Source organism: Coturnix japonica, chromosome 2 (genome assembly GCF_054131305.1).
Source record: "Coturnix japonica strain WE chromosome 2, WE-NBRP24, whole genome shotgun sequence".
Classification (NCBI taxonomy): Eukaryota; Metazoa; Chordata; class Aves; order Galliformes; family Phasianidae; genus Coturnix; species Coturnix japonica.
The window spans coordinates 127,744,158-127,888,336 of NC_140664.1; the positions used below are offsets into that span (position 1 = coordinate 127,744,158).

At 39.8% G+C, this 144,179-nt stretch overlaps 2 protein-coding genes across 6 annotated transcripts; both read left to right on the forward strand.

The window, feature by feature from the left end:
- Positions 1 to 11,432: 11,432 nt before the first annotated feature.
- CCNY (cyclin Y) lies at positions 11,433 to 118,999 on the forward strand. 4 transcript variants are annotated; one of them, XM_015853103.3, is made up of 10 exons: positions 11,472 to 11,927; positions 75,271 to 75,345; positions 81,053 to 81,087; positions 91,551 to 91,651; positions 94,612 to 94,647; positions 98,411 to 98,468; positions 98,562 to 98,681; positions 107,488 to 107,654; positions 111,038 to 111,200; positions 116,241 to 118,999. In XM_015853103.3, the coding sequence occupies exons 1-10, from the start codon at positions 11,774 to 11,776 to the stop codon at positions 116,355 to 116,357; spliced, it is 1,026 nt and encodes a 341-aa protein (XP_015708589.2). In that variant the 5' UTR covers positions 11,472 to 11,773; the 3' UTR covers positions 116,358 to 118,999. The 4 variants fall into 4 exon arrangements, with proteins under 4 accessions (XP_085395039.1, XP_015708589.2, XP_085395037.1 ...); XM_085538911.1 differs by lacking the exon at positions 11,472 to 11,927 and adding an exon at positions 21,736 to 21,959; XM_085538913.1 differs by lacking the exon at positions 81,053 to 81,087 and having other exon boundaries at positions 11,433 to 11,927.
- Positions 119,000 to 127,969: 8,970 nt separating this feature from the next.
- Positions 127,970 to 134,749, forward strand: GJD4 (gap junction protein delta 4). 2 transcript variants are annotated; one of them, XM_085538919.1, is made up of 3 exons: positions 127,970 to 128,288; positions 128,486 to 128,620; positions 131,456 to 134,749. In XM_085538919.1, the coding sequence occupies exons 2-3, from the start codon at positions 128,557 to 128,559 to the stop codon at positions 132,640 to 132,642; spliced, it is 1,251 nt and encodes a 416-aa protein (XP_085395045.1). In that variant the 5' UTR covers positions 127,970 to 128,288; positions 128,486 to 128,556; the 3' UTR covers positions 132,643 to 134,749. The 2 variants fall into 2 exon arrangements, with proteins under 2 accessions (XP_085395045.1, XP_085395046.1); XM_085538920.1 differs by having other exon boundaries at positions 128,283 to 128,394.
- Positions 134,750 to 144,179: the final 9,430 nt, after the last annotated feature.

Consider the following 144,179-nt stretch of genomic DNA (forward strand, 5'->3'; position numbering starts at 1 on the left):
TTACTGCACCTTGTTTGTTAAATCTGTTACAAAGCAGGTGTCTACATACACAAAGTTGTGGAGAGACAGAATAATGTGAGAGCTGAATTCTAGACTAAGGGAAAAAATAACTTCATTGTATTATGTGTGACTTGAATGGAAAAACCAGAAGAGGAAGCGTCTTTGTTACGATAACTGCTGAGGTTTTTCCTCTCCTTTAATAGCCCTATCAGTGGAGTCAGCAGTGATTAATATGTCTTGTGAATGGAATAACAACTATAAAAATGCCCCAGTTCAGAAGTCTTGTTAACAAGCCAAGCTATTGTTTTTGTTTTGTTGTTTCAAATGTACAACTTCCAAATGGTCTCAAATGAGGCTTTTAGAGGATTTGCTTTTTATGATTTTACTTTTTTTTTTTTTTTCAAACATGGCTGAATTATTCCAGGTAAAAGCTGCACCAGAGCTGTTTAACAAGGCCAGTCTGTAGGGAAAGACATGAGGTAGGAAGAAGTCTGTGCCTGATATGAATGTGTAATAATGGATTTCCCATCTGGAGAAAGGCAGTGCCTAATAAGGATCATAGAAAACTAAGACCTGCTATTCTATCCAGGGGCTACTTCTACTGAAGTAATTACTGTAAAGCTTGTTTATTTATTTCAGCAAGGTCTTTATCAAGTTTCTGGATTTCTTTAAGTCTTGCACTAGTGAGATGTGTGGATGCTTTTGAATTCAATGCACGCTGGTGTGTTTGGGTTGATGTTTGAGTTTTGAAGAATCAGATTCTCAAAGCTGTATATGAAAAGCTTTCAGAATGTTGTCAGCTGCTGTACAAAGAAGAAAATACCTGAATTCTTACATAGCTGCCTCTTCACTTGTGAGGCTGTCAATTACTTCAAAGATCCGGACCTGGGCTTGGAACTGCTTGGAACTGCAGCCTTCTTGACACAAGCTAAAATCTTTGAGAACTTCAAAGTAGACTTTCTACTGCTTCTCTCTTTTGCAACATGAGTTATTTAGCTTTTTTTTCTTTTTTTTTTTTTCTGAGGCTTGTCAGATCTGTTTCTAGCAGACATAACATACAAACAGAGAAAAGGGGGAGTAGCAGGGGAGTGAATGAAGTGTTGGAAAGCTGCAGTATTACAGAGTACGACAAACAGACCGGTGTTACTAATTTGCCCAATAGATCTTTTTTTGCTTAGCTCTGTTTTCTTCAGTGTAAGAATACAGGCGATGTGAGCAGGGATCAGAGTTCTGCTGCATGGAGCATGGGGTGAGAATCATTAACAGGTCAAACTGTTTCCAGTTTGTGTTCTAGAATCAAGTGTGAATTATGAGCTCTAGCTCATCTCCCTCATGTGAACAGATCTGTCTTATGTGTTCTTTGTCCTTTCCCTCCTAAATGTCTTTCATTTCTTTGATATATTCATCAGGTGCACTCATGTTTGTGTCTAATTTCCTCCAGTGTGTTTTGATTGTGGTGGTCAATTTCAATTTAATAGATACCTCAAGGATATCTCAGAAGTTTCCTGAAAAAAAGTAGCTGCTGAAGAAGGCAGATGCTTTTCATGGACTTAATGATAGAAAAGCTACAATGTAAGCTGTGTTGGATATAAGAAAATCTAACTGGAATTTTCCCTCTTAGATTCCAGAGGCCAAATCCACTGATTGTAGGTGAGCTGTGGAAAATTTAATGCTATTGAGCTTATTGCTGACAATCATTCCTGTTTTGGGGAGAGACTCAGATTCTGTTGAATACCTCATATGTGTTTAAAAGTAAAATGTGTTTGTAGACAAAGCTTTTTTTTGTTATTATTTATAATAAAAACGTTAACGATTTAGGTCTGCAAAGCATTTGTGTCTAAAGCTCTTCTTCGGCCAACTGCAGTTGGCTTAGTAAAGAAGCAAGGAATTTACTCTGATTAAATACTTGCTGGTTGATCTCCCGCATTTAAACGGATTGTGACAATTGTGTAGACTTCTGCTGGGCAAGTAGAATAGACTGGCTTTGAAATCATAGAGTCATTAAGGTTGGAAAAGATCTCTAAGGTCATCTAGTCCAAATATATTATTTACAAGAAAAAGTGCCCATTGTCCTGACAGTGTTGCTTTGAAATTGCTCTGAATAGAGAAAGTCTGGTAGGGTGCCCTGTTAGATGCCCAGCACAGTTTTATCTGATCTTTTGGGTCAGAGCTGGAAACAGATGTTGGGTTTTTCCAGCTGTTTTAGGGTGACACCTGGTGGAGTGTATCTGTCTGTACTTCATTTCCAAAGAGTCAAGTGGTCAAAAAGTAGCACACAAGTAGGAAGTTTCTTGTATCCAAGGGTGTGTGTGGGGGAGAGAAAGGTTTACTACAGTAAAAGGTGTCCTGTGGTTGAGTACAGGAACCTTATAGAATAATCAGATAGTCTTTTAGTGTGTAAAAATACCATATTGACAAATATCCAATTTCTACAGTCTTCCTGACCGATAGTCTCATTTAATGGAAGCTCAAATGAGAATGATTTATTCTTGGTTATGTTTGGTCTAATAATCATGGAATGTTATCTAAATATGTGACAATCAGTGTTGCAAGCACTGCCATTGAAGCGCAGCAGCTCACATTTCTCAGTTGGGAAAGGGAAATAAAAGAAGGAATACAGAAAATGGGAGAAGATAAAGGCAGTGATGGAGAAAGGCCAAATAGATCGCTCTTTTCTACATCTAATTGCTCACTTCTACATTACAGCCAACTCCTACATACAGACAACTCCTCTGGTCACACTGTCCCATCTCCAAGAGACTCCGTATGCACAAGTTACACAGAACCGTGTGGTTAAATTTTTCCCAACACTTCGATGAGGCTTAAACTGACATTCTAAATTACTTTTTTACTTCTTAATTTTTATTTTCCTTAACCTTACTGAAGGGAATTAGCCCTGAACATGAGTTTTGATCTCAAGCTGTGGAACAGCAAGTGCATTTCTGTGTGGTATGGTAAGTGAATGGGTGTGAAACAAAAAGATGACATGGTTCCTGAATGGTTGTCATTATGAGATTCATTCCAACAATCAAACTGACAAATTAAAGCAGCTGTGAATACCATGTAATTTCCAGACATAAATGTAACGTTAACTCACAGAAAAGTCTTAAAGTTTGCTGTAGCTGAGACAGCCTGAAGAAGGTTGATATCCACTGCCAATGTACTATGTGACTGCAAAGCCCATGAAGAGGAGTTGCTGTCCCAGCTGTTTTCAGCACAGCTAGTTTAGCCAGCATTAGATCTGGCTGTATGTCTGTTCCCTGGATTAAAGCATTTTTGAGGTTAGAAACACTGCTCTCAAACAATGCTTAGCATCAGCTTTGGCTGTTGAAGTAGAGCAGGCGGTTTCACAGACAAAGCTGTTCTGTACCCACACCCTCCCTTTCCTGAAAGAAAGAAACCATCATTCCATTTCTTTAGCTGACATTTTAGCTCTAGAAATGTGTACAGCTTCTCCTTGGTCCCCCAAATCTACCATTAGTGCCCTAAGAACTGGAAACGGGTTTTCACTTAGAACACAGCTATGCTCTTCACTCCTGCTAACAGCAGAGGTCTCACTGTCCTACTCCAAAACAGCAGAGGGAAGAGAAAGGACTATTGCAGCTACACACTGCAGGTATCAAGTTGGAGCTGTGTTACAGTGTTACACTCCTACCACTTCTTAATCAATCATTGACTATGGAACCTCTGCTTTCTACTGGACATTTACCAAAAACCAATTACAAGGTAACTTGTACAAGTTATTCTCATTTCTGGGGGGCATCGCTTCCTATCAGTTTCCTTTAGATTCCTTTTTTAAAGGCTTCTATTGGAGTGACGGCTGTTGTAGTAGAATGTAATGACCCAGATGGCTCAAGATGCTAACGTGTAAGTTTGAATTGCTGAGCAAAGTGGTCTGCTTCTGCCTTTGGCTGTGAGGATTGTCATGCTTCATCTTATGCACTTCTCTGCTGAGGGAACGGTCACACACATAAAGGCAAAAGCCCAGATTTGAAGCTATAGGAAAAGCTTCTCTCAGCATGATGGGTTTCCTCATAATGAAAACACCAAGGCTGCACTCTGAAGTTTCACAGGAGACTTCTATTCATGCCAGAGCATTTCCTTACCCACCCCTTTAGCCCCTGCAAAGGTTTTCTAAATAGTAAGTTCCAGCCATGTAGGTTAACGAGTAAAGAGTCTGAAAGAATCAGTTTGCAGCAGACAGTGTAAAAATTCTCATTCAAACACTTGTCTGTGCTGAAATGTTAAGAAACTAAAACTAGGGCTCATGTGCATGTATTATGCACTACGTGTAGGCTTGAAATATTTAGGACAGAGGAAGAAATCATTGCAAGTAGCAACATAAAATTCAGCTTTAGTTAGGATATTGGTTTAATTTTACCTGTCTGAATTACCCTAAGAACAAGTCTTAATACACAAAATAATGTTTGACTGCTTTGTAATGATTTATGTAATTGAATGCGAGAAATTGTGTATACATGAAATAAAATATGAGTCAGTTGGTGACCTTGCGAACCAGCTCAATGGTTAAGTATACAGGCCACTTTTACAGTGTTTCTTGTGTAGGATCTTGGACAGATGCCCAGTAAAGTAAAACACTTAGTGGAATTTTGGATATCAAAGTAACTTATTAAAGTATAGAGAAAAGAACAACAGCACGGTTTTCAGATACATCCTTGATCAGGAAACAGAGCTATCAAATGAACAAAACCTCTTTATAAGCACAATGTCTCTGAATCTTCACAGGTATAATGGAAAATAAAATGTATCCTGAACTACAGGTAACATAGCTAATAGATGATGGGGTGATACTTGCTATTATCACAACATAGTCATCCAAAATTGAGGTAGATTTTTTTTGTTAGGGAGGGAGGTTTAAAAGTGAATATTGAGCAATGTACAAATTGTGCATTGCAATAAAGTTCCCCAGTTCTCTCGTTTAACCCAAATAGTTCTATAGTTTATGTGGGTTCCAGATGACAGTGTCAGAAGTTGTGTTGTTCACATGAATAACATGAATTAATAATCAGTACAGATCTGAAAGCGTTTGAAGTTATTTTTGTCCCTGTTTGCAGTACCACTTGCCACTGCTGCTGGCAGCCTGAGGACGTGTGATTAATTCTCTCTGCAGACAGAAAACTCTTTATTATCCTTTAAATGGATGCGTTCTGGTTTTCCGGTAACACTCACAAAATCTTTTGCTTACTGTTAACTTATGGATGCTGCTTCTGCAATTTTCTATGACCTGTCCTGGCTGGAGTCCGGGGTTTGCCTTGTTCTCTTGCAGTTTCTGTGTGTTTTCCTTTGCACTTTCCCATCCTGCTCACATACATGACCTGGCAGGTTGCAATTAAATTGATTTGCAATATTAGGAATGATTGCAAATCATTCACAGCCTCCTGCTGTGTCTGGCTTAAAATCACATTTGGTTTGTAATGGACTAAGGCCTTATCTCTTCTATAAAGAAAAAGATTAGCCCCAAAGCATGCGTACATACAGTGCCAGTGAAAGCTTTTCACTTAGAGCCTGGGAGGATGAAACCCCAGAATGGATATAACACCATTAAACTTCCCAGTGATCCCTTCTGTTGGCCTCTTCTGACCTGAAGACACCAGTAGGTGAGATAAAGATGCTCTTCTTCCTGTATCCAACCAAATCCAACAAGTTATGGGAAGGCTCACCTCTAAGTGGTACCTCAGTGCTGAATTCCTGATACCTTTCTTTTGCCTCAGTTTCCTGAGTTTATGTGCCGGAGCTTCAGCTGAGAGCAGTGTTCTAATGTTGGCTGTTCTTGCATCTTTTATAGGGGTATTGTGGGAAAAGCAGGAATCCAAGTTGTGCAGTACTTCTCTGTTTCGGGCCTCACTGAGGTTGAGAGATGAGGTCTGTGTTTGTTCAGACCAAGCGTTTGTTCTGCAGTCAGATCAGGTTTTGCGCCACCAAAATCTGATCATGTTGTTCTTAGGTTATCCTTGAAAAAAGAAAATAGGAAAAAAAAACACCAAAAAACAGGAATATTCCTGAGAAATAGAGACATGTTAAAACTGAGCAGTAATTGATAAAGAGCAAGGGGTGTATAGACCAGCTCAATTCTGCTCAGGTTAGGTCTGGCCAAAGCCTGTAGAACTGTTGGGATTCTCCTGACTGACTGACTTTGTGATTCAGTTTTTGGTCACGTGGTATCTCATAGGGCCCCTGCTACATTTACTGCTTAAGCCTGTATAAAAGTAGAAGGTTTTCAGTGTGACAGTTACCTTGGTGTTTATGGGTGCTGCCATCTGTGAACATATGAACTGCCAAATCCTTCCAAAGAGTTTTGCTTTGTAATCTTGTACCAAATTCTGCAATCTGTGTAATTCTCTCATTGCAGAAACAGAAAAAGCCTTTTTAACTGTGCTTTTTTAATTTAATGAATAGATTTGGCTATTTAAGAAGTTCTGTAATAAAATGTGTGTGTTTGTGTACGGATATTCTGTCCTGTATTAAACCAGATCTGTTTGTAGGAATAGTTTTGAGGAGGTCTGTCTTCTACGTTTCAAGCCAAGCCATGCTGTAGGAAGTTTAATTTGTAGTCATATCTTATAATATGCTCTCATGTGCTTCATTGGTTCCTAACAAACTGTCCAAGTATGTGTCAGTTCAAAGGTCCTGGAATGTAAAATTTGAATACTTCTGCATCCCTTCCAGTTTAGTGGCTTTACAGTAAAGGGACAAACTCATCACCAAATCAGTGGAACGGTGACGCATCTGTACAGCTGAACAATAGCATTGCTGTGTTACTTCTTGGTTCCATTTCACTTTTCTAGGATAGTCTATTCTTCATTTTACCATCCAGTCCTGTTCTTTCTCTGCTTTAGCTTTTGTCACTTTTCACTCTGTGGAATGGATTCACAGACATCCAGTGGGAAGTGTTTGTAGGTCAGTGACTAATTTTCCCAAGCCTGTATTGCAGGCTCTGGTGATTTATACTGACTCTATAAATAGAGAAAATATGTCTTTTTTTCTTAACCTATGAACTTACATTCTCACACTGGCATGTCTGCAGTCAATTGATGTACCTTCTCGTTGAGCAATGATGACAGCAGAGTTAATACGCTACACGAGGCAGAATGTTCTGCTACATACAGGGGTCTGTTTCATGATTAACATTGGATCCAGGCACTGTCTGCATCAAGAAATATTAGTGTGCACATCAGGAATAACACAGTAGGCCATAGGATCTACAAGGACAGTAAACTAATTGTTTTATTTACTCAGTCCCCTTTTCTGTAATACATGAACAACTTGCTATTTCCATGATTTTAGACTTCGAAATACCCTTTGAAACAGTGAGACGTTATTGCTGTTTTACTGAAAGAGATCTACGAAATGGGGATGGAGGGGCTTTTGAAAGTCTTGCACACAGTCTTGCACCCTGATTCAGGATGGTAATCCAATTTTCAACTGAATATGGATACGTAGGTCATACTTTTGAGAGTGTTTCACACAGGCAGTTCTTGACATGAGTCTCTGTAGTTCCCAGTATTCATCTTGGCTCCCTATCTCTGAAACCTTTTAACTTCTGTTTAAATAATTTCTTCAAATCCAGCTCCCCATTCCTTTGGTTATAAAGGTTGATCTTCTAGAGAGCTGTAAGCTAAAGCTTCCCTGATGTTCTCCTTCATATAAAGGGCTCAGCCTGAGCATATGTATGTGCTGACACATGCTTTTCCAGTGAGCAATACTTCTGAATACTTAAACCCCTAGCATATTGACATGCAATAGCTCATTATTACACAGATGTTTTTAAGTGTAAACTGCCAAGACTGAAATCCAAAATTGCTTGTAGTGGGAGACAGATGAAAGTTTGTGGGTTTTTTCTTCATTTGTTTGTTTGTTTTGTTATTTAATATTTAATATCAAGTTGAGAGAAAACAGTTCTGTCTGAATATGCTCACCCAAATTTCTGGTCCAGGTTCAGATTTTACTCTTTGCATAAATGAGGAGCAACTTCACTGCAATGAAAGGAGTTACACTTGCGTAGACCTGTATGAAATCCGAACACATTAACAGATACCTCTTTATAGAATAGAATGGGATCTTTCACAAGCAGGACGGAATGGAACACAGTAGCCTCTTCTTCATTCTTCATATGGACTCTCCAGCTGGCAAAGTGCTTTGTGGCAGCACTGCCCATTTTTACACATTATTTTGTTTGGTTTAGTTAGGCTTTTCTATACAAGGGGTTTTATTGTTCAAGAGGGGGCACTCCCACCCTTTCTGGCAGCCATCAAGCCATACTATTGGGTAATTATAGCTCTGTACATGCCAAGATCTCAGGCCGAGGGATGGCAGCCAATCCTGATATGGGAAGACACACTGGCACAAAAAAAACTAGCCATGGAGACAATGAAGAGAGAAAAACAGAGAGAGACTGTATGGGATTGTGCTCTGTCTGCTGTGACAGTAGTATCAGAGGCAATGTTGTTTTTCCCCAGTAGTTTTCCAATATAGTTATTCCATTCACTAATGAATTAAGAGTATGTGAAACTCTGCCAAAGTTAATCCAGTCAAATTTCACGCAGATGGTTAAATCCAATTGCCTGTGCCTACCCCAACAGTGCAAAAGCTTCCCTGGTACAGTTTGCTTACTGCTTCTTCGCCTTCTAAACAGCAGCTCTGTGCTGTATGGGAGATCTTCCCTCATGCAGCTGCCTCCACGTTCAGATCTTATTCCATCCCTGAAGAAATAACAATAATTACAAATGGGTATGTATAAATATTTCAGTATAGCTGCCTTTGAAATGTTTCATCCAAAACAATGCTCAGCCTTTCCCTAACTGGGGGAAACCAGCAATAACACACATTTTCAAGGCCATGTATGTTTAGGGAAGTATTCTGACACCTGCTCTTGGGTGTATTCGTTCCTGGATCACCTACTTCCTTCTGTGGAGTAAATGAAAACAGGTGGAATCCTCTATTGTTCATGTACTTCAGGGCAGGATGCTGACTTTGTACTCTGAATTCCTACTTCGAGTAATATCTTTTCAGTGGCTGGCAGGAGATTCAAATCCTAATTTATTCACTGAAGTTGAATGTACGAGGCAGGTCGCCTGAAGTCTTTCCTTTGTATTCAAAAGAAATGATGATTTATTCTTTACATATTCATTTCTGATTTGAAAATGCTGCTTACTTTCTAAAAAACATGATTGTTCACCAAAGAAGAATCTGAATATTTTAAGTTGGGTCACACTAAGCAATAGCTCCATATATTTCATCAATCTTGCTATGTCTTGACGTCTTTACTGTGAACAGTCACTGCAGGATCATTTTGCCAAGTAGCACTGAAACCTCCAGCTGTCTCCGTTGACAGCATAATGGTTGGAGTTGGTGTTGGAAGGGCTTCAGATTGCTTGTGACACCGCTGAAAGGATGTTTTTTGGCAAGCACTGGGTTACTCCCTCCAAGAAAGAGAAGACTGCCTTATTCCTCGAAGAGTCAACAGCTAAGCAAAGGGGAAATGTACCACAGGATCAGCCCCTGCAGTCCATAGGGGTGAACGTCTGAGTGAAGACTGAGACATGATATGGCAATGTATTCTCTTGAGGAACACAGTAAAAGGTTTTGCTGTCTTGGTTGGGCCAGAATCAAGATAGTTTTGCTGCCACGGGATTTGGAATTGCAATAATGAACATAAGTTTTAATAAATAATGTTATCAGAGAGTTGATAATTAGTATCCCTCGGCTGTTCATCACTGCCATTCCAGTTGAATTGGATGTTAGTATTATGGGCAAAATAAATGTAGGAATTAACAGAGTTAAGGTCATGATTCAGCTGACCAGCCAAGTCACTTCTCATGTTTGAATGCAGGCACATTCATTGAAAGTTTTTGCTTAAAATCCTGCCCAACAGATAACTCTGATAAATTTGGCAAAATGGCATTTTAGCCTTAATGCCTAAAGTAGTAGTAGTAGGGCGTCTATTAAACATTAGGTGGCAGTGTGTGTGTGTGTGTGTATGAAAGATAACTACAGTCAAAGCTCCAATTATCACCAATTGTTTATTATTAATGGCTTTTTTTACACCTGTGCTTCCTGTATCATTAATTTTGCAAGCAGGAAGTAGTTTGGTGCTAAATAACATTTATCATTTCTTTGCATCCCAAATAGACAGAAAGTGCATCTAAGCAAAACAGTAATCTGTGTCTGCTGGTTTGAATCATGCACAGCTTTTGATGATGTACCAAGAAGATTTCAAGAACAAAATTTAATGAGTCACATCATTAACATTTAACCTATACAAGTACATTATCTTCTGTGCAGTGAAGATGCTACAGACTTAAAAATACCTTTATGCAGGAGCTTGCCCTTTGTAAACACAGTTACCGCAGTAACTCAGTCTTGGCCTGAGTTTTAGATGTTTTATGGTGCTCCTTAGATGCTGCATAAAGCTCCTCAGGAGGAGAAATTCAGGCAGATGCATAATCTTAAACTTCGGAATGGTCTCTAGGCAAATAACGATGATGAAGATAATATTTAGAAGCAAATTACATCTAAGCAAGTCAGCAATGTACAGCGAACTGTTCTTGCTTTACTGTACCAACACTTCAATATTTCATATTTAAAAACATTTTAAATGTCTACCTTTAGACTACTTGGCTTAAACAGTTCCTTTGCAATGAAGGAAACGTCATGTCTAGCTTGTCTTGTTTGATAAGAGGCAGCCTTGTGTGTAATTATCTGCCTTGAGCACATCTTATAACATCAGATATCACGAGATAAGCTCATTCTCACACAGAATCACACAGAGTCACAGAATGACCCGGGTTGGAGGTGACCTCAAGGATCATGTAGTTCCAACCCCCCTGCCTGGCAGGGCCACCAACATACACATTTACTAGATCAGGTTGCCCAGGGCCCCGTCCAACCTGGTCTTGAACACCTCCAAGGACGGGGCAGCCACAACCTCCCTGGGCAGCCTGTTCCAGGGCCTAACCACTCTCCTACTGAAGAACTTCCCCCTAACATCCAACCTAAATCTTCCCTCTTTTAACTTAAAACCATTTCCCCGTGTCCTGCTATTGTCAGCCCTTTCCAAGAGTTTACTCCCCTCCTGGGAGTAAACTGTTCCCTGTTCAGAACTTATCGGTGCAATCATTAGACTGCCGTGACTCAGACCTCCCGCAGTCATAAGATTTGCTTAGATTGTGCGGATCAAAGGAAAAAAGAGGAAAAAAATACTAAAAGAAAAAAAAGCTAAGGAGAATCATCCACGATCTCCATCTTCAGCCTGACACTGATACCCAGCAGGGGTTTGGCTGGGAAACGCAGCGGTACATAGGGGTGTCCTCAGAGGGTTCCTATGGATCCGGGGACCAGCAGTGAGAGCTGCAGCGGCGTCTCCGCCCGCCTGAACCGGAACCGCTTAGCGGAGCCCGCCCGGAGCGGCTGCTGCTGCTGCTGCTGCTGCGCGTGGAGAGGGGCCCGCGGCTGCGCGGGGGCGGAGGAGGAGCGCGGCGGCCCCGCCGGCGGCGATGGGGCTGAGCCTCGGCCGGCCCTGCGCCGCCCGCCCGCGCCGCGCTTCGTAGCTGCCGCAGCCCTCGCCGGCGTTACGGCCGCGCCGCGGGGCCGCCGCCGCGGATGAGCCAACGCCGGGATCCGCCGGGCAGCGCAGCCGCAGGGCGCCGCAGCCGCCGCCTCCTCTCCACCTCGTCCGCTCCGCCGCCCATGGCCGCCCGCCGGCCCCGCTGAGCGGCCGCCCCTCGCCTCCTCCCCGCCGGGCCGGGCCGAGAAGATGGGGAACACCACGTCCTGCTGCGTGTCGTCCAGCCCCAAGCTGCGCCGGAATGCACACTCCCGGCTGGAGTCCTACCGGCCCGAGGCCGACCTGAGCCGGGAGGACACCGGCTGCAACCTGCAGCACATCAGCGACCGGGAGAACATCGACGGTGAGGGCGGGCGGCGGCTCCCTCCCTTTCCATCTCTTTCTCCCTTTCCATCTCTCTTTCTCCCTTTCCATCTCTCTTTCTCCCTTTCCATCTCTCTTTCTCCCTTTCCATCTCTCTTTCTCCCTTTCCATCTCTCTTTCTCCCTTTCCATCTCTCTTTCTCCCTTTCCATCTCTCTTTCTCCCTTTCCATCTCTCTTTCTCCCTTTCCATCTCTCTTTCTCCCTTTCCATCTCTCTTTCTCCCTTTCCATCTCTCTTTCTCCCTTTCCATCTCTCTTTCTCCCTTTCCATCTCTTTCTCCCTTCGTTCCCCGGGTCGCACCGGTCGGTAGCGCGTCCCCTCCGCATCCCCGCGGGGCGAAGCTCTCCCTGCCCGCCCCGATGCTGTGAGACGGCAGTATTTGCGTTCGTTATTCGTGCACGTTATCCCTTACGCTCGCTGTTATCTCTACGTGCCGTAGAGGCCCGGCTGACTCCAACATCTTGCATCTCCTGGCTGGCAGCTCACGTCACCTGCCGGCCGGTCACCTGCCTGAGCAGCGCAGGGTCGGGGCTGGAAGGACGAGCTGCCTGGAGCTCTGCTCTCCCCCGTCCTCCTGCCCACTGCCCGTGCTCCCACCGTGGGGCACCGCTTCAAGGAGCCGCCGGGACTTTCTATCTCCCTCTTTTCCTCCGCAGTGATACTCAGAAGCACCGCGTTCCCATTGGCTCGGTGGTGACGGAATGTGCTGCTGTTTTGGCTTATCGCAGCTCAGCTTGATTTTAAAGATGCTGCTTAATGTATACGTGCAGTTCAGTTTTTGATTAGCTGAAGTGATTCGCCCTAAAACTTTGCTTGGTGAGAGGTCAGTGATGTCAGGGGGTCATTGCCATGGACTGCCTTGGGCTCCAGCCAGAAGCGGCGCCTGCTGTGCCTCAATTCGCCTTCACATTTTTCTCATAGCTTCTGTGGCTTTGATTTTATCAGTTTTGTGTTAAGTCAGTTCTTGGCACTGGCCAAGTGATGATGGATTCTGTCTCTGGTTAAGATTATTTCTTTTAATTCCGAAAATTCTTTTAATTTCTGCACATTTTTTTTCAGTTGTCTTTTCTACGCGCAGCTGAAAACTGGGAGCCTAATGGGGTTCGGAGGTGGAAAAAATACATAATGGTCTGAGGAAGCCATGGAGATGAAAGAACCAATTGTTGATCTATGAATGATGAATTCTTCCAGCACGGGGCTGTCCAGCACAGCAGTGTGTGTCTCTGCCTGGTGGTGTGGGGTTCTGCCTCGGCACCACCGGCTCCTACAGGCTGTACTCACATCAGTGTGTGTTTGTGCTGCGTTCTTGAGGCAGTTTTGTATTGGTGGGAAGAAGGGCACAGGGGAAAATACTGAGTGCACGTGTGCCTGCTGGATTGTGCTTTCAAGATAATAACTTTTTGTATCTTGGTAATTATGGCCAAATCACAGTCTTTACTGGTTGCTTCATTTGTTGGATCGGGGATCACGTCTGCTGTTTCTCTTCTTTAAGCTGTGGCATGACATTTCGCAGTGAGGGAGTGGTGAGGCCATGGCACTGCTGCCCAGAGAGGTTGTGGGTGCCCCATCCCTATGGGTACCCAAGGCTGGGTTGGATGGGGCTCTGGGCAGCCTGAGCTGGTGTGTGGCAACTCCCCCATGACAGGGGGTTGGAATGGGGTGAGCTATAAGATCCCTTCAAACCCAAGCCATTCTGTGATTCTACATTTCAACCCTTGAGTTGTATCCTGGTCTAATAAGCTGCCTCTTGTAGTATTTATGTGTTTCATTTCACTGTTGTATTTAGGACTGTTGCTTGTGAAATGCCGTGTTTTTAGTGGGCAAGCCATCCTTTAACTAGAGCGCACAGTGCATTTGCATTTCATTTTTGTACTTTGCTCTTATCTTCCTCCTCTATATGGATAGAGGCACAAAATGAACAGTCTCTGAGGAGTCTGCTGGCCGCCAGCTGTCAGTACACACAGACCAACTAGAGATGCTGTGCAGAAAACTGCTTTTTATTGCAGATCTGCTGCCCTGGCTCTGGAAGCATGGAGATTTTCTCCAGCAAGCCATGGCTTTGGGAGAGGGCTTTGGGGAGCCAAGGAATCATGGTGTGCAATGTCTGAGGTAACGTGGCTCACATTAAGGAAAGTTCATGAAGCTTTTGTTTTCTTTTGGGTGGGGCAAGCTGCTGGACTTGGACAAGAACATGTAAATCCTTTAAGTCACCTGTGAGCTGTTTCCAAGTTGTTAAGAGATGGGTGGAAATTGTTCATTGTTTCACTGTTGAAAGCCTCGCTTCAGGCTTTGTGAGAGGGAGAGAGAAAAAGAGGGAGGGTGAGGGCTCAGAATGAACTGGAAATGTTGGTAGTGGTGGAAGTTGGACTCTTTGGGATTTGCCAGTGTTAAATACTCTATAAAGAAATATTAGTCAAATGTGCCTTCAAGATCATGCCTTTAGATGGCCCCTCATATGCATCAGTTACTATTCCCAATACAGTAGTGGTTTATTGAGGAATGTTGGGAGAAATCCCATGTCTGTAGCAGTGGGTTTTAGCAAGATAGAACCTCTGTGCCAGTAGTGCCTTGTCAGATGTTCTCCATTCTATAGTACTTCACAACTGCTGGACAGGTGGTATCTGAAGGAGAAGGGAAAATTGAAGGAGTTTGAATTTAACAAGTGACTTATTCTGGTGAATGGTAACGGTGGGTTTCTCTCTGTTTGGTCCTACAAGTGTCTGAGAAATTAACCAACAGTCTTAAGACTCCACGTATGCATGGCTGGCTCTTAATGTTGTGTACTCACTGGGATGCTTTTTCTTTCTGTACAGATTAATACACAGCAGATTTTGACCTTTCTTTTAGTAGACAGTGCAGGAGGAAAATTGTAGCATACAGTTCAGGGGTTACCCTCTCTTGGTTACCGTTCCTTTTTGATGATTTATTGCTAAGTGGGAACTTTGTTATTCTTTAGTGCTTCACATTTAGAAAGTTGCTACAAGAAAATTCTGGCAGTAAGTTCAAGATTTGCCCAGTAGGCAGCAGGGCATAAGGAGCTGCGGGGAGAGGACAAAGGGGATGTTTTATCAGAAGTGAGGTGACGTGAAGCAAAGCTGATACCTCATAATTCAAGCTTTCCAAAGGCTGCTCTTGACATAAAGACTGGATAAAGAACTCCTAGGTCTCTTGAAGTTTGTTAATGGATAATCCCTTCCCCTGTCTCTTTGTTTCCTCTAACAGGCCCTCCACCCCCCCAAAAAGCATGATTTTTCCCCTCTTTGTAAACTGCTCATGTTTCTAGGTCATTTGTCATTGCTAGCTCAGATAGTGTCATCCTGTGTGACTGTGCACCGCTGATAGCCCTGCTCAGCCCTTCTCATCATGTGCCAGTCATGGTAATTTTTCCTGCATACAGCAGACTCCAAGGACGGGCCTGCTTTTTAAAAGCCCTTTATTTGTTCACATGCATGTTTTTCTCCAGTTTTTGGAAGCAGTTTATGGGAATCCCTGGAATGTGATTAGTTAGTTATTTGTGTATCTCTGTTTGCTGAGTTTTAAAAGTTAGGAGATCTTAGCAAAATACAGGCAAGTTTTAATATCCCGTATACCTCAAGTTTGCTGGAAGGGAATTCCTTCACAGGGGTGATGGTGTGCTTTACAGTAGTGTTGCTTGCACTTGCTAGAGGTCATGTATTGCTATATATGCATGTATGCAATCTTGTGCATTAAAAAATTAGAACTAGAGCCTGCTGTGGCCTACATCACCAAACGCTGTCCTGTACCACATGCTGCTGGTGATGCATATCTTGTAGCTTGCTTTTTTACTTCCACTTTCATCTTCATCTGTTTATCGTGGTGTTTCCAGCTACTCAAGTTAAGGAAGCCGTCATGTACAAAGCCTTCATAAAACCTCACGTCCACATGACAGAGTACCTGGCACTGTAAAAGCAAATAGTCCAGAATAGCTGAAAGGAACGCTTGGGGTATTTTCATATTTCCCAAGCTAAAAACCTTTTGCTGAAGTTGACCAAAATCCAGAAATAGTTTTATTTAGCTCAGCTTTTTGTTGCCAAGCTTGTAGTCTTTGTATGTCATTGGAACTCGCCCAGCCAGTTGAATCTATGAGTACCAGCAACCCTTGAGCTTTATCTGGGAGAAATAGCTTAAACTCAGTGTGCTCCTTAGCTTGAGCTGGGGAAGGTTTCCTCAACTATGTATCCTGGAGGGGAAGAATATCTGTCATGGCATCTCTGTAGTGTCATTCTTAATGCAAGAGTCAGCCTTCAACTGCATCTTCGTATTTTTCTTTAAATAAAACCCACAAAAAACCACACGCAGCTCTAGATAAGAAAAGTTGCATCCCAGGCTCTTTGCTTGCTTGTTTCTTAGTCTGCAAAAATGATTCTTACACACCTTTGGCTGAGATCGCAAAGATGTCAAATTGGAAGTGAAAGCATTTGCTTTCAACTGTACAGAAATTAAGGTTTATATTCTAATAGCTGCTTTTCTTTACTTCACTGCTATTTTGTCAAATGTGGGAGCAATAAGTTATTCCTGAATATAAGCTGGAATGGCTAGTCAACTTCTGATAAAGCCATGGCACACCAAATGTCACAAATAAGGTGCATTGTTATTTAATGAAATTGTGTAGCTGATGGTAAAGGAATCCTATGTTAATTCAGAGTTTTGGAGTAAAAGAAGCAAATTACTGACATGGTTAAGGCTGCTTCTGAGATGCAGTTTATTCCTGCAGATTAGTATTCAGAGAAGGGATACGTTTTTGTTGCGATGTTGTTATTTGTGTTATGACATCTTATCAAATTCTTCTTTGTTACTGCTTTTGTTCCTGGATAGAATGCATTACTTTAAGATGTTGAAAGTAATAACTGCATGAGAAAGAAATTATACTGGATCAGCAGATGTGTTTTGAAATACAAGCGAGGAAGTTAGTGCAGTGTGACAACTTCCTAGGGAGAGGATAATTTGGAAGTTACAAGTCTATGTGAGGCTGTACATGTGATATGACTGGTGGCAGTTATGTGTCTGTGCTTGTAATTTTATTAATAGTTCCACTTTAAACTTAATTGTACTGTAGTTTCTCTGTCTTCTTTTCTGCTTTTTTTGATAAAGGAGGTTGCGTTACTTGAAGATCCAGTGTCTGTGGCTTGTAACTGGTACTGAACATAATGGGGAGAGCTTCCCTGCTTTGGATGTAGTCAGGGAACTCTATAAGCACTTAAAACATCTCTGAACTGTTTTTTGAGCTGTGATACTCTATAAAATGGCGCAAGTTATTGTAAAGACCTCGAAGGTCTTCCAGCATATGAAATTTATTAGAGCCGTTGACTGTGGGGCTGATGTTCAGAGTTTTAGATCTCATCTGTTTTTCTAGTTTGAGCAAAGCCGTCTGTATGTGATACCATCATATGTTCCGTTTACGTTCAGTGAGCTGTAGTCTCTGCCAGTTGGACAGCCCCACTTCCTCTTTCTCAAAGAATGCTGTTAAAATAGCACGTGTGACATACAGTCAGAGGTGTTATGATCAAGAACATACAGATAATTCTAATAAAAATCTTAATTTCTGGTCAGCTGGTCATTTTAGTTGCTATAGAAGCACAGCCTCTTGTGTGTCCAGGAGATACTACACCTGTTAGCAATCAGGATGTTTCTAGTCTATCTCAATAGCTGTTCTGTTTTCTTCTTGTTTTTGAGGGCTTAGGAACAGACTGATAGTCATTTTATTGATTAATTGTATGAACCTGTGTGACTGAAATCAAAAGCGATAAAATTCAGAAGGGTAAATCAGGTATTGCAGAACATTTAATCTGACCATTCAATGCAGGGTTTTCTATGTACTAAGGAAGGGGGGGGGGGGGAAAGCACTAAACAGTTTCAGATCCTCTCAGGCAGGGCTTTATTTCTTATTTTTAGCAGTTTCAACTGCAGCTGTAGACAGAGCCTTAAACTTCTCGGACCCCCAAAGGTCATAAATTTTCTTGATGCTGATCTTCATTTAATTTGAAATTCTCTGCTGTTGCTGCCATTAAGATAGGTAATGCAGTTAACCTTTTGACATAATTGTCCGGATACGTGGTTAGAAATTCTAATGTTACTGAATATTAAGTAATAATCAATCATAGATTTATTTGCATTTGAAATGGATATTTCCTGAAGAGGAAATGGAATGAAGATAACAGAGCTTTCCTCTGATTACTGTTTGGTATATCTTCCAATGTCATTTTATATAGGTGTTAGAGGGAAGCAGTAGTCAGTCAGATGTTAGAATAGCCGTTGAGATAAATATCCAGCTTAAGGAGTGAGATGTTTTGCACATCTCTGCAATAAGCTCGGTGCCCACCCTACTTGACTTCTCCCTGTCCCTGCGGCTCTCAGCAGCACTTCATTTTCCAGTTTTCATTGTAACTATTGATACCTGACAGAAATCCATGTGCGTTTTATTCAGTCAGTGAATCTAGGAAGAGGGTGAATGGTTTGGGTATGGAATTGTATTTTGAGCTTTCAAATCATGCTGCCTGAGGCTAAACGACTTCTTTCCTTTTAGAGTAAATCCTTTGTGGTGGTGGCTGGTATACTGCATTGTCAATATTCAGTTATCCTCTCTGTGTCAGATGTAGAAGGAAATAGTAATTTTACTGGGTTATGTGTGTGCTTTTTCCAGCATTTAGGTAGGAGCAGGTTTCTTGTTACTGAGGAGGTTCTGGAGATCCAACCTGTGATAGAGGCAATGTGCTGTGAGAGGGAGCTGACTGGTTGTGGTGTGGAGAAAAACACACCTTGAAAGACAAAACAAAAAGTAGTTTAAAATCCCATATGTAAGCAGTGATGTAAATTTCACGTCTAGAAACTTGTTTCCCCTTGGCAAAATGTATATTTAAGTGAAAGGGACGTTGCCATGTTGCATTTAACTGGAAGTGAATGCTTTGTGAAAAGTAAGCTCACTACCTCAAGTCACATTTCTTTAAAAAGAAATACTCTAGTAAACAGTTATCTTTATAACAAGTAGTTGAATCATAGTTTATGCAATCCCAACAGTGAAACGTTATCTTACAACATGGGAACCTGGGCTTGAAGCGAACAACTGTTCCACATTTTTGCATATCTGATTGTGTGGGTTCTTTCTTTACTCTTTTCCCCCCCTTTTACTGCATGCTTTGATTTTTGAATACAAATTTGCAGTTCCACGGCAGTGACGTTATACATGGATGTGGGCAGTAAAGGGAGGAGAGTAGGTTTTTTGCCTCCTGATTTTGTGTGGGTTACCTCAAAATGGGCTTGTATGAGTGACAGTAAATTTGTCTCTCTAGAAAAAAATAGTGTGCTAATAGCAGATTAAGTTTAGGCCTAAGTGTAAGGTGTGATGCAGTGCCTGGCAGAAGCCTGCCCCAGGAGGCAGGAAGGCTGTGGGCTGGCTGCTGCCCTATGGAGCTGCTGTGCAGCCTGTGAGGCCTTGTGACCTCAGGTCCCACTAACCCTACAGGCCCAGGGAGCAGCAGGCCACTCTATCACAGGATGACTGTGATGTAGCCCAGCACAGAGTGTGTCCCTGGGCTGTTGTCAAGCTTCAGGAAGCTCAAGAAGTGAAGTTGGTTATTGTGGCTTCTTTGGGAATACCAATTAGGGTTAGGTAGTAATCTACATTAGGGAGCCTGCTTTGCTGTGGGGTTGGACTAGGTGGCCTCCAGAGGTCCTTTCCAACCCTGCAGTTCTTTGACTGTCATCCTGTGATCTTCTTTCTTTTTTATCATGTTGCTGATATAATCTGAAACTAGCTTTGATCTGAAAGAGAAAATACTTGGGTTCAATCACTACCCTCCTCCATCTCTGTAGCTTCAGCAGTGTTGTATGATTTTTCTGTCCTCTTCCCATCCATCTTTGTACATCTCTGACAGCCATACTGCTTGCTTCCTGCCAGTGCTTCATGGCCTTTTTTACCCAAAACACATGCAAATTCCTGCATCTCATGTCAGTGCCTTTTATTTGACTCCTGTTTTGCTGTGCTTTTCGAGCTGTGAGAAGTGGGCACAGTGTATTCTAGAGCTAAGTTTGTGTGATGATTCCGCGATGGCATTGTGACTTTCAGTGTTGATTTCAGACCCCAGTTTTTAGATTGCCATTTTATCATGTGCTGAGCATTCCTAGTTCCTACCTGTCCTGCATGTTTTACAGCCAGGCAGATAAGATAATCATTCTCTCAGCTCATCACAAGTTATCTGCACATAGGTGAGGTGCCTGCAATTCCTCCCTGTGTGTGTCCTTAAAGCAGCTCTGAGCGTGTCTTTTGATCTCTTGTTTTCATCATGACTTTTGGAAATGAGCACCTTGTGATTTATCTGCATCCTGGATTTGCAATTTAGGATTACAAATACACTGCAGGGTGTGAGTTGTAATTCTTAAAATATACTATGTTTTTTTTCAGATGGAGTCCATATATTCTGCTTTTTTTTCCCCCTTTCTAAATAAGAAGCTGAAAGCTGACTTAGTAGTGTTAAGATTTGCAATTCACAGAAGAAAAACCTTGATAATTACTATGTCTGTAATTGATACTCTACCCACACTTCAGTGTGTCCAGCTGTATGTAAATCTTCTCTAACTACATATTTTTGCATTTCTTTCCTCATGTAAATGAGGAATCTCCTTGGTTTCTATTTGGGGACTCGGTTCTGATTGATTTAGTATTGCCTAATTGAAAAGCAGGATGTGTTGCTGTGAAAGGCTTTTCCTTCTATTCAGGGAGTGGGAATATGTGAGTTCTGAGCTTAAAGTTCATTTTGTGTACTTCCCATGTGTGGGGCTGGTGAGAGGCTGCTTCTGACTGGACTGCATGGCAAGCAGGGCAGTGAGGCAGGAAGAGCTGCGGTGCTGGGTGGCTATGTGCCCAGCCCTGTCCTGCCAAGGAGTGATCAGCCAAGTTTCCTCCTGCTTGAGGCCCTTGTCTAGCTCTCTTCTTCCCTGTGAGCTTCAGTGTCCTATGGCTCTAAGCATGAAAGGAAGGAAAGGACCTTTGGAGATCATCTAGTCCAAGACCCCGCTGAAACAGTTTCCCTGTGTCAGAAAGGCTTTCCAGCTGTGAACCTCCTTTCTCTCTTGTTTTATCTATTTTGCTATTTATAGAATTAAACAATCACGAATGTTTCTTGTGTTCTTCTTGCTGTCCATGCCATCATCTCCAACAAATGGCTCCTGCAGCCTAACTGTGCTGTGCTACTCAAACCTGTAGGAGTACAGAAGATGTCACGTGTGAAGTCAGCACATTGCTGAATGCTGCTGTAGCTGTATAAACTAACATGTCTTATTTGTGCAACAAAAATGAATGGAAGAACATAGATCTTGAGAGACTGTGCTGACTTGCTTGATCCACTACCAGTTCTTACGTGGGGACTTTAATTCTGTTTTTTATTTAGGCAAAGTAGTTTTGATGCATGTAAACCAGGAATAAGTTGTTAGAAGTAACCTATCAAATAAGAACATTTATGTGTGTAGGTATGTGTATGTATCTTCTTATGTAAACTCCTTGGCTGGGGTGAAGCTGTGTGTCACTGATACTGTAAAGCTTCAGCAGGGCATGTAAGCTGTATATTGGAAGTCTATTCCTTATATCCTTAATGATATTACAACACCTGAGCTTGTTCTTATCATTCAGTTAAGCTCTTTAATAAGTTCTTTGCTAACCAGGGAATTGTGAGAACAATGCTTGTTAAAATAATTGAGAACATGGAGCTTGCTCCTGCAAGATGCTTAGCATTCAGTTGTCTGTTCACAAAGCACTTGTTGAGAGAGAGAGGATGTTGCATCTGATTTATAAATAGCCCTATTAACTTCCTCCTGCTTGCTGCAGTTTTCTTGCCTCAAGTAACTCAGGTACTTTTTTATGATATCTGGTGGAAGATAATAGGAGATGTGTACGTGCGCTGATGTCTTCTAGAGAGCTGGTAACGTCTAGCTGTAATCTGAATTCTTTAACCTTGGAGCCTGTTTGATCTCTGGAGAGATCTCTACAGCATTCTTCAAGTAAGAGTCTGATAGTATTTGCTTACAGCTTGGAGAGGAACCTCAGACTTGGTTCAGGAAAGCAGTTTTGTGTCATGGCTAAATAGCGTAACCTCTGCTTATCTTACTGTCTGGATCTGCTTTCTTTGTTCACCCACTGTATTTTCTTTGGCTCCGTCTCTTCTCTTTTGTCTTTGTTTATCCCTTTGCGGCAGGGATTATTGTTTTGCAAGAAGTAAGCTTTCTTATCCCAGCAGGTGAAGTTGTTATACAAGGTTGGGTCATGCTAACTTTTTTTTCTCACATTAAGAAAACTTTGTGTTTTAAGTGTATTTTCCTAATGGATGTGAAAACAGATGGGAGGGACAAGTCACTGTTTCGTTATGGTAATACGTAAGCCTTAGCATCAGACACATAGCTATTTATCTTAAATATCTAATATGTTGTAGTTGCCATTAATTATTTCCATCAGCTTCATTCCTTGGATTAAAAGAAACCATTATCATCTCTGCTGTGGTATATGTGGTATATTGGCCTAGTGAACAGTGGAGAATCAAGAATGCAGGTTGTTGTAATGAACAATATTCTCTGTGTAGTCACGCTCTTGGTTATTAATATGTTAATAGCGGGTGACTCGTTCTGTTTTCAAGCTCAGGCAGCAGTAAGGAGATGTCTTCAGCTCTCTGTTTACAGAAATTTGGAATTAAACAAAAAGGATTGATGAGATTTAGAAAGAAAGCTGAAGGAGATTTGGATTTTAAATAAGCTGGCAAACGCTGTATCTGAATCTTGGGAATAGGATTTATTTTTAAGCTAATATATGCCCCTTTCCCCTTAATGGAAATTCTTTTATTTCGCAGTGATAAAAGACTTTTATTTTTAGAGGCAGTATCTTGATGCTGCAAGCAAGCATTAAAAGTAAATCTGTGAAGCAAAGCAATCTCCATGTCAACAAGTAATATTTGTAAGGGGATTAAAAGCCCTTGAAACACATTTGAAGATGTATGGCGAGCGGGTAGGGAAATACTGCTTTATTCCTACAAAGTAGGAGAAATTTCAGAGTCCCTTAAGTATTTTTGCTTGAATACTTTTCTCTCAGCTCTACAACTCACTTAGAGACCAACACTTACCTGTTGCAAATGAGTGTCAGTGAACTCAGTGGAACTACATTGAAAAAAATCTGTCTGTTTTCCAAAGTGGTGAATGGAGGCAGCTCTCGATGTCAAATCTGGGTGCTGCCTCAGTTTTCAGAACTGTAAGAAGAGAAATGGAGGTTTTCGTCCAATTTACATCTGGTAAGGAGTTAATTTAGTTCTTGTAGTACAATAGCTGCTGTAAGATTTATGGAATAGGCTTTTGTATTAAACTTGTGTTGTATATAATAAACCCACAACAAAATTCCCTCTATAAGGGAAATCAGAGATTCTGTATGGATGTAAAATTCATTAGGGCATAGAGGCTCCTGCTGGGGAAGTGTAACAAACAGAGCTGTTATCAACCAAAATCTTACTTTGCTAATTTCTTTGTACCTCTGTGTGTATATAGTGGTAGCAGTCATAAACTAGGCATCTTTCTGGATTCTGATCCTTACTCCATGGTTTGCGGAGAATGTTTTCATTTTCACCACTCCAGGCAGAAAACTGTTTTCTTCTGTGCTTGTAGGTAAGGTGCGAAGGATACATGCTGAGAAGTCCCTGATAGGCCTTGCAAGGTGTGTCCTTGTTAGAGTGGTGGTGGGGATGTAAGTAAGACAAGATCAGCGGCTTTGCTATACTGCTGAACACAAATTTAGCATTAAACCATCTGTTTGACTTTCTTCTGTCTTTCTGGGGGATGTTCAGCCATGTCTCAGAGCCTCATTTACAGTTGCTTTGAAAGTAGTTGTGACCTTGAGCTATGGAAATCCTTTCTCATCTTTTCAACCCCCTGCAGATTTTATCAAAGGATGGAGTTTTTCTTTCTCAAATATTTTCTCTGTAAATGGGTGTTTAGAAGGTAGCTTATCAACTGCTCCTCTCTGCATGCAGACTAGGGGGCTGCTGCTGCTACATTCCTTTCTGTGGAGCATTGGCTGCACTTGCTTGCATTGTAGCATGCAAAAATATTCCCTGTGTAAGACAGACTTGCAGAAAGGTGAACCATTTGATTACTCTGTAAGATTAAAAAAAAATGTGCAAAATAAGCCATTACTGAATTGTACCTTCCTGAAACTGCATTATGTACTTGTTTAAAAGCACTGTATCAGACTGTAGAAGAGAATTCGTATAGTCTGAAACCTACTTTTGGTCAAGCCAGATGGCTGACAGCAGTGGCTGTTCTAGGAACATGTGCTGTATTGGATGAATAGCCTTACACAGCTGAAAAATACCTGGAAACATGTAAAAGGCATGGAGATGTAATACAGTTGTGTTTGGATGTGAAATTATTTTTAAAGGAGAGATAGCATTAGCCTTAAAACAAAGAAACAAACAAAAAAGCTTGTTTATAAACCTCTGCATTAAACTTGTATTGCTTCTGATACTAGGAAGAAAGTTTGTCCATGGAATTGTTTTAGAGTGTGCTCCTCTGTTTCCCAGGCAGGAGGGCAGAAGCTATGGAGTCCTACAGAAATATGCTGCTTTGGGAGCAGCAGACATACTCTGATACCTTAATTATTGCTGAGCTGAAGATCTGAAAGAACACCATGAAGAGTTTTTATTGTCAAGTAGAATGTTGAAAAATGCAGACAATTGTTTGCTCGATTTTTTTTCTTAAATAAAAAAGTCTTACTTATGAAAGATGGTCCTCATGCACCAAGAAGTTTCACAGGGACACACAAATCAAGTTATAGTTTCAATGTGAAATGTGGTTTTAATGCTTATACAGTAAGATTGCATGCCCTTACAGACAGAGGTTTGCTTTTGGCCTTAAAGAAAAGAGCACGGGGTCATCTTTTCCACAGCCAGCTATGGAAATGGCATAGGCTTTCTGAAATATGTCATTAATATCAGTCCTTCAGTCCTTGCCTCATAATTTGTGAGGGAGATATATCTCCATCACAAACTTTTGGTCTCTGTAGGTTGGTGGCTTTTGTTGTTTGGTTGTTTAGACAGCTTTAGTAATTACCAAAATCACATGCTCGAGAATAAGGAAAATTTAGAGCAGAAGCTGAAGTTGAGGCGAGGATTAGCCACAGGATTAAGGTGGATGTGCATATCAAATGTGATGGTGCCTTAAAGTAGTAAGTTTGGGGAAGGTGGAACTCTCCCCTCCCCATCCCCCTGCTGTGATTCCCTACATGGTGGTTGTTCAGTGAGGACAAAGTATGGCAGTCTGAGACCACAGCCAAGTGTTTGTACATCGGTGGCATTAATGTTTCAGTTCCATTTCATTTCGAATGAACAGAAAAAACCTTTTCAAAAAGAGCATTTCAAGAAAGATTAGCACTTAAAATATTCAGTTCAGCATAATCAACAGGTGACATTCTTAGACCATAATTTTTACGTATTTTAGCTAAAGACTGTCTGTAGTGCAGGTCAAGAAAAAACTTTTACCCTCTCATCCCAATAATACTGAGTTGGTTTGAAAAAAGATGTAACTTGTGTAGACATCTGCTTGCATGCCTTGATTAGAAGTCTAATGAGGAGTATGTAGGAGCAGAACACCTACAAAATGTTACCTTAGTGTTGTTTTTGAAGCTACCTCTTTTCTAGACCAAACTCTGAGATTTGTATTATTCTCTATTTTTAATAAAACTTCTATCGTAGTTTTCAAGACCTTCTTTGTCATTCCTGAGACTGCAGCAAGAGCTCTATGTTGCTTAATGCTTCATGACAAAGTCTGGATATGAGATTGAATAGATATAAAGTGTTATAATTGTTCTCATCTCTCCCATACAATGGCCGTGGCCTACTTCTGGCCACTAACTGTGACCTCTGTGAGATCTTGAGTGTTCCTTTCTCCTCATTTCCTGATAGTAGAAGTTTTATGCACACATTATGAGCAACATCATGCAACTTCTTATGTCTACAGTTGGTGGAAAACAGCCAGTAAGTAACAGTACCTTCAGTGTAAGTGTACGGAATGGCATACAAAATGCCCTCTGTTCTCTCTGGTGTGCTCAGCAGCAGCCGTGTTGGGCAGCATATGACACATGATGTGTTTCTGCTCAGAGGTGACTGTGCTTAATTACTGGTGAACAGTCAGAGTCCACTAAAGGCTTTAATCTTGCTGTTTTGTTAACTGGCATTGCTCAGTGACCGGCACCAAGACTTTATCTAGGCAGACAGAGCGAGTCCTTCTTTTGGTGTTTACCATCTGCATTCTTTCTTCTGTTTGAACTGTTATTAAGGAACAGAAGAATGTTGCTCTCATTAAAGAAAAAGGATTGCCAACAAGTGTTAATTTTGATAAGTCTGATTTGTGTTTATTCTTTTAACCCTACATGCTAGGCAAGATATGTAACAATTTTCTCTATGAAGCTGCTCTTCTGTCATTTAATAGAATTAAATTAGACTTCAGCCTATTTCTAAGTAACTCCAGTTCTATCTGTGTTGCCATTGGGATACTCTTCTTCTTATTATTCTTGCTATTTTCATGCTTAGAAGCAGATTTTCTATTCTTCATAAGCTCTGCTTATTTTCTGTTTTGGTTGGACTTCCTCACCTCTTGCTGGTTGCTGCACAGAAATCCCTATAGGCTGCTGAAAAACTGTCTTCATTCTTTATGATTTTCTATGTTTTCTCCTTCCTCTGAATAGTTACATTTTCAGGTCTTGAAATGAATACATTTTTCAGAACCTTCTTGTTAAAGTTGAAACCCTACCAATTTACTTCCAACATTTTTCCATTTCAAGTGGCTCTTTTGAGCCCTCTTTGCTATTTTCTGCTCTTCTCTTTCCTCTGTTGCTATGTGAAAAATTGCTTTCTATGTAGAGTAAATTCTCTGTTTGCTGATAACATCAAGATGCTCTACAATGTGCTCATTCTTATACTACATTAATCTGAGTAATCCCAGTAACAACACCAGTCCTCTCCTATACCTACTTACATATATGTGTTGCCAACTAGTGTTTTATGCTTACATTACAATCATATTATCAGATTAGGGTCTTTCTCTCCATAGTTTTAACAAGCATGGCTTGAGGCTTTTGGTTGTTTATAAGCAGCAGTATGTTATTGAGAGCTGTAGGATCCAAGGAAAGCAGAGCAAAGTGCTACCTAAGGCCAAAAAAAACTCTCATGGAGATTCTAAACAAATACTGTGTATCTTCTCCTCTCTTTCTTTCTCCTCCTCTCTGTGTTACATGTAGCTTATTAGATGGTTCAGTTAAGGTAGGTTAATATTTACAGAGTGGACCCATCACCTTGAAGTGTGAGTGTGCTAGAAAATTAGATGAACAGTGTTTGTGTTACATTAAGAAACGGATCCAGGCTAACAAATGTGTTTTAAGCTTAAATTTTTAATAAAGAAAAGTTGGTGACTGTATTTGACTAATGATGTAAATGAACTGTTTTACTGTAGTGATTTATAATTTTTATAAGATATAAGGAGATAAAAATTATTTTAAGCATTTCCATTATATCACTAGTTTTGAATGGAGAATTGTGCCTGTGCAGTTAGGAGAGGCCATTTGTAACTGGTATTAAATCAGAATAAAGGGAGCCACCTTTTTTCAAATGATTTTCTAGTTTGTTTTCTGTTGTGGTTTGCACTTCACAAAATGCACATCTATGAAGAGGAGGAATCACAATCTGCCTTTAAGGAATACACCACATTATACTGGTGAGAGCAATGCAGGCCTGTATTGTTTTCATAAGTTGGCCTCAGCACTTAGCTTGTTGCTGTAATGCAGAGATTGTCAATTTCCTAGCAGAACTGCAGTCAGAATAGAGGGGCAAGAGTGCTGAGAACAGAAAAGCTTCACGGTTAATCCTGGTCACTGTGGCACATCAGTCCCTTTGGGGAAGTATTGGGTGTTTTGACTACCTCTAATCTTTGCTTCTGTTCTGGAGAAACTTAACCTTTGAGTAATGAAATTATTTAACACATTATTTTCCTTTAGAAAGATGATTTATTTATGGAATTTTGAAGATTTTCTGATTACTCAAAGTCCCAAATTCTGATGCTATTTCTAGATAAACTGATGAAACCTGTCCTCACCTTTATCTCAATGATGTAATCCGTTTTAAGGACTTGGGTTTTCCTGTTTAATCTGCAGGCTCACATCACAGTGTCTCCTTTCAAAGCTACTTATGTGTGTTCTGAAGTTAATCACTGATATCATTTGAGGCTGTGGCAGGCTGGAGCCTGATTGAGTTTATCTCTGTCTGCTGTCAGTGGGCTGATGGTAGGCAAAATTTTGGGTATAATCATTTTATTTTTGTGTTCTAAGAATATTGTGCCAGCCAGTGTTTTTCTATTGAGCCAACACAAAAAACCTGTAACCAATTCACAACTATAACTTTAATGTTTCTTTTTCAATTGATATGTGGCCAGACTTTAGAAATATGTGCAGTTTCTAGGCTGTATAATAAGAGGCCAGTGACACTGTGGACACGGAATTTGCCACTCCATGGAGAGTTCCCAGCACTGAAGTTTGTAGGATAGATTTAAGGCAATTTTCCAGCCTCCGTGTGTATGTTGGTCTTGCCTCTCGGAGATAGAAGAGTCTGGCAGCCCCTAGAAGTATCACAGATCAAAGTGGGTCTTAAGTTCTTGGCCAAGTGGAAATGGATCTCTGGCATGCCCTGAGAGGAACTGGATGGGCTTTTCTTACTTGGCAGCTGAGCTCCTTTATGTATATCTGTGAAGTCAGTGTTGTTGTTGTAGGGAAACAACAGGTTGTTTTACTCCCTCTTTACCACTGTAAATATTGAGATATTGCTTCTTCACTTTTGGGAATCAGTTTGGAGTAGAAATTTGAAATGCATTTGCCTTTAGGGTACACTGTATCTGACTGAGTCTATCAGAAGGAATCTGTACGAGTTCTAAAGTTCACATAAAACAAATCATATACCTATCATTGTCTTTTTGGGGAGGCGACTGGATAATTAGTAAAGTGTGTGCTTGGTGCTATAAAACAAGACTCTTGCCTGACAGTGTGAATAAACAATTTCTGGCTCTCACATAAAGAGGAATTTAATATCTTGCACAAGACAAGTGTGGTGTATTGTCTTCTCTGACAGTAATGAATTTAAAGGTGCTTTTTCTTAATCTTCCTAAAACATTTATTCTACAGCTTAGAAGGTCATATCTTGGTTTTTGAGGGTGTTATTTTATTTTATTTTATTTTATTTTATTTTATTTTATTTTATTTTATTTTATTTTATTTTATTTTATTTCATTGGCTTCTGGAGATCAAGATTGCTCACCTCTGTCAGGCCTGATGGGACAATGCATGTCTGCCTGTGGTTTACCTCTGGCTCCCCTTATCTAAGTACCTGACAAAGTCCCTGCAAGTTTTCAACTTGTTTGAATATGTAGTAGTAGAGGCCATGTGATATGCAGGAATTATGTGTGCCCCGAGTTCCTCAGATAGTTCCTATAGTGTTCCTATATTACAGGAGTGTTGTGCCGCACCTGTGTGGAGAAATAGGAAATACTGGATGTAGTTTGTGTACACAGCGATTTGAAACTGAGATGTGGTTCCCTGCCTGATGCCTGCAGTCAAATTACGTTGCTGTTTTACATGTATTTACTCATTTAGTTGTGCTCAGGATAAAATACACTTAATATTCTCTGAACTGATTGAGTTCACAGGAATGTTCTCTTTTTTTCCTGTTTGAAAGGTCATAGAAGTAAAGGAGGAAAAAAACTTAAAAAAAAGTCTGCCCCTATTCTGTTGCCATTGCACTGAAATGTATCTGATGCCCTGAGAGTACCTTTGAACTGTGGTTTTGAATCACCTGTACATTGCCATCTTTCAGCTGAAGTTTCTTTCCCCAAAGCACTCTTATCTTCTGAAGACAGCAGTGCTGCATAATTGGAAGGCAGGAATTACCACTGGGGATCTCTGCTAAGTTTATTGCCTAATGTTACCATTAATATTTTGATTTATAAGAATGAGTAGCTTGAAGCTAGGATCCATTTCCCAGGGGTTATAGTAAAACTGGGAGGAAAGTGACACAATTCAAGTCTCTTTATAGGTGCTGAATTTCTACCAGCTAATAGAAAAAAATGGTGAAGTTCTATATAAAAATAGTTTCTGGTTACACAAATGCTTATCTCCTTTGTGTAAGAAGTTTAATACAAAAAGGCTTTTGATAAGTATCCCCCATCTGTCTGCTGATCCCCAGAAAAAAATGTCAACTTTATTTTCAACATCAAATTTTATAAATAAATAAATAACATTCATTGCAATACTGCAGGGACAGTACCATTAAAATTTAACTTCCTGGTCATGCTTCCCTTGGCTGAGTGCTTTGTGACAGGAAAGAAGAACTTCATGTTTGCACCTGGCTGATCAAGCATGCCTAACCAAAGTGAGCCGATAGCTTGAGCTATCTCTTCTGATCCTCTTAGGGACGTACTGAATGCTGATGCAAACCTTGGAGACTTATCACAGGTGAATTGTTGATAACAGGTGCCCAGGGGCATGGTGCATACATTTGGAATATACTACCTCTTTACAGTGGAAAGTACCTTGCAGGTGGGAAGGCATTTGCCAGAAGGAGGTGTTTGTCTGTAGAGTTTTCCTGCTGTAGTGTGCTCAAGTGTGCAACCCTTTTGCATGCTGCCATCCGAGTGTTTGCTTTTCCCTGTGTTTGTTTTTTCAACTGATATGAAGCCAAGTATTGATCAGACTCTGGCTACCTTACAGTTACAAGTTGTATTTTAGTTTGTCCTCTCTGTTTTTTGCATACAGTTTCAGCACTAGGTCACGTTGAAGGAAATAAAACTGAAACCTTTTTTTTTTTCTTTCTTTTTTCTTTTTCTTTTTTCCTGTGTGTGTTTCTGTAAGATTGCAGCTTGGATTTCTGTGTCTGATGTACCCAGCCCTCCTTGGCCTTCTCTGCTGTCCTTTGGTTCTGTGGTTACGCTCATTGCTAGCAATGAATTAACAGCTTTTTCCTCTTATCAGCATAAGGCAGCAAACAGGTTGATGACCTGACAAGGCATACAGGTGGAAGCCAAAACTTTCCATGTGCTGATTTTATTTTGTTCTTTAATGACTATTGCTCTTTCAGGTTGAGTTGGCAGAAATTAGTAGATCAGATTACAATCCAACAGCCAGAGCCATGTGCTAATAGGGTAATTCTTGTGGTGAAAGCAGCCCTGTAGAGGTGCAGGAGGTGAGTGGATGATTGTGGATGGGGAGAATCACAGAATCACAGAATGACCCGGGTTGGAAGGGACCTCAAGGATCTTGTAGTTCCAACCCCCCTGCCTAGCAAGGGAGAGATGAGGAGGACTGGTCCTATGGGAAAAAGAAATATGTAGGGAGGATGCTGTTATGCAGTAGTTAAGTCCATGCCAGCAGCTTCTGGAGGAGGGCTAGAATTCCCAGGCTTACTTTCGTTGAAATGAATGATCACTAATCAGGGGCTGTGCTGGGGAAGAGACCTGGTTGAAAGAGGAGGAAAGTACGTTGGTCATTAACTCTTTGTTGTCTGGTTGGCTTCTGTTGTCTGCATCCTTGCAATACACACAGTAGGAAGCAGTACTTGTGTGTTTTTTTTTTTAATTTTTATTTATTTATTTTCCATCTTATGTTCTAAATGTGCAGCAAGGGTTTTTCGAGGTGCTGAGCAGGAGTAAATTAGCAAGCTGGAGCTGTGAGAAGCAGGAGGACCTTGATGTGTGGCTGGCTTTCCTGCTCTCTAGTTTTGCTTGTGTCCACGGAGACTCCTGAACCTGGAATTTTTATGATGATGGATTTTAGTGTGAAATAAAGGAGATAGAAGGGAAGACAAAGATCTCTGGGTCCCTTAGTTGATTTTATTATCAGGCTGCCACAGACTTGTAACAGTCAGGGGAGATTTTGCTTTAATTTTTCATCTCCCAGAGAGCTGGCTGTCCTGGTGAGGACCATCCTGGCCCAACCTAACACAGCACTAGTGGAAATATTTGGGCACGTTCTTCTGTGCAACAGTAAGAAGGCTGAAAAGTAAACTCGAGGTAGCTTGTCACCCTTTCACTAATAGTTTTTTGCTGTTGTTGCTATTCTGTAGTGAAAGTAGAGGAGAGAAGCTCATAGTATTCTATACCATGGTGTGTATTTGAGTCTGGATGTGAAGAAGGAAAAGATCAGTCAGGCACTCATACTGTGCTGGAGCACCTGCAGAACAGTTTGGGATGAGTCCATAAGCTGCACATATATCAGAGTTTCTGTTACAGTTCCTCAATGAGTGGTTCTCAGATGACTGTTATGGTATACCTCACTTTGAGTCTGCTTCGTTTCCTGTGTAAAGCTGGAGTTTTGAATGAGCCTTGTTCTTGAAGCACCTGTTGGTTCCCAGTGAGCAGTTAGGGCTTCACAAGCCTGTTTGTACTTTTTGGGTTCTGATTTTGACAGTTTTGAACATAGATATAAACAAAGGTTTAGTGGGCTGGAGTTTGACAGCTTACAAATGCCTATTGCAGTATTAACAGCTTAGTTCTGAGCCATCTTTCTATAAACACACAAACACAACCAGATTCTGGGACACTTCTTTGCCTTCGAATAACTTGATTAGATTTACAGGCATTTGTCAAGCAAGCCTACAATTCGACTTAGACTCCTAGAATGTTTTTACTAAACTTTGCTGGAAAGTATGAACTCAGTTTCTTAAGAAATTGCATTCCTCCTGTTTCCAGCTTACATTTAAAAGGTGATGTGGAGACAGTGCTGCTTAGTAATGTTATGGCCTTTCAGTAACAATTAGAATAATAGATTCTTACAGGTAGAGTCTTGTGTAGTGTTGGCTCCGTTCATTTTTTTTTTAATCAATCTTCATCAAAACTGATTCAACTCGAATTGTAAATTTATAATTAAATAGCAGGAAAGCTCACTTTCCTGTGATGTATGTTTTTCAAAAACAAAGCATGAGTGTAATGAGTTCAGGTCTCTGTAACTTCTTTTTCTTTTCAAACAGAAATTGTGTCTAATTTTTGTGTAAAAAAGAATGTTTCCTGTAAGTCCCTACACATGAGAGTGTCCCTGCCTTGAGTGGGAAATCTGAACAAACCCAAGTCTGGCACTTGTGCTGAGTTCGAATGAAACCAGTTAGAAAAAAAATCCTAGTAAGTACAGTCACAGAGATAATTGCAAGTAGTCATAGCTTGTTACAGTCATTTTCCTTTTAACAGAGGCTTTGGTGTTTACTTTTAATTCCTGCTGCTTTACCATATGCAGTTTCTGAAACGGCATTAATTATGAAACTAGATAATAAATATTTTGAAGACAATGAAATGATTTTTCTGTAGTCCTTAAGCCAATGCACAGTGAGATCTTCTCTGTAACTCTCAGTTGTGCTGTAATGTTGTCGGAGTTTTATTGCTGTGGTTTTTCTCACATCTTGTTCAGAGAGGTGCAGTGTTCTTCTCTTGCGGCCTACCAGGAGGTCGGCTGCCACACGTGAAATTAAATAGCTTTTAGTGGTGTGCTGAAACCACTGTGCTTACTGTATTTCAGGCAGAATCTCAGAAGTGAAATAGCATTCAACCCACCCGCAGCTCATGCCTATGGATCAATGATATTCAATTGTATTGGGCTTTTTGATTATAGTCTTAACCCAGAGAAGCTATTTCCAGTATTCCTCACATTCCAGTGGCTGACCGCTGTGTTCCTGTGCTTATGGTTGCAAAGTAAGCATCAGCATCCTTATTGAGCACAGATTGTCCTTCTCACTACAAGCTGTGTTTCTAACATCTACTACTGCATGTGTAAAATCTGAGGTTAGTGGATCACAGTTACATAAGATGGATAATGGAGCTGCATTTTAGTGAGGTCTTTCTGTTTACCTCCTCAGTAGTAAATACAGCCTATGCACAATGTTAATATCCTACAAAAAAACAGAAAACCCAGCTAGATTTTAAAATCTTCCATAAGTTACCATGGTTTAATTCAAGGTTTTGGGTTGATTTGTTTTGTGTTTGTTTGTTTTGTGGGTTTATCTATCTATCTATCTATCTATCTATCTATCTATCTATCTATCTATCTATCTATCTATCTATCTATTTTAATCTTCATTCTTTTCCAAATTTCATTCCTTCTTTTTCCACAAGATTCTGTTCTCAGATCTAATACCGGTTTGCGGTGTCACTTTTGCTTGTACGTGAGAGAAGCTTGCTTGGAAACTTGTCAGATAAATTGAGATCCATGCTTTTAAGCTTAAGTACTTGATGTTAATCTTTTAAGTAAAGGAAGCCCAGTTATTAAAGGTTTAACTATGTTAACTGTATTATTATATTGTTGGGTATGGGCAGCATGCTTACCCTCTTTGATGTAGGATCCTGGTCTTAGAAAAGTATTTGGTTTTGAAACAACTCTTCGTGCTTTAGTGATACTGAATGGCAAATACTTTTTGTTTGCATTTTTTAAATGTATGAATGCGATGAAGGCTGTGCTTTTCTGTCATCTAAATTTCTATCTACGATGAGGTTTTTGTTTGCCTTATTTCTAGCTGGGTTTGGTAGTGAGCCCTTTGGTTGGTTGTTAGGGTCTGTTTAAATACGATTGTGCAGCAGGAGCTGGGATTGCAAACTTCCTTCATATCGAGATTGGAAGGTGAAGTCAGGGAAGCACAGAGCTGCTTTTGCTAAGCAGGACCAATATGTCACCTTCTATTCTCTGTGTGCTGTTTCTGTATGCCAGGTGGCTGCTAAAGGCTTCGGTAAGTGCTCTGCCTCCAGAATTGCAACATAAATAACTCCATTAAGACAAAAGGAAGAATAGAATTACCACATCTTCCGTCCATTCACAGTGACATAATTTGGCTGTTACAGTTCTCTGTCAATGAACAGTCAGCTAGGAAATTTCTGTGATGCCCTCTGCAGCCTGGGAATTTTTCCTCCTGTCCTTTCTCATGACAGATTAATGGCAGTGGGCTTTCCAAGAGCTGTGAAACAGATGTCAAAACGCAGCTAAGAGCAGTGGCAAACCCTGCCTTGCTTCTTGTTATCATTGGATCTCAGCAAGGTTTCAAAGCAGGATGAAAGAAGCCATGTCAATACAGCAATCCCTCCTGCTTGTGATTGGATCTTAGCATAAATGTTGTCTTCATAATATTTTTGGTATATTCAGAAAAGTCTGCATAAGCAACAGTCACTAAAGACCATGATAGTGTATTAGAGATCAAATATTACCCCTGCTTCCCCAACTTCCTTTCTCTTTCTGTGCTGAAGTGAAAAAATAAATGAGAAACTTTACTGAAGAAATGAGTTTCCCATTGGCTTTATGTTCATTAAAGTCTGTCATATTTGGAAAGCTGAAGAGGGAGCTCACATCTGAAGGTGTTCGGTATTTGGAGAGTTTGCAATTTTGGAAATGAAAACATATTTTTTCCTTTAACAACTCACATTTTTGTTACTGTTAAGGGTTGTGTTATCTTTCCTTATTTCTTCTCCTATGTAGTCTGTTCTTTACAGACTATCCTTAGGCAAATATTATCAGGGCTTGGGAAGAGGAAAATAAATATCACCTTACAAAAATCATACAGAAAAACATCCTCTCAAAGTGTTCATAATGTGTTCTGTTGTGAATAACCTGGGTTTGTGCAATTTCTTGATTTGTAATACGTTTGCATGTAAGTAACACATATAAATTAGACAATCTAAAGATACTTTTATTCTTAGAATCAATATTTAGTGTCTTATTTCTCTTAATGAGCATAAGAATGGGTGAGACGTTGCACTGGTTACACTGGAGTACATCTAATACAGGATGCCTCCAGCTGCTCACTTGCTTTGTAACTATTATGTTTCAGATAGTAACAGATGTGCTATAACTTCACTTTTCACCATGACTCCATATCCATTTCAATTTTTTTTTTTTTCTCCTTATTTTAATTAAGATGCAGGATTTTATGGACCATACAGTTGTTTTTGCTATTTTCATTGGTCTGAGCAGGCACCATCTATGATGTAGCGATAGGATTGGAGATGAGTTTGATGTTAGTTTACCATGGGGGGGGGGGGGAAGCTGCAGAGTTCACGAGCCATGCTAACTCTTCCTTAAACAGCACTGTGCTGCTAATTAGTTTGCAGTCATTTTGAGCGAGCTTGCAGACAGATGTTGCATTATTAAACATGTTGTTACATGTCACAGGAGTCAGTGGCTCTTGTCTTGTATTGACATTATGGGTTGTGCCGCTTCTCCAAATAAACCAAAGCATTAGTATATTGTTTCCATCAATTACTTGAAATCTTTATTTATTTATTTTTAATTACTGCATTTCTACCTTAAGGTTTTTGAACACGTGTGGCAGGGTAAAATAGATCAGTAGCAAATGCAAAGGAATGAAGTGACTGGAAGTGTCTGCTGTTTGTCTTGCTGTTTTATTTTTAAAAGCTGGAAGCCTGGATGAAGTACTCACCCCAGCCTAGTTCCTGCCATCCAGGATTTAACACAGAGATGACTTGCTGCAAACCATTTCACAATTCACCACTGCTGTGCATGTGGCTCAGGTATTTGGATCCGTTCCTTCTTAAGCCCTCCCACGTGACGTGATGGGTTCTGGTTTTCAGTATAGGAAATTCCTTTATCATTTGAGATTGGAAATACCTCTGCTATTCCCCTGCATACTTTACCAGTGTACAGTTACATTTACAATGTAGGAAGTTACATGCAAGTTCAGTTCATTTGATAGAGAATGATTTTGGGCAAACACCATCTTCAAATGAATTCCTCATCTTGCCTGAGTAAAATGTTTTAATTTTATACTAACCACATCCCAGCATGGATCCTTTTGTGTTCCCTTTTTTCAGTCTGTTGTAGCAAGATAAAACTGATTCAAAGAGTTTACCCTTAGAACTCAGTGAGATGTTCAACCTCAATTTGCTTTGAAGAACCATTGCATCAGTAGATACATTGCTTTCAAAGTTTAATTATTCTCAGAGCTGAATGTAAGTTTTATCTAAATGTACCTATCACTGCTTTCAGCTACTATGTAGATTTTATTATGGCTTTAAAATGCATTATATTACATCTGCTGTGTACACAGATGCCCTGGCAATTTCCACTTCATTGTTTTCTTTTGCCTTAAGAACTCAGTGCTCATAAGAATAACACTGTCAGTGGTTCTTGGGCACTGTGCTTTCTTGCTTCCCAGCTCAGACTCCTCAATTTAACCATTACCAGAGTGGTTAATTATATTTTTATTTCCTAACCTTTTATTCTGTTAAGTAATTGATCAGTTTCAAATTCAATTATTAGTCTTCCCCATCCAGCCCGTGCATTGAAGCACAGCTTTCCTCAGTCATGCAGAAGGATATTTCATTTTTTCTCTCCTGACCATGTGCTGCTCTGAGGGTAATAGCAGGGAGGTTGTCGCATAGCACTGGTACCTAATTTAGTCATAATGAGGCTTGTCTGTGCTATGGCTTGTGACAGTCTGCACTTCATATTGATGGATTATGTCTACCAGGTATGTCATAAAGCAATGAGAGCCTTGGCAGTAAGAAACCAGTCACATTTATTACTGTCTCTGAAAGCAAAGGGACCGAAGATTGTTTTTTAGAGTGCTTCTAAATGGCTGTAGAGGTTGGTGAAGGCACTGCTGGCTGTGGTCTGGCAAGGCAGCAGTTTGGCCCTTTGGCCCTGCATGTTTGTAGGGTGAGGAATGCTCCCCTGCCAGGAAACCCTTGTCTCGTGCCCTGTCTGAGCCCTTGCAGTGCTGTGCTGGGAAGCAGATCCTGGCACTGGTGTCTGGGGGTGCAGCTGTGTGCAGAAAACTGTGCCTCTGCGCCAGTGGAAATTGTTGGCTCTGTTTGGGCAGTAAACGGCAGCATTTCTAATGGCCTAGTGAGGCACGTTGCCAGAGATAAAACAAGGTCAGCTGTACCTCTCATGAGTGCATAATGTCATCCATAGTCCTTCCTGTCGCTCCCATTCTCAGCAGCAGCCTGGGTGTTCAGACATGGGAGGATGCTGCTGGTATATGTATACCAGAGCTCTTCAGTGCTGGGACTCTTCTTCTTGTGTCATGCACTCACACGGGTGGGACGAAAGCCAGGCCTTGGGGACTGCTTCCTGGCAGGCTGCCCCATAGGGAAGTTTAGCATTTTAATGTTGTTTCTGGTTCTGGTGGGAGGTTTTATTTTTAGCTGCCCTTCTGATTAGGTAGAACTTATTGTACGGTAAAGTGCAGCTACATGGAGATTACACGGTTGAAAAAAGGATAAAAAATGGGAGGCCCGTATTCAGTGCTAAATTGGTTTTGTTGTTGTTGTTTTGTTTATTATTTTTCTTGTTACCTGAGATACTTTTTTGTTTTTTCCTTACCAAACTTTGGTATAGTAGCTTACAGTGCTGCAACATAGGCAAGCTCAAAGATTCTTGCTTTTAATAAACCCCTGCAGTTTTATATTAGGCTTTTCTGGAGCTTTTGGAGTTTCTGCTGCTTTCCTTGACAACTTTGCCTGACACTGGGGGGCTTTCTTGTAGTTTCTCAGTGTCACTGCTTGTTGCACTGCAGATGGAAAGACAAGGAATGCACACAATTGTGTGCTGTCAATTTTTCCTCTCATTTTGCCTGGGGCCAAGGAAGAACCTGAGAAATCCTTGTTTTTCTTGTGAAAATATTGGTCCCTAATACGAAGCATTGTAGTACAGTTGCCTTTGTGGTAGACAGGTCAAATAGGCAGTGATCCCCGAGAAGGGCAGAAGCTATGATAAACTCCCTTAAGATCTGAACAAATGCCTCTGTGTGTTCTCAGAAATGAATTATATATCACTCCATTACTTACTGTGTGGCATTGCTTTATATCTTGCTGGGAGGTATTGGCTGGTTTATTTCTTTGATTGCACAAGCCCTTATTCCAGAAACTAGTTATGACCATCCTTACCTTGGCCAGCTATATATTATTGGGCTGCATAGCTTTTATCTTCTTTAGGTTGTACAGGCTTTAGTTTAATGAGATTCACAGAAAGAATTTGAAGAAGCTTGTTGCTGGAATTACTTGAAGGGAGCATATAAACAGGAGGAATAACTGCTGTTCCTGAGTGTGGACAGTGATGGGACAAGGGGAAATGGCTTTAAACTGAGACGGAGAGGTTTAGGTAAGATATTAGGAGGAAGTTTTTCACATAGAGGGTGGTGACACACTGGAACAGGTTGCCCAATGAGGTTGTGGATGCTCCATCCCTGGAGGCATTCAAGGCCAGGCTGGATGTGGCTCTGGGCAGCCTGGTCTGGTGGTTGGCGACCCTGCACATAGCAGGGGGTTGAAACTCAATTATCATTGTGGTACTTCTCAACCCAGGGCATTCTATGATTCTATGAGGTAGCGGGGACTCTACACCTGACTGAGCCACAGTTATCTCCTTATTTAGATGGATGGGCTTAAGAGTATTTTAAGAAAAGTTCAGGATCTGAGATTTCAGAATGGCTTTTCTCCTGTTTTTTACAGGTGAGGTAACTTAAACCATATGTAGAGAATACTTGGCATAAGGAAGGGTTGACAGAGAGCCTCTGGTTAAAATTTATTTAAAAGGATGAGAGATAAAATGGCTTTAGTAGGAATATTGCCTACTGATTGTCTGCTTTGCATGTTTTTGCTTGTAAATGATCCACTGCCCAATATTTGCTTTTTCACAAGAACTACCAGTAAAAAGGGTTTTACTCCCAAACTTGTGTTCCCTGTCAAGAGGTTCAGGCACATTATGCTCATCTTCCTTGGGAGATGCTTGTCATAATTTTAAATCTTAATTATTAAAATGTTTTTTTAAAGGACATCCTTCATATTCTCTCGCACATTCCCACACATCTACAATTTACATAGATAGGAATTGCCCTCAAGATATTTTGGGGGTTTATAGTGTAGGAGGAAATTGTCTCCTGCAAATTACTTCATAATTAGATGGTGTTAAGGTACAGCAGTTATTACGGGACCTGGAAGACAATATTTCAGTTGTTGCGTTTTTTGCTCCTTGGTCCTATGAAATGCAAACAAGGTGTTCTTTTGGGCTCATTTTGCATTTCTCCCCCTTTGCCTCATCTCCCCCATTTGTTCTTAGATGACATATAATATTCTTTTTCTGTTTGGAGCAGAAGTCTTTGCTTCCATAACACAGATGTGTGTGAAAGCAACATTCTCATTGGCAGCATGCTTACTGAGCCACTGATTTATTTTATTGATGGATTTAAAAAAATAAAATATTTAACAGTGTAGGTATATAACGTGTTTTTACTTTGCAAGGTTAATGAATCTGCCACTCATGTTCCTGTCGAATAATTCACCTTCTCAATAAGTGTATCTTTTTTATTTAGTTTATATAGCGTATTTGATAGTAATACTTGCACAGTAAGAATTTTTCTAACGTGATTAAACTTGCAAAAATAAATCCAATGGCATATTATATGCATTTGGTGGTATGGGTAAAATGTTTCTTACAGTTTCTCCCCTACTTTGGCAACATGTTCTTATTATTCATCAATTTCTGTGACACAGTTCCGTAACTCAAATTGTTTCAGAATTGCACTGTGTCAGTAGGGCTCTCTTGACCTCAATCACCACCAACTACTGCAAGCCCTGCAGATTTGGTTGAATATCCCATAGATTTCTAAGGTTGGTTGGCTGGATTTAGCTCAACACTAAACCTACATCTGCCTTGGTCTATTGCCATTTTAAATCTTATTATTTTCACGGGTCACCTTAGGTATAGACTTAATGCAGACAGTTGTGTCCATGGAAGCTTAATTATTGATAATGAATTATGTGAGCTTGTCCACTACAAAGCGTCACCAAGTGAACAGTGTGCTTATGTTTCAACACTGAAATCAGTATTTAGTACTCCAGCAAGTGTGATGCTTTCTCCTTCTTCATACCTGGATTATTTGAGCTCTAATGTATACAACAAGAAGATGTGTCTGCTTTTGTGTCTTATATTTCAAGATACTGTTTTCCAGCACCAAAGTATAGGCTTGACGTTGAATTGATTTCTTTTAGTGGAGGATCCTCTTGGTGTGTTGTGTTCTCTGATGCTTCAGGGTTGCTACTATAATTAGTGGCTAAGTAGAGACACAGAGATTACAGTTGGTAGAAATCTTTCTGATGCAATAGTACACAACAGTGTCAATGTATATACATTCTGTCATAGCGTCCTTTATGCTCTGTGGAAAAGCCAGAGCCTTTCATAGCTGCTTTGTGTTCGACCCTGACACTTGCAAATTGTTTCAGTCTTTGAATATTGCAATGTATTTATCTTAGGCCTCCAGGAATACTAAGTCACATTTATATGCCTGATACTGAGGTTTACCTATTGTAGCTAGGTTGTCTTTTGAACTCTCAGTAAAACTGGTGGTTTTTTTTTGGCTTCCCAAGTTTCAGAATAAAGTGCTGGTAAGTGCAGAAACGTGCTACGTGTTTTCATAAGACAAGCCTTAGTGTTGTGTTCTAGAGTTCGATTGTTCCCCCTTTGCTAAGGATTGCTATTATTCAGATAACTGAATTTCATCCAGCTGTAGTATGCTATTGGTAGCAGGACAGTGATGTTTACAGTGAGATTCTGAACACTGTAAAGGGGTGAAATGGCCCTGGAGGGTCCCATCCTTGAGAGGCTGGTGAACCTGCATCATGCTTTGTGTCAAATGCTCTTCTCTAGGCTTTTAATCAAAGTATAAGTGAAACCTTGCTGACTGAGATACATGGAAAAAAGAGAAAGTATGGGGCCTTGTTAGGCTCCCTGAACGTTTACTTCCATCCTTCTTTTGCCAAGAAAATGGTGTTAAAGAACAAAAAGTGAACTGAGCAGTCGTGAGTGTGTCATGCATCTATTAGAATCAGTGGATATGTACTGCACTGTGATAGAGCTGGTTTGTGCTGGTGGGAGCTGCTTTATTCCATCAGCTGTGCTGGGGAAGAGATGGTGTACATTCTTCAGTAATGGTATTTGTTGTGGGTTCTTTTTTTGTCTCCAGCTTGTCTCCAGGGAGAGGTGTGCCTGTTGTGGGCTTCCTGGAACTACTTCTCTTTGTAATTGGCAGTAATAAAAACCTGCTCATCTGTTTTGGGTGTGTTTTGTTATTTGTACCAATACCTTCTGAGGTTTTTGAAAAACGATGTGGTGTTGATATATTTGAGAAGTCTCTGCTTTGGGGTTGTCGGTGCTATATGTGATGATAGATAGGTATCCCTTTCCATGTGGGTTCCATATAAGAGCAGCATGTATTTGTCTGAGGAGGCTGTGCTTGGGCCCTGCTGCAGGAGGTGACCTGCTTCAGGAAGGAGCTGCATGATCTGATGGCTGATTTTGCTGACAGAATGAGACAAAGCACCCAGGTTCCCTTTTGGTGCCAGCTCCCATCTGAAAGTCCCTTCTCCGTGGAGTGGGGCTCAGCAGAACCATCTGGAGAGAGCTGTGTGGGTGCTGCTGCTTGGCATCATGTTGCCACAAATACCCTTTGAAATCTTTGCTTTCTGCTCCACTATGAGTTTTCTTCCCTTGAGCAGTTTTCCATTATTAGAATGTTAATAGAAAACAGCTCCTGTGTTCCCCTGGTGAAGTGGCCTATCTGGAAGTTAAACGTGTTGTTCCTTCTCCAGATATTGGTAATAAAGGGTTTCAACTGAATTGTATTGTGCAGGTCAACAACACTTTCTGTGCTGCCTTGCCCTGCTTTACCTTAGAAATTTCACTGCTACAATTAGCTCCCTAGTTTTTATAATGCTGCTCTATCTTAGTCAGGCTGTGATCCATCCTGCCAGTTCCCCTGATATTTTCATCTACATATCTTTCCTTGAGAGAAGAATCTTAAATTCTTTATGAAGATTAATTCCAAAATAGGCACCATGTTTCCATGGGTAAATTTGTTAGATTTCTTGCTATTGGTAGCTCTTCTTCTTGCAAAAGCTGTGAAATTGCAGGTTGTGGTGTTCAGCTTGTTTTGTTCCTTTTTATAATTTCACTGGCACGAGGCTGAATATTTTGCTTTAAAAACCTTTCAAGAGAATTGTATGTATTTCATCCCTTATTTTTACATTCACTGATGCCTTTCTTATTCTGAGTCTTTAAAGTAGATGAAAACTACTTTAAATGTGTCTGCGACAGAGATCTTGTGCCTGTTTGCTATAGCATCCCATAGAACGGGCCATGTTGCCTGCAGGTGGCAGAGAGCTGTAGAACTTCAAATATACTTAAATATAAAACAACAACAACAACAAAACATGGCCAATTGCTGCTCTAGAAGGTAAAAGGTATTTGGTGCTGCAGAGTATTATTCTGGGCCAGGCAAAAATCTTTTCAGAACCAAGTAACATTTTTGATCAATTTGTTAATGTGGTTGGGTAGTGTTCAAGGCAAACTACAGCAGTAGCTCAGCTTATTGCAGCAGTAGATACTAGCTTACAGCATCGTATTTTCATTCTCTTAAAGTAGACAACTTCTGTGTTGCTCTTCTGCAATTTTGAGTGTACTTAAATAACTTTTGCTGGATTTCTAACTCACTCCAGAAACAGAATAAGAGTGGTTACAAAAGGGTCTGCTGCAACGAGTGCTCTTAAAGGGTACAAGTGAAAGCACATTCACTGGGGCAGGGAGGAGGAGGAGATTACCTTTCCCTCCTTTGGCAGTGATAACCTGTATATTTATCTGTCAGTAAGCTGTTAAACACTTCAGGTTTCCTTCATTTCTGGGCTAGCATGTGTTCTAGATACACTTGGGTGTGGATCCAGGTTGACCGTGCCTGGAACTTCTGTGCTATCCTTGGTTGATGCAGTGATAGAATATCATGAGTTGGAAGGGACTCTTAAAGGTCATCTAGTCAAACTCCCCTGAAATGACCAGGCATATTCACAGGTCCATTAGGTGCTCAGAACCTGGTCCAGCCTGACCTTGAATGTCTCCAAGGATGAGGCATCCACCACATCTCTGGGCAAACCTGTTCCAGTGCCTCACTCCCTAAGGCCTTCAGCTGGTGTTTCCTTGTTGCAGTTTTCTACCGATGCAACCACTCAGTTAAGGCCTAGCAGAGCAGACTTGTTTGGGAAGGCACCATCTGACCCCCAGTGTGCAGTGTACTGACACACTGCAGCATTGTTTGTGAGAAGAGAAGCAATATGAAATCTCAGAATCAGTGGGAATGACTCTTTACATAGTGTTTTGCAGACTAGGAGGAAGAATGTAGAAGAAAAGCTGATCTTGGGCTTCTGCAAGTTCATTAAAAAGGAAATAAATGCATCTTTAGCAGAAAATGGCAGCAGGATCTGGAACTGTCAGCTGTTTGTCATGGTTTTGGGGTCACTTCAATCTTGCTCCCAGTTTTTCCCTCTGGCCCAGAGATGGCTTCCATGTCTGTGCAGAGGGATGTACCAATGGGACAACTGTCACTCACTCTGTGCCACTGTTGGTGACCCGAAAACAGGGGTGACAGTTAAGCCCTCTGAGAAATGAATGTTCTGTCAATACAATATGAATTGTAGAATGTCTTGAGTTGGGAGAGATCTAAAACTTACCTCTTTTAATAGTATCTAGCCTTTTTTTTTTTCCCCAACTCTTCTGTATAGACATTATTATATTGGAGTGAGCTCAAAATTTATAAGCAAACATTTCAGGCTATAGAACCTTTTTTTGGTTCTTTAAATCAGTAACAGAATTATGTAGCATCAACATAGATCTAATAGCAGCTTAACTACTAATTTAATAACAAATATTAGAAAGGTATGCTCCTGTTTCTAGTAAAGGTACTGTGGCTTGCTTTAGTCACTTACAGGAGAGCCAGTACAGTATAAGCTGACGTTAAAATTAGAACGATGTATTTAAGTATTGCAGTGGTGATTTCACGAGGGATACATGGTCTGTTCCCAGCAGAGCTTTAAACCTCATTGAAGTCTTTGTTCTTCTGTCTTTATAGTGATGTTTTACAAGCTTCTGCAAGTACATTTTTCCTTAGCGCACAAATTACAACTTGTGAGCTCATGGGCAGCATGTGTGATGCTCGTTTCCCTCTTGTGCTGAGTGTGGATGTGTTAGCATGCAGAAGTGATGGCAAAATACCTATCCCCATGGCTTGTGTTTCTTAATTTGTTTTCTTGACTGAAGATTGCGGTATTACAATATACAGCAGAAATATTCTCCCCAAGCATAAATTTTAATTTTGCATATGCTTTGTGGTACAGAAAGAGAGAGTTTGTAGAACAGATGATAATGAACTTAGGCCTGCTGTAATTCTGGCCTGAGTTTCACCTGCCCTGCAGTTAAAACAGAATCCTCGTAGGTGTAGCCCTCTGAGCTGTGTTCTTTCCCAGAGCAATTAGTTGTTGAGTGCATGCCTTTTAAATGTGCCCCTGATGAGTTCACGGGCAGTTTGCTGCCTGCCTGGGATTCTGCCTTGTTTGTACCATTCATTTGTGCACAAAGCAGAGAAGAAATCAACAGCTTAATGCGGGACTTGCAGGATTTTCCTACACCTGCATTTCCATGGCAATTTAATTTCGTTTTTGCCTTTTGTTCATTGTGTACCCAGCACTAGAGAAAAAGTCTTTGGAGACTGAAAGAGAACAAAACTTATTCATCAAAAGCAAATCCTGCTGTGATAGATGGCTCAGAAGTAGAGATAGCTACTTCTGCAGAATACTTATACTTAGAAGATCGTTTAGTTCTGCTCATCGAGGGAAGCATAAACACTGTTAATTTGGCCTGGTGTTTTAGACTTGCATCTGGAATACAGAATTCTGAGGAAATACTATTGCTTCATCTTAGTTCTATGAAAATTGGGAGGGCTCTGAGATAACAAATAGCATTGAGTAGAAGACTTGACAAAGCATTGGACAGGAAGATTAACATCTAGTGCTTTGCTGTTTAACATCACTTGTGACTTGAATGATGTCTGGAGAGGCGAGAACCTACAGCTGCCTGCTCTCTTATGTGCTTTCTCCTCCCTTCCTCCCTTCCTCTCTGATTTGCCTCTATTTTCACTTTCCCCTGAATTTTTTATTGCTTGTTACTAATACATTAAGTCTTGGTGTAAGCGGGCAGTGTATGGATGCTGTATAGTGGCTCACATCTATAGGCTTGGGCATATAGAAGGAGCGGAAAACAGAAGTGTTCTGGGACTGTTTGTGTGAAGGTCTCATCAAGAGAAGAAACCACTAATAAAATCTTTCTCATCAGTTTATAGTATTTTTGAGACTTGTCTACATTTGTTGCAAAATGTGAATTACAACAGCTTCTCAGAAAGTAATGCCTCCTATTTTTATTATGTTGAACCACAACATCAGAAGTGGATGCTGGTGGTATGGCAGTAGAGATCGAACCTTCCCACCAGTATTCCATTACATTTTGTTGCTGTGTTACAGATGGCAGCAGAGGGGCAGCCTGACACAATGGCCTCTGGCATGGAAATGCATATGAGGCAAATGTGTGGAAATGAAAACTTTGCGGAAAAAAATGGCCAGCGTTGATGTTAATCAATGCTTGCTGAATGTTTATGGAGACCAAACAGTGGATGTCAGCAAATGAGGTGGTAGGTGGTGCATTTCAGCAGTGGCAACGGTGATGTGAAATACAAGCAACATTCTGGTCAGCTGTGCACAGTCATCACACCATGGAATTCTTGGACTCAGTGATCCTTATGGATCCCTTCCAACTCAGGATATTCTATCATTCTATTACACATACAGTGTTACGTAAAATACAACTATCTAAATTAATAGTGTTGTTGTGATCTTTTTATCTGTTGCAGTTTCCATGAAAATAAATAGGAGGCATTTCTTTGGGAGCAGCCAACATAAATAAAGCATATGTTCATTTTCTTTGAATCAAATGTTATACGAAGCAGTCGTATTTGGTAGATGAAACGTCACCGTGTCACTGTCTTTGAGATGTTTGAATACACCCATTCACTTTTGTTACATCTCAAAGCATCTGATGCACTTGGATTTGGTGCATGCATTCTCCTGTCTTGCTAAGGACATATGGTAGGTGTGGGAAGTCTGCAGGAGTTTGCTAGGGAAATCAGAGACTGGGAGGAGGCAAGGGCTGCTGGGAAGAAACTTAGAGATGCTGCCAGTAGTCTGGGAGGAATCTGAAAAGCTGTGAGTGGAGGGACTGGAGAAGCTGCAGACAATAGATGTAAGACAGCAATACGCTTGAGAAGGTTGGTGAGCAAATCCTGTCCAAGCTTGCCCTTGTTCGACTCAGCAGTTTATACCACTCCAGACATTGATGTATCTCTCCAAAGTTACAAAACCTCTCATCTCTTTCAGAGTCAGTCACTGTGGTTCGCAGCTCCCGTAGCACTGTGCCTTTTTGTAGCTGCCTGGCCCCTTCAATACAGGCATTTCCATTTCACCTCTTGTGTGCTGTGGCCAGTGGTGCTGTTCTTCTCAGTGCTGAAGCCCTTCAGCAAGACCTGCCAATTTATTTCAGACTCGGGTGTTGGTGCTGGAATAATGAAGATATATAGCGGTAGCTCAGCTGCTGCAGAGTGGGCAGCCACTGATGAAGCTGTTTTCTGTTTGCTCAGCACTTACAGCTATTCCTGAATGAAGAGGGTAAAGAAAGCCATAGGAATAATGGGAATCTGGTGAAAAAGTAACTAACGAGTGCTAAATGTTCAGGTTTGAGGAGTAGTTAGAAATAGCTGAAGAAGAGGAAAGAGAGAAAACAGGAATCATAAAGCCAAATCCTGGGGCAAGACAAGTAAATGCAAAAGAGGAAAAAGGAGAAATAACATAATCTTTAAAAAATGTATCTGGTGGAGAAAAAAATTGAGCTCTGGGACTACACGGAAGGAAGCTGATATGCAAGAAAGAAAGAATGAATGGATGTTAATGTTACGTGTTACTGTAATCTTAGAGTTGGTTGTTGGAGAAAAGGACATCTGGTAAGTGAAGGAAAGGTAGCGCCAAGTGGTACAGGTTCATAGGAATATGGGTGTACATTCTGTACCCAGATCTTTATCTTTTACCTGTATTTGTGGACCATTGCATGTTCTGAATGTCCTCCATTTTGAGACTGACCAGAACTGGATTGAGAATAGGTGGAGAACAATTTTGTGGCCTCTCTGTAGTTGAGATTCGTCTCACACTATTGTTTTTGTCAGAAAATATATCCTGTACGTTTTTTGAGCAGTACCTGATGCTGCCTAACTACATAAGCAAGTTTGAAATTAGTTTCATTCTAAAAGTGACCCCGAATATTTCTTCTCAACTGTAAAAGTCTATATTTGGCTGTGCATGTGGCTGAATTTTCCTGCCAGGGATCTTTAAGTAATTTAGTGATATTAATTCACATTTGAAGATAACAGAGGTAATTTATGGTGGTTACCAGCAATGAGGAATGTCACTGACAAAGAGGAAAGCCAGATGGTATTAGTTAAGTTCTCCACTGTCTTTGTTTCTCATTGCATCTGGAGACTTTCTTAAGATAGATCACCTTTATGTCCTACAGGATATGAGAACAAACATATAATTGCTGTTCAGAATGAACAGTTGTATTAAATGGCCTAATGCAATTTCCCTCATTTTTTTTTTTTTTTAATTCAATCTGAATATAATTTAGTCTTCATCTTAAAAATATTAGTGCCAAGGGACATATGTTAAAGATTGTGAGGAGCACTTAGGATCATTTTAATCAGAGATGGGTTAGTCCCATTAAACAATTGAATTCATCTTCCTGCCAAGACACAACATAGTCTGCTACATGCAGATGTATGTATGGTGTTCCATGACCAGCAAGTCTAATGAGTTCTGTCTTTTTAACTTAACAGATGCTTGTTCCTTGATCCTTGTCCTGCTGTGCCGTTTCTCCCAGTCTCATCACTAGGACAAAAAGCCATGAGTGCTGCCTCTGGACTGGAAGTGACAGTGTGCTGGGCACTACCTCCCCATGGAGAGGATGGTTCTTCCTTTTAACAAGATCCTTTATATGATGCCTATCCTACATCTGCCTGCCAGCTTTCACAGAATGTGCAGATGGATGGCACAGCTTTTTATTAAAATTGATTGAAGTTGGCTTTGGGCCCTAAAGGTATCAGGAGAGAGAACCTAGTATTAACGCAGTTATGTATGCCCAGTTTCCAAAATAGTATGATACTTTCATTTTTATGAAGCCCAGAAGCTGATGCTTTATATTGTCTAGTAAGCCTCATTTGTAGACAACAAAAATGAGCAAGGGCGTCACTTCAGTATTTGTCACTTTATAAAATATGATAGTTGATATTTCCAGACTCTAAAGCTGGGCAGTAAATGTCTGTGTAGTCTCACGCTTAGTTTTTTACCAAAATGTACCCTATTGTTTCTCTTGGCCTTTCCTTTTTTTTGCCCTTCTGTCCATCTTTTTGACTGTCTTTCATAGATAATAACTGTTTTGATGTAGTTGATTACCTGGAACCTGGTGTGTATAGTAAAAATGTTAATGAATGATCTGTATGTGCAGAAATTATATAAAATTAAAATATGTGAAGAACATGTAGAAAATTGTGAAACACATCCCATAGGGAATGTATTGCCTACATAAAATACCTTCTCATTACTGTTATTTTTTCATAAGTAATGCTTAGGGATTTAAAGCAGGTAGCATGCTCTATGTGTCAAGTAGTACATTGCCAATGGAACTGAGCTTCACTGGATTTTGATGAAAGTCTCCATAAGACAACCTGTCTGAGCAGCACAAGAATGAAAACACTGCAGGTAGATTGTACCATGCCCTGTCTGTGCTGCCCAAATCCACGGCCTCTGTGTTTGCATGTACCTGCTTTATTGCCAGCATGGATGCAGACTGTTGCTGTTTCAGCAGTGGCCCTCATGCAGACGCTTATGTTTCCACTTAATTAGATTTTTTTTGTCTATTGTCCTCTATTAAATACCTGCTAGTTAACAAGTAATAGAAGATTGGTCTTAAGAGCAGCTCGACATGTATTATGTAGCACTTAATAGGAATAGAAATAACTAAATATTGTGTCAGAGACAAATGTCTAATTCTAGCACTTATTTCTAAGCACTGAGCATTACCTGCATTTCGTTATTATAATTTTCTTGTGTTATTAGTGTCTTTGGTATAATACTAGCAGCACAGCTGGCTCTGCTGTGCCTTTGGTGGATGGGTCCCCAACATAGTCATAAGGCTCCTGAAGGTGAATTAGAGCAATCTTGCATCTGCCTACATTGTTCTGTGTAAGCAAGCGTAGTTTTTAGTGGAACAAAACTCACAGTGCTGCTCCTTATATAAGGAAGAACTCAAGATGGGACCAGCAGTTTAACTACTTGATTTATCTGGTAAACACACAGTTGTATAAAGAGAGCACATGTTAATGGGTTTGCATATACAGCACTGCACTGTTCTGACAGCTTCATGGGCTCTGTTGTTCGTTGTAGATGGAATGGCAGCAGGCAAACATTTATGTATCTCAGTTGGAATTGAGACTTGATTTACTTGGTGCTTATTCAGAATAAGGATCTGTGTATTAACTTAGAGGCACAGGATGTTTTATCTCTTAGAAACGAGTAGTTCAGGCATTTTGGAGGACTGTGACATTTATTGTGTGCCTGAGAAGCTGACAGACACATGGCTTCTGTTGCTTAATGCCCAGAGTTGATGTTCTGTCTTGGAAATCTAGAGCATGGAGTACTTGTTGTCTTGAATGTCTTATTGCACCTAATAAGAAGAAAATGCCTATATTTCTAGTTTATTCCTTTTGAATACAACAAATAGATAATCCAGTATGAAATCAACTATATAGCCTTTTATTCAGGGCTGTGTATGCAATGGAAATAGGAAAATTTGCTTAGCAGGAAATCCAAAAGAGGAACCGTGTTTAGAAAGTAAGTAGTGGTCAGCTATGATGTGTAGTTTAATAGATGTATTGTTTAATTTTTTTTCCTGTTAGCCAAATAAAGTGTCACATTTCTTGAACATGTTATGAAACAGATGGGCAGTGAGCATTCTCTGTATGAATTGTTATAAGTGCTGCGTTCAAAAAATATAAACATTTAGAAACTGAAAACTTGAAATATAGGAAATGTTAATAATGCTGCTGCTGATAGCTGAGGGTTGCAGCTCTTGATTACTCAGCCACTCTTCTTGACAGGCCTTGAGACATGTTCTACATGTAGAATTGCACCTAAGATTGCCTCTGTGAAGTTTTTGCCTATCAGCAAAGAAGCTCTCTTTGGGGATGGGGGAATTATTTTCCAGCCATCCTGTAAAACTGTTTTCTCTTTTTACAGCCTATACCTTGTTTTGCTCCCTTCAGAGGGAGATGCCTTTACATGTGTCATGCTCTGCAGACAGACAGGGTGATGGGAGCTTCCACAAAGAGTGGAGCAGAGGGATTGAGGGAGGAAACAAGAGGGAGAGATGGGAACGTATGTGACTCACTCCACTGGGAGTATACAGAAGCCGATCCATAAGTCCAATTATGTTTTGCTACAACAATTCAGGAGCAGTAGTGAAATGAGTAACTGCAATCCTCAACCTGGCTATTACCTTGGAGAGTCCTCAAATGAAACATCAATGTATGTGCTGCTGGAGAGAAAATAATCAATAGGGAGCAGCTGATGAGCAGTGTTAACTTCACTGTTCTCTTCATTTCTGGCATGTCAATAGATAGGAGACAAACCAAATGCTCACATTTGTTTGTGAAGATTTATGAATGCCTGTGCACACACAGAGATAATTAGGAGGAAGGGCTGACCTGGGAATGCTCAGCCTGGAGAACACTGAGAGGGGATCTTATAAACTCTTTTTACTTGAATCAAATTGTGCTTGTTAATTCATTTTGAGTCAGTACCTTTTATGAAGGACGTCACTTGCTGTTATTTAGGTAATATTTTTATATAAACCTCTGAGGTCTTAAGAGCAATACATGTGTGCTTACGCTAATTTGGTAATTTAAGCAAGTTAGCATCAGCATTTTATTTGTCTGTGAGACCAGCTTCAGTAAGTAGCACATTTGTCTGAAGAGAAGAGTGCACTGTGATATGTCAGTTGGCTGTCAGCTCAGGAGCCCTTCTGAGGAGCATCCCCTTGTGTACTGCAGGGTTCAGAGCAAAGTGGATGAATGTTCTTCTCTCTAGAGTGTCTGATAAGTCAAGGGGAACACTCTTGAATTTGTGTCCTGAAGCGTGACACATTTCTAGCATAGCAATCATAACTGTAAATGTTATTAGCTTTAGAACTGTGCTGCATTTATTTAGTTCAAATAAAAAATGTGTCCGTGTAATTATTATGATGTGAATTATGGGGATAAATTGATTTTGAAACTATGTGAAAATAGGAGTTATTACATGGAATTGTGAAATGACACCTATGGGCTCTGTAAAATGACAAAAACTTTCTGGCCAGTCTTATTGGTACTGGTGTAGTGTACTGGTATATGTTTACTCTGTGTGTAAACCAAGAATACACTGGGATTAATCTTTGATGTTACTTAGGTGTCTCTGCTTCTAAATGAAAATGAATTTAAGTTGTCTCCATATAATTTACTTCTAGTGTTTTCCACATTCTTAATTTTCCTTATTAAAACAGTCTTTCAATAGTATAGAATCACCAAGGTTAGAAAAGACCTAAAAGATCATCCAGCCCAACCATTCACTTATTACCAGTAATTCCCACTAAACCATGTCCCTCAACACAACATCCAGTCGTTCCTTGAATACCCCCAGGGTTGGTAACTCCGCCACCTCCCTGGGCAGTCCATTCCAGTGCCTGACCGCCCTGAGAAGTAATATTTCCTAATGTCCAGCCTGAATCTCCCCTGCCACAGCTTGAAACTATTCCCTCTGTTCCTCGTATGCTTTACTTTAGAACAGAACTTCATATTCTGTTGCTCTTTTTTGACAAATGTATATGGTTTAGCAAGGTCTGACTAATAACATTTATTTACGGTATTACAGAGTATCAAAAAATGATCAGTTTTCCCTGCTTTTTGGAAAACAACTTCAGGTATTAATTTTTTTTTCATAATATTTATTACTGGTATATATAGCCTTAAAATGTTTTAGTAATAACAAAAGGAAATAATGATCTGTAATTCATAATATTTTTGTCAGGTTGCTAAAGTTTAGCTCCTTCATGGAGAGATGAATTGCAGGGATGATAATGAGGTAATGTTTATCTGTATAATCTATAACATTGTTTCAGCCTGTGTATTGAGGGAATTTGTTCCTCATTTGACTGCAAGGAAAAAAGTGTTGCTCCCTTCCTTGCAGTTACATGTAGAAGGGTAGCAACTGAAGGAGACATAAAAGCCAAGTTACTTTCAAAGGCAACTGGCTGCTTTTTTATTAATTAGGCATGAAAAATAAATTCATGTGAAGTCCTTCGCTGTCTGACGTGTCAGCCTTCCTGCTGTAAGCTCTCAGTCAAAAGTTTCTACGCATTCACCTTCCAGCTATACAGAAGGATGGCTTTAGTAAATGAGATCCCGTGCCTTTTTCTATGCCTGATTTTTTCATCTTCTGAAAGCTTCAGAGAAAATGGGAGAGGAGATGGAGAGGTGAAGAAAGAGATTTGGTCAGGTGTTGGTTTCTTCATATTTGCATTCCGGATTTCAGTGCTGCATTTTCTTAAAAGCAGAAATATGTGCTGAAAGATTTTCCTGGCAATGAGAAGAGGTATGACAGTCTTTAAATATCGTGAGCCATGTAGTGGGGTTACTTGGCAGCACCAGGAGGATGAGTCAGTCAGTTGGTAGTCCAGCGCCCTGTACTGAGCAGTCATTTCAGCTTTGCACTGCTATTCTACCCAGTGGAGACTGGCCAGGAGCAAAGCTTTTAATTGCAGTAAGAGAACGGGCAGTGTTTTGTCATTTGACTTTTCAGTCATTGCAGCTTATCCTTCCTGGCATGATGTTAAAAATGAGTTAATAGTGAAATGTTTGATGAAAGGTTCAAAATAACTCTTTTTTTTTTCCCCTTCATTTGCTGCTGTTTGCTCCCTATTGGCTCTGTTCCCCCTGCTGTTCCTATATGTTGCAGACATTTGTCATAATTTTCCTCTTGAGCTGTCTTTGCATGATTCATGTGAAAATCAAAACAGAATGCCCTCCCCATGCTGTTTGTTTTGACTTCATGTACTGTTGTTCCTCAGAGCTAATAGACCTGTGGGAATTCAAGCAAGATAAAAAGGAGATTGCCTAACGAGAAGATTTTGCCATTTAAATTGAAAGATCTTCTTGAACTGATTCCAAGATCTAATACTAGTCCCATTAAAAAACCCCAAGGAGCAGAGAGCATCTTGCTCCAACACCTAAATGTTATAAGATGTTTTGGTCTTGGAGGAAAAAAAAAGAAAATGGGTCAAAGTACTGAAGATGGGAAGGGAGAGATCCAGATATCCTTAACTGATTTTACTGATAATGGTGGCATCTCCCTGTGAAACAGTACTGCTGCAACATATGTTTTTATGGTTTAAAAATAGAACTATTTGCCACTCTCCTGGCATAGTCACTCATGCTGTTGATTAATGTAAATTAAAAACAACAGCCTATTCTCTAACCAGTGCTGCAGTATCTTAGAATTATAGAAGAATATCAGCTCATTTGGTGAGAATTAAAATTGGCAGAGGATTACTGTTTAATTGTGCAGTACTGATTGTAGTACAGGAAGAATTTCAAAGGTGCAGTAACAGGAATGAAGTTCTAAACAGCAGGGTTTGTACTTGGAAATCAGTCATAGTTAAAGGTCTTGTGTGATGCTGTTTAAGCATTTCACTTCCAAAGCAGAGGCTTCTCTATAATAATGATGAAAGCTTAACCTTTCATCCTGTTATCCTGCAGCATTTTTCATAGTTGTATTTTACAAAAAGTGATTTCCTTATGGGAAACCAGGGAAAACCATTCAGAAGATTTATGCTCTCTGTTGTACTTATTCTGAATATCTGTCCACTTCACCAAAAGGGTGAAAATGAAGCGTAAAACTGTTAACAGAAAGTTTGGTTTTGCAAAATGTATTTTCTAGTTGATAGTGGCATAAATGTTTAAATACACATCTTTTTGCTTGTTCTGAAGAAGAGTGTTATGATGGTTGAAGTTACATTGCAAAGAACATCTCCAGAGTTCTAACAAAAACTAGAAAGAGCTAATAAAAAATAGGAAGCTATTTAATAGAATCATAGAATTGCCTGGGTTGAAAAGGACCACAGTGATCATCAAGTTTCAACCTCCCTGCTATGTGCAGGGTCACCAACCACCAGACCAGGCTGCCCAGAGCCACATCCCATATATATCTTAATACTTATTCAAATAAGGATATAGGTAATTTGCCTTTCGAGGTGTCAGCAGAAACAATTGTGCTTGATAAGAAAAGAAATATGTATATTTGAAGCACTGTACAAACACAATTAAAATTTAGAACTGTGTACGCGATGCTCTGTTTGCAAGTAAGTAGGAGTTTTAAAGAAATGCATAGGAAGTGTTAGAAATGTCTGGATAAATGAAGATATTTACTAAGAAGGGCAGGAAAGAAAAAGTATGAATGTATTCCTTGAATTCCTTAAAGAGGAAGGTGCAATAACTATTGCTTAACTGCTCCTTAATCACATTTTCCTTCTGAATTGTAAAACTGAAGATTTAATTTTTGTGGCTTTGTTCATAGAGTAAACTTTTCTGTTCTTTTGAATTGTATTTGGTTTCTTCACTCCGGTCTATTAATGAAAATGCCTTCTGTACTTCATAGAAGAAGCTACTGTTGACACAAACTGGTTGGATGGTTAGCCAGCAATTTGCCTTACTTGATTTGCTTTCAGCTTTTTTTAAAACATTGGTTGAAAATGTAAGGGAGAACTTAAATGCCCTGAGGCCTAAACCTAGCACAAGTAAAACTCCCAGGCTACTTTAATTCCTACCTTTTAAAAACAAAAAGATGGTCATTGGAATATCTACTTTTGGCCCCTTACTTTTCTTCTCACTCATCTTCCATTCCATCTTGCATGGAAATCTGCTGCACCTCTGACTGGGAAGAGCAAAGTGTAAGTTTCCTGCAGAACAGACCTTTGTCTGTCCAGAGGAGCTGCCGGTGTAATTTTATTCACAGACTTATGGAACTAAAAAATTTGTTGTTACCAAGCAGCAGTCCCTGACACTAATGTCATCTGTACTAGCACCTGTATTTCTACACTTACTTCATCTTGCACAGGATGAGAACAGCTTAGAATCTTGCTTAGACTTTTCTATGCTCTGTTAATCACACAGAATCACAGAATTGTAGGGGTTGGAAGGGACCTCTAGAGATCATCGAGTCCAACCCCCTGCCAAAGCAGGCTCCCTACACCATGTCACACAGGTAGGCGTCCAGGCGGGTCTTAAATATCTCCAGAGAAGGAGACTCAACCACCTCCCTGGGCAGCCTGTTCCAGTGCTCCGTCACCCTCACCATAAAGAAGTTCTTCCGCACATTCGTGCAATTAATCTGCATCCTGTTCTCATTTGCACCTTACCTTGAATTTCTGGGAGGATCACAGACTTTTCTTCCTGCATCTCTTTTTTTGCAGGAGACCCTTGTGAGGCCATGCCCTTCTGCAGAGCCATGAGTAATTGCCTGTAGCAGCAGGGTGGAATTTCCTGGAGAAATCTCCAGGATGCAGCTGCTAGTGTAACATCTACACTGAATTTGTTCGTAATACAGTCACCTGCTGTTGTTTGGCACCTTCTGGCCATCTTAGAAACTTATTTTCTACTGGCCTTTACCTGTTTACTAGATTGTTTTTTTTTCTGTTGAGGCTTGAGGACTTGTGAAATGGATGTATTCCGTGTTTCAGTATGAAGAATGGAATCTTCTGGCTAGGACTTTGTAGCCCATGTGGACTAGGCAGTGTTTAGAGATTCTCCAAATGTTTCATTAGCTAGGAAGATAAGATCAGGAACAACATTCAGAGACTGTCAGTGTTGGAAAGTATTGTGGAAAGATGTACCAGAGGGCATGGAGAAGGAGGAAGAATGATAAAATACATATTTGGGTGAAGCAGCAGGGTAATGATGGATGATCACTGGTGATGCTCCCTAGGCAGACTTGTTTGTACTTGGAGAAGGGGTTATAATCATATGCGTTGCAGAAGGGGTTACTTTTGAAGAGTTTAATCACATGATCCTTTTTTAGTTTTAGTTTTGTTTTCTGAGGCTCAAGTAATTGCAGAATTTGGATAGAAGGGCGTCATACCGAAGTATACCGAGAGAAGAGTTAATTTTTCCAATACTGTGGTAATTTTTCCACTTCCCAAAATAATGAGTATATATTAATATCTTTCAGTTAAGAAACTATTCTCCTCGAGAATAGAACAGTCCCTTAAATGGAGGGTAGCAGCTGTGTGGACATTGAAATTTCACCAGTAGAATTGAGAATGAATGCTACATGAGCCACAGAGGCAACCTACAGAGAACGTATTCCATGGAAAGATCATGCTTAAAGCTCCTCTTTTGGCCTATGTAGAAATCAAATATCAATGGCAATATAGGTTTTTCTTTTAATTTAAATTCCATGAATTTTTACCAATAGACGTTGTGAACTTTTTGTCTTCTTGCGATCAATGAAAGCTTGAGATAACTGGCTGTGCATTAATTCAGTTCTCTCTGCAGTGGTCTGTTGTTTCATGGGCCTTTATTGCTGAGTTCTGTCCTGTATGAAGAGAAGATAGCTGAGACTTGGAGTGACGGTGATGAAGTGAGAAAGGGGGTGATAAAATGAGAAAATGGGAATTAGATTATGTGAATACAGTGACTACTAGTGGAGCTTGGGTTGCTGTTAATCGTCACTTACACAAATGGACAGTGTTATCTGCTTTCATAAGGTCTCTGTTGTTTAGAGACCTTATTGTTTTATGTATAAGGTCTGTGTTTGTCTGTAACTTCTTTGCAAATTCTATGCAATTTATAAGCTGCACAGGTCTTATGTGGCTGGTAAAAACTTGCATTCACGTCCTTCTTGTTATTCTGGGAAATATGAAGTTAGCTTTAAAAAGGCTGTTGGTGGTGGTGGGTTTTTTTTCTTGCAGTAATGCAGTGAGGTAAATTGATCTTTGTGAAAGAAAATAAGGGGAGGTTAATAAAAATAGTTTGTAAGCTCCTGTTTCTGTTCTTTTTTCTTTTTCTTTTTCATCCTGATGCATATTAAATGTACTCTCTTTCTGTGATGGCTTGAAAGGAGCAATTTTCCACCTGGTTGTATTTGTTTTGCTGTATGATAGTTGAATGCATACTTATTTATTGTAGGATGGATACAGAATTTTTCTAGTGGAGTGAATTGGGAGGGAAAGTGTAGAGGAAGATTTTTCATGTAACATTTTAAAATCATGAATAAAAGTGCTTGGAAGAAACAAACAAACAAACCAACAAACCCATTCTTCAGCTGAACTTTCTTACAGTGATTTTTGAGTACAACTTTTATTTTCTATGCTAGATCAGTGTGGCCACCTTGGAGTCAGAAGTGAAGAAAGTGGTGGTTTGGAAGGGATGCCCTCTGCCAGTAAAATCATGATTCCTCTGACACTAGAGTCCCAAACTTGGAATGAAAACGTAAACATGAATTTGTGGCTTATCAGAACAAAAAGATGTGGTCCTGTTAGATTTTCAAGGAAGTGCAGAACAGATTTCTGTTGTGTTCTTGTGTTTCAAAAATAGGAGGCCAGCATGGGCTGCATATGCAGTTATTTTAATGTAGCTCTTTGTGTAGCATCAGCAAAACAGAAAGTAGAAACTCACCCAGTGGTGGATTCACACAGAAAAGCAGGCGTTTTTATCTGTAGTTTTGTCCCTAGCAGAGCTCATCTTTTTTTTTTTTTTTCTGTGAAGTTTATGATGACCTTTCCAAGCATGAGACTTCTCTTGGTCTCAGCAATCCAGGGACATCTGCTGTGCTTTCTGTGTCTGAGGGTGCTGTGGTATTGTTTCTTTCTTGGCATGTCTGAAAGATTTCCTGGTTTTAGACTTACTGTTATCCTGTCACAAAATGGAACTTTACATCCTGACTGCCCTGGTCTCTCAGATCTGTGCTGACTTGCAGGATATTTTGAGACTTAAGCACTACGGTGTCCTGGATCTTCATCTACACAGTCTTTCTGGAGCATCTACTGTACATATGTACAGTATCATGGGTTTGTGATGTCATAGAGCATTTCAGGTTGGAAGGGATCATCCAATTCCAACTCCCTGCCATGGGTAGGGCTGCCAACCAGCAGCTCAGGTGTCACTTTATACTTTTGAAGTAGTATAGAACATCATTGCTACGTAATAGTTTTTAATGTGCACAGATTAGGCAAAACTGTGTACACTCTATTCTGTTTTCTCTTCTGGATTATGGCTTTAAATTATAAGGAGGATCCATTTCTTTTTTTCTATGGGAGCATTCCTATTCTTCCCTTCTCCATCTCAGATGTTCCCAAAGCCTTTCTCTTGCCTTACATCCTAATTTTCAGTCCCTGGGCTTGTTTTCTTTACACAGATAGGAAAAGCAGATTTTTCAGCCACTCTCATTAGTCCTTCAAACATTTTGTTGAAGTAAAGTTGTTTTTGTTTAACTTTGCACCACTTTAGTGCAGACAGGATCTCTTCCAGACTGCTATATGAACCTTGAGGTGCTATGTGACCTCCTTACAGCAAGAAATTCTTCTAAAAAGTTTACATTTTTTAAATAAGTCAGTACAGCAATGTTAGGAAGCCCAGGAAATTATTTATGCAGATGCATATAGAATCATAGAATCACCAAGGTTGGAGAAGACCTCAAAGATCCAACCAAAGATCCAAAGTCCAACCGTTCACCTATTACCAATAGCTCCCACTAAATCGTGTCCCTCAACACAACATCCAGTCTTTCCTTGAACACCCCCAGGGTTGGTGACTCCACCACCTCCCTGGGCAGTCCATTCCAGTGCCTGACCACCCTTTCTGAGAAGTAATATCTCCTAATGTCCAGCCTGAATCTCCCCTGCCGTAGCTTGAAACCATTCCAACTTAATAAGCTTGTGGCTAAGTTGAATGTATATCGTATATTCGGTGAGTCTCATCCTTTTCATTCAACTGTAATGCCAACCTTCTCTATCATGCTGAATGAAAAGCCAACACCAGACATGCAAGTTGCTGTTGACTCACAGATGCCATGGAATACAGTATAATGTACCTAAAGCCAGTGCACCACAGAACATAACAAATCTTTGAGAGATGAAACTCTTAAAAATTGTTGATCTTTCTTCAGTCTTCCTGGTATTTTGAACAATATATTGGACTATGAACTTGCAGAATTTCTTTCCATATTCAATAATGTGAAATATTTTATGGCATCTCTTGTCAGCATTGGTGAGAAGTGGTTAGATCTTAAAAGGACTTAAAAACCAGATTACCTCTTTCTCCTTATTTATATAGGAGCACCATGGTGTCCAGTTGCAGGGGTTTCATCTGCATATTTCAAAGAAATATAAGATAGAGGGCGAAAAAGGAAAGCCATCAACATTTAAAAAAACAAACACAACAAAAGCAAAACTCAGAAAGCTGTTTTCAGGATGCACATATTGTAGTGAGGATGAACGGTTTCCTGCTTTGAAGTCAGGTATTTTGGAGACAGCATCAAGTTTTAAAGGTTGAAAAACAGAAAACCAAGATGATACTTCAAAGTCTTCTACCTTTGAGTTAGATTCACCTTGCTAGTATTTGTGTTGTAAAAATATGTCAAGAATGGAACCACCTGTTTTTGAAACTTTCTGCAGTTTTCTGCATCTTCAAACAGAATAATTGGAACCTTCCTTTTTTAGGTGAGTCCATATTGCAGAGAAAACAAATTTGAAGACGTTTTTTGTTTGTTATCTTTGCAAATCTTAGCTAAAAGCTGGTAAATGAAACCAGACTGACTTCGCTGAAGACCTCCAGTTGCCTTGAGACCTTAAGATACGTTGAATACTGATGGATAGAGAAGGGAACACCAAGACCTGTCTAGCACTGCTGTTGCTGGGACTACAGATATGTTGTTTGCTTGAGCATTTGTAGAGAAAAGGCTAAGGTTCAGCCAGCCCACAGATCCTCAGAGAAGTCTGCCAGCAGCAGTGACGTCAATGCCAGTTCTGGTGGCTGTGTTTTACCAGGACTGAAACTGATGAAGTTACCAGATAGTGTGAAATGGTGTAAATCCATACATTTCTTTGGAGCTGTTCCCATTTATGTCAGAACCAAACTGAAGTTATTAAATGGATGTTTTGTGCACCTTTATAAATAATTGTTTTTAATATTAATATCTCATCTGATTATTATTTTTTTTTCTTCTTTGTAGTGGTTTCAGTGACTTACTTAGTCTTAGTTGTGGTTTCACCTACATACACATAGACTTTGGGAAAATATTCTGCTCAGCTCTTGAACATAGAAGAAGTGGCAGGATTTTAGGCTGGACTCCAGAATCCTCCCACTTATCGGCAGATTATATAATCAAATCCTGTTCGTGTTTCATGTCGCGGGGACAAAGTACAAACAGCAAAGTGAAATTAATTCTTATATAAAAGGAGGCCAGGAACTGCCAGATTTTACAGCATTATTGCAGCAGAAGTTGTGGGAATTTTTTGTTGGTGGTGCTGAGGATGAAATATGAATTGGATCCATGCTGGACCCAGGCAGCAGGTGAAACTCTGCTTACTCAGGTCACTCTTGTGCACAACAAGATGAAGAGGAGACAAAGACACCTCTAGGCTTTTTGTATGTGGTCAGAGGCCAGCTATAAAATAGACAGTATTTTATCTTCCCACACTTCTGTAGAAATGCAAGGCAGTAAGGGAACATTTGGATGCCATATTTTGAATTTTTTTCTTTTGTTTTGCTCTTTGCCATTTGTGATTTGTCTGTCAAGCTGGCAATGGCCTCAACTTAAAAATTATATTAAATCTTTCATGTTTCTGTGCATCTGGAAACTGATTTATGTCTTCTTTTGGTATTTTGAAAAATATTCACAGAAAATAATTCCACCAAGATCTTGGGGTGCCTAAAGAACAGTGGCAGTTTTGAGTTGCATTTACTGAAGCTAGAAGTTTCTCAGACTCTCATTGAGCAGTGATGTGCTTTTGGTGTGGCTGATAGCCGTGTGGAGGCACTTTGATGGATGCAGGATCCAGGCCCTCCTTACTGCCAAGCTATTTTCAGAACCTCACTTGGCTATTTAAATGTGTTACAAATTATGTGTTGAATAACATGTTTAAAAAATATCAGTCAGAGGTGTTAACAAAAGCCTTTAGATGGTAGCCCGTTAGCTGTTGCTATGCCATTCTTTGTTCTGGTTGTCTCCCCTGCCTGTTTTTGAGTAGACCTTTTGCATTTTAAATGCTCTTTTATTATCTGTTGCAGCTTGTCTTTTTTTTTTCCCTTCCCCTCCTTGCTTCTTATTGCCTTGCCTATTTCTTTCTTTTCTCATTTCTGAGTGTTGTGGTTATCTTTAGCCTATGTTGCCCTCTATTTGTCTGTGGTTCCACATATCTGAAGCAGCTGGCCATTGCAAAATGTAGTAAATGTAGTAAACAAAGCAGTCCAGTTGGAGACTGAAATCCATCCTGGTTGTTGTTCACAGTTAGCAAAGGACTACAAAATCCTCGTAATGTAATTTTTCTCTCTGGAGAAACTACAACATTGCAGTCCAGTGACCTGAAAGTTAATAGGAATTGTTAGCACAGTCAGAGCGAATGAATAATTATCCCCTTTACGTAAAATTTGTTTCACTTCTGATCCATCTGTATCTTAGTTCCTGTAGTGCATGCTTAAGGCATGCAGCACCTCTCTTTCCTTTCCAGAACATCAGCTACTAAAAAGGCAAATGTGTGTCTGGTTGGTGCTCTCCGAGGATGAAAGTCCGTGTGCTGCAATACATCTGATACTGGAATGTCGACACTAGTGGTGGAGAAAAGTTGGTTAATGGTAAACTACTGGGCTGTGACAGCTTTCCTCCTTGCTTAAGAAGTACGTGCTGGTTAATTCCCTGCTGTAGGTGTAGTTAATCCAAACGTTTTAATAGCTCTCAGAGACAAAGGACCTATTTGGTTCAATTTAAGCTGTTTATTTTTCTAGTATCAGATTACAGTGTAACAGGACTTTTATGTACAGAGGAGCAGCGTAGGTTAGACCTGCGTTCTGGTTGGCCTGCAATTCTGTTTCTTACACGTGGGAGAATATAGGAACAGAGAAGGCCTGTGGTGTTTCTTCGGAATTACCTAGGTTTTCACATCTGCTTAGCAATTGCTTAAACATTTAATCTATGGCATGACTAAATGCGTTCCTGATAGGAGTACACATTGTTAATGCTGTTTGTGTTCTTCCCTGTCAGTTGATTCCCTCAGTAGTTAGTCTTGGAGGAGACTTGATGCAGTCATTCTGATTAGTATGCTGCATTAGGAATTATCTTTCCTGCTTTAGCATATTGTGCCGTTTGGGTTTTTTTTTATTATTTTCTTTTGTCATAGCAACTGAGGGCAGTCTTGTAGATTGACACGAGGCAATGTTAACTGTTAGTGATAGCAGCTGACGGTTGTTATTTCTGTGTATGTAGCAGAGGGGTTGAACACAGTCTTAAGTTGTGCTTGTGTGGGTATATGTAATGAACATTTGAAATTGTTGAGCTACATGAGGCAAAAAAATAGCTCAAAAGAGTTAAACTCAGTGAGTTAAATTAATATTTCTTTGTCAGACAGTAATATGTAATGTTAGCCCAAAGCTGTTACATTGCATGGAATCTGGTATTTACATGCATCTTTCTGGTAGCCTTGCTACATGGAATATTCCCATAATTTGGAATAAGCTACTGCTTATTTATAAGTGCAGATGTGAATTATTAGAAGCATGCTATAACAATATGTTGCCACATTTCTGAAGCACTTAATTTTATGTATATTTTTAATTAGTTCCCACATCTTTTTTGAGAAATATGCCAGGAAGTATATAGAAAGTCTTAAGTATTCTATCCCCGACGTGCCTGAGAAATAGCAGAGACCACATTGTTTGATGATGAGACTTCAAATTGAATAATTGAGTTGAAAGGTACCTACGAAGATCATAAAGTCAAAATGCCAGCTAGCACTCTGGACAGTTTCACAGGTCAATGGGTTTTCTGAAGAAAGAGCCCAGCTATCGAGCCAAGTTTAATGTGTACTTACAGTTTTGAGAAAAGACTTGGAAGATCAAGAAAGAAAAACTGTTTCTGGAGTTTTCAAGATCAAATGGACTTGAGGAAACCTATTCTGCCTTTCTCAGTATTAAATTATCTGATTATGCAATGTTCTTCAGCAGCAGTCCTGCCTTGTGCTGTACCAAGAATGGGATGGCCTAAAGAGTGAATTGGACTTGGCAGTGAAGAAGAGATTGTAGGAACCTGAATCAATTTGTTGCTGAAATGTGAGATTGTGTCCAGAGGATGTCAGGGGAGAGTGGGATGTGAGGGTGTGAATCCGGCTTTGAGACTAATGCGGAGTGTCCACAGCTACAGCCTGTCCTGTGTGACACTGTCAAGGCAGGAATTTTGTAACTTACAGGAGATTCTTTTGGTTTAACTTCACGTGACTGAATTTTAGTTTCTTCTGAGTTTGTCACCAGTGGTTCCATTATACAGTTAATGGGAACCAATCGCCCGGACTTTGACCCATCCATTTCATCGCAAACTTTTGTTTTTAGATTTGATAAGTAGCTACTAGAAAGATGCAGTTCCAAAAATGCATGCCTTATTGACTGTAATATGACTAGATAAATAGCTCTGACTTAAGTATCTTTTAAGATATCTAATAAGGTATTAAGATTGGATGAGGTAGTGATTCTGTGGTCACTGTGTGCTCTTCTGTCTTTCTGGCTATCTAGTCTGAAGCCTGCAATCTAATTTCAGAGGCGTGAAGGAAGCAGAAAGTGGCACCAGGATTTTATTGTACTGACTTAGTTTGGATCCTTCACCTGTAATGAGAATACCAGTACCTGCTTGAACCTTTTTTTCAGTATTGTACACAATTTAGCTTTGCATGTGTCCTCTGCATCCTATCTTTGGGTTACAGTTTCACAGTGCCCTTTACCCCTCTAACCAATAGCATAGATATCCCTGTTCTGATCTTGATCAGAATTTTATCTGCCTGAATAGCTGCATTACTTGTGGCTGATCAGGTCAGCCTCGAGACTTGAGTATTTTATGCAATGCAATCCTTGTGAATGAGAGAAAAACAGACAGGAAGATGCCTTCATCCTTACTTTGACTTGCCAAGAGCTTCTCTTAAGAGCTGAAGAGTTGCAAGATACCAGACCTGAAACCAATTACTGCTCAAAAACCAATATCCTAGGCATTAAGCTAATATGATTTGAGGAATAAATAGATGTTTGGGATAAGTGCAAAACATTTCTGTATTATTTATTTGAAAAGTAAATGCATGAAACTTTTAGAGCTATTTGTATATTTCGAATAATAAGGTAAGTAGTGAAGATGAAAGACCATGTTTTAAATCATTATAAATTCACAGCAAATAATACAGTGTCAGTATACTATTTTTCTTAATCACCCTGAGCTGACAATTGTACAACATACGAAGTTGTCAGAGGTCGCTTATCCAAGACTGGCACTTAATGATCTCATGCTGACTCTTCTGAGAGCAAATATCAGTAAAAAGTATTTTAATTAAAGATCTGCAGTTGGTTTCTTCAAATTTTAACATGTCATTCTCCATCTTCTCGCTCCTTTATCAGGTGTTACTGGAGAGGTGGATATGAGTCAGATAAACACTTTTTTTGTGGACAGATGAAATACCTGGAGGTTGGAGATCTTTATTTTTGACAAGCTTATAGTAGCTGGAGTCCTGGCAACAATTACTTGTCTTCATCTCAAGTCGGATACATTTTGAGGGAGCTGTATTGTATTTGCTTTATGGGGGCTGAGCTCCCTGGGCTGAGGGACAGCACCAAAGCTTACCCTTCTCGCTATATGTGTTTGTAGGCATTTGTATACATGCACAAACATAGAGATTTAGTGATGAGAGATTTTTAAGTTAAGGTTGCTTTTCATGTATAACTGGTAAACGACATGTAGTACGAAAGATAATGCTGTATCTTGGTAGCAGGGTAATTTGGTTGCCATGTGAATATAAATCTGCAGGGGGAAAAGTTGAAAGCCTGCTATTGTAGTTTATTGCGCATCCTGTGGTGTTTCTCAGAAAAGATTGAAAATTACATTTTTTGCATATTAAAAAAGCAGCTGCTGCCCTTGAAATTACAGACATAACCTTACAAGTGCTTTATAATACATTTGCACTAAATTTTCTGAGAAACCAGAGTAGGTTCTTAATGTTCACTGATTACGTGTCTGCTGTCTGATAAAGGCTTTAACTTCAGATCACAGCTCAAACGCAAACCAAAAGGAAAAAAAAGAAGACATCCTGAAAAGATGACATTCTCTCCAGTCATTTATTTAAGTTGTTTCTGTAAGGGAATGAGGAAAGAGAGCTCTATCAGTTCTGATCTGCTTTGAGGGCTCTGCAGAAAATGCATCACTATTATGAAGTTGTTGTTTTTTTTTCCCATATGAAGAGCTGAGATACAGCTCAAAAATCTCAGGGCCTAATTTGTAGAATATAACACACCGTCAAGGTCGTTCCATTTCATAACGCTGTTACGGCAATAGGAATGCTTTTAGAAATGGTGAAACAAATACACCTTGATGCAGAGCTGCAGATGATGCTCTAGTCTAAAATTAAAGCGTACAATGCCAGCTCACCTTTAGGTTGACAATTATGCTCCTTTCTATTGATCTATGTCCTCAAGTAAAATTGGTTCGCTTTACTGTAGCTTGACCCAACACTTCTGTGGACTGATATTGTGTGTTTGTCTCTTTGGCAAGTAATTTCCTTCTAAAATCTGTGTTAAATTTGTGGAGTGGTTGGCTAGAATCACAGACAGCTTTACCTGTGGCATGACTTGATATCTTTTTTATTGGAGAACCTGGCAATACTGCTTGAATATTTTGAAACTGCAAGTAAGAAAATTCGATTTTGCAACAGCTGGTGTCATTTGTCACATGTAATGACACTGTGGTTACACCTGTACAAGGTTTCCATGTATAATTTAAAATGATTTACCTTATGTTAAATAAGAGTGTACAGTAATGTAAATTTTCTGAAATACTTGTGAGAGGAGAGCAAATATTTTTACATTATTTTTAATTATTAATATAATTATATATATTTTTTTAAAGGAGTCTTTCTCAACTGTGTAAATTCTGTCCTGTCTGCCTTTGGATCTTATATATCAGACAAAGAAAATTCTTTTAAGTGTGATGTATACATGATGTAAAGAATGCATCAGGGAAAAATTATTTTTAGTGCTAAATGTCACCAGGGCATTAGATAAATGGATTGATTTCAGTTTTAGGTTAATAAGACAGCAGTTTTGTTCACCTTGCTGCTGTGTGTCCCTCAGGCTTCAGGTGGTGCATGAGTGACATTGTCAAAAGCAGGCAGTTATAATGTCATAAAACCCACCCGAAACACATAGCAAAGCAGCAGAGGTTGTGACATTCCACCATGTTATGTAAGAATGTACATGGTATGGTGAGACACGAGCTTGTGCTTTTAATGGGTTACCTTCTGATATGGTCACAACATGGGTTCTGTGGAGTCTAATGCTGGAAGGTTTTTAAAAGGGAATGTAGAACTGATGAACTTTTGGATACTGCCTTTTTAAGTGATGTTTAGTAACAAAATGGGAAAGCCAGAAGTGAGCATACGCACCTTATGTCAATGAAAGTGGGCATCATTTCTGTTCTAAATGTAAGGAGACACTAACAAAGAAAATTACGTACAACTTTGTGTCTGATGATGCAGCTTGCTGTTGAGAATTGTCTCATTGGGAGAGATCCCAGTGAAGGGAAATACAAATACTGAAAAATAATACAATACTAAAACTAATTGCTAAAAACCTTGCTTGGCTTTTTTCTGTGAAAAGTCATATATGTGATTTTTTCCTTCTAGAACAGAAAATAAACACAGCTGTGTCCATGAGAACTGTCCTGTGCTATAACTTGACGGACTGGTCTGGAAAAGCTATACAGAAACAAGCGTTATTTGCAACAGAGAACTTCCTTTTATTGAAAAATTGTGTTTCCCTTCAAGTCTGAGATCACAGCAGAACCCAGGACAGAGTAACCATGTCATTGGAACTTGCTGAGAACTGTGCCTGTTGTTTCCTTGGAGTGATAGGCAGAGAATACAGTGGCTCGGGGGCAGCAAAGATTATAGCCAAGTTTTTCCAGCAATCTAGCCAAATCTGAAGGAGTTCACTCTTCCAGCCAACTGCCTCCTGAGAGCTTTCCAATTCTGAACTTTCTTTTCTTCTCATAGTCATTGTGACAGAGCACTGAGATGTCATCATTAACATTCTTTCTCACAAGAATTCTACAGTGAAAAGGCATTTTCTTTAGAGGTGACTTAGCTGCTTCCACTAGATGTAAAGTAGTCTAAAGTTGTACTGATAAGTCTTGTCAGTCTGCTTTTGTTGCAGTCACATTATGTTTGAATGACATAAGCTGAAACTTATGTGTAGTGAGTGGAACTCATATCTTTGAAGCTAGTGTAAAAGCAGATGCAGCTACTGTTATTGCCCAGTGAAATCAGGGAGTGCAGCACAGTCCTGTTTTGGCTTAGAAGCTGTGAAAACTTAGGAGCAGAAAGCATCCCATGTCATTTTATTTGCAGTACTTGGTCCGTGTTCAGTGTTTGAGAGATATACCTCAAATGAACATGCAGAAGTCACAAATGGAAGAAAGCTTTAGTACTGAACTTAGTCATATGGCTTTCCAAATGTGTTCTGTCTCCTTAACATAAATCATGCTGTTATAAAATGAAAATAGTGTGCGTGGTGAAAAGTTGCTTTCTGGAGTTGTTTCCCTTCTTTCTCTTCTTTTTAAAGTAATTTGTAAGGTTTCTTTGCTTCATTGGACTGGAGACAGGTGATGGAAATGCTCTTAGCTGAGGTACCCATTTAGCTCTTACCAGTTTCTAGAGGAATTAATATTTATTCAAAGTATTTGTTTAAGGGAGTATTTGCATTACTGTACATCTAGATGGCAAATGGCTGTTACAGAAGGGAACAAACCACCACAGCCCCTTTGCTGTGCTGTCTTCAAGCTCCTGGGGCTTATTCAAACATTGCTCTCACTGTTGTCCTTTACGTTCTTGATAAACAAGTTCTTATTATTGGTTTTATAGTTTTCCGGACACCAGGCTGGACCAGGGAGTTGCTCTGTAATGTCGTATTGTGGGTCTAGAAAAGCTGTCAAGGAGGTTGATTAACTTGTGAAGGACCACCTCATCTGCAGGTTCCTCTCTGGCCCCCAGCAGGTCTGCTCTTTTCTTTTCCTGAAGTCTATTTATAAAATGGACAAGCGAATGTTCTTGGAAGAAGAAATGTGGATTGAATTTAATATGTGACACTGTCTTCCCTTTAACTGCAGCGGTGTTTGTGTGGTGGCATTGATAGCCTTCCCATCTTAAAGGGAAGAAGTAATTTCTGCAGATTATTTCAGAACTACTGACGTATAAAACAAATGTTTTTGCTCAGTTTAGATATTGGATCATCATTGAATCAGCATCAGAATGTTGGCAGTATAAACTTACCTGACTTTCCTCATTTAAAAGAAAGGAAATAACCTTTATTTGTTAGAATAAACACATTTTCAGGCCTGCTCTCTGTTCTACAGCCCACAAGCAGTATTACAAAGCAGAAACAGAGTTGGTGTTGGTTTTTCCTGTTTGTGTAACAGCAGGAGCTTTGATGTGTGTTACTCAGAGGTTAGTTGTTACAGTACCCATCCTTTGGCCTCTTGTGGCGTGTGTTTCTATCTCATTACACTCCTGATATGGAAGAAGAAAAAAAAAAAGCAAAGAAAAAAAAAAAGCTTATTTTTCTGTTAAAATTTTACCGCAAACAACGTCATCCCTTTCTTTTCTGTTTTTAACTTGCATAATGTATTCTAACAACACATCTTGAAATGCAAATCTTCCTGAAGTAAGAATTGCAGTTTTAGAAAGCTGACTGGGGTTTGTTGAGACCTCGTGCTTGGTAATTTAAACACTTGTTTATCTTAAGATGAATTTAAGCTAGAGGCCCCGGGGATCTTCTGGTCTGACCTGCATAAATCATAAGAGAAGAACTTGCATCTAGCTATTATTAAATGAGCCTAAGTACACATGCAAGACTGGAGCCTAAAAATGTTTGTTGAAAGTAGTGTTCTAGAAAGGGAAAACATCAAAATCTGTTGAGTTCTTTAGGGGTGGAGCTTCAGTGCTTAATTAATCTTCTTTTTTGTTTTCTTCCAAATTCTTAATTAAGTTCTTTCTGCTTCACCTTCCACTGCTTTTCTTATGTTGTGTGCTAGACTGGAGAGAATTTTCAGTATTTATTCTTCTCCCTCTGTGGATGTACTTGTGAGCTGCAGAAAATTCCTGGATTTCCTCTTTGATCAGTTAAACAGCTTGAACTCCGTAAGGCTTTTATTATAAGGCATTTTCTACCAGTCATTCTTGGAGGTCTCTTCTGCACTCATCTGAAAGTTTTCCTTTATCCTTTTGAAATGTGCAAACTGAAGCTGTATCCAGTATTTGTCATTTCAGTAATGCTTTTTAAGACCTTGTGTATAGATAAAAAATCTAGCCTGGGCTTTAGTCCAGTTCTGAAACTGAACTGTTTTATGGTTCACTTCTTTTTATGGCCATATTTGAATGCAGCTACTGTGGCTTCAGGGATGAAGTTTCTCACAGTGCCCAGTGAGAATCTCAATGTGATCTTCTGATTATTGTCTTAAACTTCAGATTGAGTTATAATAGAAATCTACCTTTTGCTCTTGGAAAGACTGAGGATTTATTTGATGAATAAATCAGGAAACAAGAACTGTTATTTTGGCATGATACTAAATAGGAAAAAGAATGCAATCTTATGTTTATTTGTATGTATTTGTAACTCTTGTCTTGCCCAAATACTCAAAAATTTACAAATTGCTTTTAGCCGTGTGATCCCTTAGCTGAAGTGCTCTTGAGTCTGACTTTTATTTGGCTAAGCAAAATTAGGCATGATTTAAATATGTGTGTGTGTATATATATAATGATAAAGACATTTTGTATGCATTTTCATGTGAAGGACATATATGATATAAACATTACAATGCCATAAATGATGTATATGTAAAATAAGCGTGTATTTTTATAGATATGTATGTATGCAGATATCTTTACTTCTATATATATAAATAGGGATGCATGCATGTGTATATGCGTATGCATACATGTATATATTGACATTCATCTTTAGTTTATAATCCTATAAACCTAGTGGTAGTCAGGAATTGTTTTATTTGTGGATTTCCTATATTTTGCATTTAGTGTAACTGGAACAAAATATTCCAAAATGATGAAGTGTCCCCTGCAGACAAAACATGGTATTGGGTTGAGTAGGTTTCAGGAATCTTCCAGCATGCAGTGAACTTTTTAGTGTGATCTTCAATGACTTCAGTATTCATAACAGGTATTTAAAGGGAGTAGAATGTGATTTTCTTCCTAACATTTTTCCATATTTAATTAGCTTTATTAAGCAACTCATAGAAATAGATGTTATCATTGGTAAAGCCTTTACCAATGCTTCACCACTTTCATATCGTGTGTCTACACTTAGATATCACTCCAATAGAATAAACATTAACAATGTATTGTATCTGTATTTATTACTAATTGTAACTATTATAGCAAGACCTTATTTTAAGATACTGTGTTGCTCCATAAATTGTTGTGTCAATTGTTACTTGTCCTGTCATTTTTTAATTTAGTAAAACCCCACAGAAACTCTGAAGCCAAAGGATCTGTAATTAAGCGGTATGTCTGTTAATCAGAAACCAGTATTCTCTGGAAAACAAAAAATCTATAGTGAGAGACTTTGGATTTGGACAATGTTTGAGACTCTTTTTTTTTCTTAAAGCATTTTGGAATGCAGGATAACTGCTAGAAAAATATCCACTTCAAATCCTTCCTTTGTAAGGCTATGATGAGTCATAGAGCAGACTGCTGGTAACGGGTAAAATTTTTGTACACATTTCAATAATTGAAATTCTGGCTCTCGCTTCCCTCTCTAACAGTTGAATACTGTCTGTGTGAGCTTATATCTCTATTTAACATCAGTTATTCCATTACAAAGTCGGTAAAGCATTCATATTGTGGCTGTTTTAATTTTCAGATGCTACAAAGTGCAACTGGTGTCACTAAAGCAATGTGACTGTAGGATGGAGGTAGCTTCTTGATGGTTAATGCCCTTAGGCATTGTGTTAGTACAGATTTGTGTGTAATATTTGATCTCTATCTCTTATAGCACTGTTTCTAATTGCAGACATGTAAGAATTTGTTCAGAGATTGAAAAGGGCATTTATTTCCAAACTGTATAGTAAATTTCAGTCTCTGGAAACTAAAATCTTTCCTGTGTCTCATGGAACCATATCCTTTTTAATCTCTCCATCTGGCAGCTGCAATGATTTGGAATGATGTGGTGCTATCAGCACCTGTAGAGTGCTCAGATTTACCTCAAGCTTTTCTGTGAGGAGTGGGGAGTGATGAGGTTGTAGGTACACACCACACAGCCTGCTTTCTCCTGCCTGCAGAAAACAAGGACTAAGTGCTGTGCTGTTCCTCACAGAGAGTGGGGACTCTTAGCACTGCTTGTCTTCTTAGGGTCACCTTGTGCTGGGTGACCAGACTCTGGCAGGCTTTGCTGCTCACCTACCCATGTCATTCACTTCTAATTTTGGTGATGGCAGTCTGAAAAAAAGAGACAAACAGGACGTGTTTGGCTGTTGATTGGAGGGAGGGGATGGCAGAAAGGGCACTGACAGAAGAGGACGTGTACTTTAAGGGGTTTGGATCATATAGTCTAGGGCAGGTGGGGTGGGAAGGAGCCCAGGCAGCTGCCTCTCCCAGGCCACTTCCAAATCCATGCTCTGGCCTTTGCAGCTGCTGTGTTTGGATCTTGCAAGCCTTCTTTCAACTCCTGCCAGAAAACAGCTTGTGCTTTTTTAAAAAGGCTTCAAGTCCTCCATTGTTCCACTTCTTCCGCATAATAGTCTTTTACAACTCGGGAATCTGAAATAGTTGTGATTTTGACTGCAAGATGTGGCAATTGGTTTCCTTTCTTTTCAGCCCTGCAAGCAGACTGTAAGCCTGTACCAGGCTGTTATTACTCCCCAAGCAGACAATTTTCTAGGCATGAAGGAAAGGAATGCTCGTCGTTTTGGGGACAGTGTTTTGACAGTTGAGTACAGTTGCATTTTATCAGTCCTGTTTTGTTAGCTGAAATTGCCTTGCCTGTACTTTAAAAGATCTTAAAGAAAAACTGTCTGCAGTGGTTTTTGTTTTTTAAATGCACTTTATGGTAACGTATTGTGCTGTTTGATAAAAATGAAGAGGACGATAGAAGGCAATGTATTTTGCTGTTTTAAAAGACTGATTATGATTATTCTTTATTTAATGATTTACATCTTGAATTCAGTTTAATGGGAAAAAAAATATCCTGAAATGAAAAGCAATCTTCAGTAACACTTTCTACCACAGTGGGTACTTTTTTCTTCTTCCCCACATCTAAATAAGAAAGTAACAAGAAAATGTTCTTTCCATTTGACAGTCCTTTCCAATCAGAACTTCCAGTGGTAAGGTGACCTGCCTAAAATCTCCTCTAGGCTTGGCTAGTAATTGTGCTTTCTCAGAGAGTCAAAATGACTTTTTCTGGAATTTGTGTTGTATTTATCCTTTGTGGCTTGGATAATAGTAATAAGACTCTTTTCTAACTGAAGAATTGTTCATTTGTATTCCTGATTTCTTCTATTAAGTAGGAGGTCCACTATTTGCCCCAGAAGTGGTCTACAAATACCAGCAGCATGTCAGGCTGCTTAACAAGGCAGTGATGAAAGATGAAGGGTCTAGAGCGCACAACTTATGGGGAGAGGTTGAGGTCCCTGGGTGTGCTCAGCGCAGAACAGAGGAGCTGAGGGGGGATCTGATGGTGGCTGCAGCTCCTCACAGGGCAGCGCTGAGCTCTGCTCTGTGTGTCAGGGCCCGAGGGAACGGCATGGAGCTGTGCCAGGGGAGGGGCAGCTGGGGGTCAGGGGATGGTTCTGCACCACAGGGCGGTGGGCATGGAATGGGCTGCACAGGGCTGTGGGCACGGCCCTGAGTGCTGGAGTTCAGAAAGCTTTTGAACATCTCTCTCAGATGTAGGGTGTTTGACTTTGGGTGACTATGGAGCAGGGGTTGGACAGGATGATCCTTATGGGACCCTCCCAACTCAGGGTATTCTGTGACTGCAATCTCATGTGTGTCAGATGCAGAGAGGCAAAGAGGAAACCAAGAGATCATAAATGCCAGAAAGGACAGATAGAAGATAAATTTTTAGAGAGGAATATGATCAGGAGAAAAATGTGGGAAGCCCTAGTAAAATTATAAATGGAAGGGGAATGAAAAATGGAGCATGGTTGATGGATGGTGAAGTAAGAGAGAAAGTTGAAGATGGGAGAACTTGGCCCTTGGGCAGAAATATTTCTTTTGTTGTTGTTTTTGTAAGATCTGAGGCTTAATTCTCTGTTCCAAGTTGTCACAGAGAGAGGGGAGCGAGAAATTTAGAAAGCCTGAGTTAGTTACCAAAGGCAAACTTATCAGTACTTATATGTAGTGTTGCGTAAAAGCCTCTATCAAGTGGAAAGGAATGTATCTGTAGAGATCAAGAGAATATAGGAGAATTGATGTTGTACTCACGTGGGGAGTGCAAGAAAAATTCAGCTTCAACAACTGCTTCTTTAATCACATCTAATTATAGAAACCTATCTATCTACAGATGGATGAATATTTACTTTAGAATACTTCATTCTTCTATAATTACATATAACGAGCTGTGTTCCTTGCTTAGCAGTGGCTTCAGGGTATGGAGAAAGAAACTAACTAATGGAAAATGGATAATTCTTGACTTGTTATGTACAGACTTCCTGAGCTGCTTTATCTATTTTTATCCGAAAGCAAAATAGCCCTTAAAAGCAAAGACTAATCCCAAGGCTGTGTTGATGCAAACAATTTGCATGCCAAAACAACTACTGGTGTGAAAAAGGGTAAAAAACAAAAAACAAAGAATAAAAAGAAACTGATCTTCAACATTGATTTTGTTTTACAGTAGCTGCTTAAGTGTGTAATCTTGGTTTTATAAAAAAGAAAATATAAGAAAATCTGAGTATGTTCCTGGATAATCTTAAATGTTTAATATGCTGTTTTTTGTTTGTTTCTTTCCAGATTTGAACATGGAATTCAACCCATCAGACCATCCACGGGCCAGTACGATATTTCTCAGTAAATCTCAAACAGATGGTAGGTTACTGAACTTATTGCTGTATTTGTTATTGCAGTTATCTCTAAACTCTTTGTTAGAATGCATGTGATAGCTACTGAATAGATAATTCCTCTCCCTCCAAAAAAGAGGCTTTTGTAGGCGCAGTATTAGAGTTGAAAGAAGCCAAATTAATTATTATTTTGTCAGAGTTAGTAGTAGAAGGTCATGTTGAAATTGTTAGTTCCAGTTTGTCACAATTAAAGTTGAATATAATCAAAAATATTTTCCCTAAGTGCAAAATTTTCTGTGCAGCCATGTTTTTTTTTGGTTTGTTTTACTTCTGAATCTCTGAACAGAAGGCCAAGGCTCTGAGAAATGCAATTTTTTAGTATTTTACTGAAAAAACGCCTGTTTGAATTAACTAAGACCATTCAGAGTTTCCGCTGCTATAGTTGATATGTGGATGAGTTCAGTACTAGATTTTAATAACAAAACAACCCACCTCCCACTCAAAGGTTCTGTCTTTCTCTCTCATGGATTTGAAATAATCATATATTTGTCTGGAGTTCTTGGGGTTTTAATTGTCAACAAGATGATCACTCTGGAACTACGTCTGTTAAGCAGGCTTATTGATAGGTGTAGCAGAATAGAAGCCATTTACTCTGGCACTTTTATTCCCTGCTGGACATGTATGACATGTTGTTTTAGAAGTAGATGAGAATAATTGTTGCAAAAGGCATTATTTTCTACCAAGACTTTCAAAGCATTTTCTGTGTTGTAATTCTGAGTGTATGGATTCTTTGTCCTTCTTTCTGTTACCTATAAATGCCATTTTTGATTTACATAGTAAATTACAGTGTCAAGCACATCACTTAGAAATATATTTTGTGCTAATTTTTCAGCTTGACTAGTGCAAAGAGACTGCATTTAGGTTCTGATTGAAGGGTTGATTACTAGAGTACTTTTGCCCTTCAGACTGTCCTGCATTCAGCTCTGATTCTGTCAGTGGCTTACTGTGTGTTTTTTTGATGTGATGTGCCATTCTGGTCTGGTTTAGTAATCTATAAAATGAATATGATAACAGTTCCATAGTATACCATGTTGTCAAGACTGATGTTTATTTTTATGGAGTTTTGAGACTGTGCAGTCCCATGTGGATGCTACCTGTTTCTCATTAAATTTTGTTCGGGGAAAAAAGGGCAAAAATTCAGTTCTTATGGAATATGCATAAATAACATCTTGTTTTTATATATATGTTTTGTTGAAACATTAAAAAATGAGGGCAACAAAACCATAAAACTGCTGGGTTGAACATATATGGTTTACACCCATTCTAGACTTGGTGTCTGAAACCTTATTCTAGTGTAAGTGATACAAAGAACTCTACATAATTTTTTGAGTGAGAAAAGTGAATTTATATAACTTCTAAAACAAGGTTTTAAGATATGTTCGGCTATTCTTAGTGATAAAAATCCAAAGGCTTGTACAAAAGAAATAAGATTTTGTGAACGTTTATCTGCTGATGTATTGCCAAGAACCATCCCATTATGATGGTGTGTTGCCCCACCAGAAGCGTTTTGCTGTACTCTGGGCCTGTTGTGGCAACAAGTGAGCTGTTAAGCATTATCATTCTGTTCAGGGATATTGCCTAATGCCAAATGCATTAGAATGCTTATTAAGGGGAAAATAGAAGGTTTTTCTTTTATTTTTTCTTTGAGGTATGTAGAATTGTATTCTGGCAGCCTCCTGTGCAACCAAAGAGATCTCCTAGGTCTAGAGTCAGTGTAGAAGGGGAGAGTTGCATTGGCAATGGTGAAAATACCTAATTGGGGCATGTAGCTACCACTCTCCATTATTATACAGTGTTGGGCTGACAGACCTTCCTGTAGTTAACTGTAAATGAAAGTATTTTTATCATCAGGAACTAAAGGTGTTTAAAATTTATATTTTAGAGAGCTGAGAGATATTTGGACTTCAGGTTTTGTCCAGGATCTGGCTGTGGCTCTTGAGTGTTCGTTATGTATTTGTATAGTGGGAAAGGGCCAAGTTCATTACTACATGGAAGAGCGACTTGGCAGCATCACCTAATGGCAGCTCCACATCTGGCTTTCCAGTAACCCATGTCTGGCTTTCTAGTAATGCTGCGCTCTTACAGCCTCATTGGTGATCTTGTGGTCTTAGCAGGGGAGCTGCTCTTTGAGCTGTTTGTGAGCAACATGTAAGTGAAGAACAACAGGCTAACTACAATAAATATAATGAAACAGCATGTAGCATCTTTGGATGATACATGGTCTGATTTTTTCATTGTTCTGTGTGACTTAAATGCCACACCAAGCATCTAGATCTGTGTTGTCTCTCATAGTCAGTTGTTTCAATGTACCCTTAATTACCTGAGAATTCGGTAACTTCAAAGAAAAAATTGAAGACACGATAGATATTTATTTGATATGTAACTAAAATAGCATTTCTGTATGTTTCCAATGCATTATGGGAGTTCTCCAGGTGCTGAGTCTTACGTAAGAGGTTCTCCCTACATGGAGAGACAGTAGAGGATGTCACCTTTCATACCTTTATCGTATTTGAATGCCATATGCCAGTTCTTGCTTGGTGAATTTGGCCTGTAAAAGGATGAGCTAGGTAACTAAAAAGCCCTGCACTATTCAGCACCTGCTGGTGGTTAAGCTGGGATTTCCAAGCCTTAGTGCTACAATAGCATGATTTCCTTTCTTTACAAGAGCAAGAACACAACTGTTTCTTTTCCATGGTGCTGGTAATGATCTTTCCTACAAGTGGGTTACAGCTCTTCTCCTTTCTTAACTTACATTAAGTTTTACACGTGAAGTTTCATTGGTTAATTTTTTTGCAACGCAAACGTAACAATTGGCTTTAGACAAAGCACATTTTGAAACCATATTTATTTGATTTTGGATAGATGTGAATTAGGGTGCATTTTATTTTTATTAACTAGGGTAAGTTTCCTGTTTCTCAGACAAGACAAATGGTCTGCAAACAAAATACGAGAAATCTTCATTGACATAATCCTCAGTGATTTTGTCCTCCTTGCTGATATGGGCAGCATTAAGGTTTCCTATAGAAATTTATGTTACAGCTCAGTGAAAAATGCATACGTGCTTATTCACACACACATGTGTGTGCATATGTTTGCATTTCCTCACTCCTTTTTATTCCAGGACAGTATGTTTTCATACTCTAGCAAAAGTTCGACAATAACAATAGGAAGTGCCTGAAGGAATGGGAAATGAGGAAAATTAAGAACATTTGGCAGCATCTGAGATACCAGTCTTGACTTGAAGAATTCCATTCCAATTTTCAAGTGTTAAAAATGTTAGAAAATACAAGTTTCTTCATTCAGTTGTTTAAACTGTGACTATAAATCTGTTCAGCTTCGTTTCATCCAAAACCCATTGCTGAAAGTCAAAAGCCCAGAGTTGCAGTTCATGCTTCAAAATGATGGTTAATTATAAAGCTACAGCCTGCCGTCTGCTGAAGACCATACTGCGCCATGTGAGCACTGCAAAATATCTCTAAACTCACTGGAGCCAAACAGCAGAGACTTACCTCTTTACAATAGTTCTAGTGTAAGGCTGGCAGAAACAGCTTTCTGCTTCTTGCAGTAATTGTCAATCTTTTGTCTAAAGGGAGGGTTGTGAGCACAAAAGAAAGCAGTTGTGACAAAATGGGTTTCTACTATGCTGCATTTCCCATTGGCATCTGTGTTCTGGTAAGAGTTGAGCTTCAGGCTGTGGTAGAATGGTCCAGAAGCATGAAGGCACAGCTGCTTTCTTGTAGTCCCTCACTGGACAATGAAAGCTAATGAAATTATATGTGAAAAAGGAGGGAAAGAGAGTCAAGGTGGTGCTTGAAAAATTGTGTGGCACAAATTGATGTTTGAACAGGGCGAAGTGAAGGGTGTGTATAAATACATGGTATGTTTTTCCAGAGATTGGAAATAGCAATAAGAGCTGCAAGTGATATTCTTGCTTTGGTATGTAATAGTACTTCTATAGGGAATGGAGTAGTGTAATGGGTACAAGTTAAAATACAGAAGATAAAGACTGAGACAGAGAAAAAAAAAAAAAGTATTTAAAAATGAGATTTGGAGTTTATGTGCAGACTGTGTTTGTTGGATTTTGTCCATAATAATTTTGTTTGAGGAGTAATTGAGATTGTTGTCAGTTAAATATTTAACTGTGTTTGAAATGTCACAGTTAATAGCTGTTAATTTTCACTTATGTACTCTATTAGCTTTACATGCAACTTATCGGAATTGTTTACTGCTTGTATATTGCAATATGCAATGCTTGACAAATACTTTCTCTATTATTAGAAGTATCAACTATCATTTTGTTGTTTCCCTTTAGATTACTTATGTCTTTTTCTGGTTGTAAATGCAGTGTATGGAACTTAAGTGTAGTGCAGTGTTTTAGTAGGATTTCAAGCAGTTTAACTATTTGCTCGACAACCTGAATTCTCCAGCTGTTCCTGTTTTATTCTGTCTCCTATACAATGTCCATAACTGTGGATCTGAGCATGTACTAAGTGACATGGCTAACATCTGTCATGTGTGATTCTCCTTTCTGCTCCCTGGGAGGAAAATTATGTAAGGATTTTTTAAAGTATTTTCTTACTTTGTTTTTGTTTTACGTCTGCATTAAACAATTATTTCACAGTATCCACACGTACAGCCTTGTTTATGTTAGATTGCTTGCTTTTAAAAAATAAATGAATCACAAGTAATGGCTTCTCATCCAACAGGGAATGGACAGGCTATCCCACCATTGCAAACACTCTTATTTTGCTAAGTGCATTGGGTTGCATAGCTTTCAAATCATAGTGCACCGAAGTGCATTTAATCATCTACAGCATGAAACCATTATTACTTTAATCCTGAAGTTTGATTTATGTATTAGTTGCCTCCAAACTCGTATCCTAAATGCTTTGGTATTTTCATGGGAAGGGAGCTCCACAGGCTCTACGGGGTGAGTTAATTGGGAAAGTGATGAAAAATTTACATATAATGTATTTCATCAACTGTAATAAACATTTGCCTAATGTTTAAGACTGTACATGCTCCTTTGTTGCTGCTGTTTACTGAGTATTCTGGCTGCTCATTCTGGCCTTGACTTGCAACCCTTGCTTGTGATGACTAGTTCTACTCGCCAACTTTCATTGTTACATCTGACCTGAGTAATAGCTTCAGGCTTGCACCTTACCATTAGAGAAGGCAGTGGTATAATGCATATATGTTTTCAAAGCACTTTGATGGGAGTTAGTGAACAGTAAACTTCAATGAGAATTTGCTAACTCCATGGGGTATCTGTTTAGGTGCTTTTATGCCTGCAAGATAGTGTAGCAAGGTATCTTGCATGAAGGTATTCGTGATGCAGAGTACCTGCAGAGATCTCTGGTGAAGGATGACTGATCCATTGCTGGCTTGGACCGTAGCTTGCTGCTATTAACCTTCCCATATGTACCAATGCCTAGTGAATACCCAAATGGATGAGAATTTCAATCCATCACCGCACTAGTGAGCGTAAATGCCTTTAAGCATACAAATACATGTTTATTCCGTATTTGGTATATAAGTATACATGGTTAGTGCAAGAGCAATGACAATGTCATACGTAGATAGCCTCCTGTTCTTTTTATTATAAATGGTATGTAAGAAGCTTAATCAGGAAAAATAGTCATGTAATATTTCTATCATATTTTGTGTTTTTGCAGTGAGAGAAAAACGCAAGAGTCTCTATATAAACCACGTAAGTGAAAATGCCTCGCTATGCAGCTTTCTCCTTGTTGTCTATATTATACAGTAAATAAGAGTTTTTACATATGATTTCCATACTGGTGAGAGGATGCTGATGCTTCAGAAGTCTGCTCTGCATCAGGATCCAGAAGCATAGGTCACAGCTACTGAGCTAGTGGAATGGATCTGTTGTTTTGATGTAGTGCTGTGCTCACAACCAGCATATGCAGGCAGCTGCTAGCTGGAATGAAGAGCTGCAGACATTGGTATGATTTTTCAAAATTAATCCAAAACAAAAGTCATAAAACGTTAAACTGCATTTATATGTAAGCGTGCTGTTGTCAGAGAGTCTGTGACATTCCATTTTTACGCAGAAGTCTTGAAGTGCCCAACCATTGCTGATGCAGTGTAAATGTGTATTTGTTATGTGGTATGTGCTCAGTGTGAACATGGGGTTTTAGTACGCTTATGTACCCTGGGCATTTTTCAGTTCAGTTCTCCTGTGTTTGAACTGAATTCCCAGTGAAGCTGAGAGCAAATCTCCCACATCCAACTTTGGGTACAGGATCAGGGTCTTTCCCCTCTTAGCATCATTTGCACTACCAAAGCACCTGGAACCAGCAGGTCCAAATGTTAAGCCCTGTGCTGAAGTACCCAGAGACATGCCCCAGTGAAGTGGAGGAGGGAAAGAAATTATTGTTTCTCAAATGATTTTTGTCTTTAGAGTGAAATGGGGAGAAGTTCACAATTATTATGTTTTTTCTATCTGAAATTATAATCTATAATTTCACAAGCCATTTTTAAGCTGGTACAGCTGCTGAAAGAGTGGGATTTGGTTTCTGGCTCTCCTTCTCTCCTCTGATGCTGATGCTTGTGTAGCTGTGGCTAACCTGGTTTAGGGTATAAGTAGATTCAGCATAGCTACAAGCAAAAATGTATTTGTTCCTCAATGTGATTTACATCAGTGCTTGCACCCACACAAAGAGAGGGTGGCAAAGAGGCTGAAATGAGCAGCTGAGTGGGGTGACAAAGTAGGTTAGCTTCATGTCTGTACACAACAGGTTTGTGCTGATTTAGTGTTTCTGAAACTATGGCCTCGCTTTAAGAGCAAGCTGAGGTTTTCAGTTTCCCAAGATTTTGAGAAAGTCATGAGTTACCATGAAGTTTGTATGATCTGCACAGTTGGCTGCACCAGATCAGCAGATACTGTCTGTGCTTCCCACTCCTATTCCTCTCTAAAACATTTCTACTGTTACAGTATGTGTATGTGAGAGTAGTTAGTATTATAATTGTATTGTTATGAAATAGTAGAGTCAATGTGCTATAAATGTAATAATGTATATTCAGTCATTTCCAGCAGGCTTTTTAGCCTCAAACTTGGAGTCTTGAATGCAAAAATATAGTCACTGCAAGTCAAGGTATTAAGAATGTCTGTGACAAGCCACCTCTCCATGTGGGTGACATTCTTATGTGTCCCAGTATCTTTTCATGCCATGCAGAAGGTATGTTCTGCGCTAGATAAGACTGAGGATGGATTTCTATGGCTGGTTGAACAGAGGTAACTCACAAATTCTTCTATGAGCACACCGTTGTGAATTCTGATGCAAAATGTTTCTAGGCCGCATTAGGTTTGTTACAGGAAGGGGAAGGATGATCATTCCACTAAGGAATTGCATTGTAGGCATCTGGGCGCAACAGCTCATGCATTTGATACCCTAGGGCATATACCTTTTCCTATTTTCCATGTTTTAAGTATTATTTAAAGCATTAACTAAGCTTGCAGTGATATAAACTTCTCTCAATCTGGTTTACTACTAAAATCTGACTTCTTTGTACTTGTAAAGTACCTCTTCTGAATTACAAAGCTGATAAAAAAAATCAGCCTTATGAAGCTGAAGTCTTTCCTATAGTATGGTGTGTGTGTCCATACACATTAGTGACGTTCTTAGCCAATATCCAAAGATAAGCCACATTTACAAGTGTGGCCTGTGATATTTAATTTGTTAACAACTTAAGTGAGATATGGTTGACTATAGCACACCTGTAGTTATTCATTCAGCACCTCTGAAGTACTCGATATGCTAAAGCTGACATACAAACTGGTGATCATTTTTGAAGCGGTTGCTGTGGCCTTCTGTATGCAGCCAGGAGTCCTGTTCGGTTTGCAGGATGCCAGTAGCCACTCTAGTTTCCTAGACTACCTTGGATGAAGAAATCTGAGGAAACAGGTAGATTTAGCAAATGTATATGATAAGTAATGGGGTGAATGAATTTACAATATGCTCTATTGGTTGGCTATTTCTTCTTCACCCTTTTTCTATGTATGTTAAGGGCATTTCTAATCAGAGCTGTTGCTGCTCATCTGTTTCCTTCAATGCAGTGTCTGCACCTTTGCTCTTAAGGTAGCAAGCTGGAGGAAATACGTTTTGGAGTGTTGTTTTCTTTCTATAAGAGCTCCTCGCCATAACTTAGCACTCTTCTCTTTTGTCTTTTTTCCATAATATCATCTTTTCTTTTGAGTTTCTAGGTCTGTATATATTTATTCTCTTTTTGTGTCAAATAAGCAGGATTATTTAATTTTTTATATATATTTTTATCCTGTTGTGCAGTATATTATTTTGTAGGAAAAGCTGAACATCTCCTGAGCAATCAATGTGGGTAGTAAGAGAAGTATCAATAAATATTGTACTTTTTAAGCTGCCTGTCTGTATAGCAGCAGGTGAGAATGGTACCTTACACAAATATAGTTTCAAAACGTTATCTAGGAGAAATAGAAATTAAGTAAGAATTAACTCTTTGGTTTTATGTAACAGTGACATTTTCTGGAATAATATTCTGGAAGCTTCTAGAAATCTGTTGAAGTGTTAATTGTGCTCTTGTTTTCCTGTTATGTTTTTCTTTTAAAAATTCATTTTCTCACTGTGATCAAGCCATTTTCCTTTCTTGCTTGCTCTTGTTTGCAGCTTATTTTCATTGGCTGGATAGTTCCCTTTTATCCCCAAACGAACAGTGGGCTCCTGCTTAGATTTACTATGCTTTGCCACAGGCTGGCAGTTTCCAAGCCTCAGCTTCACCTTGTCAGTAGGTGTGATGGAAGAAGATAGCAGCTGTTCTTTTTGGGTGGGAAAGGAATGAATGCAGGGCTGACAGGTGCCATGGTGAAGCCGTCATCTCTCTGTTTTCCCCCAGAGTCTGGGGGGATGACAGCTTTAGGATGGTGTTGAAGCCTTTGCACAACTGCAGCGCTCATCTTCCATAGGGGCTGAAAGTGAGGGAATTACCTCACTTAGCCTATCTGATGTGCTTGCTTTCTTCCAGCCTATTTTAATTTCTGAGCAGCTGTAGCACATTACTTTCCCATTGAACTGGCAGCTGTTGTACTTAGTTATACCTTTGGTGCTTCTTCAGTGTGCGCTTGTCTTTTATTTTTTTCAGGCTGCTTAGTAAGGCTGCTGAGGGGGATGGAGATGCAGTCTGAGACAGAGGCGTTTCCTTAGTGAGAAGATTGCATCGGTATCTGTGCCTGGACATGGAAGGCAAACAGGAAGATACACGTTGTGCTTTTAGTGGGGGAGGGTGGAGAAAGATGGAAGTTTTATTGTTACTTGCAGAAGCTAGTTTTTTTTTGTGCTGCATGGTTTTATTTTGCAGGGGAAAGGATCAGGGCAGAAAAAGGTTGTTTTCTTTGTAAAGGTTTGCTAGAAATCTTCCCATTCAGACAAGATGATAATTTTTTTTCCCCCCTGATGAACTTTTGACAGTATATGCTTTTATAATCTAATTGGTGTTTAGGAACAGTGACATGCAGAAGAAATATGGGAGCATATGTGTATAGACCACAGTTTTTTGGCAGTTGGGGGAGAATCTCCTGGGTATCAGTCATGAAAACTGTCCCCTGTGATTTCTGGCCAGGGAAGCATCTTCCCACAGGCAGACCTGCTGGTGGGGCTTGCAGAGAACAGAGGGGCCCTGTGGTGTAAGCACTGTGGCACAGGCACTTCCCGTGAACCTCTCTGCATGCTTGAAATGAGATGTGTTTATTTGCTTCTGTGTAGCCCCCAAATTTTCCTGTCAGAGCGGATCAAGAGTCTGTTCTGTTTCCTTTTTGTGAGACTACCATGCGTCCAACTGGTAATCAGATACTTACAGCTAGTGATTGTGAGAGTAAATATGGTACATACTGAAATGGGAATGCAGTAGAAGGTACTTTAATCCATGAAAAATACAAAGCACAGCATAAAATATGAGATTAAGTTTGCATTACGTGGACTGCCTGAGGCTGGCTATTGAAACGTTTATTATTGCTGGCCAAATTCTTGAAGATATTTTAATTAACATTCCTTACTCAAATAAAAGAACAAGATAAACTGGAAGGTAGATTAGAGGCTTCTCAGGTGCTCTTGCAGCTATCCTGCAGATTGTTTAATCTGGTCTTTGCTCCTCTCCATTGCAAGATCACAGATCAGCAGCGCCAGAGGCACCCTTCTAGGCTGTCTGGTCCATCTGGCAGGTTCACTGTACCAGTGCCATTCCTTACAAACACTGTTCAGGATGCTTTTTCAGGCTTTCCTGTAAGTTAGAATCCTCAAGTTCTGGCTGTCTTAGCTGAATTGAAATGTTTTGTGGTTTGTTTGTTTTTCTTCCTAATATCTTTCAGCTGTTTTCTTTTATGTCTGCTAAGGTGAAGGCTTTTTAACTTCTCCTGTCAGCCTCAAGGCAGTAAGTTCTATAAAGTAGGAGAAGAGGCAAAGGCAAATTTAAGGTGGGGTGAGAGCACGGGAAAGTTAGTTTACAAGATGACTGTGTAGTAGTTGCTTCACTGGGAGCCTGGTAAAGTCCCTCTGGTCGAATTACACAACACCATCAATATATAAATATAAGCCTTTGAGCTACTTCTAATGTTCAAATAAATATTTAATCTCTTCAGGGTGATTTAACTATGTTTAGGTGAGGTCTGTGTGTGCTACAGAAGAATTTACCAGAGGGTGGTGAGCCCTCCTGGAGCTCAGTGGGACCTAATGTGGCTTTCTGTATTAGATGAGAGCAAGGACAAGCTTTGAGATTTTGAAATAACCACAAGTGGGGATGTAGCCAAAGGCATCAGTTTTGAATATTATCAAAACGCTGATGAGACAAATCAAATGATAACAAGGCTGAATCACGCCATAGACTGGTTAGATACAGTAGATGTTATGTAAGAATGGTTGGTCTGGACTGGATTTAATTTTATTTTTTATTGTAGATTTTGGCAGAGAAGTGTAAGCATACATTAGTGTTTACTTTTGTTCAGGTAAATATACTGTGCTCTAGCCACTTAATATAGATAGCTGTGTTGTGGCGAAACAATATGCAAGATAAAAGTAAATGCAGAGTTTTGCAGAGCAGTGCATAGCTTGATTGATTTTGGAGGCGCTTTGTTGACCTGTAAAGTTGTGTTCCTTCTCTTAAAGATTTTGTCATTACTAAATCATACCCTGAGGCAATAGAAGATCCCTGAGTTCAGAACCTCCCTTTTCCAAGCCAGAAGAAGTCTTGCTTGCTGTTGTAATCTGTCTTGTGTATACCTTTCTATGACACTTCTGCTAAGTTATGTTTTGGCCGGTCTGCTGTCTTGAAGCTGCTGGACATTTCTCTGCACATGGGCGCAAGATGGCCTCAAATTTTCCTTGGGAGTGATATGTTTTAACAGCACCTTCTGAAACTTTGAATCAAAGGCACCTGGTTTGATGGAAGGAGACAATACCAATATCAATGCAGAAGCTGTAGGTTATCTTTTGATGAACAAGTGGAAAAGTGTACTGAAAACAACTGAAGTTGCTCTGCTGAACTGGAAACTGGCTCAAGGCAGCTCTGGAATAAGAGCTGGAAAGCTTCATTGGAGGAGTGTTGTGCCCAAGTGACAAATGCTGCTGAGCGTCAGGGCAGAGTGCCATACTACAGTTGCTAAATAGCATCCAGGACAGAACTGGCATGTACCAATTCTGGACAATTCTGTGTAAGGGTTTTGGTCAACATGCACCTCTCTGTTAGTTATTTCTACCCAGGAGCACCCTGAGATGACCATGTTTGGGAAAAAAAACGTAATGCATCCCCTTCCTCTGCAAATTTAATTTCATCATGATCTTAAAATGAATCGTGAGAGGCAGCCATCCTCTCATTTATATTCAGCATGAATTAGTTAGGAATTCCTTGTGATTTCTGTCATAACAGGTATGTAGAAACATTTTCGCACAGCTTGTATGGTTGTGACTTAGTTTCTCTGCCCTTTTGCCAAGAAAACCAAGTATCAGGCAAACTTAGCCTCTCCATTACTGATAAGATTCATTTTATGTAAGATTCAAGTAAATCATACTGTTGAAACATGTTAAATACAAAACACAACTACGATTTGAAAAGTTGGAAAGTTTCACAATGGAACTGGGAAAAACATTAAGAAGTGATGTTTCCTTACTAGCTGTGCATGAATGCCAAGCTGCTGTTTTTAAGAGCTAGACACCTGTAAGTAATGGAAGTACACTGGATCTCTTACAGCTTGTTCTGTTGCACGTGCAAAAGCTTAGCAAGTTAGAAAACATTCTTTCATTATACCTCTTTTCCTGTAAAGAAAGAAATTCCACAATATAATAAGTATTATGTTGTTGCCATAGTCTTCATGCCATTCTTTTTAATGAACTTCTTTGATTGAAATGAGATAACAACAACTGTTTCTGGAGTCAAGACCCATGAATCCTTTCCCTTAGAAGAGACCACAAAATGAAAAAAGTCCTATCTTAGAGCAGAGTGCTGCACCATATTTTGTTTTACTTTGTCTCAGCACATCCCCGTCGCTGACAGTTGTAAAGATTCTACTGTTGTTCAAGTCATTCAAGGTAGAACTTTGCTATTCCTGCCATTAAAAAAGATTATTCTTTTTTTTTGGCATTACCTCCTCTCAACATTGCAGGTCCATTCTTAATTTTCCCTACTTCAATATAAGGCTGCTCTTTCTCATGCCTTTATCAATGGTCATGGAGAAAAATGATCTAACTCCCTTCAAAATGACATGGAATAAGTGTTGTAGCTTTGTTCTCTAAGAAGACTGTCGTCTTCTTGTCCAGTCGTTCCTTCTAAATCAAACAGTTCAAACGTCTGTTTGATCTTGCTGTTCTTTCCTCCAGAATCATCCTTCATGATCAAATCAATTCATCTCTCTTGAAATATATTAGTCAAAACTGGACGTAATAGTCCATCTGAGCAGAGTCCATCCCCTTGTACATAAGGTAGCTCTATTTATAAGTCCCAAATGATATTTTACTTTTTTAAATTTTTTTTAACAAGCGTGTATTTGTTGTCCCATGGTCTGCACATCCTTTTCTGATGAAAGCCTCAACAGTTGTTCGCCATATTATATTTAGACAGATGGTTCTTCTCTGAAGTGTATAGCCTTGCATCTGTTCTTCATAGATATCAGGGCTGTGTTTTTGTGCAGACCACTTCCCAGGCTTGTCAGGATTGTTCTGGTATCATAACTTTCCTTTCTAATACATATTTTGTTGTTCAAGTGAATGCCATCTGTAAATTTAATAAAGAATGCTTTGATTCTGTTATCAAAGTTACTGCTCGTTATTTAATACTGAGTAGGCAAGACCTCTGTGGATTCACCCCTTACTTCAGCCTTCCAATTTGGAAGTGATCTGTGGGTAAACAGAGTTCAGCTTTCCAGGCAGGTAGGCAAAAGCCTACCATGCTATCCTTGTTTTGCCCTGTGTAAGATGGAGTCAGGAGTCCTGCTGAAGTAAAAAAGCCGAATATCTTCTGAATTACAGCTTGAGGACAAAATATTACTTGTGCAAGTTATAGCACATGTAAATGAGTATCCCACTCCCTATCAATGAGATGCCTTTGTAATTATTTGTATTAGCTGGAATTGTCGAGGCTCCACATGTGTCCTGTACTCACTGTCATGGTTTCATATGAAGGTTTATCACAGGAACTGTATCAACTCTTTCTCACTTGTCAGCCTTAATGGTGGTGCAGAAGCTGAGGAGGAACCAACTAATACAGAATTTGGCTCATTTTTTGAAAGGCTTTATACTTTGTCTTGGTTCTTCTGATTCCTATCTGTTACAGCCTCTATGACTTGTATAAATGGAAGATTTTTGTAATCAATCTTGATGGATTTGAAATGTGAGGCTCCTGTACAATTTTGGGTGGACTTACTTCATTGAAATGAACTCTGAATTAGAGTTTATGTGTAGGATGGTATTAAATGATGAGCTAATTCTTTTTGAGGGTGGAGAAGGTTCACCTGCAGCATTTTATGGAGGTTCAAAAAAGACTATTTGGCTGATCTTTGTGACTTTAGATTTCTTCCAATTTAGTCAAGATAGAATATGAAACTGTGAATACGCTTTCCGTTAATTTGGAAGAGGCATAACATCTGTTATCTTGCTTACCATATGCTTGCATGTGGACATCAGAGTAAAAGCTGGGAGCATTGCTTTATCAATTGGTTAGTTATTCACATGGCAAAAATGTGTATGTGTACCCATGGTGGCAGGGTTACACTTAGAACCATTTTTCAGACTGGCAGAAGTGCCCCTTACTGCCAAGTGGGCTGGGTAGTGAGGCATGAGACACCACAGACGTTTCTGAGATGTGAAAAGTTCTATGCCTAACAAAGCGTGATGTGGGCTGAGAACCCAGGGGAGGTCTGTGATGTGGTAGTTTCAGAAATAAGGTGCATGCCTCTAATCACTGGCATGCCTCAAACATTGAAGTTCTGTTTGTGTAAGATAATTTGAATCTGGTAGTGATATTGCTATAGAGTTCTACTCTGCTTTTCTCGTGCTTGTTTTGGATGGACTAAGGCTACTCATCATAAATGGTATCTACTTCTGTATAAAAAACATTTGCACTTAAAATGTAGAATTAGAACTTTACTTGTGCTTTGTTTGTTTTTTAAATGATGCCATGTCCATAACTCTCCTTTCTTTTTTTCCCCCTTTTTTTCCTTCCAACCAATGAAACATCACATTTTCATCAGAACCCTAGTAATTTTCCCCGTATACATCAATGCCAAATAATATACTTGTTGGCATTAATGCTTCCAGTGCTTTTAAATATCCTTCTTCTTTGAAATCTTTCTAACATAACATTGCTACAATTGTGAGAGCTTCAGAAAATATATTTTTTTTTCAACTATACTTTGAATGTTCTTTTGCTCGTAGTTAAGAAAAATAGAAAGAAAGATGACTTAGATGCATATGGGTTTGTGAAGAGTCTGTTCTGTCCTGAATCTAGTGAATGTACTAAATGTTAATGAGTGCTGGTGTTATTAGCAGTACCTGTTTTGGAGTTAGGCAAGGGAAGATGTACAGAATGGCACCATAGCCTTGATACTGAGTTACTCTGAGCTGGTAAATCTTCGTGCATTCCGCTAGAGATATTGACATTGGGTTCTCAACTGAAACTGTGGAAACAACGTTAATTGTAAGGCAAATTAAAAATTTTGTGTGGGCGTGCCAGCTGAATTTTAAGTCTATCACAGTCTGAGTTGAGTGCATCATTTCTCTTGCCCTCACTTGCATGACAGGGGCTCCTCTTGATCAAGTTATTCACTAGTTTAAGTAGAATAAATCAGGATAAAATCAAATGGCTTTAATGACTCTGGTATAATGACAGCTGGTATGATGGAGCAGTTCTCCTTGGACTGCTGAAGTGCTGGCTGCTCTACACAGCTCAAGGAGATCTCTCTATAAGAAGATTTCTGAAATAAGCAGTGTTATCAAATGCCATTTGTGGCTGTTCTTTCCAGTGTATTTTTACAGTAGTGCAGAACTATGATTGAAATCTCTTAAATTTCTTCAATTAGGAGATCTTATCTTTTTTTGGGCATATGACTTTCTTGTATGTATTTTTATGGGTTTTCTTCCTATATATAACAGTCTATTTTAGTGAACTAATTTTTATGAGTTTTCTCTGTTAATCTTTTAGTTTCTATTACTGCCACTGCAAAGGCGACTTTACCATCTTTCATTCTGTTTTTGTTTGTTTGGTTTGTTTTAAATTCTCTTTTTTTTCTAAGCACTGTTTGCACCTGTTTCTAAACCAGTCTTCATCTCTTACATGGTGTCATCCTCACTCTTCCACCTGTTCTTTTGTAATAAATACAGGAACATAGGACTTGTTCCTAGTTTCTTTTTAAATCTTTGTATTTGATTTGAGGAATTCTGCACAAAGATTTTCATGGTGTTTTGGGGGGAGGGGAAGAGGAGAGGTTGAGGCTTGGAGAATGCATTAGGCAGAGCTTATGCAGGAGCTGTAATTTCTGCAGTGGTAATTATTTTTGAACTTTCTGAACTGCTTCAAATCATGATCACGTTACTGTGTGTGTTGCTGTGAGAGACAGAAGTTTGTTTTCTCAAAGTTCTTACATCTGAGAGAAATGCTTTGGTATTATGTAATTGCTATTGTTCTTTTGTGTGTTTTTCATAGCATCCTCCTGGACAGCTGAGAAGAAAGTACAGTTCCTGCTCCACTATTTTCCTGGATGACAGCACAGTCAGTCAACCTAACCTCAAGTATACCATCAAATGGTGGGTGTGATGTATATATATGTATATGTGTGTATATTTAGCTGAACCTTAATTGTATGCTGGATATGTATACACATTTCCTAACCATTACTCAGCAAGTTTCATAGAGTTTTGTTTTCAAAGCAGTAAATTTGTTAGTTGTATCCTGCTTTGGAGGCAGTGAATTGGATGAGTAAATGGTACTACTCTGACTTTAGTTTCATGAGGAATCAAACTCTTAGTACTGTGTATCTCACAAGAAAGCAACAATTAAGGTTCTTGAATTCTAGCAGCTGAAATCCTTGTGCTTCAGCATTCAGTTGAGTTCTTGCTGTGGATAAGTTCTCATGAGTGAACTTGTTCCTGATTTCATGTAATTCTGAAAATCTGAATAAACTTTTGAAATGGAAGGGCTTTATTCTGGTTCTGAGAAAATGCTAATTTTCCAAGTTTTCCTTCCATTTTTCTACTTGAAATGAAAATTAATTGACTCCTGATTCATTTCCTTGTTCAGTACTGAGACACTGGCACTTGTGTGCACAGCAGTGAGGAGCTTTGTATGTGGTGTCCACATGGACTTATCCTTGGGGGACACTGCAGATGTTCACTTCAGGTTTCGCTAATGTATTTAGCAAAAAAAAAAGGTATTAATAGTGTGTTAATCTTTACATATTGTACAGTAAGGGGAAAAACATGTGAGAATGAACATTCAGGCATTTTCTGTTGTTTATCATGCTTGCGGTTATATTCTTGCATTTCCTCACACTTTTTCTGTAGTTAGTAACTTAAAAATAATTGTGGGAAATCTTCTGGGGGCTTTGATATTCCCTTTCTTGCCTCCTGAATTTCACAATTCTTTGCTCTAAAGCCCTTTGCACAGGGATTGCTGGAAGTGCAGCCTTTCAGGGGGGTGAAGGGAGATGCAGCTTCAAGCCTCTTTCAGCACAGGAACTTATGTTGTTAGTGGAAAGAAGAGGGTCCAAGGGGCTGCAGTGCCAACAGCAGGGCTGTGAAAGGGCAGGCAAAAAAACAGGCTGTGGGTGCTGAGCTGGGGGGCAAAGTGGTGGCATTTCAGGACAGGGCTGGGAGCTGCCTCTGGGAGGTGAGGGGCCTGGCTGCTGGCATGGGGAGAGCTGGGAACTGTGCGGGGTCAGAGGGTTTGAAGAAAGGGTCATGTGAGGTGAGGAACTGGACTCTGGCATATGAACCCTCTGGAGGAGGAGTTTCTTTCTTCCTCATTTCCCCATGTGAGTGGCAGAATTAAAGGTGGGGAGACTGCAGGATTACGGCTTTTGTGGAACAACTTGATTTCCTGCACCCCTCCTAGACATCACTGCCAGTGACTGACTATGCCCACGTGTAGATCTGTAGAGATATGTTTTTGGCTGGCTTCTTTTTTTGTTTGGGGTCATTTTATGCACTAACAGCTTTAAAATAGTAGTGTGTTACCTGGCAGTCTTCAGAATGAGTGGCCTGGATAAGTATGGTGATGGAAAGCTATGTCAGCTGCTAGGTAAGGCAACCCTGAATGCTAGCTGAACCAGTGCATGAAAAGCAAAATAAAACCTGGGTTTGAGTTAATCTATTACAGCTCTGAGAGACCTTCAGATTCTGGTATAGATTTCTGGAGAGTAAATATTTTCCTAAATTTAATTTGGCATTTTGTTACAAAAGCAATAAAATGGACAGCAAGCAGAGCTCTGCATGTATATTCTTGCATCCACTTTCACAAAATGAACTGGAGCTGCAAGTTTGTTCCTGGGGGCATCATTTGAAATTAGATTTTAGGACTAAATAGTTTTCAGTCAAATTAAATTCATTCATAAATCTGATTTTTGTGCTCAGTGAGGATTGTGTCTTTTGAGTACACAGTAATTTTTAATTTATCAAATATATGTATGTAAGAAAAAAAATCAGTTATTCTTTTAAAAGGCTTTCAATTGGAAAGAAGGCAGTTTTGCATTGGTGTAAGACTTAAGCAATTTACAGTGAATTTGACAAAACAAATCACCCACAAATAGAATCAGTGAACTCTCTCCCCATTTCTTTTTAGTTTTTGTTGGATTTTGTGTTGTTAGAACAATTAGGGAGGCCGCTCGTTTGCTCTAACTTTCTTTAAAGCTGTATCCTTAGTGAAGCAGATACCCTATAATAAAGCTCAAGTCACAAATTGGAAAATAGAGAATAACTTTGAGAAGCCAAGTCTTAGTCTTCTTCAGTCTCAAATATGAATGCAATCAGTTGTATGTATAAATTAAAACTTAGCTTTCTGTCAGTATAAGGACACTTTGTTTTGTGCAGAATATATGCAGAGGTTTTTAGGTGTATGATTGAGAGTATGGGAAATGAATAATGCAGTAAGTTATTCAGGGAGTCATTGTTCACAAGCTGAAATAAGTAACTTGATGCTGTTAAAAGTGCAGGAGCACAATGTTTCAGTCGCCCATGTGAGTAACTACATAGAAGGAGCGAGAGCTTAATGCATTTAAACATCAAGTTGGTATAAAACATAAGCCAGTGGTGATTAATATGTTTCAAGTTAGACCTACAGTGTCATCATAGAATCATAGAATGGTTTGTGTTGGAAGGGACCTTTAAGATCATCTAGTTCCAACCTCCCTTCTATTGGACACTTCTCACTTGACCAAGTTGCTCAAAGTCCCATCCCTTATCAAACAATAGGAATGAATACCCAGTGCTGTGTTCTTCCTTCAACCCTGGAAATCAATAATGTTTTACCATTGATCATTGTGGAGTCTGAGTATTTTGTAAGGTACTTTAATAGTGAAAAGGAACCACTTTGAGTGCGCTGGACAAATATTCTAAATCTGTTTACAGCTTTTTTTTTCTGGCATCTAATAATGAACAGAAATAAAAAGGCATTGAGCTTACTTTTTGTCATACATTCTGCTAGGTTTGAAATTTAAGTGCTAACATCGCAAATAATACATGAAATATTAACTCTATATTTTTCTTTACAGTGTAGCTCTTGCAATATATTACCACATCAAAAACAGGTATGTATACTTGTACTGAAGATCTCTAATAAAAACAAATGGACTTCTGAAACCTGAAAAATCTGTGCTTTGGTGTTGTTTTTTTTTAATGTTTTTGGGTAGTTTTTCTGTTATCTCCCGTGTTAGGAAAGAGAAATGTATTCTCCAATTTTGCGTATAGGAACAAAAGTTACAGGATTAGGTATCAGTAAAATCTGCAAGTCCAGTTAGCATTTGAAACCTCTGATGATTCAATATTTGGTATAATATGCCCTGGGCACTTCTGTCTTATATATGTTGCAGTTGTGGTTAGGGGAAATCTCAATAATGTCTTTCAGATCTATCTTTCCAGGCTATGCTTTTGTAAAATTAACTGTGAAAGCCTACAATCAGTTAATGCTAATAGATTTTGAAATATAAGCCATTCATTATACAGTATGTGTGACAATACCAATAAATATAATTCAGGATGATGCAGAAATAGAGCAGGTCCTGACTTGTCTCTTCCTGTGCAGCGTGCTTCAGATCACTGCTCAGTCAAGCTGACAATTAAAATTGAATAGGAAACAGGGTCTCCAAGAAGGTAACTTGGTACATGAATTAACACTGTAGTTGTTAAATTGCAGTTTTGTTTCTTCAATTCCATATTGTCTTGATGTATTAAGTCACCATATCATAATATTCTCTGATTTTTTCAAGAGATTTGTATGAATACTTCCAGTGACTTCTGTGTATGTGGCTTTGCAGCCTGTCTTCTTGGAGAACCTGGCTTAGATCTCAGCCTAATAAATCAACTTACAAGTTTTCCACCAGGGCTGTGAGAAGTCCAACTAGAGCAAAGGGAATTACTCCTAATTTTAAAGTTAAGCTGCTGCATCATATGGGACTGTAATTCAGGTCACTGGAGCACACTGCACTTCGCGAAACAAAGCTGGTGTCTCAGAAGAAACCTTTAGAAGTGCACAAAGGCAGAAAGGTTTAGGGCTTGATCCCTGTTGAAAACTCTTAGAAGACTTTCCAAGATCTCAGTGAGCCTTGGACTGAAACATGGCAGTCTGTAAAGCAGAAGTTGGAGTGAAATATATTTTCCTTTTAATCTAATTTCCTGGGAAATGAAGCATTAATGATCATGCTTGGTTTACTTGTTTATCCATCTGTGCTTCCCTCTTTCCCTTACATTCCGACGTCTCTGGGTTAGTTCAGCCAGCTAATCAGTTTTGTCTATGCTTGACTGACTAACAGAGATACCAGAGTTAATCAGGTTCTAAACTTTTGGGGAACAATATTGTAAGTGCTGTATTAAATGCTGTGCCAACTGAGTAAAAAGCTCAGCAGAATGGGGCACGTTAGAGAATACATGTGGGTGAGGAACTTCAGCAAGAGCGCAGTCAGTCAGGAGGAAATCCAGAGCCTAAGGAAGCCAGGCTCACTTCCTTCTGATTTTACTGACTTCAGTAAAATACGCACATTCATAGTCTTATCACAGAACCTGATGCAAGTTTGACCTGCAACAATTAGACAGAGGGGGTAGGCACGAATAACAGAAAGGATCCCATGTCTGTGACATGAAAACAGATATGTTCTGATTGTTATTTTCTTTGGAAACTTGCTGTCTGTCCTTTCACTTTTGGGGATGGAAGGGGAATTTATTCGGCAGGAACTGGTGATACTTCTCACCTGAAGGTCCTAGGTGCAATGATGGGATATTTTGTAAGAAGTGGCACCTTGACACTGCAGCAAATGCTGGTACATCAATTAATGACTCTGAAATGAAGGTTGTAAAGCAGCTGTTCTATCATCTCTGATTTAAGAATGGAGGGAACATGGTGATAACAGTGTGATAACAGCATTTGTTTGTGTGTGCTGCTGAAACAGCAATAAGCAAAACATATGTTCTGTTTCCTGCCATGATAGGCCAAAGGAAGTTGTTGACGTTTGTGGTAGATTTCAGTTCGTTATGGCTGGGGAGCATGAAACCGCTGCAGCCCTTGGGTAGGCTTAAAGTTCATTGTGACAGAAAACAAATCGAGCACCTGCTTTGCCAGAAACAAATTATTTTCTGATAACAATTATCTGTTCGTCACCCATGCAAAGCATAAAACAATTATTTGCAAGTATTCTAAACCGTCACCAACCCCAGATGCAAGTTTTCAGAGAAACTCTATGTATGTTTCATATCTTCCCCACATTTTGATTGTGACATTCTAATTGGCATTCCTGCTTTTCCCACTGTCTCCTGTCACTGTTACATTGACTGACTTTTTCAGCTTTTGTCACGCTACCGTCCAGCAGGCAGGGGACTACACATAGCTTCCTTTTGGAAGAAAAGTGAGGTTGAATTTGCTGAATAAATAAATAAGCAAAATAGGACCCGACAGACTAACAAATGTTCTGATCAATTAGTAGATAATTCCTTTTTGAAAGGTAAAACGGATTTCTTTTAGTGAATAAGGTACAAAACCCAATCCATTCATTTTTTGGTGTGATAGATTTTTATTATAGCAATCCAAGGTGCCTTCTTAGCATGCAGCAGCTACACACAAAGAAACAAAATATGTTTTTTCTTTCTGTCTTCTCATTGTGAAAGGCCACAGCATACTGTAGCATAGCATTGACTCCAATGGTGACACCAACACACTATGGTGCTGCATTAGGGGACTTGCGCTTTCCTGTAGAGTAAAAGAGTCTGCCCAAACATCCTTGCTGATTAGGAATTTTGAACTAATTATCTCAGTCTGCTTGCTGGTTTTAAATTAACTACTCCTTTTTAAAAGAACAGTGCTGATTTCCAGTGTGAGCAGACTTTATAGCAGAAGCAATAATGGTGTTCAGACACTGAAATTTGAGTCTGTTATCCACCGATGATTACATTTTGTAGACATGAATTTGTTCGTAAAGCTCATGTCTGTGTGCTCTGTGAGGTATGTGCTGGTGATAAAGACAGAAAGCATATTCAGTGATTTCTCTCTGAAGACTTTTGTGACCAGAGGATGCAATAAATAAAGCTGGTATTGTATTAAGAAAGTCACATGGATGCATCTGTCCAGAAAGCGTCCAGTTCTAACTGGCACTGTTATACCACTTGCTTTTGAGATTGTCAGCATTCTTGCTAAGGTTACACACAGCAAAAATTTAACTTGCTTTCTGGATGCTAGAGGTGAAGTTGCATCCTCTTTCATGTTGACCTTGAACAACAGAGATATGAGAGAAATCATGAATTAAGTCAAGGATTACGAATATTATTTTGATTTAAGGTTTTGGGTTTTTTTGTATACTTTCTGCTTTCAGAAATCATTAATAGCATAAGGTCTTCCAAAGAAACAGAATTAAAGTGCATATATATTAAAGAAGGTATAAGTGTAAACAGTAGTGTCATGTATTTGCAAATGTTCTTGGCCTTGACAGTAAAGGAGGAGGAGAAATTAGTTAAGAGATGAGGTGAGGATCAGCAAGATGAAGTTAAGAAAGGAAGAGTGAGCTGAGTTGATTTTGTTATGTTAGAAGTTTATCATAGTACATCCTTGGGTTGTGAAAAAAAGCCTGCAGTAGAGAGTGCAAAAGCTTTTTGTACTTGGGTGTTGAAATGTTGAAAATTGTTGTATATTTTATAATATGGATTTCATGTGAGCTTTATGATGGAGTGTGTCCAAAGTTACATTTCTGCAGCATTTCGAAGTACCTCACAGCATGGGTAGTATTGGAGCTTTAATGATACTCTTGCATCTGTGAGCTGCTTGATTTTGTGTTCTGATAATGACTCTACTTTGGTTTTAATGCTTTCTAGGGATACAGACGGCAGAATGCTCTTAGATATTTTTGATGAAAACCTTCATCCCCTTTCGGTAAGTTCATTCATTTCTTCCTTTTTGTGTGAACTGCCTCTGTGTCCGCTTCGTTTTGTTTCAGCCACTTATTTGAAAGTATTTCTTCCTTAGAAATCCGAAGTGCCACCAGATTATGACAAACACGATCCAGAGCAGAAACAGATTTACCGCTTTGTTCGGACGTTGTTCAGTGCTGCTCAACTGACTGCTGAATGTGCCATTGTCACCCTGGTGAGTGTCTGCGAGATGACATCAGCTATCTAGCAGATTCAGTTTTGTTCCCAAAGCTTGCTTTGCATGATTTAATAGATGGAGGTGTTGCCAGGGGAATTTTTCTCACCATGGAGACCAAAGGAATTTCTTGATGGGAAGAGATACTGCAGTTTATTTTCATGGGAAGAGTAACTGATCAAAGAAAAGATTGGATAACGCGTGACACAAAAGCTGGGGCTTCGTCTTGCCCTCACGGAGCTATAGCATTACAGGCCACCAGGGTGGCTAATGGAAAGCACAGGTGGCAAAAGCAGTCAGGACAGGAGGGAATGTTAAAAGCAGAAATCCTTCCACTTTGGGGGGTTTATTGTGTATTGCTGTAATTCCCAACAGAGAGTCGGGGGACAGCTGTAGGTAATCTAATAGCACTAATAAGAATTGGTGGACAGATGAAGGATTTGGTTGGTGACTGAAACATGTTAGTGATGGCTCCTTTTTTTTTTACTTTTGCTGTACTTGTCTTTCAGGACTGCACTGAGTGGAACAATTGTGCTCAAGGCTAAAGTTTAGCTACTTAAAAATAGCATAATACAAAAAAGGCTCAGATTTTCAGCTGGTGTGGATCAGCATAGCTATGTGGATTAAAGGAGCTAAAGTGATCTCTACCAGCTGAGAATTCCTTCATTTTCCTGAAATTTATATCCTGTCAAATCTCTTCAGCTTTCAGGCACAATTTTGGCCACAGAAATACTGCAATGAAATGTGCTTTTCACAAATACAACATGTGGTTTCATAATAGCTTTTTTGTGTAGTTTAGATAGTACAAGGTGAAATTTGAGAACATGAATTTTGAAAGCAAGACCTATTCCTTTTCTCTGTTAATCTTAGAAGCCAGGAGCAAGAAATTAGTTGTCAGGATTTTCTCCCTTAGACAGTCAAAATGAATTGTAGTAGCCAGAACGGAACAGGAATCTGAGGGAAATAGGGCAAGAAACACCCCACGGTGCTCCACCCTTGCATTCTGAAGTATTGCTCTACCTAGTTAGTTGACCTACCCGTTACTTGTTTTCTGAAATGACATTTTGTCTGTCTCTTACATAACTGCTCTAAGTACTTGCCCTTCTTTTCCTTCCTGAGTGTTTTCTGCTGGAGGCAAGTTATGTTGTGTGAATCAGTATTTTCTTGTATTATTTAATTAATCTACTGTCAAATGCAGTGAAGCCTTGTTGTAATTATCTGTTATTTGATCTCAGGTTATTTGATCAATGAGGGCACTCTTTAGTAGAAAGGAAGAGGGCTTTTTTTTTTTCTTTTTTTAAATAACAGTATCTTCCTGTCTTTGCAATGCATGGAAAATTCTTAGCCACAAATCTTTACTCATGAGCATGTTTGAGTATTTCTCATTTGTAAGTATTTCCTTGCCTCTTCTGTTTCTCATGTGGCTTCCTTGTGAGGTACTGCTTTTGCTATGATTGCAATTAGATACAAATGTTTTTAACTTCTTTGTCATACTGCAGTTTCTGTACTTGTTAGCACTTGAAACTTTGAATGGCTTAGTGTTTTTTACCTAACACCGATACCTGGTATGTTGTCTTACAATCTGATTCTCCAAGTTGCCATGCAGATATTTGCAGGCAATTTGGGGTAGGTGGTCAACATTACTGTTCTGCTATTGTTACCCATGTTTTCGAGATAGTAGTAACTGCCTGACCACTCTTCCCAGAAAGCTGGAGAATTTTGCAGGTATGAAATTTTGTTCTTGTTGGTCTGTTTCCTCTGTTCTTTTAGATCCCATTTCTTTATTAGTTATCATCATCAGAAGAGGCCTCAGAGACAGATCATATTGTTTCTGAAATGTTCAGATGTAGAAATTAGTTGGCTAGAAAGCAATCAATCCCCTCTTCCCCACGGCATTTCCGATATCTTAATAGTGTTGATAGTGCTATTTATGAATCCTCCAAATGTTATTAATTGTGATATCCTGATTGGAGAAGGAAGGAACTGCACTCACTGCTGAAACCTGTGTTTTGCCATTGTCTGATCATGCATTAGAAAGCAACATGATACCCTGGTCTGTCACTTGTTCCTTGGGGGAGAGCTGCCAGGAGGTAGGAGGTATAACTGTGGAGATCACGATACATTCTGAACTAGATGCTACAGCTATTCTATTTCACTCTAATTATTTTTAAGCAGTCCTAACCTCCATTTTTCTTTACTACCTAGACTACCCAAATTATTAACATAAACTAAGAAGAGTAGTTGGATGCACTTGTTGTCTTCTTGTATGCCATTAGCCAGGCAGAATGAGCAGTTAGAACTGGCTATATAGCAGTCTGTATGCAGCATAGGAGCAGGGTGAATGTGATACTCTAGACCATTAGATAAGCTATTCTCCAGCAAAAAAAAAAGTCAGCATCATATTGCCTTAAGCACTTAATTAAAATATTTCAATTAAAGTCTCGCTGTTACAGCAAAGCCAATTTATAATTAAACAAAAGATTTAATTTTCACACAGCCTTCAGAGCTGCCAAGAGGTTTCCCATATTGATAGGTGAAAAATTAAAATCTCAGGTTGAAACAATTAAATATTAATTCACGTTATTTATTTATAAAATAATACCTTGAGAATAATATTAGCTTAATAATTACTTCTGTTGCTTATTTTTGTCTTGTAAAAAAAGATTTTTCCCATTGAACAGCTGAACTGGACTCTGTGACCTGACTGGGAGAAAACCTTTGCTTTTCCCTGATGCAGAGTATTCCCATCTTTGCTAAGACTGAGAAATGCCAGTTGTCTGCAATATCTCCTTGCACTTACATTAGTAGATTAATTAGATAACAAAGAAAAATGTGAATAGGAACATTATCGATACCAACACAAAAACAATAGTGTTCATGTGTCAGGAGAACTGAGTATTTGCTCTTTGCTGTTCTGTTCTGCGAAAACAATACATTTTTGTTAAATAGACCTGAAGAGAATGGTCCGAGTTTTCTGCTTTGTCTTCACATGACTTTGTGAGTTTTGTGCAAGTAGGTCAAGTCTAAGTCACTAGAGAAACTTCAGTATGCATAACAGTTTCAGAGAAGTTACATTTTGCATAGGTAAATACTCTATAGACTCAGCACAGACATGATGATGTCTAAATTCATTCAATACGTGATTGGAATTACTTCTGCAAAGTTCAGAGAAGAGTGTTTTGAAATGCATTGCAGAGTTCATACTGTCACTGAAGGGATTTGATATTGGGAAATTTGAAAATTGAAGTACGTAAGAGTAAATTCTCCTTATGAAAAACAGGGATTTAATTAATCCAGCCAGATGTTGCTGGTTCTTATTGTACTCTCCAGTCATTTTTTTTTTTTATTTTTTTTTTTAGCAACTATGCAGAGAGAGAATATTTTTTGAACTAATATTGCTGAACTATGTGATAAGAATTGTAGTATTTGAGAATAATTTTCTTTTTTGTTTATTTGGAGGGAAGGAGGAAGCCCTTAGTTGTTTCCTTTCTCTGGAATATTTTTTGCTTTTAAGTGCTGATAAAGGATCACTTTTGCATGTTTTATTTAATGAAGCAAGAATGAGTTACTGGTTTAAAGAAAACATCATCACAAAAGGGGTGAACCTTTGCTCTCAGTTCCATTATTGCTTCTTACAAATATCTTCAATGCTACTTTTCAGTTACTTGCATGTTCAGAGTTTTACGACTACACTCATTATTATGTTTCAACATTTGGTCTCAAAAATGAAAATTGGATGAAACTGCAAGGATGGTGATGATTTGATGTCTTTTTCCACCAAATGGATGGTAGCAGATCTTTATAGAACATTTTAAATGCCCAGCTGGGCAATTGAAAGCACAGTTATTTCTGGAGAGTCGTGTTAGGGAAATGTAGAACATATGGCAATTTAGTGACTGGATTTAGAACCATAATTTGACTATATGGGGTCCACCATCAATTATGATTTTTTTTTTCACATGGATCTATTTTTAGTTTCAAGGCATTGTGACATTCTGAAGTTTGCTCATTAAAAAGACATGGCAGTGTATTTACTTCTTTATGATGTTATGAAATAGAAAATGTCTTAACTTATTCTTTCCTTCTGCAACTACTAATGTAAGTTATCTAGTGAGGTTGTGAACGAGTTTAAATGAGAGTGAGGAAACCAGGTTGTTGCAAACACATGTTAATTTGTAGATTTTCAATTATGGAACTTAAAATACCGGGAACTTAGTCTTCTATGTGTCAGTATTGATTAAAGCTATTAAAGTTTTACTGGTAAAATAGAGTTTGACAGAAAGTGATAAAAAAAAAAAAAAAAAAAAGTATGAGAAAAGGTCATATTGCATTCTTGCTGCTGCCTCAAAATTCTGAATTCTTCCACAAACACTGGTGACCTTATTTGGTGATTGCCAAGACTCATACATAAAGAGAATGAGCATCTTCTGACCTCTGTGTTACACCACAGGAAACTCCAATATTTCATACAGCAGAATCACGGAACGATTTAGCGCATGGCCAGCTGAATGAGGTTGTGCAAGGACTGACCAGCTGAGTTCTGAATTTCTCTGAAGATAAAAATCACAAAACCTTCACAAATAATAAGAAAGCATTACATTGTTTTATGAAATGGGGAAAAAAAATAATAAAGAATTACAGGATTTGTGGTCCTTAAACTGCGGCTCCAGTGTGGTAAGGGATTTCAGTGGGATATTGGAGGTTTATGTGAAGCAGTTCCAAAATTAAGTAACAAAGAAAAACAAAACTTTGAAAAGAATCCCATACTAAGATTTTAGTAAAACTTGAATGTGCCTTTGGATTATGAAACATTGAAATGAGTTGATTTGACACTTTCATTTTCGGCATATATCCTCCTGAGTAGGGAAGAAAGAGAAATACACCTCAAGTATTTTAACTTGACTTCCTAATTGAGAATATGGCATAATAGACAAAATATGATGTAATGTCCTCTGAGGTGGACAAAATGAAATACTGCTTCACCCTATAACTGAACTCCTCAATGCAGTCTTTAGTTTTCAGTTTCTTCAAATGAATTTACATGCTGTTAGTTGGCATGTTGTGTAACCAGCTGTCTGGTATCCAGAATCACAGGGAGGTGGGACATCCCACATATCTGGAACAGCACTGGATTCTGAGATTGTTACTATGGAAAAGACCAGGTTGGATTCACCCAACTGCACATAATTACCCCAGGGAATAGGTGTGGCTCAGCAGAGGTCCTGCTGGAGCCATATCACTGCTGCAGTGTGGATGTGCTTGCCAATCTGGTTAGCCTTGTGCCATTTTGCAGTTCTGTTTCTAGAGAAAAAAGCCTCCAGGCCTTCAGTTGGTAACGTATGCCTAAATGGTTCTCTATCATGCTATTGAATGTCCAAATATTGGGAATGAAGATCAAAGGCATCCAGACTAACTCAGAATGGAGTAATTTCAAGTCCAGAAGATCAATTAACTCAAGATATGAGTAGAAACGCATCAGATCTATACCTCATCTGGACCTGAAATTGTTTTGGAAGCCATTTGATTACATGCCTGTGGTGCTGCATCTAAGCTAAAGAACCTCTCCAGAGTCTGAGCCAATTTGGGAATAACTTTACCTGCAGAGTGGTAACTTTATTTAATTAGAAGAAATAAATTCTCATTAATTCAGATAAATGAATTCTTAACAAAGGCAAATTGTCTAATTGATTTCACTCATGATTAAATGAGCATTTACTGCCATTACAAGCTCAAAGGTCAATCATTGCAAAATACTGGTGGAAATTTATGGGAAGCTGAAAAGTAAGAATTAAAGAATGCTTTTCTGAACTCTTAACTCTGTGCAGGTTATCTCCTGAAATGTGCGTGAGTTATTACGCTGTCTCTACTGAGGTGCAAGTGCTGTCCATGGAGAGCTGTATGGGGGCTCACAATTGCATAAAATGCATGTTTCATTTCAAACACAGTAAATTTATAATGGAGGCGTTATACTCTTTGGGTACAGAGTTTTTAATGGAAATGTATTGGTGGGCCAATGCCTGTATTTTCCAGCTCAGAACTGTGCTTTCATTTCAACTAGGAAATTAAATATGTGACAAATTAGTATTGAAGCTTTTAGTGTTGTTGGTGTTGCTTATACTTGTTCTTTGCAAACTGAGGAAATTCAGGACAGTATGTTAGTTGACTGGAACCAATGAGAGTTTCTCTTTGTGTCCCATCAGAAAACTTAATCATTTAAATACTGTTGTTATCGCTCTGCATAAATCTGAAAACACACAGTCACAGAACAGTGAATGATGATAGGTGCTGTGAAGATGGCTCTTGGAAGCTATTAAACTATTTGAGGAGAACGTGGGGTTGGATTAAGGCAGAATTAATCTGTTGTCTTTTTGGAATTCAGCTTTCAGATATGTAGAAGCGCTCAGGGAAGCGCTGCTCACCAAAGCTCACTTTGAGAAGAAGCACAGCAAAGTATGAATGATACAGAAAACTTACAGCTTCAATCTGTTTTGAGGTTTAGATGCATTCCTAAGCGTGAATCCAACTGTTAGAAGTGGGTGAAGGCAAATCATGGATTTTTTAAAAACATATTTCTTCTTGATTCTAAAATCTCTATTTATTATCAGTTCTGTTTCTGTACAGAAATACCTGCTGAAATAATCCAGAGATGAAATGAGGCTTTTGTACTCTTTTACTAAAAGTTTTTCACGTTGCCTTCTGAGCTTTTTAATATTTCAGTGTATACATAAATTTCTACTGCCAACCTGAGTCAGGAGTTGCAATGTTCTTTTCCACAGCGGGCTTTTAAAACTCAGCTTTGTTGTGTGGCCTCATAGCAGCTGGTCATAAGGAAAATCTAGATCTTTTGCTTTTGAACATTGAGTGATATTCATCACAACACACAAATACATATTAAACCATGGAGTAAACTCAGAATCCCCGGTCTGTGATTCACACCCCATGTTTATGAAAATGAGCCCCTGTGTTTAAGATGTTAATGTGTAGACTTCATTGTGTAACTAAGGTGAATGCAAGTGGCGTTTCCATGTATCACACTTAGCATAACAGGATCAATGTTTCCAGAGATATATATATTTTTTTTATACTTGATGTGGAGTGTGTCTGCCTGCACACAGGAAGACTCACTTGCTTCTGCCAGCAAAGCAGGTGTTGCTCTCCCACCAGCCACGCATTTGTTTGGGATTGAGCAGCAGTGACTGATCGCCCACCAGCCTTCTTCAAATGGGCTGAGAGCCACCTGGCCGTTCTCCAAAAGTCTGTACTGATTCAGCACATCTTTGCAGCAGCCAGAAGCAGCAGTCCTGAATTAATGTAGGCTACTGAGTATGCAGAACCTCCTTCTTTGGGTTGGGAGTGGAGTTCCTTTTGTCACAGTGAGCTTTCTTGTGTGTGTAGGAAAGAGAGCTTGTCTGTGCCTTTACTGCTTTCACAAATGTACCCTACCTGTGTAGGGCAGAAGCCCATGTACATTCCATACTTTTCTTTGCCTGAGGTTTGCCGTCTGCAGAGCCATCTGCTTCCCCCTGACCTGCAGCTAGAGCAGAGGGCTGTAAGGAGGACGGTGACTGTACCTGAGGGGTTTGGGTGAAAGTTGAAGAACTTAACTGTTAGGATATCATAAACATCATTGGAGACTAGTCCTGCCTTATGCTGAATTCTCACGCTATCTGAGGACTTCAGTAAACTTCTGCAAGTGTTTCTGCAAGATGACCTCGAAAGGTGAAATTTACGGGGCTTGCAATTACAGTAAGGGGTCAAGTTGAACATTGCTGTAAAGCAAATGAAGTTAATTTCCATTGCCCTAATTTGAGTGGTGTGGTACTGCAGCACTTCCTACTTATAAGGCTCCCTGTGTTAGTTTTGCTTTAAACAAGCATTCCACTTACCTGGGACAATTCCAGGAATTGTTAGCTCATAATTCAAGGAGCAGTTTTGCTTACTAAGTTCAACAAGTATGTTTGTATTAACAGTAAGGGGTTTACACGGGCTGCCTAAGAAGCATAGGGCAGCCTTTGGAACTGACCCATCAAGTAGTCAGGCTCTGCTGAGATGCATTTGCTGCCTTTTTACTGAGCTTTGTGTTTCTGTGGTTTTTGTACATATTTCTGTAGCACTCCTTAGAGAAGTGAGTCTTTTGAGTCTCCAGTGCTGTTCTCACCTCACCCACTCGCACACATTTTTCTGAGTTTCCGTCTTGAATCCTTGTGTTGCAGTGACCATTTGTTTATTTCTAGGGACTTTGATGCTCTTGCCAGTCAAGTTAGTGATATTTTGCACAGGTTCCCTAGAGGGGACCTACATGACATGATGCCATATCTGATAACTGTCTGGGAATTAGAGCCGTGGTTGTTTGTATGATAGCTAATAACTACAATTGGTAGCGTGTGCTTGCCTTCCACATTATTAGTTGGCATTTTATTTATGTTATTATTTTAATAATTTATTTAAACTCTCATTTGAATTCATTCAGATGTACAAATATGTTAGCAACAAATATGGATAGAAAAATAACAGTTTCGTTTCTGCTTTGTGGTCAGAAAGCAGAGGTCAACTAAAACATGAATTTACCATATCCAGTCTTGATCTTGGCATACATGTATCCATTAAACCTACAGCTTTTATGAAAGAACTTTCTTTAGACCAGATTATTGTTTTGAAACTGCTGTAATGGGTTATGATGTGGAATACTGATAGCAAAATTACAAAATTACAAAACCATGACATGGGTTTATTAGAATAGTTTTCTTAATATTTTTCTGCAATTAAGTAGAAATGAAAAAGTCTTGATTTTCACGTGTTTCCACAGGTATATCTTGAAAGACTTCTAACTTATGCAGAGATAGATATTTGTCCAGCAAACTGGAAGCGAATTGTACTGGGTGCTATTCTGCTGGCATCCAAAGTTTGGGACGACCAAGCAGTGTGGAATGTGGATTACTGCCAGATCCTGAAAGATATCACAGTTGAAGACATGTGAGTCCAGTGTGTTCGTCTTTGTCCATGGTCTGTGTGTGTGAGGGGGGAAGTTATCTCATAAATGTTATAAAGGTTGTGTGTCTGCATTGTATCTAGATCTGGTGGATGCTGATATATGTGGCACGAGGTCCACTGGACAGTTATGTACATAGTTTTGTTGTTGTTTATGTTAAACTGTATTTTACTGCTGGATGTTCACACTCAGTGAACTTGCAGAACATTGAAAGTCATGACTTGACGGAAAAAAAAAGCCACACACAAAAAGACATAAGATAAGCCTGCTTATCTTCAGTTCAGCTACCTTTACAGTAATGTCAGTTCTCTGCACAGACAGTAGAACAATGTGTAACACAAGAAGATTTGTTCTGATTATAAAAACTTGTAGACAGCCACGCACTTACAGCTGCCACTACTCAACCATTGAATGATCACTCACATATTTCTGTCATTATTCAAATACTCTTTTTTCCATATCCTGCTGAATTTGTTTGCAAGGTTAATATAAGTATATATTTTAACTTGCAAAGAGAAAATTCATTTCGATAACTTTCCCTTCTTTTATTTTTACACAATGGCATTCTTCAGAAATGTATTATGGTGGCACATACAGAGTTGCAGTATGTGGCTAGATACTTCCCAGTCGTTTTAAAAGTATATTGCAACAGAAATAAAAGGAACTGTGATAAGAATAAATATACTTAAGATCTCAGTGGTTACAAATACTAAAATGAATGTTTATCCCATTAAATAATCAAGTACTCGTGGTTGGTTGGTTAGTTGGTATTACATGTATTTGGTGAAGTGCCTGAATTTCATAACATTCAGGGCCGAGTCACATACCGTGCACCAGCTCACAGTTGTTCTTATCTGAGTTAATGTGCACAAGAGAATGGTGATAGAATGGCAGAAGCTGGAATTATGGTGCTGGGATCACATTTGTGAGGCCACGTTCCTAAACAGGCCACAGAGTAGTGCATTCAGAGAGTGATAGTGTGAATCTACACCTACACTCCCATTTTCATAAGCACTAGTGACAGTAGAATGATTAAAGAGATGGTTTTAGTACAGTACCTCTGTGTTTCTAAGCTCTTTTAAACAGGGAGAGGTGTTTCTATTAAAAAATATGTAGACCTGTTTCTACTTTAACTCAGTTACATCATAATTGTAGTCACTGAAATGCATTTACTGTGGCAGAATACTATTTATATTTATTTACATTTCTGTTTGTTTTGTGTTTATGTTGTGGCTACACTCTGTTAAGTGGAGAGAAAAGAAGGGGGAAGTAAACAAGAAAAAAATGTTTATTTAGACAGTGTAGTTTTTGAATCTGTTTGCACTCGCAATGCAGTGAAGATGAAGCATTTCTGCTACAGCTGCTCTAAATCAAAGCTACTAAGAATCTACTTTATAGCTAGTCTAAAAATGATCTGTAAGGAAAAGGTTCAAAGCTGGGAAACAGCTGACTGCTTAAAATGCAGCATGTCATACACTTCTAGGTAAGATGCTTAGAAACTGAATAGCTCTCATTTCTTGTATATTGGAAAAGTTATCTCTAGATTTGCACTAACAAATAGTTTGTAATAAGATCTTTACTTCCTGCACAAGAGTAAGAAACATAAACCCTTCATTGCTACGGTGTGCTGTGGATAAGCCTCATTATTTTTGGGGAAAACTGTCATTTCAAACCAGACATCAGAAATGTACATAATAGCATTTCAATTTCTGTGGCATACAGAACAATTTGGTAATGCTTTCTTGACTATTTGCGTGCTTTGTGAATAAGGTTCTTTTTCCATTAACTCCTTCTTCAATGCAAATCTCAGCACTTGTACAGTGTGTTTGAAGGTGAAATACTGGGTAAAGTAGAGCTCTGAACAGGTTGAAGCAAATGCTGGCAGGTTTGACTGTGCGATATGACGGTATTAATCAAGTATGGTTATAAATACAAGCTTTGAAATTGCTGAATCTCAGGGCATTTTTGGAAGGCAGGTTAAGGGACATACTGAGATGATATGAGAGGGAATGGACCAAAAAAAAAGAGTTTTGCTTTTGTCAAACACACATGGTGGTGCTGCTGTTAGAAACTGCACATCAGCAGGATAAAAGCATGACTCCAATGGCAGACCTGGTCTCATGTGCTACCACCAGTCCTCTTTCTTGTAGAGAGCTTCATGCCCTCTAAACAGGCCAGTGATGAGTCCTTGTCCTTAAAGTTAGAAACACAGAGTCTTTAAAACAGAGGACAGAGCCAGCAGCCTTTAGGGAGCACAGGCTCTCTTTCAGTATGGAACTTGATGGTCTGTTTTGTGAGCTTTGTGTTTGGAGCTCCTTGCGAATGCTTCCCAATGCGAAGAGTTGGGTGCTTGTTGATCTAAGGATGTTTCTCTTCCAACTGCCAGTTTTTCCAAACATTTCCTTCCTCCTATCTCTGACGTGATGATTATCACTATTTATTTACAGTTGTCATGTGACTTGGTCTGTACCAAGTAAGGGCTTGGTACTTATAATTACTTATATTAATAAGGCAAGGAAAACTCTACACCTAAATCTTAAACTACTGTCAATCATTAAGCATGAACTTATCTTACAGAACATCATACATAATTTTCTGAGCTTTAGGAATCATCATACTCTTCTGCAAAATTTACTCTATTTGTTGTTTCTGGTATCTTGAAATCATTATTTTAAGTATATCAAGTGCCCCAATGTATGTATTGTGTAGGATATTTAGTTACTATAGGGCTGCTCCTATCCATTCTTTTGAAAAGCATATTTTTTGAGGTACTGAAGGTGAATTTTTCTTGCAAATAGTAGAGAAAAATTGCTGTACTCAGCTCATAAGCCCAGACAAATGGTACGCTGAAGAAATCAGATTTCCCGTGTCTAGTTTTAAGTGATTTATTATGAAAGCCAAGAGAGAATAAACAAGTTGTCCAGTCATTTGTATGTTAGGATAATTTGCAACATCTCTGAGAGCTGTCTGACAAATTTAGGGCATGTCTGTACTTTGTGTTGGCATAGCTGTGTCTGCAGATCCACCTAGTGGAGGCACGGCAGAAACTACAAGAACTTCATTTCCCTGGCTTTAGTCTTCTCCTAGCTTTGCTTGCTTAACTAAAGGGTCTCTTCTGCTGGCAAAAGTTTGGGTTTAGGTTTGATTAGCACAGCAGTAGCAGCTGCAAGGTGCAGCAACTTTAATATTCCTCACCAGAGCATGTATGCTTATAGAACTTGGTAGACTAGTTCAAAATTTAGACTTGGATAATTGCATCTGTCAGGAATACGAAATGAACTTGGTTACTAGCATTTGCAATTTAAAGTAAATTACATTCAGGATGCACAGGCTGAAAAATGTTTTCACATTTATCTTCTCTCTACAGGAATGAGCTGGAACGCCAGTTTCTGGAGCTGTTGCAGTTCAATATTAATGTTCCCTCCAGTGTTTATGCCAAGTATTATTTTGATTTGCGCTCTCTGGCAGAAGCAAATAACCTGAGTTTTCCTTTGGAGCCCCTCAGCAGGGATAGGGCGTATAAACTTGAGGTAAGACAGTAGTTTTTTATATTGCCCAGAGATGAATCTATATAATCATTTGGAGTTGTTGGAGTATTTCTCCCTTCCCAACCCATCTCTTCCAATATATTCCCACGTAATGTTAGAAAGTGCCCAGTATCCATAACTGAGTTGTTTTTTTTTTGTTTGTTTGTTGGTTTTACCTTGTGCTTTAGGTGTTCATGGGTATGGAAACAACTTTCTGGCCCAGTTTACTTCATATTTTGCCTTGCTTTCCATTTCTTTCCATTCTAATTTCACATGAATCCAATTCTGCTGTCTCAGCAGTGTTATTCTCAGTAATGAGACAGGAATGAGCACACATCATTACTGGGGGAATACTTAGAAGACCTGAATGCACCATGTGCATAAAACCACTATGTCAGATGTACCTGTGAAATTCAGGTCATTATGAATTCCTGAATTGGAGTGTCTTATTCTATTTCTAAATATTCCCTCCAAATTTCTCAGATAGCTCTAATAAGAAGATAAGTTAATTCTGTATATGAAGTGAGGTGTAAATTTGCATCAGATTTTATTTGTTAAAGAGTCATAATAATAAAACATAAAAAATCATTGTGATTGACATCAGAAGTGGTGTGCTGAGTTATTAGATGCTAGATCTTGATAATTACCACCATCACATGCATTTGTAATTAAGTATATTACTTTTGGAAGAGAATTTAGCACACAGATTTTCTCAAACCTGTCTGAGTTAGAAGTGAAGGTAATGAAGACAACTCCTGAAACCTTAGAAGAAAATAGCTGTAAATATTAAGAGAATACTGGTCATTATTCTGGACTAACTAACTTTGAAGTGCCGCTCTGCTACACAGAAGGCTCGAATCCCGGGGGTTGGACTCGATGATCTCTAAGGTCCCTTCCAACCCGCACGAGACTGTGATACTATGATACTATGATAAAGAGAATGCATATTTAAAAAGAACTAATGGAATATTTTTTAATTAAGTCCACGCAACTAAAAACTCTGCTAAGGTGAGTTGGTTTGTACTTTTAGCACAAGGCAGCTCTGAAATAAGCTTGCTAGCCAAGGGGGATGGCTGTAGGTAAGAGGAAGAGTCTCTGCTGTGAGACTTCACCTGGTGCCAGCTCCTTACCTCTCTTCTGTGGCCAGAAGGAAGGGAACGTGGTGGGAACTGCCTTGTTCCCTGGTGATATTGGATGTATTTCATGTACCCTTGAAAGAGCTGACAGCGTAATGTATAGCCTAATTCCTTGAGCACAGCTCAGTGTAGCTTGCCAGGAGTTATCAGAATGCATCTGCAACAATTTTCAAAGTCTATCATGCACTTTTCAGTCCAGAGTTCTCTATTTCTGGAACTGAGACAAAAGCTGCAGTCTGTGATCAAAGGTTACAGACTGATAGCAAATGTACGTGTGCACTGAAATGATTTGCCATGTCTAGTAAATTGAAAAGACTTTGCTTAGTTCTGAGATTTCAGGCAACTTATTTACTGGCAATTGACATGTTTGCATTTTACAGTCATGTTCAGTATCTGAAGCAGGAACATTAGATCTCTCGTGGCAGAATCTGTGTTGCTATTTTTGTAAATACCAATAAGTTAACCTACCAGTGACAAAAAAACACACCAAAAGAGTCCAAAGGATGAGGCTAGTGATCGCTGTTCCTTGTCAAATGGAAATGCTGGAAAAGATCCATCAAATTGGATATGCTAAGAGAGGTTATAACACTTTAAAACTGATAGTTCTGTCTGGAGCTTTTGTAGGGGATGTTTTTTTTTGTTTAATGTTCCCACAACTGATACGAAGAAGCAGCTTTGTCTTTTCAATGATAAAGTGAATGCAGTGTGGCCTGAAAGCATCCTGAGTTTGTTGTACCAGTCTACCTAGCAGTCAGGAAATATTTTCATGACCTTCTTTCCTGCGCCCCTCTCCTCATCCCTTCCAGACACACACACACATAGTATGAAATCTTTCAAGTTAAAAACAGCAAATAACATTTCATTAAATCAGCCAGCCAGTGCTCGTTGTTCAGAACAGCATATTTTGTACTGTGTTTTCTCCTTCCTTCTAATTGTATCCAATGCAAGGCTTCCGTTTCTTCTCCCGAGAAATTAGTTTCTAACATGGGAGATTCTTCTGCCAAGAAGATTGTCAGATATCCAGCCTCAAGCCACTATGTTGTAATTTCCTACTCTTGCACCTGGCTTTTCTCCCATGTACTGTACTAGATATGAGTCAGATTCTGCTCTTCTGATAAGTCCACAAAACGTACCTACCCTATTTCTGCTTGTGATCTTGGCACTTTGCTCATTTCCAGACTAGATTTTGTAAGAGCAGTTTTTAGTGCACTCTCAGTTGAATGGACTGTGTGTTGTCTCAGCTTTTTATTATTAGGATAGTGCTTGAGAAAGAACTCTTTCAACTACTGTGTGCTGTATGTTCTTGACCCTAAAAAGGTACTATTCTGTAGATCAATCAGACTAAAAAGAGGAGAGAAAATTGTAAGAAATGGGCTGAGAAGTGTCATTCTACCCTCCAGCTTCCCACTCTCACAGTGACTGATGGCAGACCTGCATGTCCTGTGTGCTAAGAACCTTGTAGCTAAAAAGCAAAACTTCCTTGACTTCTTTTGTCTGTCCTGACCTGACGATTCTTCTTTCCATTCTCCATGCAGTCAGGAGAACCCCCATCATCACAGCTTTCAGACATCTGTTTGTTTTTTTTTTACATATTCCAACCAGACTTATTTCTGCCTCTCTACATTCTCTCTGGTTTGCCCATTTTGGAGTGTACCACAGCACTCAAGGCTGAGTGCATTCGTGCATTTCCAATGGTGAATCTATAGCCAGCACTCCAGCGGTGTGCATGCAGCCAAAATGTATCCTCTGTTGCCATTCCCCCCATCTCCTCATCCCCCAACTCTTACCAGTGATAAAAATCTCCTTCAGAGCTATGCAGAGTATCTCACAGAGGGAACAAAATTCCACATAATTGATTGCTGTTGCTGGTTTTAATAATACTTTGTTTTAATTTCACGGGAGAAAAGAAAGACACCTTGCAACAGGCAGAAATTAGTTTCCTTTGGTGTTAAAAGTAATAGATACATCAGATGACAGAGAGGTGTTGTAACCTACATACATTTATCTTAACTGACAGACAAAGTAAGTAATTACAGTTTTCCACTTTTGTCATGTTTTCCCCTATGTTACAAGACACTTCAGTGACTTTTCAAAGACTTCGTGAATTTTCAAATAGGCTTCAACTGTCTATTTTGTAAATTATTTGCAAATGAATTGGCACCATTAGGTACAGGATTGCTTTAAACTGCAGTCAGTGTTTTACATCCATATGAATAATCACCAAGGATCGGAGCTGCCAAATATTGAGTACCACTTCCAAGCCAAATTTTGTTTTCTCTGAGCGAGTGCCAGAACAGGAATATTTTCCTATTTTACATGTAGTTTTGTAGTGATTTTTATAGTGATTACTATTTCTATTTAATACCTAAAATAAAAGACTGGTTTGGCAGCCAGAAGAAGCTGACCTCCAGCTCTGCACACTTCATGTCCCTGCACGTTATTTTATGATTCAGTTCTTTTCATCCATTGGATTTTAAATCCAATTGAATTGCATAAACTTTCCTAGTTCATTGAGTTTCTTGTTAAATTATATAAAATATTATTGAGCAATTTTAAGTGAGTTAAGTAATGGGCTACAAAGCAAGAAGAATAGTTGTGTTATTTTACTCTGTTTTCTTCACGTGCACTAAAAAAGCAAACTTTTCAAGAATGGCTATAGCAAAAGGAAATTCAGTTTCCAACTACAAAATAGCAGCTGGTTTCTTGGTGGTTTTTGTTTGCTTGCTTGCTTGTTTGTTTTAATTTAATTTAGTCATGTTTTGTGGCTGACTTACCCATAGAATTAGATGAGCTTGTTCCCAGGGCAGGAGCTGTGTGTTTCTGCCATACCTGCCACTGATCTTTGCTGGACAGTTGGGACGTTAGGACTCTTTTGACTTGCTGAGCTGTTGAAGTAAAGGTTAAGAAAAAGCATGATGCATGGTGGAGTCAGACTGTGTATTTATATTGCCTTCTTTTATAATCAAACACTTGTGGTGTTTTTATTTGTGCAGTGCTTTTTGTTAAACATCCCTTCTTAAGACACCACTTAAAAGCATTCCAGAGTAAATGGAAATACTGTTTTAGTTCATCTCATTTTCTGAGTTGACCTTGAACGCTCCTTGGGATGACCTTTCTCTGCAGCTCTGTGTGTTTAAATGCCAGATTTAACATCTTCACTGATGCAAACCATAGCCTGTCCTAACCATATGAATGCTTACAGGGTTGAGATATAAAAGGCACGTAATAAAGGTTTGTTTTAAACTTGGCTAAAAGCAGTACAAACATAAAACGTTAGCCTCAATGTCAGTAAGTCTCAGTAATCTTTGTCTCTTTCTTCAAAAGATATTCTCATGACATTTCTGTGTATTTTGAATGCAAATAAAATTATTCTGAATCTGAGAGACGCTTCACTTAAGCAGCCCTTAAGACAGCAGCTTGCATAAAAATCACCATCTCCTGCAGGTTCTTTGGAAATGCAGGCAAACATCAGTCCTATTAGCAAAGCAGGGCAAGTCCTGTGACAGGCTGCTCATCTCTAAAGGAAATCCAAAACAAGGAAATACAAACCATCCTCTTTCTGAACTGTCCAAATATAATTTCTATGAAGATCTCTACATTTTGTTGCCAAGTGAAGTGCTCTATATGGGTTACTCTCCAACTGTCTTGATTGGGTTTGCTACAGTTAGGCAGTAAAGAAAAGACTTGGAAAATGCTTGCTGAGTCCTTCAAAAGTGAGTATGGTGGGCAGTATAGTGGAAATGTGTTGATTACCATAAGGATAATGAAACAAGTAAGATTTGGGGACAAGTTCTTCATATGTTTGGTTTAATTAAATGCCAATTTATAATATTGTCTATATGCAAAAATCTACCTTTAACAGCTGTGGGCAGTGCAATTGAGGTCTCTTCCTTCTTTCGCGTTACAGGCCATTTCCCGCTTGTGTGAAGATAAATACAAGGACTTCAGGAAATCTGCCAAGAAACGGTCAGTCAGTGCTGACAATCTGACTGTGGTTAGATGGTCTCCTGCTATTATCTCCTAACAGAGGAGACTGGAATATTCCTACGGACGTACTGTTTCATCCATCCAGATGTTTGTTTCTTTTTTTTTTGGGGGGGGGGAGAAAAAGACTTCTGATTTATTATTTTTTTTTTAATTTTTAAATCTGTCAAGCTGCCTTTACAGTGCCTCCCCATTGTGTAGCACATGAGTAAAGTACCTGGCAGGAGCTGAAGTGGAGAAGCTGGTGTTTGGGAGAGAAGATGGGCGACAATTTCTTTCTCACTTTCAGTAACAGCTTTACTCTTTCTACGAGGAAACAGCAAATCGGGTGCTTGGAAGAAGAAACAAAAATGTAGTAGAGGCAGAAAAACTGTTTCAGAACTGTGCCATTTTTCAACGTGCTGTGCTTTTGAAGAGAAACGGCGGCATGAAAATGAGCCGTGTAGTCAGATGGCTGTGCACTAGAGGAGTGACGTTGGGAGAGTTCCATCTTCAAGGTTTCTCTTAATATCTTTCTAAATTTTTATTTTTCCATTCCTCATTGCTGCTTCCCAGGAAAAATTCTTCCCCTTGCACAGCAGCAAATACCAAGTCTGTATTTACAGTAGCACAAGCCCCTGAATAAATAGTGTTGTTTTTTTTTTTCCACTGCACTTTTCTCTGTAAGCTGTTATTAGCATTATTCTTCATAATTATTATGCATACGTTATATTTCTCTTATGCCTTCTGTTGTATTTCAAAAGAGAGAACTTGACCATAGTGCTGAACCAAAAGTGTGTACAGGGATCAGAAGATCGTTTGTAATTTCATGATGTGTTTTATTTATAGTATACTTGCGTGCGTGTGCCTTCCTAAGTTCTCTGAATCAATTATTTTTCCTCGATACAAAGATACAGTTGTTAAAGTGTTCAGATGATGGTAGTTAAAAGACTTGGGCCAAATCTATGAAATTTGCAACAGGTCTTGTGATCCTTTTTGCAGATTTTCTTAGCATTAGAAGTTTAGCAGAATTCATTTAGAGACAGATTTCCGTTGTATGGCCCGAATAGTTCATTCCTTCACCTCCGGGTCCATTGTTGCAAGCAATATTATCGATTTGTATGTGTTTACTTTAAAACAAAGTAAGTCTGTTTGTATAAAGAAAATAATGTTAAAAGTTCCACTGAGAAGGCCTGTAGAAGAGCAGAATTACGTATATTAACAAGGTACTTCTCACAAGTAGGTTTGGTTTTGAAGCTGAAATCTAAACCCTCATATTTTTTCAGTGTAGGCACTTACAGAAATTAAAAATAACCAAACCGTGAACATAATTTTCAACTCTAATTATTAAGCTGTTCTGTTGTTCTTAGTAGTTCCTTCCTACCGTGGCTGTTGCCCCCTTGGGATTTATAAGAAGCTTTTATTGAAGATAATTTGTCAATATATGCATATTCATTTCATAGTGCCCAAGGGTGATTATTTCTCTTTTATTTTATTTTAATTTTTTATTATTTTTTGTGCACGGTTTAGAAAGGTATGGATGAAATTTCTCAGTTCCCTGAAATCCTTTATTTGTGACTGTCACTGAAACGGGTGGCAGCAGACTTCCCTGATATATGCACTACTGTGGTAAACTGTAAAGATTCCATATTTGCTTTTATTAAGCCCTATGGGCTTGTAGCAAACCTAGGGGCCCAGAGAAGCACGCTTCGCTTCAGTGCAGGGCAGGTCAGATGCCTCCAGGTGGAGAGGCACTGGCAGGATTGAAGTAGTGATACCAAGCAGTTTCTGTTAACCTTCTAATGTGATCTGTGTGGTTTGTGACATGAAGGTTTTGACCGTAAATTCGCCTGATGTCCTTTGGACCTTGAAAATATATGATTCTCATCGTTGTTGTGCCAATACTTCAGAACTGTGAGTCTCCAAGTCCATTTTTCCCTTGAACATGGAATGTAAGGAAAGTATAATGATACGAATGCCAATCAAAGCATTTGAAACCTCTTTACAGATGATATCAAAAGGAACATTTTCAAAGCATTTGAAACTCATCCTTTCTAAGCATAAATTTAGGCTTTAAAATATGTAAAATATTTTGATTTATCAACATTTTGCTAAACTATTTTCCATTTAACTTGATATCAGGTATATTGGTTTTATCCATTTCTGGGCGATAGAAATATGAACTTTGGATGATGTAAAGATCTCAATGCATCTTCTATAATTTTTGTGAAGTTTATTAAACTACTTTAAAGATTGTATAGTCTATTTATTGTATGTATGTACATACAGTCTGATACTTTAAAAAGTGGATTCCGTAAAACCTGGCTCAGTCTTGTTTAGACTATTGAATATCGTTTTAGCCTTGTGCACTGGACTCTACCTCTGTATAGGAGAATTTTCCATATTCTTAATTAGTCCTGATTCTGTGATTAACTTGGTTATGTTTCTTGCACTAAGAATTAAAAAAAAAAAATCTGCTGTAAGTGTGGATTTTTTCTTTAAGTTTTACCATATGAATCCTCTGCACTTAAATGGATGTTTCTTTCCCTCATTGTTATAAAGGGATTCTTTGCTTTTCCTTCTGGTTTGTTCCAAGTTTGCCAAAAAGACAGTAGCCAGTACCTGTCAGGAAATCTGAATAAGTGTCTTTGGTTTGCAAGGTATTCTATACCATGTAATTAAAAAATGAATTATTATTTAGGATTATGTTGTGTTTAGTGGAGTTTTTTTAAGCGTTACAATATGGAAAATGCCATTGCAAGATTAGAGTCACCCAAGGTTTGAGAAGGGGGGTGAACCAGACAGCATTTTCATTGACAGCACAAGTAAAGTGTGGTTTTCCTTTCAGAACCCAAAACAAAATTTGCTGTAAATATTTTCTGGATGAAGGTTTTCACTATTGCTTTGGTCACCTGCTCAGAAACAAAAAGGTGTAGGTGATGTAATAAACCTGTCCCTCCACATGTCATTGTCTTAATGAATTATTTTCCTGTGTTGAGCCTGTGGGGCATTGGGTTTGTTGCTTATGCATTGACAACTGGATAAATACTTAAAGAAGGTTTCTTGTAAGACTTTTTATTCATGCACCCCTCTGCAGACCGGAGATGTTTCCCTGATTCCTCTCTGCATCTGAAGACTTGTTTCTATTTCATTTCATGTTTATTTTTTTCTTGTCAGCTTTGTACTTCATTCCCACGGATGCTTTTGGGACTGAGAATGTTGGAGTGATAAAGTGCAGAAAAAAGTAAAATGACAAAAAACATTTTCCCCTTTGATAAGCCCTATCAGTCTTTTGAATGATGCACATTTGATGATGCAAAATCCAATAGCAGTATAATGGGGTCCTTTTCAACAACTATATGTATATTTTAATTTGCTTTTCAGCCTTTTTGTGAGAGAGAGGAAAAGACCAGCATGTATAGCTCCATTTACCTTATAGTACTTAGCTGAGTTTATCTCGTAAACGCTTGATGAGAGACCTGCTTAAGTGTTTCTGAAGTCTTAGTTCAAGCTTTGTTTTTTAACACCTCTTTTTCTGTTTCCCAGCTTCGTTAACACCGCAAACCTTAGATACAAACTAAAGATTAGAAGGAGCAGAAGTCTCATCAGAAAAGGGTGACAGTGTATTGGTGGCAGATGACAAAGTGACATCTGGGAGTGTTGGCTATATGTAAAAATAGCAGTCTGTGGGAGGGGACGGAGGAATTGAAATGACAGAACAGAAAAAAAACACAAAGCTTTAGCAGCTGAAGCAACGAATTATTTACAGCCATCCTTTGCTGATAATGAGCACTGCGTTTTCCTTTGACATGTTGGAATTACTAATTGGAGCGCTGCACATCCGTTGCAGACTATGTAGTGCTCTGCTGTTCTGTGGTATATTTAAAGAATTTACTCAACCTGGCTTTTAGCTCTTTCTCACTACTGTTTCAAACACACTTCTGTAATCTGACTTTTATCTTTTTGATTTGAATCCATAGTTCTTGAAAACATCTGCCTACCTCTGCACTGGAGTGTCCGTTTAGTATCTCTGACACGTTCTGAGTTCTGAGAAGACAACACAAGTTCGAACAGTTATCTCTGTGATTGTGACCTAGATCTATAAAGAAATGTTAGTAGCTACGCCTCAAGTGTGCAGCAAATATCTTTCTTCTGTTTGCTTTTTCTCCTCGCCAACTGAAATGCATCTTGAGAAAACTGCAGAACTGGTGGGAGTTGGAGTTGCCTTAGTTTGCAGGTACTGATAGAAGATAAGTAACAGCTGCTGATAGGAGGAAATGCTTTAAAAAAGGAAAGAAGATTAAGAAGAGCAGCTGATGATAATGATAGTTTTGTTGTATGTGAACCTGCTTTTCTCAGTCATCTTTTAAGAATCTCCAAGAAGTGACTGGGAAATCCCAGAAACACAGTTAGAAAAGTAAAGCCAAGAAAGCAACAGTGGTATGAATAGGCTGTTCCTCTCGCATTTCTTTTTGAGTGATTGGTCTGATGCAATTTGATGTAAAGCAGGGAGGCTTTTTCTGTGTGTGCCTGTTGCATCATATCTAATATGCTTCAGCATTATTGGGGCAACTTTAAACTGCTTTTCAGTTGGGAATACTTTGGCAATGACATGCTAAGCATGCTACTTGCTGTGCTGATAGGTGGCAATGTACTTATGTTTCCTGGATGAGTTGTCCAGTTTCTCTGTGAAGACTTTGTAAAGCTCACTCAAGCCACTGGGCAGAATCAGCTGTGAAGATGTAGATGGCTTCTGCCAATTGAGAGCAACAAATAACAACAAAATGTCAGAAATTGCACTTGTTGAACTTCCTGCTTTGATCAGTGTACTTACACCACACAGTTCCTGAACATCCTTTTTTTTGTGTGTGCTATGGTGACTAAGGCAGTAGAATTTTATAGGTAGACGATCTTGCACTTGTCCCCCTTGGAAATGGCAGTGAAGCGCCTGCTTCAAAGGTGGGTGAAGATGTATACCTACATTGCATGCTCTAGGCATTAGAGTAAGAGATCTCCTTCTGTGTAAGACATTCTGTGGCACACTTTGAGTCTAGAGCTAATTCTTCTTTTTGTGCCCCTTTACTTTAAATATCAGTTCAAGTTATTCTGTATGTAAGCAGCATGTTAGTGACTGGCGGCTGTGATGTACTTGCTGCCTCCTATTTAAATGATCTTGATGATCCTGTGGTCGTACACTTGTGTTTCATGTCTTTCAGGCACACTAAGCATTCTTCTGTAGAAACCAGAGAGGTCAACAAGATGGAAATTGGAGAGCCAGAAAGGTTAGAAGGCAGAATTAGGTGTGTAGGTAGTTTAAATAAGGAAATAAAAGGATAAATATATTTGCATCTCCTGCAGTGTTACTAACTAAAGATGTTAATGATACTTTGAGTAGCTTGATGATGATAGATTTCTTGGGGAAGCAGATTGAGGGGTACAGCTTAAAAGTGCACAGGATGTGAAGATTGTATTGCCATGAATCCTAGGAGAAGGAAGACCACGTTGTATTGAGCAACATCTAAAAGTCTTGAATATCCTGCATTAGAACTGCAGCATTTACATCTGTGTCAGTGTTGACGTGCAATCTCAGTTTTTCCATTTAATTTCAGATGTAATATGAATTCTCCTTGAAAATTTCATTGTGGGTAGGCAGCTATTTTTGGTATTAACTGTGTTAGATAAGGAGTTTTTATAGTATCTGGTAATGGGAAAAGCATTATTTGAAGTATCATTTGAACCTGTTCTTTGCTCCCCTGAAGAGCACATTTGTCTGGGCTCTTCAGCTTGCTAAGAGTAGGTAAATGCAGTGATACAAGAGCCTGTTTTTGGAATTGTTCCCCACTGTGTTGTATCTTGAATCACAGAGCCACAGGTCTGGAACATGGATTTGGATCCGTGTTACTCTTTTTGGATTATGGTAAGAGTTTAAATAAGATCCTTCACCAAGGATCATGCCATCACACTGAGGGATGTGATGTCTTTCTCTTCAAAATGAAAATCCTGCTTGCTATAATACATTAAATATGAATGCTATCACCATTTAACAGGAGTTTTCCTCCTGTCCTGCCCAGAGCATTCAGAGTTCATTAGCAATGATTATTAACAAGGCTCTTTGGGAGAAAACAAAGCAGGAACAATGGAAACAGCAGATAGGTGTGTGTTGTGAAGCAGAGCTTTGAGGAGAACAACTTCACCTCCTGAACTGGTAGTTTGTTTTTTCCCATTATTGTGGTGGTTGGCCTATATACAATTCATTTAAACCATTTTCTACACAGCCACTTTAAACAACAGGCTATTAGCAGGTCACCAATTAAGGTCAAATGAAGACACAGTGAAATCAAGACCAGGTTCAAAAACTCCTTTCCTGTAAGTGCTGTGTGTACAGAAGCATTTTGTCCATCCTGACAGTAGTGCAAGAAATCTATTATTTTCCAGCTAAGAGAAATTCTAAATTATTTCTTCATTATTATTAAAATGTAGCTGAAGATCAGTGGCTCATGTTGTGAAACAAAGGGATAAATGTATACAGCATTTCTAGGCCAAACAAACAAACAAAACCCAAACCACCTCATTTGGTAAAGGTTTTATTACATACAAGATAGAACTTTTTGGTTGTTTAGAAGCATATTTTTAAGACATAGTTGAGATTTAAAAGGATGAACCTTTCGACTTCTGCATAGAAATGGGTTACATTTGGAGAAGACATTTCGTCATGTGCAGATATCCCCGCTCAGAGCTGCCTGCAGAGATTCCTGAGCTTTGTGTGTGAAATGGAGGGGAAAACATCACGTTTCTCTTTACAACTCCCCTCTTTCACTTTTGTGCTTGTGTAGCCTTTATCCCCTGGTGCCAGTGCTGGGATTCTGTGCCTACTTTCAGTGCCCATGTACTTATATCCATCTGTCCACAGTGAAGGAAGGAGCAGTATCAGTGTTCAGTAACACAGACAACAATATGAGTTTTGTTTCCTAAAATGATCAGCCATGAAATACAGTCACCTTCAGTCACCCTGCCACAGTTCCCCATCCTCACACTTCTTTGTGCTGCTGGAAGAGGTCCCCTGTGGATGTGTGCCAGGCAGGGCAGCTCACTTGCTTTTGCGGTCACCTGAATCCCTCTCCCACACCTTCTTGTCACTATGTATGACAAGAAGTTGTTGATACTCTGACCCTGGATATGTTCAAGACCAGGTTGGATGGGGCCCTGGGTATCCTGGTTGAGTACCAAATCCAGACATCTGGTGGCCCTGCCTGTGGCAGGGGGGTTGGAATTTGGTTTGGAACTCCTTGGGGTCCCTTCCAATCCAAGCCATTCTATGATTCCTTGAGTGTTTTATAGTTACTGTTCCTCTGTTGTTGTGTTCTGGAAGATTCTGTGCGAAGGGTTTCTGCTCGGTGACCTCCACTGGTACATGGGAGGAGTAGGTAGTAAGGAAAAAAGAACAAAATGTTCATTGTGCTATTACCAAGGTGCAGCAAAGCAATCCCTGAAGGCTTGTCTTATTGGAAATGTCCTTTCTCCTCCTTCTTGACCACATAAACAGGAAAACGTTTGGAGCTGCCTGACCTGGACACCAGTGAGGCATGTCATCACTAACCTGAGTATTCTTCTGAAGAAACTGTCCCTGAGCTTCTGAATGGGAATGTACTTCCCATTACTAAATGTCCCCTCATATTAGTCTTGAAGTGTTTAAAGTTACGTTCTTGGTTGAATAATGTTGACTTTTCTGAATGAAAACATGAAGGAGAAACACTTTTCCTGTTCGTCAACATCATAAAAGAGGGCTTCTTTAAGGAAGATGACCTTTTTGAACCTGCAAATATTTATAAGGGGATCAGCTTGAGGTAAAGTAAGAGAGTTATCTGAATCCTTGGGAGTACATAGTCTTACATTCACTGACTGACCAATGAAAGAAGAGGCATACAAGACACTGCAGGCAGCAGGTGTGAGTATTTGAGATGACCAAGGTGGGGAAGTTACATTCAAGTCCAATCCATATGAGCAGCTAAAAAAGAGCTGAATTCCTCTGTTCTGGATGTGCTGGACTGTTTCAGCCATGTGCTCTGTGTCTATATATGTCCGAGTATGTGCACACATCTCCTTCCCAGGAGTGGAAAGTGGACAGCAGAGGAAGATGAAAAAGTTCTTCGAAAGTTTCCTAAAACACCTGAACAAAGCCCAGTGGGATTGTTGGGTTTGAGGCCAGCAGTGGGAGTAGGAGCACCTCGTTTAAGCTCCCGTTGAATTGTTCATGATGGAAAACATTCTCCTCTCCATTGCCTCAGTGCACGTAGGCTGCATGGTGCTAATTCCTGAGCTGCAGTGTCTTTGCTCAGTGTTTGCACAGCTATGGCACCTGTTTTATTGAGGGCTGCCGTTGGGGATCTCCGGGTGGTACAGAGGTGCAGAGGAAACATTTACTCTGGGCATTTCTCCCTGCTGCTTTTCTGCTGTTGTCCTTTGTGATTAATTTGTTCTCTTTCTCTCACCCTTCTGCTGCATTTCTGTAACTTAAAAAATAAGGTTACCTTTTAATGTCATCTAGCACCCTTTCTGAACAGGTTATTTTTGCCTTCAGTTTATCGGTCACTCCCTGAAGAAACTGGTCACTAGTAGATCATTTTTGCTAATTGGAAAAAAAAAAAAAAATCATCAGGTTTTAATATTAGACTTTAAAATATGAGGTATGCATCCAATGTTTTTCTTTCTCAAATAAAAATCCACCCAAGACCCTACAGAGAAATGCCAGCTTCCTTTCCATATTAGAGAAGTGGTTACAATGACCCATTTTTGCCTTAACGTTAATTAAGGTGTCATAAGGAGTCTGTGATGCTGTTGGCAGGTGCTCTGCAGGGTGCGGTCTCCTGTAGTAACTCTCACTACATTGCCCCTGCATGTCATTAGTGCAGATGTTGATTGGGTGAGACAACAGCAGCTGGGACTTGGAAATACTGTAAAGTTGCTGCTAATTTTGTCAGACTGGGTGTGTGGTGGAGACTGGTGGCCTCCAGGTGACTGATTTGCTCCTGGAATGGGAAGTCCTGAAGGGGCTCAATGCTAGCTTCGCATTACCTCTGATTGTCTGAGCCAGTGAGCAACGTGGCTTTGCTGGGCTTTTGTGCCAAATAACCCAGCAGACCAGAGACAGGAATGCAGCACCAGTAGCTCAGAATGTTCCAGTGAGTCAATCACAGTGATGGAGTCACATCTGCAAATGTTTGCAGAATCAAGCCCCCCCTTCATCTGTGACAAGGGTTTAGAAATGTTGACACCAGTAGTGGATTTCTAAATAGATTTAATTGCATCTTCTTCGGTTTCACTGTTGGCCTCTGAATGTGAAAGCTTTCCTGTGGCTTTTAAAGACCCTTTCTAAAATCAGCCATGATAAGATACCTCTAGATTTTGAAGCTTAGCTTTACCCATGTCTGGCTTTTCTATGTGTCTCTCCTATTTAACTACAATTAGCTAGAGCTGAACTTTACTTCAGCCTGGGAATAGCTGTCTGTAGGATGGTAGTACAGGAGCACATCTGGATGGAGGGGAGGATGTGTCCATTCACAGGTGTGCAAGATGGCACCAGCCCATCTGTGATGACACAAAACCAATGTCCCTCTGCTGGTAGAAGGACTTCAGCAGCTATGTAGAAAACATGATGATTTTTGAGGTGTCAGGCTGTGATGGAGCAGTCCTGGAGCAGATGTTGCTGCTGCTGCTGCTGGCCCTGGCTGATGTACCCCAACCAGGCCCAGGTGGGGCCTACAGCTTGTGTGAGCTATGGAGAACATCTCCCAGGGGAGAAAAGTGGCCTTGCTCAGATTCTCTAGCCATAGCGGAAAAAGATGTAGAAAGGGTGCACATGGCATCCTGGTACTTTTTCAGTCCTGAGTCCTCAGTGGCAATGGCTAAAGGCATAGAGGTACTTTGGAGACATTTTCTGTCACAGCAGTGTCTCTGAGGGCCGTACTCAAGCAGTGATTACGTTCCCTGACTTCCTTTGACCAGCCTGCCTCAGACCTCCTTCTTCTGCACCCCACCCCTGCCTAGAAACTTCCTCTAGCCCTCAGAGCAAAACCAGTGGCCAGCACAGTCTGCAGCTGACAGAAAAAAACACTTAAAAACCCTAAACCTTAACTTGTGGTTTCCTGGAAACTACCACAAAAATCCTGATCCCTTTTGTGGAACCACATGCATGGTTCACAACTGCAAAAGATATGGTGGGAGAGGATGGGAAAAAGAACATCCCACTAAAAGGAGAACTATTAGACTGAAGTTAGATATGAGTAGTCTGGAAAAACTAAAATAGAAAAGCTAAAGTTGTCTGGAATAGCTAAAATAGAATGTAGGCTTTCTGACGTAAATCCAGCCCTAAGTTAGGCTGAGTGTGGAGGGTGATGTTGCTTTCTTTTTTCTTGTTTTTTTAATCTTCCAGAAAATGGGCCACCCTGATGGGCCTCAGCACATCCCACTGTGGGACCAGATATACTGCCTGGTACAGCCCTGAAGGCAGCAGTAAATCCCCAGCGGTTATCCTCTCACACAAATGGCAGAGGTCTCTCACAGCAGTGACAACTAAGGGTATTTTAACTGGCAATGTCAACAGAGACAATTTATAGCCTATTGTGTGAATGCAGCTGCTGAGCATTCATACCCCGCCGCCATCTTAACATTCCTGACTATTTTTGATTAGTAATTTCGACAAAGGATGTTTAACAAGAATGCCTTCATATCACAACACACTTTTCCTCTCATTTATACCCTTTCCCTTCTCTGTTTTCTTCCTCTGGTTTTCCTTCCTTTCCATACCTCTCACACATACACACATCCCAGAAAAGAAAAAAGGTGTTGGAGGAAGAAATGAAGCTAAACCTGGCATCACACACTGTAAGTACAATTCAGTAATAGGAGTGTTTTTTACATACAAATATTTTACATAAAACAGTTCAGAAAGTAAGATATTCCCTATATCTTTCCTATATCTATATTACTGCTATAGCTGAAAGTCTCTTTACTCATTCAATGAATAAATAAAGAGTTACACTACATTTTTAAGTGCCATCCTTTCCAACTCCACTTTTAGTGTCTGAATAAATAAGGCTCACTACAGAAAGGATGCTCAGTGTGCTCTACTGTGGGGTTACACTTCTTGGGACTGTAGAGCTGGGGAGATACTGTCTTTGTGCAGTTACATTCTGCTTTATTAAATGATAACAAGTATCCATATTATGTCTATTTCTATTACAACACAGATTAGAAAGGACAGACTGACACAAAACATCCCACAGGGTTCTGAGCAATGGGTGGAAAGCAGTAGTAGGTTATGTTCTCAGGACAATGGGGTGTGGTGGTGAGGAAGAAAGGTCTTGAGTGTTCTTCCACCTGCAGTTTTCTGGAAGCACCCATGGGACATCCTGCATGACTTCAGCCATTGCCAGGCATTCATCCTGTGAGCCGCCAGCCCTGCCACTGCTGAGTGATGCCCCAATAACCAAGTGCCTGTGGGAGAAAGAAATGATACAAACCACCCCCCCATCTTGTGTTCAGTAAAGGCTTCCCCCATTTCTTGTCACCCCTGCTGGGAGCCTCAGCCCAGGGGGAGAATTTTTGGTATGGCAGTGATTGACAAGGCCATGATGTACTGTCAGGGAGGCTGTGTTTTAGAAATAAAGTTGCTTTGAGGAATTGCAGTGAAACAGCTTCCATTGAGTGGCTGCTAAACAGGAAGTGTCTTTAAAATACAGGGGTCCTCATTCTTTTCTGTCCCCTTTCTGTCCCTTTGTCCATCTGTACTTCTCTGGGGAAACAGGTCTCAGTTAATTCCTGGCTTGTGCTTTTCTTCCCTTTCCCCCATCCCTGCCTTTCACCACTGAAACATCTCAGCAATGCCAGGAGGCTGGTATGCCCCAGGAGGTTAAGAATAGTCTACAATGGGAAAGATCACTCCTGTTGTTGTTCGTCTGCTTGCAGTTGTCTGGACAGAGGATCCATTAAAGAGGTAAGAGCAGTGGGATCTGAGCAGCCAGAGCTTTTCCAAGCAGATTTAAACCCTTGGGAAGACTTGTTCCCATATTCAGAACTATCAGCCTTGTTCAATCATCAAAGTAATCCAGTACCAGTAACATTGTTGGGGCTGTGTTTCTTGTTTTCATCTTTGATACTTACCAAATATTTCTTCTTTCTTTATTCTCTAAGTTTGACTGACTTGTGAAATGCCAAACCAGTTGAGCCATCAGGAGCCAGCAGTGCTGTGAAACTGATCCAACATGGAGCACTGGGACTCGCTGGGATTTTTGGTTGTCACTCTCAACTATAATGTGACAATTATAGGTGAGTACTTTTAAACCGTTCTGCTCTTTCTTTTGACGCTCCTAGCCTGAAGCTACATAAATGTCCACTTGATTGGACAACTGGTCATTGACACTGGTCATCCACTTTGATTTCTAGTAATCCCTTTGTGACCCTTAAAGAAGTTATTATTTACATATGTGATTTAAAAGTAGTCAATGTATTTCTTTTCTTGTTAAATTGATTCCTACTTCCTCTCCAATGGACATTTTCTGAGCTTAGGAAAGAATTCTGGTATAGTTTTCAAATCTGGCTTTTGATGCTGAAGCTTCACACTGGCTGTAGGGAATGTTGTATGGACTGTGGGGAAAACACACAAAAATAATTCTTCATTAAGAAGGGAGAAAGCTTCTCTTTTACAGGAAGACGTTTGCTTGTGGTTAGCTACCATCCTAATGCTTATTCTTCATTTGTATAAATGAGTAAAGTTCACATGCATTAAAAACAAACAGAAAACAAACAAACAAGCACAGTTTTTTGGCAGCAAACCGTGAGGTGTGTGCTTCTTTTCTTCTTGTTTAAATAAGACACCCTTCCTCTTTCATAGGCTGCTTGGAGCAAAGTGTGAGTCAGATAAAAACTTTCCAGGGCCTTTTGAAACCCCTTCACTCACACCATGGGCAGGGGCTGCAGCTTGTGCTGGGTGCTGCAGGGGCAGTGAGGACTGAGCCATTAGGGAAGGCAATGCATGGAGGGTTCTCTCTAAAATGGGTGTCATACTAAACTGCTTTCTAAGGAGCCATTGATTTTATTTTATTTTTTTTTAAGCAGCACTCCCTTTTGTACATGTTCTAATTAAAAATGGATAGGGAAATACCATGTAGTGTCTTGAGCTTAATTAACAAACCTGCTTTGAACACTTCAAGGTCCTCACAAGGAAAAAATGCAACCTCACTATGAGGCATTGCTTACTAAAGGTGAGTGATTCTTTACAGCTGATGGTTTTTATTGACCGACACTGACAAAAAGAGGGCAGCAGCACAGCCTGCATATCAAAATACAAGGAGCTGAAAATACATCAAAACCACCACTGAGGTTCAGGTGATTAAAGATGAAATGGGAAAGCCTCAACTTATTTAGGTAGTATATTATTTTGCCTGGAGCAGCAGACTTCTGTGAGTGCAGTTTTACTGACCCAGTCCCACAATCTGTCCATTAGCCACAAAGGGTTTAAGTGGGACGTTCTAATTGTATGTTCCATGCGGTAATAGATACTAAATAATACTGCAGAAAAATGTGCATATTGAAGATTCTTACCAAGTACAGAGAAATAGTTTCATGGGAAATGGCGAAGAATGTTGTTGAAGACAAGACTTGTAAACAACTGTGTATTTTATAGAAAAAAGGGTTTGGGGATCTGGACTTTTAAGGGACTTTCAGAATAGGAATTGGTGCTGTTTCGCAGATTTTGTGCATGTGAGATGTGCAATCACTATTCTTGACTTAAGCTATTCAGTGCATTTCTCACCTGTTAACTGCACTCAGCTTGCTTCTACGTAGTCACTGAGTCGCCATTTATGCATCTGTGGTTACAATCAGTTTCTTAGCTGTTCCTTAAAGTACAGAATTCAATTCATTGCACGTTTCTGTTTGTTTTGTGTGTGTGTGTGTGTGTGTTTTTTGTTGTTGTTCCTAAATGTAAATGTTTTTTTTCTTTTCTTTCTTTTTTACTTTTTGTTGTGTTTTAAAAATACATGAAACTAAAACAGAGGATTGTTAAAAGCATTTTTCCAAACCACATACAGGAGCAGTGACACTACTCAGAAGGAAACTTGAGAAATTCAAGTGTTGAACTGTGCTTCAAATGTGGAATTTTTCTGTGTATTTTTATGTTTTGACCCTATAACAGCTTGTTTTCAGACTTCCCGGCCCAGCTCAGGAAAAGGACTTCTTTAAAAATAGCTTTGCCATCAATAGAGCAACTTGTGTAACTTTACCAAAAAACCCTTATGAAAAACCTACCCCATCCAAAAGTCCTCCAAGAAATCCTCACAAACAACAAAGTCTCATTCTAAAGATATGACACACAGGGTTACGGTTCCTGATTCTTCAGTATTGTTGGTGTGATGGAATAAAGTTAATTTTTTATCTCTCCCTACTTAAAAGAACCATTTGACACAATTTAGTAAAAGACAAATAAAAGTGTATGGAAATACCAAACCTGTAAGTCTTTATGTACTGTTAAGACAGAAGTGAGCTTTTGATCTGAATGGAGAGACAGCGTGCCAAGCTGCAGGATGATGGTGAGGTGTGCTCAAGACAAGGCTGCCAGAGAAGTAATACAGAGAAATGACAGGATGCACGTGTACACACACAAATGCACATTTGTTGTACATTTTGAATAAGTTTTCTGGTAGCAGCTGTTAGCTAGCTCGTGAGTAAATACCAGGCTAGACATTGCAGTAAGCTTTACATATGACTTCATGTCCAAGAACAAATGCTACATCATAGAACAATCATTGGTATCCAGAGGAGTTTCATGCCATGCTGGCTGATCAGCATCAATATGAAATGGGATTACTCAATTCTTTTTACCAGGTTTGGGCATGTTCAGTGTGTTTTTATTAGGCTGCGTTTTCAATTTGCATGGCTTACTGTATGTCAGACTCCTACACTGTCAAGTCTAGATGGAAGTTATGGAATATGTTAGCTAACACATTCTCACAAGTTTCAGTCCCAGTCAAAACAAAGCCAATGAGGTTCTTTTGAAAGAGAAAACTAACTTCAGAGGTATCCTTTTAAGTGCACTGTATATAGAGACCATCATCTACCTTCTCTCTTTCTCAGTGCTCTACTCTTTCTTTTGTTCTCTTCTAGGAAAGATCTGGCTAATGCTGGTAGTTCTGCTGCGAATGGCAGTGGTGGTGTTAGCAGGTTATCCACTCTATCAAGACGAACAGGAGCGCTTTGTCTGCAACACCCTGCAGCCTGGATGCTCTAATGTTTGCTATGACTTGTTCTCTCCCATATCTCACTTCAGGTTCTGGCTCGTTCAAACTGTGTCTATCTTGCTACCTTACACTGCATTCAGCATTTATGTTTTGCACAAGGTAGCAACATATATTGTAAGTAAGCACTGTTTGCTGTACGGATGCAGAGGGGATAAGGGTTTATCAAGTCCCAAAGACCTGAAGGAACTCTGTAGGAGTGATCTCGTCAATAGATTGGATTGTGATGTGGACAGCCTAAGTGTCCTCAATTTTTCTGGGGCATACACTGTTCACCTTCTTTTTAGGACACTGATTGAGGCTGCTTTTGCAGCTGCACAGTATTTCCTTTTTGGATTTTTTGTTCCCGAGCGCTTTTCCTGCTATCATTCACCTTGCACAAGCACAGTTGATTGCTACATCTCCCGGCCCACTGAGAAATCCATCATGATGGTTTTCATCTGGAGTGTCACCGGTCTGTCCTTTCTCCTGAGCCTTGCTGACCTTGTCTGTGCTCTCAGGCAAATGACAGCAAGAAGCCAGAGGAGCAAGGAGCTGGCCAATCCCCATGGAGAGAATGAGGGCCTTTTAAATATTCCCCCAGCACTGTCTGGTAGCTCTTCCCCACCCCAAACTCAAGACTGCCCAGCACTGAATAGCAGCAAGACCAGCGACGGCTCCTGCTCACTTCTCTCTGAAGAGGAAGAGGAGGCTACTCTTCAACCTGAAGAGGTGCCTCAGGAAGCTGCCAGCACTAACCTTAACAGCAACAACCATAAGCCCTGCGTGTCAGGAGATCTTACTGTTAAGCAAGATAGCATTGAAGAAACCCTGTGTGCTGATGACAAGCAAGGAATTACATGCCAGCAGGTGAGACCTGGGCTCCAGCAAAGCTTTGTTAAAGATACTGCCCCGACTTTGAGACCTCAGATCAAGTCTCACCTTGGAGCTTCTTCCTCTGTAGTTCAGAGCAAGCTTTTAGGATACTACCCTTCAGCTGAGCTAAAAAATCCTGATGCACAATCAAATTATAGCAGTACTAGTTGCTTGAGATCAAAAAAGTCTGAATGGGTATAGAGCCCTGAGAGCACTCTATGCTTTCAGCCAGCTGGACAAATTGCCATGCTCCTGAGGGGTGTTAGAAAGTCACAGGGCTATGGGGCAGAGACTTGCTGTCTTGCTGTACATGGTAAACCAAAGATGGAGAAACAAACATCCCCTGAGAAGGAAGAAAAAGCTCAGATGAGAATTTAAAGGATATTGCATTAACTGAACTGTTTTTCTGAAAATACAACATATTCACACTTTTCTAGACGTGACTCTAAAAAGCTGTGGACTGTGACTGACCTGTTCTTCTAGGAGTTCATTTGTGCAGCTGTTTGCTCTCACCTACTGCAACAGAATGAACTTAGAAAAGATGTGACTTCTAAGCACAGTTGTGTGTTGTCCTCTCTCAGAAGGTTAATCAATCATCTCCTCACAATAAGCTCCCCAAGCCCACCCTAAGAAAGGACAAAGCAAGAGTAGGTAACATATAAAAATTATTATGCTGTAGTAAAGAGTTAATATGCAAAGAAAGCCTGGAGCTTAGATTTCTCTGTATTGAAGACCACGCCTGCACTCATTAGCAGCACCACAGCAGTACTGGCCCTGAGGTCAGCTAACACAGCCCAACCATGTCTGTGTTACTCAGCTGCATGAACTCCAAAATGAGGTGGCTGCATGGTTGAGTGCTGAGCTGCAGAGCTGCCCGGGAAGCAAACAGCAGCAGCTTGGCAGTGCAGGGCTGAGCTCGAGTGCCCATGCCTTGGCACCACTTACTATGTGTGATTTTATATATGATTTCTATATTATATTATATTATATATAATTTCTTATATGACATGTCTACAATGTTACATATTAATCTGAAATAGTCACGCTAGGTTCCTATTTCAGCAGGAGAATGATTCAGCTGATCTGTCCCAGGCATCCCTTAGGTTAACGTGAGTCACCTTCTGGATGTACCTTTTTCTACCATTATACGATTATCCCAAACCTGGGCTAAAGGAAAATGATTTCTAATCCCAGAGAAGGATACAGCAGCAGTATCTAGGCAAGTGCTCACCCTCTGTGACTGACAGGCACTAATCATTGGAAAACATGTCTAAATGGGGTGAATCACATAATAACTTATTGCTGTCACGCTTTGTGCTTTCTTTTGATATGAATCCTCTTGCATTTACATGAGCATGTTCCAGCAGTGAAGCATGGAAGTGCGTGAGCTGAATTTCCTCATACCTGGTGAGTGTGGGCTGAAGGCTGCATACACCTGCAGATATCAGTGGGGGTGGATGCAGAGCAGCACATGCTTGGGGAATGCACCAACAGAAGAGCCTTTACACACGCTGCTCTGCAGGATGGCACAGGCTGGTGTCAGCAGCCTGGAGCTGGAGCAGCTTCCACTCCTCTTGGCCTTATGCAAAGAGAAAAGAAGCCGAGACCCCATTTTGCCCTCACTTTGCCATATAACAAGTATCTGTAATGACATAAAAGCTGGTTCCTCACCACAGCAATAAGGGAAAACGGCTTTCACGTCTGTCCTGTTTGCTCCTGTGGGTGCACATGCCTTTGGGACAGTCCGGTTCACAACTCTGTATATCATTCCTCACACATACAAGGTAAAGACCAGCACATAATGATCCCTCGCCTTCTCCATCCCTTCAGGAACTTGGAAGCTGACTGGATGGACAGAGCTGCTCTTTGGAAGCAGAATTTACCTCTGTAAAGTAGCTCGCAACCCTGAAGTGTGCTAAAAAATGCCTTAATTGCTACTTTCTAAGCAATGTTTTTCCCTTCATTAGCTCTGTTTGTTTCTTTTATCATGTGTGCTTGCTGTATGTTTTGTCATTTCCAGGACAGAAGTGGCATTAATTATTAAATTTATCATAGGCAGAAAAACATTAAATATTTAAATTCCTCAGCCTCCAAAGCCTCTGTAATGGGGTCTGCGCTGATTACCCACACCAAAACTAAAGACTGAGACCTTTTGTGATTCACTGCCTTTCCTCAGCTGTGAGGAGGAATGCAAGGAACAAATGTGGATTCAGGCTGTCGCGTACATCCCTCAATGTGAGATATAAATAGGATGGGATAAATAATAAATGTACTGTGGCTGGACACAGCTTACTTATTTGTGTCCTTAGTTAGACATCTTTTCGAGCCTCATTTCCAATCGAGAGATCCTCTTTGTGTCTGGAATAGAAAGTGAAATGAGTGAAAATCTCCCTTATTCTGTTTGTGGTTTCTGGTCATGAGACTGGCCCAGGTTTGTGCCGCTCAGCAGCAGATCTGGCTGCTGCGGGGCCTTGTGCACCCATCAACTCCTAACATAAACACCTGAGCACTAACACTGCAGGATTAGTATGATACAAGAGGGAACAGATACTTCTGGCATCAACCACTCACTCCTTAGGGAATGTCTCCAAGTCTTTTAATACCTCTTTGCAAATGTTGATGATTAAATTATAAAGGCATGGTTTCATAAGGCTGGATGGATTTATCAGCAAGAAAAGACCAAGGGAAGATGTGCAGAGATGTTTGTACTGTTCTGAGCTTCCACAGCTCAAACAAATTAGAACACATTGCTGGTGGGGGCATCTACAGTGGGAAGGAGGAAGAAAGAAGGAACATAGAGGGTTGCTCCTCTCCTTATATTCTCCTTATTTTCAGTATCACTGGTTGTGAAGGTACTGTGATGATTTACTGATGTCGTCCAAAGAGAGTAAAGGAGTAATAGGTGTAGAGCAAGGAAGTAACAAGGTTTCATTCTGTGTGAGCAAAGCTTTAGTGTTCAGAGTTTACTTTGTACTCAGAAGAACACTGCAAAACCTGCTTGTTAAGTTTGCAGTGTGTCTTTATATCTCTTCTTAACCCAGCTACTCCAGAAGAGGCGTTTCTGCCTGACCATACTACACTCCTACCACTGCCCTCAGGAGGTTCTGTCACTGTGGTACTCTAGCAGGATGTTGGAGACCTGCACCTTTTGTGTTCTGTATGCAGTAAACCAAATATCTCTGGGAGTTTGGGCAGTGTCAGCATGATTAAGAAACAACAGCAAAGCATCAGTTCTATTTCTCGATATTAAATAAGGTTTCAAAAAACTTTTTCTGAACAATTTTTTTTTTCTTTTTGCTTTGTTTTAGTTTGAACACATTTCTTAATACCAAAAGAAAAGCCAAACCCCAAGAGTCAATCAGCTCTAATCTCTTTCTTCACTCTCTGTGTTGGGTCACTTTGGTTTACTCTCAGCAGCACAGTGGAAAGCTGTGACTCTGTTCTATTGTGAAGTACACTTCAGGCAGGTGTCTGGGGAATACATCATTTCCCTTTATCAGCAGTTGTTCTCTGTGAATCTCTCAGTTCAGTCTATGATAAGTATTAAATCTGAAGTTAATGCTGAAGAGAGATCCTTAGTGTATTCTTTCAAGTTATTAAAATTATCTGCCCTTTTGTGATACATCATTATTGCAGTGATTATCTTTCTAGCAGGGATCATTAAAGAGGATATTAATTGCACATAATTTTATTTTAATGTCATTATTACAATGAAGAACAGATAAATTATTACTGCTTGTAATATTTTAAGATGGTAAAAAATACAACTCCAAAATTAGGGAAGTTGAGTAGTTGAAAGGCTGTTCTTCTGTCTTTTGTACTGCTCTTAATAGCCTGTGTTCAGCTGATAGGGAAGTCATGTTACAGTGCTCCTACACTGTAATTGAGTTGCTAAAATATTCTGCAGATTTGATGGTTTCTGTTCAAAGTCATAGCAGGAACTCTTAGTCTGTGGTAATTCTGGAAAATGAGTTTAGCAAGGCAGAAATCTGATCAAAAAGAATGAATGGTATCTTTACAACTTGTATAATCCAGCATGCAAGTAGCTATATTGCAATCATATAGCCTTGCTAGCTTTGGCCTTTCTTTCTCCCACTTCTGTTTCCTTTTAATAGGACAAGAGGTGATGGCCTTACATTGCACCAGGGGAGATTCAGGTTGGATATTAGGAAAAACTTCTTCTCAGAAGTGATGAGGCATTGGCACAGGCTGCCAAGGGAGATGGTGGGGTCACCGTCCCTGGAGGTGTTCAAGGAAAGTGGCGATGTGGCACTAAGGGACACAGATCTGTGGGCTGGGTGGGGGTGGATCAGCAACTGGACTAGATGATCTTGACGGTCTTTTCCAACCTTCATCATTCTATGATTCTGCCATTTGAGTTGGACAAGCGGGATATTCCAGACCTTCAGAGCTCCACTGCAGTAATTTAATTATGGGAGTTCACATACAGGGCTAACCCGATGCCTGCTTTCTAATCCTGTACTACTTACAACATAGAAATGTCAGGAGATGTATCCGATTCAGGTTCTGCAGCTTGCACTTGGAATATTGGGTTAGCTTTGATAGGTAAATTGCTGAGTGAAGATGATGGAAGACTCTGAGCTTTTCTTTAGTTCATACACATGCCCTCAAAGAAGAGTGTGGTGGCCAGTGCTCAGAAATCCTCCACTTCTAGTTTTCCTATATGCATAACTTTTATCTTGCCTATGAGACTTTAAGCACCGCTCACCAGGGTGTATTTGGGGATTCTCTCTCTCAGAAATTGCTGCTTTTGGCATAGAAATAATCATAACATACAGAAACAGAAAAGTATGGGCTGGTAGAATGAGTTTTTGCATTCTCCTCTGGTTTTCCTCTTTTTCTTAGCCCTAGTGTGCAATATGAAGACAAACAAACAACAGGATAGGATGTTTCTAGAGCTCACTCAGGCCTGCTAAGCAATGCCTTCCTTGTCCTCACAGATGTGATGCCCAACCTTCCTGTATTGGAAGACTGTACACATTGCGATCACTCCTTGTTTCTGACATCTGCCATTAGATGAGACAGTGTCATGGTTTGTATTTAGTTGGCTTTTGTATTTCACCAGAAATTCTTAAAATGTTACTGACTTGATTTAAACTTGGTGGTTGGTATTTCATTCCTCCTCAGGACGGCATTTCTCCTTCCAACTCCCCCCAAAAAAGATCTGTTGCTATGGTAGATTTATTCCTAGATGAGATTCCTAAAATATTTCTAAAAGGAACAGTCCCAGAAACAATTTGGCTTGATATATTTTCCCTCTTGAAAAGGCATGACCCGAACTGCCTATGATCTGAAGATAAAGGTCTGATTTCAGCAAAGCACTTAGGCTGCTTACATCTGTTCTATGGACAGCATTGGGCAATGCTTCTTGCTTCTGCCCTGGTACCAGGTGAGGTTCCATGAAGCACAAGTGTGTGTTTTCTCAGTACCCCACACGGGGCTGCCATGCTTCCAGTTCACAACTCATAAAGCAGAAAGCTACAGCATTCACCGCATAGCCTGCACTACAGCTCCCACCATTTCCAGGCTCTTTTGCAAACTGTGCTTCCAGAAATGAGGCAGAACTTGTTTACCAGCCTGCCCATGTTGCTGCACTGATTGTATCTGACTCTGTGTGCATCCAACCCACCAGCAGAAGCCAGCCAGTGCCATGCAATTACTGAAGAAGCTTCCTGGTATTTAAGAGGTCAGTTACCCAAGAAGCAGAGAAAAAATGATGATAAACATGTTTTTCGCCTACATAGAGAGCATTCCCTTTTTCTGCCTTTCCCCTCGTTGCCTGACTTGACCTCCCCCCCCCCTTTCCCCGCATTATGTGAATATGCTGGGGTGAAGTGAGTGTCCTTTAGGCAAGCAAGATAAGATGCATATATTCCTTATCCTGCTCTTCTAGCCCCTCCAACTTTGTCCAGTCATACCTCAGTCCATGCTAAGTCCATTTCCCAGAAGGGATTTCAGCACCTCCCTTTGCTGTGGCCTTGGCATTAGCTTACACTGACTGCTTTCTGTCCACCCAGTTCTGCCTTTTAGTATTTTGCATTTAACAGAGCTCGGGCTGTTAATGCAGGGAAAGAGGCTCTGATATATACCTCAGTACCCAGTAGCTGGAAACAAATGCCACCAGGAGGGGTGGTTGTGTTGACAGCATTTACTTAGGTCCGCAGAGAACAGGAAGGGGAAGTTACTCTGCTGTGGTTACACACCTTGTGAAGATCTGGGATGACTTAAGTTGGCTCAATTGGCCAGGCGTATATCTGTGAGAAAAACCTTCGCAAAAGCTGCTTTAGACATCTGTACAAACTCCAGCACAGGCCAAGAAGCATTACTATGGCAAAATCCTACCAAAAACAGCCCTGTGAGCATGAGAGGATTTTGAAAACACTTTTTCATGGATTTTCCCATTAGACTGAATTCACTTTGCTGTTACATCTGTGTCAGCTGTCCAAGTGCTTAAGCAGGCAGCTGTCAATCTTGCTTTGGAGACTGATCTTAAAGAACAAAGGGGGCTTTGTCCTTCTTTTAAAGATTTATGTGTTATTTAGGGCCAAACACATGGTGGTATTAGTCTGAAGAGGTCTACAGCTGGGAAGACTTTTCATTACTTTGACTATTTTTCATAAAAAACAAGTATCTGTGGCTCACTGTGAGGTGCCAAGTTCCCTTAAACCCTGTGCACACCAGGAGACAGAGCCCCATCTGTCAGACACCTACTGACGGCCATGAGGAACAGACAGCTTGTGGGTGTTTTTGGAAATGGAGAGCTTCCTCTTGGCTCACAGTCCTGTGAGTAAGGACAGGAAAGTTTATAGCCCACAGATCTGGTGCCCAGCCCAGGCTGCACCCCCACTGCTTTCCTCCTTCCCTGTGCCAAACTATATGGAGAGTAGGAATCAGGGTCAAGCAGAGCATTTAGGGCAGGGGGCTGCATCCACAGTAAGTGCTAAGACAGTTCTCAGGCAGTGCATGAGAAGGCCAGACTTGGGTGCAGGGCCTCCATTCCTCACTGCTCTTTGCTCTTTATCAGTGCTTAGTTAGTTCAATTAATAGCGTTTCAGGAAACATTATGTTGAATTGTGTTAATATTTTATTTGAACATATTTGCTGCTCTCTAGAGGAACTGATGGAACTTGCATGGTTTAAAGATATGCTTAAGCACTTTATGCCAGCCTACAGTTTGGATAAGGGATGAAAACTGAAGAAACAAATAGAAATAAAACGAGTAGCCTCCCTAAATGGTTGTCAGGAAATGAAGCTGCTTCAAAATAAATGTTAAAGTATAATAATAAAGAAAAATGGACTGAATGTACTGCAAAGAATAATAAAGAAAAACAACAGAGCGTGGGTATTATTACAGATATGGAAACAGCCAAAAAAGATGACACTAAAATAACACATTTGAAATAAATTATGATTATCAATCGAAGATCCCATCAAGAAAAACCCCTCCCGAGTACTTGGAAACAATGTGTAGTGTGCTCCCGAGTGGGTGAAAGAGGCCACTGGTTGAGAAGTTACCTCTCCATTGAGCCACCAAAACTAGAAGTTGTATCATGCAAAGACATTTCAATGCCTATCTGTGAGGGAGGTGCCCACACACCCACTAAGGCTACATTAGTCTTGAGCTGAACTCTGTCCTTCACTAAACATGGTACTAGCAGGGGGGAAGAATAAGGGAGTGAAAACTGAGTGCCAAAAGAACTGACACCAAATCTGACGTTCACAGTACAGCCAATATCGACACACACCAGCAGAGTTCTAGCAAGTTTCATGGTCTATTGCTGCTAATAACTCAATTGAAAGGGATCCCAGCTGCATAAAAAGAAGCACTGTGGCTCTATAGGAGTATGCTATGTAATTACACAGCTCAATTAATGCATAAATAAAAACTAAAAGATCATGCAGAATCAATAGTAATGCACCATCAGCTACTGTCAGGAAATACAGCAAATCAGAGTCTGACACTGCAGTCACAGCTTGGAAAGATATTCAGACACACCGCATTACAGGAGATGTTAATTTAAAGTTTGTTGCCCAGTGTTTGTGGCCACTGACCTGAAATGATAACCAGCAGGAGCTTCTTCAAGGCAATTTTTCTCTTCTCAAAGACAGAATATAATATTACTTGATGTAGAATAGCATGCAGATAACATGCCCTTATCTACATCAAACCTTATATTAAAAATCTTCCATTAAACAGTACAGATCCTATGCAAATTGCTCTATGAATGTTACTCACTTTCAGCTTTCACAGATTTTTTTTCTCTATTGGCTTTTGAACCTTATAGAAAATTCCATCTTGAGTAATTCTCCATTAAGTTCATTTATGACATGCAGGAATATACATTTATATAGGATTTTATTCATTATAGTTATATCTATGCTTATATTTTTAATACCTAATACTAATCTCTTCTGTTTTCCCAGAAGGAATTGCGTGTGAAAGCATTGCGTAAATATATGAGTTAAACCCTAATTCAGAAAAGCACTCTTGTCCAGACCAACGTTTAAGCACACTCTTATTTTAAGCATCTTATAAAATCTCACTGAAATCAATAGGAGTTTGGCATGCACTTAAACAGTCCTCGCCACCCTACATGCTTATGATCCACTTCTATTCAAGAAAGCAATCAAGCACAAGTTTCTGAATCAGGATCTAAAGGTATTCTGTGAAAACCATTTCTATTCCAAACCCTACTAATAAATTAGGGGTTTTGTCATTTTGCTTTTCTTTCTTTTTTTTTTTTTTTTTTTTTTTTTTTCATTAAGAATGTATAACGTGAATGTGCTTCGCTTCATGTTAAGCTGCAAAGGCCCATTTTATACTCTGCTTGTTAAATCAGATTCTAATGATTCTTTCCTTCATGCAAATCTTTCCTCTCATTCATGGATTGTATTTAAATTCTGCTCAGCTTGCATTCATGATGCCTTGTCAGTGATTTGCATTGCTCTGATGCGTTTGCCCTGGCTGCACCCCTCACTCACTTTGGCTTGAGAACATAGGAGCCATAAATAACTCTTCAGCCGCTAGAAACAACACACACAATTCTGGTACACTAATGAGCTGGAGGATGGCAGCAGTGAAGCTCCTCGTGGGCCTCTGTGGTTTCCTGGGCTGACTATTCCTACACCCTGCTCTATATCCTGGAAAACGGCGGTTTTCCTAATTACTACAGGCAAAATGTTGCTTCCCTAGAGCTCTAGGGGGGAAAATAAAGTAATTTCAGCTTAAAAATCACAGTGGTAAATGTGTTGTGCCCAGGAGCGCGCTGCTGCTGCCCGGCTCTGCGGTGCGGCTCCAGATGGCAGCAGTGTACAGGAGCACGGCGCAGAGCTGCAGGGCCTGGAGCTGGATGGCAAACCATCCCTCTCCTTCCAAAAAGCCAGATTTCATTTTATTCCCACCCTGTGTTTGGTCAGGCGGCCAAGGGCAGCATTTTGCTTCATAAGCCAAATTGCTGCGTTTTCTGATTTACATCGAATGAGGCCATTTCCCTGTCAGCCCCAGAGCAGTGGTGAGCGTGCCATGTCTGACTGTCTGACACTCCTCCTGCATCACCCCGGCTCACGGCACCAAAATGGCCATTTCTGATTCCAGAAAGTGTGAAAACGGGACACTGTAGCTGTTTAATAAACCTCCTTTGTGGGCAGCTTCAAGCAGGACAAAAAATAATCGAGACTAACAAACTTTCTGTAAAAAAAAAATAAATAAATCAGAGGTGTATTTTAGCAATTTGGAGGAAGGGTCGGTACTGCTGTGAAGTGATGGGGTAATGGGGATTGGGAAGAGCAGAGGAGTGGGAAGCACGGCCCGGGATACAGTACAAAAAAGACATGGAGATTTTGGAAAGGGTCCAGAGGAGGGACAGGAAGATGATCAGGGGGGTGGAGCACCTCCCCTATGAGGACAAGCTGAAGGAGTTGGGTTTGTTCAGCCTAGAGAAGAGAAAGCTGCGGGGTGACCTCATTGCAGCCTTTCAATACCTGAAGGGAACTTACTCCCAGGAGGGGAGTAAACTCTTCGAAAGGGCTGACAATAGCAGGACACGGGGAAATGGTTTTAAGTTAAAAGAGGGAAGATTTAGGTTGGATGTTAGGGGGAAGTTCTTCACTAGGAGAGTGGTTAGGCCCTGGAACAGGCTGCCCAGGGAGGTTGTGGATGCCCCGTCCTTGGAGGTGTTCAAGACCAGGTTGGACGGGGCCCTGGGCAACCTGATCTAGTAAAGGTGTATGTTTGGTGGCCCTGCCAGGCAGGGGGTTGGAACTACATGATCCTTGAGGTCCCTTCCAACCCGGGTCATTCTGTGACTCTGTGATTCTGGGACGGCAGCAGCGCCACGCAGCTCCGCCTCGGGCTGCAGTTCCGCCCGCTGCCCAGCAGAGGGCGCTGCCGCACGGCGGTGAAAGGACGCGTCAGGGTGTGCCTGTAAAGTGAACGGGGCCAGGAAGTCCAGGTTGTTCTTCTAGACTTGGCACGTCCACTTAATTAACCCGAGTATTGCTGCAATTTTTGTCTCGCAAGAAGAAATCTGACTGTTAATTCACTGATGAATGTAAAGTGTTTCGAGATCACAGATAAAGGGTTTGTGGGAGTGAGAAGGTATTACCTCAGCCTTCAAAAAGCTCGGGTCGGCTCTTGACCTCAGGTACCAGTTTCTGGAGTGATTTGACTGTCCTTAATGACGGCTCCACATTTTAATACCAGACATCGGTTATTTCCATTCCACTGAGCATTTACGAGGGGCGAACTCTGCTGCTGAACCAGTGAAATTCATATACCTGATTACAGTAATACAGTTTGTAAGCAGCTAAATAAATAGAGCTGCCTCAGCACTGCTAATCCAGTTCTCCTACACAGCCACGTTCATGGATTCTGCCCTGTCTGATATTTCTCCCATGAACCATCACCTGTCCAGCACTTTCCATTTCTCCTAAGGCTCACCCTGTTTTTCCCATGGTGACCTTTGCTGCCCAGCCTCTTGAAGAGGTGTGCTGTCTTTTCAATACCATCCAGTTTTGGTATAAAGGGTGGAAAAAAAAGAGGGAACATGGCCAGGATGGGAAACAGAGGGAGGCTGTTCCTCATCTGCTGCCTGCTAGGCCAGGGGTGGGTAATTCCACAGTGATAGAAGTGTGTACGTGGTGAAACAGCATGTGCGAGGCTCTGGGCACATGGGCAGGAGCGAAACATGCTACATTCATGTTGGAACCAGCACTTTGGAAACTGGTTGCAGTTCCATCGGCTGCTTTGCCTGTGCCACACTGAGCTTTCCTGCAGCACAGTCATGGCTGTAGGTGAGCTTTCACACCAAGACCATCTTACTTTGCTGGGATTTTTTTCAATGTTCTTGTTTTCTGACTGTTCATCATCACTGCTTTCCCAACATTATGTAGCCAATGTACCTCACGTAAAATCTTATGCCCACATCTCTTTAACCACATCTGTGAGACCTATTAGGGCTGGTTCAGCACCTTGGAGGAACTCATCAATGGGTGGGCACCACAATATTTCAATTTTTAAATGCTGTATAGGAAAAGAGGAGGAAAAAAAGACCATTTGTGTACCAGTCTCAGCCTTCATAGGCCTTTTATTGCAGGAAGTATAAAATATTTCCCAGAATGCCTGGCCGCAATCACATTATCTCAATTTATAAGAATTTCCCTGTCCAAATTCATTTCCCTTTTGTGATAATTGCTTGTCAAAGCTTCCGAAAAGTTCT

What these genes read in the sequence shown, in the direction of transcription:
- GJD4 (XM_085538919.1), top strand. Translation starts at nt 128,557, where the DNA reads ATGGAGCACTGGGACTCGCTGGGATTTTTGGTTGTCACTCTCAACTAT. An exon ending in CTATAATGTGACAATTATAG is followed by an intron (nt 128,621 to 131,455) that starts GTGAGTACTTTT and finishes GTTCTCTTCTAG; the next exon opens with GAAAGATCTGGCTAATGCTG.
- CCNY (XM_015853103.3), top strand. Translation starts at nt 11,774, where the DNA reads ATGGGGAACACCACGTCCTGCTGCGTGTCGTCCAGCCCCAAGCTGCGC. An exon ending in AGAGTCTCTATATAAACCAC is followed by an intron (nt 81,088 to 91,550) that starts GTAAGTGAAAAT and finishes TGTTTTTCATAG; the next exon opens with CATCCTCCTGGACAGCTGAG. An exon ending in CTCAAGTATACCATCAAATG is followed by an intron (nt 91,652 to 94,611) that starts GTGGGTGTGATG and finishes TTTTCTTTACAG; the next exon opens with TGTAGCTCTTGCAATATATT.